The 142,032-nt window shown below is 47.0% G+C and overlaps 8 protein-coding genes and 2 pseudogenes across 14 annotated transcripts in view; 5 read left to right on the forward strand and 5 right to left on the reverse strand.

Annotated features, from left to right (window-relative positions):
* Window positions 1-19,140, reverse strand: part of LAMA2 (laminin subunit alpha 2) — a 3,027,572-nt gene extending 3,008,432 nt beyond the window's left edge. For 5 of the 7 annotated variants that reach the window (XM_069607476.1, XM_069607475.1, XM_069607471.1 and 2 more), the window contains exon 1: window positions 18,940-19,139. In XM_069607476.1, the coding sequence (XP_069463577.1) occupies window positions 18,940-19,018 (79 nt within the window). In that variant the 5' untranslated portion in view covers window positions 19,019-19,139. Of the gene's footprint in view, window positions 1-18,939 lie in introns of all 7 variants that reach the window. The other 2 variants (XM_069607473.1, XM_069607470.1) reach the window with 1 other exon arrangement.
* A 15,353-nt stretch (window positions 19,141-34,493) lies between these two features.
* LOC138467194 (serine/arginine repetitive matrix protein 5-like) lies at window positions 34,494-36,113 on the reverse strand (the record flags this gene model as incomplete). Its single annotated transcript, XM_069607249.1, is given in 3 exon segments — window positions 34,494-35,040; window positions 35,353-35,655; window positions 35,758-36,113. Coding segments are annotated over 3 exon segments (1,206 nt in total), but the record flags the coding sequence as incomplete, so codon positions are not given.
* Window positions 36,114-36,569: 456 nt separating this feature from the next.
* LOC138467195 (octapeptide-repeat protein T2-like) lies at window positions 36,570-37,450 on the forward strand. The gene is made up of 2 exons (XM_069607250.1): window positions 36,570-36,585; window positions 37,020-37,450. The coding sequence occupies exons 1-2, from the start codon at window positions 36,570-36,572 to the stop codon at window positions 37,448-37,450; spliced, it is 447 nt and encodes a 148-aa protein (XP_069463351.1).
* Window positions 37,451-41,599: 4,149 nt separating this feature from the next.
* On the reverse strand, window positions 41,600-42,184 carry LOC138467198 (serine/arginine-rich splicing factor 4-like; the record flags this gene model as incomplete). The annotated part of the gene is made up of 1 exon (XM_069607251.1): window positions 41,600-42,184. A coding segment is annotated over one exon (585 nt), but the record flags the coding sequence as incomplete, so codon positions are not given.
* A 5,709-nt stretch (window positions 42,185-47,893) lies between these two features.
* On the reverse strand, window positions 47,894-51,303 carry LOC138467199 (serine/arginine-rich splicing factor 4-like; annotated as a pseudogene).
* A 120-nt stretch (window positions 51,304-51,423) lies between these two features.
* Window positions 51,424-62,140, forward strand: LOC138467200 (trichohyalin-like; the record flags this gene model as incomplete). Its single annotated transcript, XM_069607252.1, has 8 exons — window positions 51,424-51,629; window positions 52,258-52,388; window positions 52,646-53,446; window positions 55,689-56,025; window positions 56,491-56,711; window positions 59,865-60,291; window positions 60,910-61,314; window positions 61,978-62,140. Coding segments are annotated over 8 exons (2,691 nt in total), but the record flags the coding sequence as incomplete, so codon positions are not given.
* Window positions 62,141-63,179: 1,039 nt separating this feature from the next.
* LOC138467201 (trichohyalin-like) lies at window positions 63,180-73,834 on the forward strand. The gene is made up of 8 exons (XM_069607253.1): window positions 63,180-63,198; window positions 64,396-65,521; window positions 66,940-67,006; window positions 67,154-67,434; window positions 67,482-67,554; window positions 68,643-69,271; window positions 70,230-70,832; window positions 73,714-73,834. The coding sequence occupies exons 1-8, from the start codon at window positions 63,180-63,182 to the stop codon at window positions 73,832-73,834; spliced, it is 2,919 nt and encodes a 972-aa protein (XP_069463354.1).
* Window positions 73,835-75,758: 1,924 nt separating this feature from the next.
* LOC138467202 (trichohyalin-like) lies at window positions 75,759-83,709 on the forward strand. Its single transcript, XM_069607254.1, has 9 exons — window positions 75,759-75,762; window positions 76,667-76,979; window positions 78,495-78,740; window positions 79,615-79,995; window positions 81,143-81,541; window positions 81,778-81,874; window positions 82,143-82,645; window positions 82,689-83,204; window positions 83,334-83,709. The coding sequence occupies exons 1-9, from the start codon at window positions 75,759-75,761 to the stop codon at window positions 83,707-83,709; spliced, it is 2,835 nt and encodes a 944-aa protein (XP_069463355.1).
* A 739-nt stretch (window positions 83,710-84,448) lies between these two features.
* Window positions 84,449-85,006, reverse strand: LOC138467203 (serine/arginine-rich splicing factor 4 pseudogene; annotated as a pseudogene).
* A 146-nt stretch (window positions 85,007-85,152) lies between these two features.
* LOC138467204 (trichohyalin-like) lies at window positions 85,153-87,532 on the forward strand. Its single transcript, XM_069607255.1, has 3 exons — window positions 85,153-85,165; window positions 85,279-86,215; window positions 87,094-87,532. The coding sequence occupies exons 1-3, from the start codon at window positions 85,153-85,155 to the stop codon at window positions 87,530-87,532; spliced, it is 1,389 nt and encodes a 462-aa protein (XP_069463356.1).
* The last annotated feature ends 54,500 nt before the right edge of the window (window positions 87,533-142,032 follow it).

The following is a 142,032-nucleotide window of genomic DNA, read 5'->3' on the forward strand; positions in this document are numbered from 1 at the left end:
AAGGGGTGGGATTATAATTGGATGTCTACTGTCAGGTGGACAATTTAGTCCCACCTCGAATGCAAGTCATCTCCAACACTATTAAGTACACGATATAACATTGGCTCTCAAACTATAAGGCCCTTCGTTATATGGCCCTTTACAATTGGTTGGCATGTTCTTAAATGAATAAAACAAACTTGGCACACATGCAATCTTCTTTTTCGTATATGAAAGTTTATTTGATTCTTTACTTCGTCGTCAGTTACTATACGGTCCATGCATTCTCTTCAGTTAATCTTCTCAGTGCGTCACGTTCATCTCTCATGATGTCACCAGCTCCTCTTTCTCTCATTTTCATATTTCTTCAGGGAGTTCCTCCCTCAGATTGTCATCTCTTCAGGAATACATTTGATAAGGTTTTCTTAGTGGGTACCTTGTTTCGAATATTCGCTGTGGTATGGTCACAACTGATGGTGTAAAGCATTGCACAATCTCAGGTTTCCAAGATACAGGCATTAGGGGGACTGGATTACCTGCAGAGGCATGCAGCAGCCCCTCTACAAAAACATATTTTGGTAAATGTATTTATCAAAATCACACATGGAAAAACAATGTTATCTTTTGGGCACATGGTCCAGGGGGTGTCTACCTGGCATGTGCCGCCATCCTTCTCCCACGATTTTGTGGGCCACGTTCGTGCCCATGTTTTCCCCTTTCTTCTCCCCTTCTTCTTCCTTCTTGGTGGGTAGGATTGGGAAAAGAAAAGTCTCCTGTGTTCACTGGATGACTAATGGTGCTTCGTTCAGAATACCAAAAGATAAAGGAGGAACCCCGGGGTGCACTCATGGAGCAAATAACTGAGTGCAGTCTATCTATTTCCGGGTATGTTCAATTGTTAACAATCATGAGATAGAGACTGATCTGACAGATCAGGAGACTGAAGAGATTATGCAAATAGATCTTTCAGTACTGTTAAAATCAATTTAGTTGCTAATTCAATAATTCATACAGTAATCAATGCATGATATTTTAAAACACAAACACAAGGAACTATTAACTAGTCCTCTCGATAACAATCTCCACGGGGTTGGCTTGGGTAACACAACATCATGAATGTACATCAGATTTTCAACATGGTTGTCTTCTGGTTCATTGAGTATAAGAACCGGAAGTCATATGTGAGCCTTTGCTTATCTTGATCTCTTGAAACTGTGTACTGAATCACAGATTGGGGTCTCAACATGTTTCAGTTCATATATACATTAATGTTGAACATTCATCAGGAGTTTTTCACCCAGAAATTTAAAAGAGCGTGGTTCGCAGTGGTGTTTGCAATCATTCACACGTTGTTTTTCTAGCAAATATTCTCGACCTGTCAGGTAAATAAACAAACATGAATAGTGTAAACTATTACTGCCATGATTCTGTTCTTGCTCCTCATGTGAGATAGAAACCTTTGTGGGTGATGAATTACCTGCATTGGTTTCATCAGGGCGATAACACTATGGTCAGTCGTAGGCGGGACTCTGGTGCGTCCTTTTCGGTGCCTTATCAGCGGAAAAGCATAAGAATATGCTTTTACTGTCGCTTAAGTGAGCCCCCTAGGGTTAAGAACCCAATACTATAACAGAAACCTATATTTAGAATTGATTTAGGTGCGGAGGTACCCACCTAGTGTGTTACTCATGGGTTTTCTTCCACGGGTATGTGGCACGGCGTTGGCGGCGACTGTTAGTGTAGTTTGAGGTGCTGGCTCCTCTATACTCATCTGGATCTCTTCTTTCAGACTGGGTTTTTTGTTAGGAAGTGCTTCTGAAAGTGAGGTACAGAGGACATGTTCACTTCTTATAATTATTAGTTGGGCATCCACAAGTATGGGATACGACCAGAGTGTTGGTTAAGGAGTTAAATCCTACCTTGGGGTTGTCCTGGTGCATGTGTAAGCGGTGCTTCGAAGCTCGGATCCTTCTTAGGTAATGGTTCAGAAGCACTTCCTAACCAAAAACCCGGTCTGAAGGAAGAGAGCCAGACAAGCTCCTAAATCAACTCTAAATATAGGTTTCTGTTATAGTATTACTCTCTGCCACCCAATGTTCCTCTCTGGTCCTATAATTGGACCAAAACACAAGCGGAATAGGATATTTACAACTTATTTTAACTAAATATTAATTCATTATAATTACTTGAAATGTAACCATTTCATCACCCCTGCACCTCCAAAACAGTAAAAGATTTTGCCTCAGTCTTATGTCCTTTTTAGTGCCATGATGCTCCACTTCATCCCTCGTGTGGAGACATGTAGTGTCATTAGGCTCCTCGTAAACACCTATCTTCGTGTAGTTCTACCATAAATCTGACTTTTGATCACCTATAACAGTAGAAACCTCTAATCAGCAACTTGTCTACATAGGACGGTGAACCCATCACTGCTCCCATCTATCTTAAATTGTCTACAGTGTTTGTGGTATCTCCTGCTGCCATAATATGTTTCTAGCTCCTTATCTGTGTACAGGGCTCACATTTCTCTGCCCAAGCGTACGTAATAGGTCCTTTAATTCAAACAGACCCTCATAGCCTGCTGGTTAAGTATACTACAATCCACTTGTTACCAGGGAACGCTGTCTGCGACAGGCCTTTAGCATCTGCCATCCTGTGGCTCTTCAATTTGCTAAAATACACCTCTAACCTAATACCACCTGCATGTGTTCCCATTCCCGATGTGCAGGCTTACCTTCACTGTTCCGCAGCAAACACCTGCTGTATTTTTACAGACTATTGATCAGTTTGGGGTACAGAATGTTTCTCCACAGCGTCTCGCTCAGTTTGGTGTATCAAGTCTCCATTAGTACGGCAGTAGAAACTGTTGCTCCATGAGAGTCAAACATTCGGCTTCGTACCTTCATCTGTTTCACTCGCCAGCAGATCCCCAACGCCATCTTGGCGTGTGTTATAACAGCCGAGTTCTCTTGTATGTTCAACTCGTAATTGCAAATATCCACTAATGTCTCCTTTTTGGCACACATAGCTCGTATGCACAACATACGCATTATGTTTGAATTAAACGAGAAGATTATCTGTGTCCACGACTGGCACTTTATGTCAAAGTTTGTTAACTGCAGCTGCACTCCTTACATTTAGAACACCTATTTGCGAGTGGTGAGTACTAGCCGGGTTCCTTTTGAATTTAACTCATAATTGCAAGTATCCACTATTTCCTACTACCTCATATGCACAACATGCCCTTTGTGTGTCAATTACAGGGGAAGATTATCTGTGTCCACCACAGACACTTGATGTCAAAGTGTGTTAATCACAGCTGCACTTTTTACATTTCGGGCACCTATATCTGAGTGGCACAGTGAATAGTGGTACATTACCCATCTAATACTCTATGTTACACATAAGGTAAAAGCGGCCTTAATGCGTGTTATGTGTCCCTCGTCTGGTATGGCCAACAATCTCTTCCTAAATTCCATCAGAAAGGCTGTCCTTCCAGAAATATTCGAATGCTGAATATTGACCCCATATGCCATCCCACTCTTCTATTGGCCCAGCATCTTAAAATCTGACCTGTATTGTCATTGCAACGTTGGTTCCTCTGTTACAACCGAGTGTTGCATATACTTTTCTTTGACTATTTGCTCAATTAGATATCCTCCTTACCGCCCAAGAGTGGCCCGATCATGCCATTGTATCTGTTTGTTAAGTCCCTGTTTATCAGTCTTCAGAGAAAAAAATCCAGCATTGGTCCAGCTTGAGTAGGATTGCTGCAAAATTCCCTCCTCTCATAGGAACGTGTGGTTTTTCCATAATGGTCCATTCTAATTCATCTGCTGTGTGGTTAGCCTCTAAGAAATGGTTCACCAGTGGTGCAACTATTTTCTTAGTCCTTATACAGAATTTGTGTTCTAGTTTCCCTTTCTTAATCGGCCTAATAGTCATACCTAAATACTGGCGACAGCAAGGACAGGGGATCATATAATTGACCCCATGTGTTGCAATTTGTAAAGGTCTTTTGAACCCATGGTTTCTGCCATCCAATGTCAATTGTTTTTGTGCACTTGGTTAGTGGACAAGCCGCACATGACCAACATGGGGCATGTCCAGTGAGACCTCATTCATACCAGAGTTCCCTCTTTGCTGTAGCCCGAGGGAGCTCCAAATCTGCTGTGTGTACCAAGCAAGCTCTGATATTACGTCTGCATTTGATTTCAAATCTATGTTTAGTTGGTTGAACTTTTCCTGTGTTGAAAATTGGCCATAGGTGAAGAATGCCCCTCTTCTGCCTGCCAAACACTGGAGAGAAACTTAAGACAGCTGTTATTCTGTCTTCACTTCGTTCTTTTACTCAAACACAGCGATGGGGGCGATATTTTCACAACGAATTTGAGGAGACGGTGATCTATACACCTATAAACCCGATTTTGGGCAAGATAATGATATGGCGTCGCTTTATCGACAACGTGTTCCTGATTTTTGAGGGAATAGGGGAGTCACTGCAGCAATTTTCTGTCTGGCAGAATGTCCAGAATCGCTTGTAGAAATTTACAAACCAAAACAGCACTACTGAGATTTAATTCTTGGATATCAAAATCAGAGTGGTAGACATGACACTCACTGCTGCCGTCTTCAGAAAACCTACAGATCGTAAATCGCTTCTTCATTACAGGAGTTACCATCCTCAAGTCCTGCCTGCCAATTTACTGTTCGGTCAATTTCTGCAGTATAGACGCACCAGCTCAGAAATAAATTAGTCTAGACTACAGGCAGAGGGATTAACAGATCGGCTTGTACAAAGAGGCTATCCCCGCAAACAGGTCAAGAGAGCAGCTAAGAGGGCACGTAATATACTGAGGGACATCACTTTAGAACAAAGAGTAAAAGAACAAAGTAAAAACATGATAACAGCTATTTTTAGTTACTCTCCAATGTTTGGCAAGCTGAAGAGGAAAATTATTCGCCTATGGCCAATTTTGAACACTGGAAAAGTTCAATTTACTAACCCTAGATTTTCAATCAAACACAGCCGTAACATCAGAGATCACTTGGTACACATGACAGATCTGGCGCTCCCTCAGGCTACAATGCAGAGGGAACTCTGGAGTGAACAAGGTCTGAATGGACATGCCCCAGGTGGGTCATGTGCGGCGTGTCCACAAACCAAGCGCACAAAAACAATTGACATTGGATTCAGGAACTATGGGTTCAAAAAACTGTACAAATTGCAACACAGCGGGCGTCATTTATATGATCACCTGTCCTTGCCATCTCCGGTATATAGGTATGACCATCAGGCCGATTAAGAAAAGGATACTAAGTCCTGTATAAGGACTAAGAAAATAGCTGCGCCATTGTGAATAATTGTTTAGAGGCTAACCACAGCAGCAGATGAATTAGAATGCACCATTTTGTAGAAACTGCATGTACCCAGAAGAGTAGCTAATTTTGCAGAAATCCTACTCAAGCGGCTGCAATGTTGGATTTTTCAGCTGAAGATAGATACACCGGGACTTAGCTAACAGATACAGTGGCATGATCGGGCCGCTCTTGGGAAGTACGGATACCTAACTGAGCAAATAGCAAAAGAGAACCATATCCAACAGTCAGTGGTAACCAGCAGGCTTTGCACCTCGAAACACTGTGTATAGGTGCATTATAAATACCCAATAAATAAAGAAATTATGGTCTGTTTGAATGAAAGGACCTATTCCACTTGGGCACAGAAATGTAAGTCTCGTACAAAAAACTATAAACATATTATGGCAGCATAAACTACCACCAACACTGTAGACAATTTAACATAGACGGGAGCAGTGATGGGCTCACTGACCTATCTAGACAAGTTGCTGATTAGATGTTTTACTGTTATAGGTGATCAAAAGTTAGATTAATCGTAGAACCACATGAAGATAGGCGTTTACGAGGAGCCTATGGACACATGTCCCCACATGAGGCATGAAGTGGAGCACCATGGCACTAAAAAGAACATAAGAAATACGATTCCTGAATAAGGTATGCATATCATGCTTCGTTAGTATGGTTTTATACTGCTGAGGCAAACTGTATTATACCGTTTTGGATGTGCATATGTGATGAAATAGTAGAATTTCAAGTAATGATAATGAATTAATATTGAGTGGAGTAACAGGTAAATACCCTATTCTGCTTGTGTTTTGATGAAATTATAGGTCGAGAGAGGAACATTGGGTGGCAGAGAGTAATATCCTTCGGCACTCTAAGAGGATTTGTAGACGACAGGGAGTCAATCTCCATTGCCAGGTCCTGAAGAAGGTGGCATAAAATAGTTGGCCCACAAAACTGGTCAACCGACCATGACAACCGATATCCTTTTTAATGTATAGGGATACATAGCTGAGAGCTGGCAGACAAACAGGGATGCTTGCACCTCGACACGCTTGCTCAGTGGTTTTATTCATTTAATTTGGGATACAAGTCAGTGAAAGAGGCAGAATAAAATAACAAGTAGTACCTTTCTCTTCTATCTTTTTAGGAGATACAAGTTCTCTGTGTTAGTGAAACGTAAGAGAACCAGCAAAACTCACAAATAAAGCAAAAACATGTTAACATATAATTTTGTTTAGTGCGCTTTAGGAACAGGGACATTGCTCTCCAAGCTATACCTATTAGATAGGTGGCACACCAGCGTAACCTAGAGGAAGCTGGTCCAGGCGATGGGAAATTTCGTCCTGAGCGTTATATATAGCTTAGTAATAGGGCATTTTGATGAAGTATTGGACAAACCTACATGACTACCACCACCAACAACAAGCTGCTGTCATTGTTATGGTGATGTGGCAACGGGAACAAGGCCCTGCTAGTTGATGGTGCCAGTAAAGCCGGGCGCAGGGGGCAAAGGTGCTTGAGAAGCCTGCAAGTCCCCAGAGTGGAGGCTGCTTGTGCCTTTGTGTCTCGGAGTAACAGTCTGGTGTGTCCTCCTGTGGGGACACTCCATCATTGCTATCCCCACTGTTTGAAGGTGTTGTGGAAGAGGGGTGACTGGAATCTGATACAGTTATGAGGACTAGTCAGAGCATGATTCCATTTCATGTGCTTGCATATTGTCATCCCAAGGAGAATCCCTAGGAAGTATTCGGCTTCAGACATGTCTTGCATATGTTGCATATTGTTGGGTGTTCTGACCCACGTTTGAGCTAGCATGCTGCAACATTTGGTGCTGTGGGCTTAGAAAATCCAAGATGGCTAAAAAGCCCACATGTGCGCTAGAATCCAGGAGAACCACGCAGTTTGTGCGCACACCAAAATGGTTACCTAACTTGCCAACCACCAGTGTAAAGAAAGATCTTTGTTAACAAAATCCACTGTTACTGATGTCAAAAAGTTGCTGAAATCGTGGCTCACCGGACCACTTTAAAGATTCAACCCTTTTGTGGGGTTCCACATAACCATTTTACTGTAAGGAGCCCCACCAAAACAATGTTAAGCAAGGATTATTTACTACCATGTAAGAACCATTCCTGTTTGGAATGCATTAATCCAAGAAAGATCCCAAAAATGGATGCAGTACCAACAAAATCCTCAAGGCGGCGCTAGCGGTCTAAACTCTGATAGGAGAACTGAGTGCAGTTGCTGACAAAGGGATTTGACTCTGCTGACTTCAAAGGCTGCATTTTCATTAAAAATTAGCCACCTGCTGTTCCCAGAGGCCAGAAGCCTGGGAAACCCTCTCACCTCAAGAGATTCACACCACAGCCCAGGATATCACATGGTCATAATAACCAAATGCAAAGTGACCCCCTGGTCTGCTGACCTCAACCTCCTGGAGACCACACAATAGGCTATGGCACTTGAATAGAATATGTTGATTTTGACTGTTTCCTGTCAACAAAGGCCTGCCTGCCAGCAGAGGCATGGTCACTGACCCACCCAAGTCTTGGAGGCGGACTCCAGCACTCTGAGAACTGAATTGAAAGCAAAATATATATTTTACAGAAACACTGATAACTCTTTGTAATCAAATGACAGAAATGTATAACTTTGAGAGCCTTAATTTAAAAAATGTACCTTCAATTCAAGCCCAAACTCCAATTTGTGTGATGTTCTGGGGCAAAACCCTGCTATTTACGTATACTACAGACTCTGTGTTTAAGCTAGAGACATGGGAATTTACTGGAGTATGTAGGGACAGGCCCTGTATATGTGTATAATTTTTAATGAAAAACCAATATTGCAAAACCACTAAAAAGCACAAATTTTGCCATTTCTGAATGCAAGCCCCCAGGAAGAGCAGAGTTTGAACAGGGTATACCTCATGTGATATGTGATGGGTGCATGTAATTTCAAACCACTGTGTATCTATGAAATATGTCTTTAGGTCAAATATATATTGTGTGTAATTTGACAGGGGAGTGTCCTTTCTGCAAGCCATTAAATGACATCATTCTGACACACAATCCTGCTCTCCAGTGAGAACGCAAAGAATTCTCCAACCTATCAGAACTCTGAAGGGGTTGGGCCTAGAAAGCTAGCCTCTCCACCCACTTTCAAAACACATAAAAAGAGACTGCTGGGACAGGTAGAGACATTCTATTCCATCTGCTGCGGGACGCTTTGCCGGGAAAATCCATACTTTACCTCCATCAACCTCCAGGGAGCCAACACAGAGACTTCAATCTATCCACCTTCAGAGACCTAGACTTTACTTCAGAATTTGTAGCAGAGAGGTCAACTACAAGCTAAATCCCTCTTTAGCAGGCCTCAAATCATTGCAACTATTCACAGCCAGGCGAGCTGTTTGAATTCTTTGCAAGAACTCTTGCCATTTGCCAGAAAGCAGTGTTGTATCCAGAGAGAGACCAGCTGAACCGGAGACCGCTGTATCCGGACCCACAGACCTGATCAGAACCAGAGACCCAGACCAGACCAGCAGAGTAGAGCTGGCCCAGACGCTGTGTGCAGAGACCGTCCGTGGCGAGTGAAGAAAACCCGCTGACCAGATCGTGGCGAGGCCCAGTCCTTCTAAAAATTAGGAGTGAGTATCCGCCAAAACTGTGCAGAACCCAATCTCTTAGTTAAAATAATCTAATGCAAGCTATTTTAACATGAGTAGAACTGTCTCCTAGAGATCCTGTCACCTGTCATTTGCAAAGCTGTCACCTGTCATTTTCTAGCTGCAAGCTGTAACCTGTCGCTTTGAACTTTTAAAAATTTCAAATCTGAAAAACTACCTTTATTTAATCGTCCGTATCTCTGGAACCGTGTGGGCTAGGAACTTGGTTTAACTTTCCTCTGAAAGCTTAGAATCTCAGCTTTTCAACAAGCCTAGAACCGACTTCCGACTCCTTATACTTTCTCCGTAATCACGATTCTTGCACTCGCGAATTTTACCGCGATTTGAGATTTGGTTAAAAATCCAGCCGCGTGTAACCATCAGCAGTCATCTCTTTCCTGACTAAATTTCGTTTGCCTCTTAAGAACCATCCCTGAATCATTGCTAGAGTGAGTCTGGACTAATATTAACTAGATACCACTCACCCTGAACCTCCTGAAGGGAATTAAAAGCATTTTCAGCATATTTCTCACTGCATTGTCACCATATTCAAAGCGCTTGGGTCTGTGTTTCAAAACTCCTATCTGTTGTATAAGCTGCTGGGGGGGAATTGAACTGAACTCTGTTTGATTGCATTCCTAAGAACTGAGTCCCATTCTATTCATCTCCTTACATTGCATTAAGGGGGGAGGGTGAATTGTCCAAGAAAGTGATTACATTGTCTTTTGCTGAAATCCTATCAAGTTTTTTTCTGTACTGCATTTTCATTCCACCTTGCATCCATTTGAAACCATAAAAGTATTGTTGCTATCTTATCCATCCTATACCCACTCATCATTGATTATAAAGAAGTGTGCTAGTGCCAGACTATCCATTATTGATTACTGCTCAGATTAAGTGTGAGATTCAATTATTAATTTATTATAAAGTGTGATATATATATATATTTTTTAAATTCTCAAATAAACCTTTTAAACTTGCAAAACAGAACTACTTCTTGGCTCAGTGGGGTCAGGGGGATTCCAAGAGAGGGGTGTTATATAGGGGTAGTCATCCAGAACTCATGAACTGGACATAAAGATATATCAATAAGGATTTCCATTCAGTATCCCAGACTAGGCATTGACTTAGCTGTAGTGTTGAATTGAATCCTCTTACAATATGACTGTGTTGTTGTTAGGCAAGCTAAAGGTTTCTCAGGCCCCGTAACTGGGCGGGTACTATCTGGCCATATGATGTCCCCTGTGCCACCTAAAACTTGACAAGGAATCCCTGTTCCAGCCTCACACCCAATTTGAGAGTATGGAGAAGTGCAGAGGCCTCTATCTCTTCCTCTACCTAACCCACATGCTCAGGGAACACAAGTGTCTCCTCTAATGGTTGCTCCCCTGCCTCCGTCAGCACCATTGCCTGCAACCTCTCCTGCTCGGTTTCCGTTTCCTCTTCCACTCCATAGTTGAGTAAGGCATTGTCTAGTGTATCTGAACCAACTTCAATGTCCTCCTCTGACTTTTATTAAAAAATGAGCACCAGTACCTCCCAAGACAAATCCAACTTTTCCAGTACAAGGACTCCTTGCAGTGGCTATGCCTACTCCACCTCGCCTTCTCCGTCTCCTCCAGTGGCAGTGGCAAATGCTCCATTGACAACCCTGCCTCCTCTTCCCTTCCCACGCCATCCCTCAAATGATTCTTCTAGCTACAGAAACATATGTTGTGACTGTTACAGACTGGCACCAATCCCCACAAGCACAACAGTCATACCGTTCGCCTCAAAGACCTAGCCTTGAGCATCCTCATAAGCTGAGAAGTGCACCTCTGCTTGCACCTCCACCTTTTCCTCGAAATATTTTACACCCTGCCCCACGTCATCACTTCAATATGTTTTTAAGAAAAAACGAACACGACAAAAACAAAGAGAAGTGAGTGTTCTGGCACACGCAGAGGAAGGCGATAAAAACACTGGAAAGAGTTTCTGTTTCACATACACATGGGTACATGTTTTACATTCCACAAACTAGTGGCAATACAAAAAGCCAGAGTTTTATTTCAGTTAAAGGCAAGGTAAGGCAACCATATAAAAAGCTACACAATACCTAATAGAATGAACAAAGTCAAATGGGAATACAAAAGGGAAAATGCTTATTTTCTTTTTGGTTTTTTGACTTCTTAAAAGAAGGGGAAACCGTTATTTGGCATTTTTTAAGGAGACATTGGTCCTATTAAAAACAGAAACAGGCAAAAGAGGACAAAAAGGATTCGCACAATGCAAGGCAAAAATAAAATCACAAAGCTCATCCAAAATGCTTCCAAACTCCTCCCATACAGAAGTTGTGACCTTGCCTTAAACACCCCTGCTCTTACCCCAGGTCCTAACTTCCGGAAAACACTGCATCTTGCAGGGACAGTTGGTGACTCAAATTTTTTGCTGAACAGTACCCCACCCACTGAAACCCACAAGATGGTCTTGGGCACCATTATCGGAGATCAGAGAGTCCCACTGAAATCCCTCCATTCGTGGCACGAGCAAGGCTGGGTGGAAGTTTGCCAGGATTACTTCTCGCCATAAAACAAACCAAACAATGCTCCATCAGCAAAAGAGAATAGAGTACACCTGATGACTTGTTTACAAACACATGTCTTCAGCCATCACCCCAGGCAAAGTAAAGGCCAGCACGGAAATCCTTGCAATAAACCGAACATATTCGATTGCAAGGCCAACCCAGAGCATAGCAATCTATTCCATCCAGTTTGGTTCCTCGAAATAACTCATTAACACAAATATAAAAAAAGGGGCGCTTCTTAATCAAATATGAGCAAGGGAGTTATGTTTAACATATGATCTAACAATATAATAAAAGGCCAGATATATGTTTGTTCCAGTATGTTTGTCCAATGCTGTAGCTTCGCCTGTTATCACCACTAGAGGGAGCTGTTACCTTAGGATACATAGAGATAATGCCAATTCGCATAGCTTCGTCTGTTGTCACCGCTAGAGGACGCTGTTGGCTTAGGATATGTAGTGGTCCTACTGTGTCAATGAAAACCTGCACTTTGCCCCGTGCACACAGGCCTGTACACTAGTTCTTTTATAATGAAGCAGGGCAACTTTCTGGAAACAATTAAAAACAGTGCCGAAAAAGAACACAGCGCCACTTTGAAGCTATTCCAGTTAGAACATCTGTGTTGATTCAAAGAAAATGGCATTGAACTTGAATAGCTTGGATTTAAAGATAAATTACCAATATAAATCATGAGTGGAATGCACATTGTAGAAGAGCAATACATCAAGCAGGCATGTGTTTTGAGACTTAAGATGAAGGCCAAAAAAAAGGTATTACAGCATGGTCCTTAAAAAATAATAACTATAAAAAGGAAGTATTAGGTGGAAAACGTTAAAGCTTTTTGGAGTGGGGAAGAACGCTTTCTGCCGATCGGGTTTAAGCCGAAATATGCAGCATATGTATGGCTGCGTGTCTGCTGCATTCGATGTAGTATCAATTTACAGGGCACGTCCCCAGTATTTACAATAGGCCATATCATGCCACGTTATGTCATGTCATCCTATACATAAACAGACCTTCTACCATTTCAAGGGCCTTTTGACCATTAGGAATGGCAAGAGATGCTGTGGACAGGAGATGGCTGTGGGGGAGAGAGAGAAAAGAGCAGGATAGGCGTTTCTGCAGTGTGGTTGCATGTGAGCAGAAGGATCTGGGATTCATGCGCGGGTAAGAGCATGTTTGGAGGCCTGGTGTCCGGTGGGACGCGGCCTAGGCACACGCAGGAAGGAGTGCACCAATTCAGTGCCAAGCGTGAGTTCCAAGACATCCTGTAAGTGGGATACCACATATCTTTGCAGGCTAGAAAGCAGCATGTTTCACCGTCAGTCTCCGAAGTGCTCAATGCCCGGGACCCCCTTGCTTTACATTGGTGTCGGAACGCATGTGTGGTCTGTACGGCTTACAAACTAAAGGGCACAGCATTGGCCTTGACTTAGCCCGTCCTGCGACAGCTCGGTTTTCCACATCTTACACAACCATAGAGCAAGAGGTCCCCTTACACATGGTGTCTAAAGTTCATTGTGTTAAAAAAGAAGAAACACATTTTAATTCATTTTAAAATTCGTTTTCAAACAATTCATTGGAAAGGTCTACTTCAAGGTGCGACGTGACACTGTAGACTGGTTTCTAGGGCACCCCATTGGTTAAATATTGTTCAATGTATTTTTTTTGTATTTTTTTAATCATTCCCAGATCCAGCACCAAAGGGCATCTCTTATCTTTACAGGAAATATGTATTGTAGTGGGAGCCGTTCTAGTAGAGGGAAAGGCGGGGCTACGTGACAGTGTGTAGGTTACGCTTGAGACTGGATTACACAAACCAAGAAGAGATGGAGCGGTGGAGTGGGAACATATAATTGGCAACACAACAGTTGGTTTGTACGTGTTTACAATACACAATGGCAACAACTGAGGGCCATATGCAACACCTCGGATCTTTGTTTCCAAGTGGTGCTTCTTAGGCCACGATGGCACAAGTAAATATTTAGTGACACTCTAGATCCCCTGAACTCCCCCCCACACACGTGTTCCATCCCACTTAAAAAGCACCCCAGACATCATGCCATCAGCACCTCTGCATCAGAGTCAGCCAAGAGACACCCAAGCCATTGATGCATCATTCCTGCAAGTCGCGCGGATCCCCTGTGAGTCTTCAGTGGCGCGAACTCGAATGGTTCGGTGTGGCTGAGGTGAGAACAAGTAGCCAGCACAGAACAAAATGCCAGCTGCAGAAACAGGGCCAACTGCCCAGCATGTGCCCAGCTCTAATTTTAGCCAGAAGGAGGCAGCTGTCGAAAGGGCTGTCTTGAAGAGGACCACATGAAACAAAACATAGATGCACATTCCCGCACCCTGAGACATGGCAGGACAAAGGGTTGCGTCCATGCTCCCAACTAAACCCAGTCTGCACGGCGAGGCCACGGTGGGAAGCAGCTTGCGCCCAATCTGGTTATTTTACTCGGGGGCGCCAGAGACCGGTGTGTCATTTTACTATATTTCACACAGACTTAAGGGGCGCCACTGCAGCCCCCTTGCTACAGGGAGTCATCCGTAGTATGGGCTGCCCTGATTGGCCTAAGGGCTGTGTGTGCCCTGGGGTGCTGAGAATCTCAGGGGGCCCCCTCGGGACATTTTACCTGGGGCCCTGTCATGTTACGTTTTGTCAGAGGGAAAGCAAGAAAAAGATGACTTTCCTAACATGGCAAAGAAAGTATTTAGTACTATTTATTTTATTTTATTGCTTATTTATAAAATGGTTTCCAAGCCGGGATCGGGATTCGAGCCTGTGTTGCGCTGCCTTGTCTTGCTTCCAAGACAAACATTGGCCCTGAGCTATCTCAATCGAGATATTGCAGGAAATGCAGGCATGGTGGTAGTTTGTTTCGATGCTGTTTTAGCCCGATCACAGTCAATGTCATTGAAGAAATTGGAGTTCAAAACTCGATATTGCATTTCAAATCACTGGGTGCTTACCGCCTTTTCACCATGGCACACAGTCAACACGATCGGCAAATGGCGGATTCTTTAAGGAGGTCCATTTGGCTAGCCAATGGTACTTCTGTATTCTAGGATTTGCCTTCCGGATTTCGAATCAGACAATGAAACGCCCTGAAGGAATCCATTTGCATTTACATCACATTCACGAACAGGGAATGATAGAAATACAGTATTGGCAAATAGATGACCAAAGTCTGGCAAATCACTCCAACATTCAACAACAGAGCTGGCCCGAGGCATGGGCACTCTGTGCTGATGTGCCAGGGCCCTGGTGTCAGAGCCCCCCCGCCCCCACAGGAACCAGTGACTGCCTTGACTATCCCAAGCTAATTGGCTGGCCTTATGGCAGGGCCGGTCGGTCAACTGCCCAAGGCACTATTAGCCCCCCCCCCGCTATGCCAGCTCGGGGCAGTATTTAAAGGCCTCGCCCGAGCTGGCGCAGTGGGAGACAGCGCGGCAGGCTACCTATTGAAATGAAATGTGCCCCGTTCTTGGCAGCGGGTTGCATTTAGGGCGCTGATGCTTATTGAAAAATGTGGCAGGGACGCCAAATTTTGATTTTGCTGAGCGGGGCACTGCCGTCACCAAGGCCGGCCCTGCCAAGCAATATTACTTTAAAATGGGGCAGTTCTGCTTCCATGTACGTGGTTCTAGTGAGGCTATGGTGTCACCGCCTATGGCTCTGTAGAGAAGAATAGCCCCTCCCGGCTGCCCACCAACCGCAGAAGGCCCCATAATTCACACTTATCACGTTCTTTCTTTCAGCAGAGCTTTTAAAGAAGTAATGTTACGAAATGCAAGGCAGCATTTTTATTCTAAGCACACCAAGCACCCGTTAGCTGCCTGAATCTATGCCCTCTTCCGTGCCAATTAAAATATCACACAAAACTGTTTTAAGCTACATGATTTCCAGATGTTCATGTTTAACAATCCAAAAAGTGTTCATTTTTGATAGAATGTAATATTTCCATCGCATCATATGAAACATCAATTGGGGTAGGATCAAGCCTGGTTTGCATATGGTCTTTCCCATTTTGTAATGGCTTGGGAGGCAAAGAACGATGGTCTGGAGGGTTGCCTAGATTAATTCTAAACCTTCCAGCCATCACCTCTTTTGTTTTGCCTCAATTTGTCAAACACTGAAACACAAACGGGTAACCTCTTCACACATTACTTTTTGCCATGAGTTTAAGTCTTGAAAGTACATTTTCAAAACCAAAAGGACATTTGCATTCTGGTATTTGTTGTCTGCCATTCAAGATGGGGGTAAGGGGGCCGTGTAATGCCACAATCGTACCGTTTTTGCCTAACATTTTTCTATATGGATTTATATATTTATGTGTGTACCTTAGTATGGTTTATGTACCTTTCAAACCATCTTAATAAAACAGTATTGTTGTTAGCCAAACATGACAGTGAGGAGGGGACATGATGAGAGCGCAAGTGAGTCATGAATAGTTGACCAGGATGTGGCAAGAGAGGTTCCAATCCTAGATGGGTTATTTTCCCCGCTTCTGGCCATGTGCTGCTTTTCAGGGCACAAGTAGAGGATACACGTTGGTGAACAGCATCCACCCACTGTTTTCATAGGGCGGATACAACACCTGTCCCACCCCCGTGGGTGTTTTTGAAGCCAGCAAGCTTGCTCAAGTGCTTGGCTACCAGGATTTCAACCAGGTTGTCTTTTTCGCAATGCAGACGCTTACCCACAAGGCCACATAAAAATGTCATCAAAGCACGTCTCGTATTGAGATTTTGTTTTCAAGGGAATATTTCAATATAGATTTCACTCGGCTCTGATGCGTATATCATTAAGCGCCCCACTTTTTTTAAAGACTTGATTAACTTGGTAAACATTCGAAAACCCACGAAATTGCCTACTCTCGCTGCCTCAAGACTTCCCAGGTAAATAGGCTATATCACACTGTATGCCAATCCTGCAGTATACACAAGGAGCCCTGTCTGCCCCAGGCCCAATCCCAGCCCTGCCCTATCCTGGCCAGAGTTTATTTCTTATGATAGTCAAAATAAGCCTTATCTGTAGCATCTGAAATAAAAGCATATTGCTTATTTTGTACAATATGACCAGATATATACACAATACAAATAAAAAATAATCTTGAAATTTCTACAAAAACAGCAGTTCACAAAACACAATTACCATATTTTTTCAATGCCTTTCTGCAGTCAGACGCAAAGTTTCAAAACGACCTTTTGCAAACAATTGTTCAACCAATTACATCTGGGAAGTGATTTTTTCAAGCGCCTGAAATACAGACTGGTCTCAAATCCCAACTACATCACTTAACTGAAGTGTGTAGTCCTGGGCAAATGCTTTTATCTCTCTATGCCTTATCTACAAACATTAAAAGTCTCTTCAAGATCTTTAGCTCACAGTCTGCTACTAAAAAAAAAAAAGCTTCACTCCTGATATTGCCACATAGGTAAATATTAACAGTGAGAAATCATATGCTGGACGTCACCATGCATTTGTCGCCTGCTTTATTCATGGCAACACGTTTTTAATCTAACTTTCCATGATACTTTTGTGTATTTTTTTAATTTTTGCTTTTTTAAAGTGCTCACACAGCCCGCGGGCATCGAGGCCCTGTTACAGGATTTGTTTATTTTTTAGTTGCGTAATTGTTTTTGTCTTAGTTAACGCACTTAAATACCCAGAGGATTCTAAGGGCAGACCCGGGAATCGAACCTGTGTTACTTTGTGTCGTCTTGCTTCCAAGGCGAGCACGTTGCCGCTGAGCTATCCTCCTGGGACAATCAAAAACTCATTCTGTGATGATATGTACTGTTATATCACTGATGTCACTTTTATGCATATACGGGGACCCACACATCGTGTGCTTCCCAGTCCCCCTGCTAATCCTAGTCACCCATGGCAGACATCTGGCCACTTATGTGTTTCATTCACTATTAGCTGCAGAGAACCTATTGCACCAAAACTCACTGTGTGCTTCCTGTCGGCTGAATAAAGCTCACCCAGCTTCACCTTTCACACCGGGTATCACAACCCAGACCCTCTACCCCAACCCAGTTGTACTCAACACCTGTTCCTCACAGACCTCGCTTTGAAATGAAGCCCACTCTGCCCTTAGCCTGCCTGCCAACAGGTGGCATCTGTCCTGCTGTGCTGCAGACAGGTGCAGCGCCTATTACAAAGGGAACGCTTTCTAGGCGCTGCAGCTGATGTCATAAGTGCACGAGAAGTGGCCTAGAGCACAAACGTATCATTGTAAGTAGCTCGCAGCGGCACATTGCAGGGAAAGTATTTTTTTTTCTATTTTTTCTACAGTTCTCTGCTAAACATTGCTGGATGTACTCGCCTAGCCTGTCTCAGAAAATATATGAACAAATTAAATGTATCCCAAATAATGAAACCAGACTGCCCCTTATGTACAAACAAGCGATGTTAAATTTGGCACATTGACCATTTTTCAATGATGTGAACTAGAAACAGAATCTAATATGAAAGGAAATGGTTCGGGTACCATTGTTCCGGTGAACCAACTATGGGCGTTTTAGTTGCCACAACCGTGAAAAATCTCTTCGAAGCTTGGCACTTCCAATCCCACATTCTTGAACGCCGGACAGCGATCCGGTCCCTGCAACGAGAACAGATGTGTGGATGGCGTTGTGGCCGTTCACATTTAGATTGTGAAGGCACGCAAGCGGAGTTCACATCTTCTCAGATACAGTGAAATGTTATTCTCCAGGGAAGGTTTTTTCCACACAATCTGCTGAATGAGAAATGGCGTAAGTATGGCATGAACCGGCCTGGCGTGCCAGCCAGCAGCTGTGCCAGCAGCTGTGCGTCCTTCCTTTCTAGCACTGGGTGTGTGTGTGCGTGTGTCTAGCTCTGCGCCTCTCGCTTGGAAGTTCCCTGTACCCGCTCCTAACTCCAGAACCGTGTCCCCGTCATCTGGTCCCTCAAACGAGAGACAGATTGGAGGTGCGATGACACGTGCAGACATCAATCCAAGCGCCCGCCTCTGTCGGCGCCCACGTGCGCCACAGGTGAAGGCGGGCATTATGTCGATTAAACCACTGCGCCACTTTTCAGAGCTGGGAGACTTGGACTAACGTGGAGCAACGCCCGGTGACAGAACTTCTTTGCAAACTGCTCGCTGCAAAACAATCACCGGATAGATAGAGACCCGTTCATTATCCCTACAAACTGTCACCGAGATCCAGAGGGAACAAAGTTATGCACAACTTGTCAAAAATCCGTCAAAGACGAGCTGGAGTTTGCCGCCAGTCGGCTGTGGCAAGCTTCCCTGTCACGCGCGCGCACACGCCAGAATAAATGACACCGAAGACAACAGACAGTGCGGTAAGAAGCGCAGTGCAGTACCTCGCTGTTGCTGCTGTTGGGCAAGGATGCCTCGGCTCGCCAGCACGAGGAGGAACACTTGAAAAGTTCCCCCTGCCATGGCGAGAGGTGAAGAGCTGAAACACTTCAGCAGCTAGTCCGACGCGGCGACTGCAGGTCAGACCGCCTTCTCCTCGCCCTCCCTCGAAGAATGCAGCCCTCTGTGAGCGGCCGCAGAGTGTCCCACACGAGCCCAGCCGCTGGAGCTAAACTTACAGCGCGCGCAAGACGCTCCTCCCCCTCCTGCACTCACCCACCCGTGGGGCAGCAGGGTGGGAGGTATGCGATTCATTAGAGGGAACATGCAAGGGGCTGTCTGGATTCCTTCCTTCTGGATGCAGTACAAGTTGCTCTTATTAGTAACTTTTTAAAATGAGATGTAGAACTAAAGGGTCTGATGTACATGGTTGAAACGCTATCCCTTGGCAGGGCAACCTTGTGCTCCCGAGGACAACAAGGGTTAGATGTAGGCTCAGACTGCCACTTTTTGGCAGGAGTAGGCCTTTTTTATTTATATAAGTTACAACACGAGTTTTAACTAATATTACTAAGCAAATAGGTTTTCAAATGGGTTATTTGCAACATTTTTTACCATAAACACCCCCTTGGATAGTACTCCAATAGTCTGTTCTGGATAGTAATGAATCATGATGTGGAATGGTGGGCCTCATTTTCTTTGGTGCCTGGGCGGATTTTATTCCCTAGCCAGATGACCCATACTCTGTGTGCATGGGTAGGGTGAGACGGTTCCCTGCAAAGGGCCTAAGCTCTGGAGTGCTCCCATCCACGAGACCTCATTCTTAATCGGATGACTTTCAAGAAAGCAGTCAAAACCTTATTATGTACCTAGTTTCTGTGGGGTAGAACATAGCCTCTGAATATCAGAAATAAAAAGACCAGACCAGTATTTAAGAGTGAAGCTGACTGGTGCTACCCATTGGAAAATGCTGGCCAGTCCCAAAATACTTCTGACTTAAGGCCTAGGACAGGAACAGAAATGGGCCTTTGTCAACTTTACAAAATGAACAGGCGCTCGAGTGAAGGAAAATGTGCCTGAAGACTTAAAATTGCTAGATGTGCCCAATGGATGGCAAAAGACATCTGTGGTTGAAAAGGCTGTTTTAATAAAATATGAAAAGCTACACTTTCTACTTAAAGAGGCAGATAGCAGCGTGTACAATATCTATATGCAACATGAGACTGTGATTCAGGAATCCAGATGAAACCGAGTCTATGACATTACACATGAGGGAAGAAAATAGCATTTATTTTCAACAGCCAAAATTAATGGAAAGGCTTATTTTATTTTTTATATTTGAACACTGGAGCAGCGTGTGTCTGATAGAGCCCACACTGGGTTCAAATTAAACAAGGAGGAAAAAGCCCATTGTGACCCTGTAAAAACGAAATTTGTGTGATGTACATAAATAAGTTATGTTGAAAAGTATGATTTTTGCCCTTTTCGTACACCTGAGCAATGGGAAAGTTGGCCCAGGGTAGATCATGAAAATAAGACCTAAAATGCTAACTGTCACGATTTTAGCTATTTCGGCACAGCAAAAAAACCATGAAAAATTGTAACTCTGCTCAGGAAGGGCGTGTCGAAGTAATATTAGTATGGCTGGATTCGCCGTAAAATATAGAACCCATATATCATCATGGGCTTATTTGAAAGACCAAGTGAGTTATTGCAGTATGAGATTTTTCATAACAAAAGAAGCACAAATCCTTGTCACTTTGAAATGATGTATCTTTTCCCCTCCCTCAGCCTACATCAAACATATCTCCCAACTTCTGGTCCTATCAGCAACCAGTGGGCATTTTAGTGGGAGGTGAAGGGAACATGCTAGCCATTCCTGACTACGGGAATCATGAAAAGGTTGCTGTTTCGTTAGCAATAGAAGAGGGCAGGTTTGCATCAGAACTGGGCTTTTGGTTCATTATTCCGGGAGAGAGCTGCTGCTGGACTCTTGCATGGAACAACTGGCAGAGAGGCCTCAATCCTTGCTTTGGAGACAATGGCTGGGACATAGAGAAGCTAGCTGGAACCCAAACCAGAGCAGCATGAGGAGTCAGGGTGCAGGAGAAAATCCCCGATTTAAAGCCCTTGACAAGACCTGTGTTGTCCTCAGAGGAACCTTGCTGTTTTCCCTGACCAAAGCCTCCCATGTAAGTAGATATCCCAAAGCCATCATTAGTGTGGCGAGCCACCTGCCTTTATCCATTTCTATTAGTGGGTAGAGGGGGTGAAACTGGATAGGCCCTTCACACAAATTATTAAATCTTACTCAAACTTATTTCCCCATAGAAAAAAACACCATCTCTGTTTAAATTGCATTGTGTTGGGAGTAGCCATCCTTAAACCTTTCCATTACAGTGTGGGGAGGGTGGAAACTGTGGAGCCCCTTAGCACATTTGATTAAAGTAAATCAATTAATTCCTATATAGAAATTCACGGGATGAGTTGTTAGAATTCGAAACTAACAAAGCTTGTGCTCTGTGTGTTATAGCTGGTATAGCCCATAAAGACTTGGTTGACTGTTTCTGAAATCCTTGACTTCCACATAGAAAAGGGAGAAGGGGGTCCATAATCCCAAAAGGAAGTAATCCACGAAACACCACCTTTCAAGCCAGGGTGGAGAGTGCAAAAAAAGTGAAATTCCCCATTTTGGGGTTGGGTGCATGACGGGTTGGAGGCCTCACCAAATTGAACCTAAAATGTAAGTGCTTTATTGTGCACCACCTTGCTTTTGGGAAAAGGAACTCCCTGAGGTGAGAGTGACTGCAGAATAAACCGCAACAAAACTGGGGGCTTGTGCAGAGATTGGTAGAGTCTTTACTTGGGACAGTGCCGTAGCAGCAGACTATTCATTTTGGTGCAATTGCAGTGCAGTGGATGGAAAGTTGTGTTGCACTGTGGAGGTGCCATTCAGACCTGTACCCTGGGTTCCAGGGTGGTGTATAGATAAAACAGTGTTGATTTTGAGTTGTCATTGTGAGTGGAAACTAAGCAGGAACAGGGTTGAGATTTTGCTCTTGCATAGAAAGCATATAAGGTGCAGAACACATTTCAGAATGAGCACCGTAGAAATCAATATGGGCAGGAAGCATCTCCTATCCAAATGGTTTATTAAAGGTGAATGGGTAGAACAGGAGCATGAAATGTGGCAAGCTAGAATGATGCAAGAGGTTACCTCTTCAAATGGTGATATGTGGCAGAACAATGGGCTGTTACATCAGGCCTTGACAAATTGTTATATGATGCAGACCAGCAGAGATGAGCACATTCAAATGGCTCAGCTCTCAGAATATATGTACTCTCATATGATAATCATGGAAGAAAGATACCAGGATAGTGTAGCCTCTGTGCAAAATCAGTGAATGAATTGGATTTGGGTGATTCACACTCTGTTTCCTTGAGTTAGATGAGCAGTGAAATGATATGAAAAAGAATCCAAAATTCTCCAAATAGGTCAACTAAAAGAAGGAATCAATCTCATTGGGGTCAGCCAACACATGTTTCAGCCTTGGTCAACCTCAAGGCTGACCGAAAGGTGAAAAAATGACAAACATACATTCAAATCATGGTATCATACAAATGTTTGTGTATAAAATAGTACATTAATGTTTCCCGTGAAAAATACAATGTTGTGATAAAATTAGATGGAACATGTGTAGACATATTTGTGACATAGCATATGTATATGTAAGAGCAATGTTTTGATAAATTGAGAATACCCTAAAATCATAGGTTACATACCCAGGGTCATTTCACTGATGGAGGGTGTAGAGAAAATGAGAAAACAGAATAAAGACACATATTCACCATCATAGATAGGTAAGTTGAATATCATGAGCATGTGATTGAATATCATGAGCATGTGATTGCTCAGTCCATGAGTAAGTCATGCACCTCGCCTGCACCCAGCCACAGTATTCCTATGTGATGTATGCAATGATTAAAGAATGGTTGGTCCCCAAGTTAACCAGATTATCCCCCAAAATTCAAAATGGTGAGTATTCAGAGGTTGAAATTATATTGTTACCAAGTGCAATGTGAAATAGCTCACACCCATGAATGGATAGTACAGAGTGATTTCAGTACGGTTATTACACTCACTGTGAATGCTCGTCCGGCATCATTCTAGATATAAATTGGGTGGCAACTCACACTTTTTGATCATACGTCTTTGAGCAATTCTGGTGGATTAAAATTATTCATACGTTGTATTAGGCTGACCTTATCAACTGTCAAAATAATAGTGAATTGATCACAATTACTTCTGCAAACAGATTTCCATATAGATACAATTAGTTATGAGTGCCCTACCGTGGATTGCACGAGGGCGCAGTATCTGCTTCTTGTACTTGTATGTTTTCAATATTTGAAATCAATATTTTGAGTATTCAAGTTGATAAGACTGTTAAAAAATAATGCGTGGAAAAGTTTGAAACAAGCACTTGCCACTGTTTGGATTGTGGAATAATATACAGGAAACTGGTACTCCTTACCTTTATGCATAGTCAGTCGCTGGTGCTGTTATATTCATGGGTACATTCCCAGAGATCAATTTTAAAGCGTCATACACTTCACCTGTATGTGAATAAATAAGACGCTTGTGTAGATATATGCTTTGTTGAAAAGCTCTGTGATATTAGCTGTAAGCTTTGACAGGATACAATGCCTTGTTCTCAAACTGTATGTAACAAAGGAATGTGTGCATTACATAAAAAGAAATATGGTCTGATAATGTTCTCGTGGCATAATTTCCAGGTCTTAATGTTAGGTGTGCTATAGTTATAATCGCGGGTGATGCCCCAATGAAGGTTAACAATAACATGATCTATGTCTACTTGGGGAAAAGAAATATTTGTGTTCCGAGTAAAACTACCTTTAGCCACACCCGTTGTACATATTTATAAATGATATTGAATTGGTCCCAGTTTGGCCCCAAAACAGGTTTAACGTTGCAGTGATCATTATGTATGTACCTGATAGAAAATGCAAAAAACATAGATTGTTAATGTCATTGTGGCTACTCTCCCTTACTGCCATTGAGTCTGTAAACGTGTTGGGGTTAGATCCCTGTGGCACCGTGCGTGTCCGCTTCCTGGAAGGCCATTCTTATAACGAAAGTGAAGTTGCTGTGCATGTGACATCATGCGCACAACTGTGTTGATGCAAGTGACGTCACACATTAGATGTGCATGACGTCAGATGTAAACAAATAACTGGGGATCTGTAGATCCATTCAATGATATGAAGAATCTCCATTTCAATGCAAGACCAGTGCATGAATGTTTACACGCACAGTTCTTTTGCTTTATATTTTGTGATAGAACATTTCTTAAATTCTGATAATATTATGGGTTGTTCCATTAGCTTGAATTAATTATTGTAGTAGGGAAACAAAAAAGGGTGGCAGCATGATAAAATTATTGTTGAACTAATTGTGAGAATGTGGCACTGCGTGCTATACAATGTGAATACCAGTGCTAAAGAGGAGTCCAGACTAGGACTCCAAACTGTAAATTGGTACAGGTAAGAACTGCTATACAATAGTTGGATGGCAAATGCTTATGGTAGTGGACAAGTAACCGTCTGAATATCACATTATTATTGTCTTTCATACATGTTTGAGAATATTGACCCCTGAATAAATATACCCATTTGCATACAAAATTGTAGTAAGTGTGAGGTCTCCAACATAAGAGAAATCTAATATCAGCATTTGAATTCAGCAATCAACCAACCCACTCGCTACCTTACAGAGTTGTGGTTACAAAAAGACGTTAATCTCTTGGTCTGAATTAAGACCGACTTGAGTGCTGCGTAGATAGCAAATGTGTTTGCATTCCATTTGCTTTAACTTCAGTTTGATGTCTCCTTTTTCCCTTCCTCGATCTCATTAGACCGATGAATTGAATGCCATACTTACCAGCAAAGTGATGTTCTTGCTGCCAGTGGACAGCTAGGGGTACTTTTGGGTCAGCACTATTCAGGCTGGCTAGATGTTCACTCACCCTAATGCACAGCTGCCTCATTGTGCCGCCCGCATGAAGTTTCCCACACACACACAAATGAGTGCATAGACAACACAATTAGTTTTGCAGTTTATGAAATCATTAATTTTGACTTTCATACTATTAAGATCAGTAAAGTCAATACAGTCCTTATGTGCATGCTTGCACATGCTACAGGTTCTGCACTTGTAAAAGCCTGGTGCAGGTTTCAGCCAATTACTCCCCTGTGTTTTATTTAATTTACATGTGTCTAGAAACAATGGACTCAGTTTATTCCTGGTAGTTTGAGCTTTGGTGTATATAAACTTGGGTTTACCTGACAGAAAAGAAAGCAAATTATTGTCTAAATTTAAAATATGCCAGTGTTTGGACACACGTTTATACAGGGCCAAGACACCCCCTGATAACTTGGTTATTATAGCCAAACTTCTTGCTGGTCTAGCCTTCTTAGCCACTGTATTAATCATGGTTATCTGATCTACATATGTGTATTTTAGTGAGGCTCTATTGATTCACCCCTGTGCTTACTGACCTATTCATCACAAGACACCTGAATGGACCACCGCCTGAATATACCTGGTCCCCCCCTCCTTTTGGACTCCTTCCTTTCCCTTCCTGTGTTGACCCTCTCAAAATGAACTATTTATCAACCACTTGGAGACAATTACTGTTGTTATTGTTAAATGCTTCATGTTGAAGTTGTTTATTGTTCATTAAATGACTGGCTTATATGGACACATGTATTCTATGCTGCAGTTGGCACTCACTGCCACATTGCTGTTGTGCCTATTATAAATGCCAATAAAGAAATTTAAAAATAAATTGGTGAGGCTCTATTGATAATATCTTGCTTGTTCCCCCTCTCGAGAAAACGCTGCGTTAGAAAATCACAATCTTATTCAAAATCCATGTTATTACTATAATTACATTTTGCCCTATAAAATTCACCACCCGGAATGTTGTTGATGGTAGACTGCTGGTAGTAGCTATGAGCATGAAGAGTAGAGTTCACCTCAGTGGGCTTAGGGTAAGTGCTAGTCTCTATTTTGCCATTTCTAATGGCAATGTGGAGATCAAGGAAATTGATGCTACTCACACTACAATGGCCTGTAAGTCGGATGCCAAAGTCATTGTCATTGGTATAGGTTACACACCTTCCAAGATTCTCCTCAGTACTGTGCCAAATGATCAAAACATCATTGATATAGTGTTTCAATGATATGTTGTTTTTGGAAAAATCACTGTTAAGTATGTGCATTTACTCATATTGTGCTACAAATAAGTTGGCCAAGAGTGGAGCGTATTTGGCTCCCATCACCACCCCTTTTGTTTCAACATAATATATATCTCATTGAACATGCAAGCTTTGTTAGTCAGTGTAAATCTCAGAAACATTTTAAGCATATCTATGTGCCTACGATAAGATGCAGAGGAGCTCCGATAAATTTAATCCACTGCTTTAATGCCTAATTCATGATCAGTGCGTGTATACAAAGCTGTTACATCAAGTGTCCATAAGGTAATCTTCCTGCTAGTGGATGTTTGATAGAAACTTCAGAACTTGTCTGCTATCTCTGATGCAGGATGGCATGTTAAGTACATGTTGTTTAAGTGCATTATCCAGATACTGGGAAATACCTTCTGTTGCCCAACCCACACCACTCATTATGGGTCTGACATCAGGAAGAATTTCAAAAGGTTTTTGTTTTTTTGGTAAAAAGTATAAGGTGGGCATGGTAGGTTCAGTGATATACAGAAACTTCTTCTCATCATCTGAGAGATACCCCAAAGTGTGCCATTCTTGGATCAGGGCCTGTAGGTCCTGAGTGACCCTTTTTGTTGGGTTAGAGATTAGTTGTTTATAACATCCTGGGGTGTAAAAGCAGATGTATTTTTGCATTATAATATTGGCCTAAGCACGTACACATTGAACCGCACCATTGTGCTTTCTGAAAACGCCATCTTGGCTGCTTTGCTCTCATTTCTGAGTTTTCATTCTGAACGCAGTGAGAACTCACAAAGTCACCGCTTCGGAAGCTTCCCTAAAACATGCCCCTACACGGGAATGTTGAAACCGCTGAGCATGCTGAACTCTGTAACAGAGAGCCTTGAAGCACTGTCACAAACGTAACTAATCTGTAAATTAGGTACCATCCGGTCTTCCTTGACTCGCTTGTTTTCTGCAGCTAATTGTGAATGTGCAATCCAGACCATTAAAGTGAAGCACAGTTTATAGCATATTCCGTTTCTGAATGATCAAGCTACTGAGTAGAAATACTGACTGACCTTTTAGTCTAGCAAATGTTGATGTGTGGCAGGATGATGGGCTGTTACATCAGGCCCTGACAAACTGTTATATGACACAGACCAGCAGAGATGAGCAAATTAAAAGGGATCATCTCACAGCATATATGCACTCTCGTATGATAATCATGAAAGAAAGATACCAGGATAGTGTAGCCTCTATGCAAAACCAGTCTGAGCTTTTGAATCAAGCCCAGAGAGAAATGGAACAATTAGAAAATAAAGTGCAACAGATCCAAAATTCAGTTAAAATTAGAAAATATTATTCAGCAGCTAAAAGGGGAGTTAGTAACACAACAGCAAGCAAATTCACAGCGAGAGGTTCCATTTTCTGCACTGCAAGAGTACCACCAATAATGTGTTGAAAACCTGAACACAAGTCAACACAAATTAAGTGAGCAGGTTTTTTACAATAGAGCCTGCCTAGAGGACATTTTCACATTTCAAACTCAGAGTAAACAAATGAAAGCTGAAAATAGCCAGTTAGACATTAGGGATGTTCATTCTCAGGGTGAATTCGATCAGATGCGCCAAGATCTGAACACTTTGAAACAATAGAGAAAGTAGTTGAGGGAAGAAAATAACAAATTGCATCAAGAGAAGAGTGCCCTCTTTTAGGAGGCGTGTCAGTTAAGGATGGACATGGAGAAAAGTTTCTGTTCTCAGGCACTGACTGACATGAGGCTAGAAAATGAAAAATTAAGGGAAGATGTGAGGAAAGTAGAGGTTGACAGAGCAGGCATCACAGGCCAAAATTGCACAAGGGGAGGAGATTAGTCTCCTGAAAAAGAAGTGGTATGAATATGCCTAGATAATACAAGCCTCACAGAAGGAAAATGAGTACCCTTGAGAGGAGAACAAGGGACTCAGAGACCGAGTATTGGCACAAAATAAAGTGCTAGAAGCTACTCAAGCACTGCTGTCAGAGTTGCAAACTCAGGACGTGATATATCACCAAGAGATAGGGGCTGAGAAAAGCAAAGGTGAGAGGTTGGAAAAGGAAATAGCTAAATACAAGCAGGCTTTGTGGCACCCCGACCAGTTAGAGTATAGAAAAACACCCTCCAATCATGGAGTAATGACCTCTTTACCAGGGACCTCAAGCCAACTAACCACCTCATATGTACAGGGTGCAGCTAACTTCATACCGGCCAGTTCTCAAGAAGAGGGAAACATGAGACAGTTGGACTCAACAAGGCCTAGTCCAACTGAGCCAGAAAGCCAGTCATGATCAGTTATTGATGAATATTCATCTCTACCCAGATTTAAAAATATCCTATCATGTACTTCTGACTAGGAGGGCTCATATGACTGGCAGAAACTGAAATTACAAAAGGGACAGCCAGGTCCGCTTTGCAGACAGAGAAGAACCAGAGTCCAGGCCACAAAAGAGTATTTTAAAAACCTTCACACATTCATAGAGGTAGGGAGCGCATAGAGAACAGGGAGTGGACCACCCATAGTAGCAGCTCTGAGTGAGAGGGTGAGTGGACTCAGGTACAGCAGAAAAGAAAGTCTGACAAATAGAAGAGAGGGCTTGTGAAAGACCCAATTTGGCAGATAAAGGCCATAAAGAACTTTATGACAACCTACCATAAGAATGCCAGTAAATATGGGAGCATCCAGAACTTGATACCAAATGAAGTCATCATTGGTCATAAAGAATGATCAAAATTCAATGGAGTTCATCAAATGGACATTTTCCTCGGAATACTCAAGCTTCTTTGCAGGGCTGGAGGACCAAGATTACCAACGATGGTCCACCTACAAGCCGGCCATCTTAAAGCATTTCTCCATTCACAGGAACCCTCAGGAGTCCCGCAAGGGGGCCTACAATCTGCAGTGTGGGGCAGACTAAGCATCTAGACAGTCAATGCAAGAGCTGAAGAGTGTATTTGCACAGACCTCTAGGTGGGTGAACACAAATAGTCGGGAGTTCATTAGCACTTACTTCCATGTGCTCCTGAAAAACATTGTGACCCAAATAGTAAGGGACTTCCATGAGCGTAGAACCCTGGATTGGGTGAAAGAACAGGCCACCCAGATTTATGTAGTACAAAAGACCTCTGAAAACAAAAACAACCCTAAAAAACCCAAACCGCCAAACACACCAGCTGCTGGCAAGGTGAAAAATACCCCAATATTTGACTTGGAAATGTGGGGCCTAAATATACACCTCCTGCTAACACTAACAAGCAGAATGAGAGGCAGAGAGAGACCCTCTGATCCAACCCAATCGGGTGGTAGCCAGGCAGGGTATCAGACCAACGCTCCATCTGACCCTGCCACCTATGTCAGCCCAAGATAGAGGGGTAACAGACCCATCTTGGGGTATGTATGGACTCCCACAGCACACGGGGGGCCCAATTAGGTAAGTACTGCCCCAGGAAACCTCCCTCAGAACTTCCCTAAGGAGGGAATAAATACTCCATCCCAAACCCTCATTTCCTTCCCAGAACAATCCTCCTCTCTCTCCCCGCTTTAAGGACAATAGATTGCCAAACCAGCGAGAAGGGAGACCTAGGATGGAAGGTTATCAGGGAAACTCCCAATACCCAAGCTACTCTGGGAGAAGGGACAGCTACCCTTTCCGGGAGCAGCAAAGGTATGAATCCAGAACTGCTACCAACCTGAAAGGATGTGTCAACTGGAGCGACAAGTCCAACACTTAACATAAGACTTGGGTCGCATGTTGAGAGCTCAGCAGAGCCCTCAACTGGAAATTGCTGCCCAGAACGACAACACCCAGGTCTGGTGCCCTGGAACAATAACTGGAAGAAACCTTCGACAACCAACAGGTTCCAGAGAAGGGGGACCGGGTGGAAGGGAGATGTGAAGCCCTAGAGGAAGCTTCCTTTTCCACCAGAACCAAACCCCTGGAAACCTCTGAACCTGAAGATAAATCTTCTACCCCCGAAAAGCTGGAACCTAGGGAACAGAGGGTAAGTAGGGGAAATTGAAAGCAAAATAGAAGCCACTTTGTGGAGGAAATCCGTATGATCCCGTTCAAAAGAGAAGAATCCCGAGGGGATTCAGGGAAGAAAATCTACTCATTCAGGGATGGAGTGATCCCAAAAGACCAGGATTTAGACTGGGTAAGTATGGAGACTGACCCAGAGCAACACATTTGTAAACCCCAACAATGTCACCCAGATGACCCTGAAAGCACTGAGGTATCCTCCGTCCAAACAGGTTCGGGTAACTGTCCAGGAAAAGGTGGACAGCAAAGAATCAGGGGACAAAGGGGACTTCCCAATCCCACAGATATTTGGGTGAAAAATCTTCTTTACAGATTCCCGGACTCCGACACAGAAAACTGTACAAGATCACGCAGTGTCGGAGTTAACTTTTTTATATTGAACTGCCAAGCTGGCATAGAATTAGGCGACATTGGAGTGACTTCTATCACTGGGTATTTCACCCTGAGGGCACACCTTGTCGACTGGGGAATGACCTCCTTCGGAGGTTATTACCACTGATTGACTGCGTGAACAAGGTACTCTGGACTCAGACTAACCGGCCAATCAAATTAAAGCAAAGTACAAATTATGTGAGTTTAAATGGCACATGCCACATAATTGAACAAGGGTACGATAAAATGATTGTTCCGAAAGTGGAATTCTAAGTCCCAGACATCACTGTTCTCTGTAGAAGAACAAACTGGTGATGGGAACCAGTCTCCATTTTTAAAATTAACCTCCCTCCCAGTTTTAAGTGGCATTCCACAATGCAAGGAAATACTCCGAAATGATCATACCAATCGACAATCAGAAGAAAGCCCAGATCCCATGATAAAAGATGATGAAAAACCAGTTCAAACTTTGACCGACTTCCAGAAAAAGGGTGAACAGCTGTTTTTCCCCATTCAGGTAAATGAGGGGGAGGAGCATGTTCTCACTCGAGTATGCTTGAATAACAGAAGAAGCATTATTCAGGAAACTCCCCAAAGAACTGAACATTCACATGTTTAAATTGATTGATAAGTGGGAAATGGGCCTAGGAACCCCAAAATCCAACATCTGCTGCCTAGCAGGTGTACGCTAAAAATCTCCATTGACAGCAAAAGTGTTGTGAAGTGCTTGTCCCTGTATGTAAGAGCTGGTGATGATATGTGGAATGTTTGGTGATGAATGGTGTGTGAAGGTTCTGGCTGTCAGTTAACCCTGGCTGATGGAACCCAGTGGTTCTGTTCTAGCTGTCTTGATGTAACCTGTAACAAAGATATGTTAAAGAAGACTGCAGAGTTCCTATTATTACAAAAAGCATAGAACATGTTAGGTTGTGAGAGATGTCCCCTCCGCCTTTTACTTAGGCGGTGACATCCTCAACCGCAGTTCATTTGGACCTAATTAATCACAAAACCTGGTACCTACTGGGGGCTAACACCATGGGCTTGGATAACACTGAGAAAGCATTTTGGTCTGCTCAATTGCTGTCATATGCAATTGAAGTTCAAGTGGAAGAAGAGGTTACCATCCCAGGACAGGTGAGACAATTTACAATTCCCCTAAAAATTAAGCGAGGATAGAACCTCACACACAAGGACGCTTATATAAATTTGAATTATCAACTCCAACAGCAAGGTTTGTATTTACATCCAACACCCCTAGTTGGCCTAGAACATACCACCATTCGAATATTGGTGGATATAGTGACCCTAAAAGTATCACTTTGCACGCAGATATCTTTATTGGAATGGTGGTTGATGGCAAACATTCTATTGATTTAGGTAATGAGATCATTGGACCAATTCCAAATGACCGTTACGCGAGACCTAGACTGAGAGCGAGAGAAACAGAGCGAGCGAGACCGAGAGCTAAATCAAGAACGAGAGCGAAATCAAGAACGAGAGCGAAATGAAGACCGAGAGCGAAATCAAGAACGAAAGCGAGAGCGAAATCAGGAGCGAGAGCGAAACCGAGAGCGAGACCAAGAGCGAGAGCGAGACCGAGCCCAAGAGCGAGACCGAGACCAAGACCGAGAGCGAGAGCTAAAATCAAGAGCGAGAGCTAAAATCAAGAGCGAGAGCTAAAATCAAGAGCGAGAGCGAGACCGAGCCCAAGAGCGAGAGCGAGAGCGAGAGCGAGACCGAGAGCGAGAGCGAGACCGAGAGCGAGAGCGAGACCGAGAGCGAGAGCGAGAGCGAGAGCGAAATCAAGAGCGAGACCAAAATCAAGAACAAGACCGAGACCGAGACCTAAAATCAAGAGCCAGAGCTAAAATCAAGAGCGAGAGCTAAAATCAAGAGCGAAAGCGAGAGCTAAATCAAGAGCGAGAGCGAAACCGAGACCAAGAGCGAGACCGAGAGCGAGACCGAGAGCTAAATCGAGACCGAGAGCGAAACCGAGACCAAGAGCGAGACCGAGACCGAGACTAAGAGTGAGAGCGAGAGCGAGAGCTAAATTGAGAGCGAGACCGAGAGCGAGAGCTAAGAGCGAGAGCTAAGAGCGAGAGCTAAAATCAAGAGCGAGAGCTAAAATCAAGAGCGAGAGCTAAAATCAAGAGCGAGAGCTAAAATCAAGAGCGAGAGCTAAAATCAAGAGCGAGAGCTAAATCAAGAGCGAGAGCTAAGAGCGAGAGCTAAATCAAGAGCTAAATCAAGAGCGAGAGCGCGACCGAGACCGAGAGCGCGACCGAGAGCGAGAGCTAAATCAAGAGCGAGAGCTAAAATCAAGAGCGAGAGCTAAAATCAAGAGCGAGAAACCGAGAGCGAGAAACCGAGAGCGAGAAACCGAGAGCGAGAGCCGGACCGAGAGCGAGAAACCGAGAGCGAAACCGAGAGCGAGAGCCGGACCGAGGGCGAGAGCGGGACCAAGGGCGAGAGCGGGACCAAGGGCGAGAGCGGGACCAAGGGCGAGAGCGGGACCAAGGGCGAGAGCGGGACCAAGGGCGAGAGCGGGACCAAGGGCGAGAGCGGGACCAAGGGCGAGAGCGGGACCAAGGGCGAGAGCGGGACCAAGGGCGAGAGCTAAAATCAAGGGCGAGAGCTAAAATCAAGAGCGAGAGCTAAAATCAAGAGCGAGAGCTAAAATCAAGAGCGAGAGCTAAAATCAAGAGCGAGAGCTAAAATCAAGAGCGAGAGCTAAAATCAAGAGCGAGTGCAAGACCGAGACCGAGAGCGAGACCGAGAGCGAGACCGAGAGCTAATTGAAGAACGAGAGCGAGACCGAGAGCTAAATGAAGAGCGAGAGCGAGAGCTAAATCAAGAGCGAGAGCTAAATCAAGAGCGAGAGCTAAATCAAGAGCGAGAGCGAGAGCAAGAGCGAGAGCGAGACCAAGAGCGAGAGCGAGACCGAGACCGAGTGCAAGAATGAGAGCGAGACCGAGACCTAATTGAAGAACGAGAGCGAGAGCGAGAGCTAAATCGAGAGCGAGAGCTAAATCGAGAGCGAGAGCTAAAATCAAGAGCGAGAGCTAAAATCAAGAGCGAGAGCTAAAATCAGGAGCGAGAGCTAAAAGCGAGAGCTAGAGCTAAGAGTGAGACCGAGAGCTAAATGAAGAAGGAGAGCGAGACCGAGAGCTAAATGAAGAAGGAGAGCGAGAGTTAAATCAAGAGCGAGAGCTAAAATCAAGAGCGAGAGCTAAAAGCGAGAGCTAAAATCGAGAGCGAGAGCTAAAATCGAGAGCGAGAGCTAAAATCGAGAGCGAGAGCTAAAATCGAGAGCGAGAGCTAAAATCAAGAGCGAGAGCGAAAGCGAGAGCGAACGAGAGCGAACGAGAGCGAGACCGAGACCGAGACCAAGAGCGAGACCAAGAGCGAGACGGAGAGCGAGACGGAGAGCGAGACGGAGAGCGAGAGCGAGAGCGAGAGCGAGAGCGGGACCGAGAGCGAGAGCGAAAGCCGGACCAAGACCGAAACCGAGAGCGAGAGCGAGAGCGAGAGCAAAATCAAGAGCGAGACCGAGAGCTAAATCAAGAGCGAGACCGAGACCAAGAGCGGGAGCGGGAGCAAGAGCGAGAGCAAGAGCGGGAGCAAGAGCGAGAGCGAGAGCGAGAGCGAGACCGAGAGCTAAATCAAGAGCGAGAGCGAGAGCTAAATCAAGAGCGAGAGCTAAATGAAGGAGAGCGAAAGTTAAATCAAGAGCGAGATCAAGAGCAAGAGCGAGAGCTAAAATCAAGAGCGAGAGCTAAAATCAAGAGCGAGAGCTAAAATCAAGAGCGAGAGCTAAAATCAAGAGCGAGAGCTAAAATCAAGAGCGAGAGCTAAATCAAGACCAAGAGCGAGACCAAGAGCAAGAGCGAGAGCGGGAGCGGGAGCGGGAGCGAGAGCGGGAGCGAGAGCGGGAGCGAGAGCGGGAGCGGGACCGAGAGCGGGACCGAGAGCGGGACCGAGAGCGAGAGCTAAATCAAGAGCGAGAGCGAGAGTTAAATCAAGAGCGAGAGTTAAATCAAGAGCGAGACCGAGAGCGGGACCAAGAGCGGGACCAAGAGCGGGACCAAGAGCGGGACCGAGAGCGAGAGCTAAATCAAGAGCGAGAGCGAGACCAAGAGTGAGACCAAGAGCGAGAGCGAGACCAAGAGCGAGACCGAGACCTAATTGAAGAACGAGAGCGAGAGCTAAATGAAGAACGAGAGCGAGAGCGAGACCAAGAGCAAGACCGAGTGCAAGAATGAGAGCGAGACAGAGACCAAGAGCGAGACCAAGAACGAGACCAAGAACGAGAGCGAGACCTAATTGAAGAACGAGAGCGAGAGCGAGAGCTAAATGAAGAACGAGAGCGAGAGCGAGAACTAAATGAAGAACGAGAGCGAGAGCTAAATGAAGAACGAGAGCGAGAGCTAAATGAAGAACGAGAGCGAGACCAAGACCGAGACCTAAAATCAAGAGCGAGAGCTAAAATCGAGAGCGAGAGCTAAATCAAGAGCGAGAGCGAAACCGAAAGCGAGACCGAGACCGAGACCGAGACCGAGAGCGAGACCAAGAGCGGGACCGAGAGCGAGAGCGGGAGCGAGAGCTAAATCAAGAGCGAGAGCTAAAATCGAGAGCGAGAGCTAAAATCAAGAGCGAGAGCTAAAATCAAGAGCGAGAGCTAAAATCAAGAGCGAGAGCTAAAATCAAGAGCGAGCGAGCGAGACCGAGAGCGAGACCGAGAGCGAGAGCGAGACCGAGAGCGGGACCGAGAGCGGGACCGAGAGCGGGACCGAGAGCGGGACCGAGACTGAGAGCGGGACCGAGAGCGGGAGCGAGACCGAGAGCGAGACCAAGAGCGAGAGCGAGACCAAGAGCGAGAGCGAGACCAAGAGCGAGAGCGAGACCAAGAGCGAGACCGAGAGCGAGACCGAGAGCGAGACCAAGAGCGAGACCGAGAGCGGGACCGAGAGCGAGACGGAGAGCGAGAGCGGGAGCGAGAGCGGGAGCGAGAGCGAGAGCTAAATCAAGAGCGAGAGCGAGAGCTAAATCAAGAGCGAGAGCGAGAGCTAAATCAAGAGCGAGAGCGAGAGCTAAATCAAGAGCGAGAGCGAGAGCGGGACCGAGAGCGAGAGCGGGAGCGAGAGCGAGAGCGAGAGCGAGAGCGAGAGCGAGTGCGAGTGCGAGTGCGAGACCAAGAGCGAGAGCGAGTGCGAGAGCGAGACCAAGAGCGAGAGCGAGACCAAGAGCGAGACCAAGAGCGAGAGCGAGACCAAGAGCGAGAGCGAGACCAAGAGCGAGAGCGAGACCAAGAGCGAGAGCGAGACCAAGAGCGAGAGCGAGACCGAGAGCGAGAGCGAGTGCGAGAGCGAGACCGAGAGCGAGACCGAGAGCGAGAGCGAGACCGAGAGCGAGACCAAGAGCGAGAGCGAGACCAAGAGCGAGAGCGAGACCAAGAGCGAGAGCGAGAGCGAGACCAAGAGCGAGAGCTAAAATCGAGAGCGAGAGCTAAAATCGAGAGCGAGAGCGAGAGCTAAATCAAGAGCGAGAGCGAGAGCTAAATCAAGAGCGAGAGCGAGAGCGAGACCAAGAGCGAGAGCGAGACCAAGAGCGAGAGCGAGACCAAGAGCGAGACCAAGAGCGAGAGCGAGACAGAGAGCGAGACAGAGAGCGAGAGCGAGACCAAGAACGAGAGCGAGACCAAGAACGAGAGCGAGACCAAGAACGAGAGCGAGACCAAGAACGAGAGCGAGACCAGGAACGAGAGCGAGACCAAGAGCTAAATCAAGAGCGAGAGCTAAATCAAGAGCGAGAGCGAGACCAAGAGCGAGAGCGAGACAGAGAGCGAGACAGAGAGCGAGAGCGAGACCGAGAGCGAGACCAAGAGAGCGAGAGCGAGAGCGAGACCAAGAACGAGAGCGAGACCGAGAGCTAAATGAAGGAGAGCGAGAGTTAAATCAAGATCAAGAGCAAGAGCGAGACCGAGAGCAAGAGCGAACGAGAGCGAGAGCGAGACCGAGTGCAAGAATGAGAGCGAGACAGAGACCAAGAGCGAGACCAAGAACGAGACCAAGAACGAGAGCGAGACCGAGAGCGAGACCGAGACCTAATTGAAGAACGAGAGCGAGAGCGATAGCTAAATGAAGAACGAGAGCGAGAGCTAAATGAAGAGCGAGAGCTAAATGAAGAACGAGAGCGAGAGCTAAATGAAGGGCGAGAGCGGGAACAAGAGCGAGAACAAGACCGAGACTTAAAATCAAGAGCGAGAGCTAAAATCGAGAGCGAGAGATAAATCAAGAGCGAGAGCTAAAATCAAGAGCGAGAGCGAGAGCTAAAATCAAGAGCGAGAGCGAGAGCTAAATCAAGAGCGAGAGCTAAAATCAAGAGCGAGAGCGAGAGCTAAATCAAGAGCGAGAGCGAAACCGAGAGCGAGACCGAAACCGAGAGCGAGACCGAAACCGAGAGCGAGAGCGAGAGCGAGACCAAGAGCGAGACCGAGAGCGAGAGCTAAATGAAGAACGAGAGCGAGAGCGAGAGCTAAATGAAGAACGAGAGCGAGAGCTCAATCAGGAGCGAGAGCGAGAGCTAAATCAGGAGCGAGACCGAGAGCTTAATCAAGAGCGAGAGCGAGACCGAAACCGAGAGCGAGACCGAAACCGAGAGCGGGACCAAGAGCGAGAGCGGGACCAAGGGCGAGAGCGAGACCAAGAGCGAGAGCGAGAGCAAGAGCGAGAGCGAGACCAAGAGCGAGAGCGAGAGCTAAAATCAGGAGAGACCAAAATCAAGAGCGAGACCAAGAGCGAGAGCGAGAGCTAGAGCTAAAATCAAGAGCGAGAGCTAAAATCAGGAGCGAGAGCTAAAAGCGAGAGCTAGAGCTAAGAGTGAGACCGAGAGCTAAATGAAGAATGAGAGCGAGAGCGGGACCAAGGGCGAGAGCGGGACCAAGGGCGAGAGCGGGACCAAGGGCGAGAGCGGGAGCGAGAGCGAGACCAAGAGCGAGAGCTAAAATCAAGAGCGAGAGCTAAAATCGAGAGCGAGAGCAAGAGCGAGAGCGGGACCAAGAGCGAGAGCGGGACCAAGAGCGGGAGCGGGACCAAGAGCGGGAGCGGGACCAAGAGCGAGAGCGGGACCGGGAGCGAGAGCGGGACCGGGAGCGAGAGCGGGACCGGGAGCGAGAGCGGGACCGGGAGCTAAATCAAGAGCGAGACCAAGAGCGAGACCAAGAGCGAGACCAAGAGCGAGACCAAGAGCGAGACCAAGAGCGAGACCAAGAGCGAGACCAAGAGCGAGAGCGGGACCGAGAGCGAGAGCGAAACCAAGAGCGAGAGCGAGAGCGAGAGCGGGACCGAGAGCGGGACCAAGAGCGGGACCAAGAGCGGGACCAAGAGCGGGACCAAGAGCGAGAGCGAGAGCGAGAGCTAAATGAAGAACGAGAGCGAGAGCTAAATGAAGAACGAGAGCGAGAGCTAAATGAAGAACGAGAGCTAAATGAAGAACGAGAGCTAAATGAAGAACGAGAGCTAAATGAAGGGCGAGAGCGGGACCAAGGGCGAGAGCGGGACCAAGGGCGAGAGCGGGACCAAGGGCGAGGGCGGGACCAAGGGCGAGGGCGAGAACGAGAGCGAGAGCTAAATGAGGAACGAGAGCGAGAGCGAGACCGAGAGCGAGAGCTAAAATCGAGAGCGAGAGCGAGACCAAGAGCGAGACCAAGAGCGAGACCAAGAGCGAGACCAAGAGCTAAATCAAGAGCGAGAGCGAAAGCGAGAGCGAACGAGAGCGAGCGAGAGCGAGACCGAGAGCGAGACCGAGAGCGAGACCGAGAGCGAGACCGAGAGCTAAATCAAGAGCGAGAGCGAGAGCTAAATCAAGATCGAGAGCGAGAGCTAAATCAAGAGCGAGACCAAGAGCGACAGCGAGACCGAGAGCTAAATCAAGAGCGAGACCGAGAGCGAGACCAAGAGCGAGAGCTAAAATCAAGAGCGAAAGCTAAAATCAACAGCGAGAGCTAACGAGACCGAGTGCAAGAACGAGAGCGAGAACGAGAGCAATACCGAGAGCTAAATGAAGAACGAGAGCGAGAGCTAAATGAAGAACGAGAGCGAGAGCTAAATGAAGAACGAGAGCGGGACCAAGGGCGAGAGCGGGACCAAGGGCGAGAGCGGGACCAAGAGCTAAAAGAAGGAGAGCGAGAGTTAAATCAAGAGCGAGAGTTAAATCAAGAGCGAGAGTTAAATCAAGAGCGAGAGTTAAATCAAGAGCGAGAGTTAAATCAAGAGCGAGAGTTAAATCAAGAGCGAGAGTTAAATCAAGAGCGAGACCAAGAGCGAGAGCGGGACCGAGAGCGAGAGCGAGAGCTAAATCGAGACCAAGAGCGAGAGCTAAATCAAGACCAAGAGCGAGAGCTAAATCAAGACCAAGAGCGAGAGCTAAATCAAGACCGAGACCAAGAGGGAGAGCGAGACCGAGAGCGAGACCAAGAGCTAAATCGAGACCAAGAGCGAGACCAAGAGCGAAACCAAGAGCGAGAGCAAGAGCGAGAGCGGGACCGAGAGCGAGACCAAGAGCTAAAAGAAGGAGAGCGAGAGTTAAATCAAGAGCGAGAGTTAAATCAAGAGCGAGAGTTAAATCAAGAGCGAGACCGAGAGCGAGAGCGAGAGCGAGAGCTAAAAGAAGGAGAGCGAGAGTTAAATCAAGAGCGAGAGTTAAATCAAGAGCGAGAGTTAAATCAAGAGCGAGAGTTAAATCAAGAGCGAGAGCGAGAGCGAAAGCCGGACCGAGAGCGAAAGCCGGACCGAGAGCGAGAGCTAAATCAAGAACAGCGAGACCGAGAGCTAAATCAAGAACAAGAGTGAGACCGAGACCGAGAGCGAGACCAAGAGCTAAATCAAGACCGAGACCTAAATCAAGAGCGAGAGCGAGACCAAGAGCAAGAGCGAGACCTAAATCAAGAGCGAAAGCGAGACCGAGACCTAAATCAAGAGCGAAAGCGAGACCGAGACCGAGAGCGAGACAAAGAGCAAGATCAAAATCAAGAGCGAGACCGAGAGCTAAATCAAGAGCGAGACCGAGACCAAGAGCGAGAGCTAAATCAAGAGCGAGAGCTAAAGCGAGAGCGAGACCAAGAGCGAGACAAAGAGCAAGATCAAAATCAAGAGCGAGACCGAGAGCTAAATCAAGAGCGAGACCGAGACCAAGAGCGAGAGCTAAATCAAGAGCGAGAGCTAAAGCGAGACCGAGACTGAGAGCTAAAGCAAGAGCGAGAGCGAGAGCTAAATCAAGAGCGAGAGCGAGAGCTAAATCAAGAGCGAGAGCGAGAGCTAAATCAAGAGCGAGAGCTAAATCAAGAGCGAAAGCGAGACCTAAATCAAGAGTGAAAGCGAGACCAAGAGCGAGACCGAGAGCTAAATCAAGAGCGAAAGCGAGACAGAGACCGAGAGCTAAATCAAGAGCTAAATCGAGAGCGAGAGCAAGAGCGAGAGCGGGACCAAGAGCAAGAGCGGGACCAAGAGCGAGAGCGAGAGCGGGACCAAGAGCGAGAGCGAGAGCTAAAATCAAGAGCGAGAGCTAAAATCAAGAGCGAGAGCTAAAATCGAGAGCGAGAGCTAAAATCGAGAGCTAAAATCGAGAGCTAAAATCAAGAGCGAGAGCTAAAATCGAGAGCTAAAATCAAGAGCGAGAGCTAAAATCAAGAGCGAGAGCGAAAGCGAGACCGAGACCGAGAGCTAAATGAAGAAGGAGAGCGAGAGCTAAAATCAAGAGCGAGACCGAGAGCGGGACCGAGAGCGAGAGCGGGACCGAGAGCGAGAGCGGGACCGAGAGCGAGAGCGGGACCGAGAGCGAGAGCGAGACCAAGAGCGAGAGCGAGACCAAGAGCGAGAGCGAGACCGAGAGCGAGAGCGAGACCAAGAGCGAGAGCGAGAGCGAGACCAAGAGCGAGAGCGAGAGCTAAATGAAGAATGAGAGCGGGACCAAGAGCGAGAGCGGGACCAAGAGCGAGAGCGGGACCTAAATGAAGGAGTACGAAAGTTAAATCAAGAGCGAGATCAAGAGCAAGAGCGAGACCAAGAGCGAGACCGAGTGTAAGACCAAGAGCGAGACCGAGAGCTAAATGAAGAACGAGAGCGAGAGCGAGAGCTAAATCAAGAGCGAGAGCTAAAATCAAGAGCGAGAGCTAAAATCAAGAGCGAGAGCTCAGAGCGAGAGCGAGAGCTAAAATCAAGAGCGAGAGCTAGAGCGAGAGCTAAATCAAGAGCGAGACCAAGAGCGAGACCAAGAGCAAGAGCGAGACCAAGAGCGAGAGCTAAAATCAAGAGCGAGAGCTAAATCAAGAGCGAGAGCTAAATCAAGAGCGAGACCCAGAGCTAAAATCAAGAGCGAGAGCTAAAATCAAGAGCGAGAGCTAAATCAAGACCAAGAGCTAAATCAAGACCAAGAGCGAGAGCTAAATCAAGACCGAGAGCTAAATCGAGACCGAGACCGAGACCGAGAGCGGGAGCGAGAGCGAGAGCAAGAGCGGGAGCGAGAGCGAGAGCGGGAGCGAGACCAAGAGCGGGAGCGAGAGCGAGAGCGAGAGCGGGAGCGAGAGCTAAATCAAGAGCGAGAGCGAGACCAAGAGAGCGAGAGCGAGACCAAGAGAGCGAGAGCGAGAGCGAGACCAAGAGAGCGAGAGCGAGACCAAGAGAGCGAGAGCGAGACCGAGAGCGAGACCAAGAGCGAGAGCGAGACCAAGAGCGAGACCAAGAGCGAGAGCGAGACCAAGAGCGAGACCGAGAGTGAGACCAAGAGCGAGAGCTAAAATCAAGAGCGAGAGCTAAAGCGAGAGCGAGATCGAGACCAAGAGCGAGATCGAGACCAAGAGCGAGAGCGGGAGCAAGAGCGAGAGCGGGAGCAAGAGCTAAAGCGAGAGCAAGAGCGAGACCGAGACCAAGAGCGAGAGCGAGAGCTAAATCAAGAGCGAGAGCTAAATCAAGAGCGAGAGCTAAATCGAGACCAAGAGCGAGAGCTAAATCGAGACCAAGAGGGAGAGCAAGAGCGAGAGCGAGAGCGAGACCAAGAGCAAGAGCGAGCCCGAGACCAAGAGCGAGAGCGGGACCAAGAGCGAGAGCGGGACCAAGAGCGAGAGCGGGACCAAGAGCGAGAGCGGGACCAAAAGCGAGAGCGGGACCAAAAGCGAGAGCGGGACCAAGAGCGAGAGCAAGAGCGAGAGCGAGAGCAAGAGCGAGAGCGGGACCAAGAGCGAGAGCGGGACCAAGAGCGAGAGCGGGACCAAGAGCGAGAGCGGGACCAAGAGCGAGAGCGGGACCAAGAGCGAGAGCGGGACCAAGAGCGAGAGCGGGACCAAGAGCGAGAGCGGGACCAAGAGCGAGAGCGAGACCAAGAGCGAGACCAAGAGCAAGAGCAAGAGCGAGAGCAAGAGCGAGACCAAGAGCGAGACCGAGTGTAAGACCAAGAGCGAGACCGAGAGCTAAATGAAGAATGAGAGCGAGAGCGGGACCAAGAGCGAGAGCGGGACCAAGAGCGAGAGCGGGACCAAGAGCGAGAGCGGGACCAAGAGCGAGAGCGGGACCTAAATGAAGAAGGAGTACGAAAGTTAAATCAAGAGCGAGATCAAGAGCGAGAGCGAGAGCTAAATCAAGAGCGAGAGCTAAAATCAAGAGCGAGAGCTAAAATCAAGAGCGAGAGCTAAAATCAAGAGCGAGAGCTAAAATCAAGAGCGAGACCAAGAGCGAGACCAAGACCAAGAGCGAGAGCGAGACCAAGAGCGAGAGCTAAAATCAAGAGCGAGAGCTAAAATCAAGAGCGAGAGCTAAATCAAGAGCGAGACCGAGAGCTAAAATCAAGAGCGAGAGCTAAATCAAGACCAAGAGCGAGAGCTAAATCAAGACCGAGACCAAGAGCGAGAGCGAGACCGAGAGCTAAATCAAGACCGAGAGCTAAATCGAGACCAAGAGCGGGAGCGGGAGCGAGAGCGAGAGCGGGAGCGAGAGCGGGACCGAGAGCGGGACCGAGAGCGGGACCGAGAGCGAGAGCGGGACCGAGAGCGAGAGCGGGACCGAGAGCGAGAGCGGGACCGAGAGCGGGACCGAGAGCGAGAGCTAAATCAAGAGCGAGAGCGAGACCAAGAGCGAGAGCGAGACCAAGAGCGAGAGCGAGACCAAGAGCGAGAGCGAGACCAAGAGCGAGAGCGAGACCAAGAGCGAGACCGAGAGTGAGACCAAGAGCGAGAGCGAGAGCGAGAGCTAAAATCAAGAGCGAGAGCTAAAGCGAGAGCGAGACCGAGACCGAGAGCGAGAGCTAAATGAAGAAGGAGCGAGAGCTAAAATCAATAGCGAGAGTTAAATCAAGAGCGAGAGCGAGACCGAGAGCTAGAGCGAGACCGAGAGCGAGAGCAAGAGCGAGAGCGAGAGCGAGACCAAGAGCGAGAGCGAGACCAAGAGAGAGCGAGACCAAGAGAGAGAGCGAGACCAAGAGAGAGAGTGAGACCAAGAGAGCTAAATCAAGAGCGAGAGCGAGACCAAGAGCGAGAGCGAGACCGAGAGCTAAATCAAGAGCGAGACCAAGAGCGAGACCAAGAGCTAAATCAAGAGCGAGACCAAGAGCGAGACCTAAAATCAAGAGCGAGAGCTAAAATCGAGAGCGAGAGCTAAAATCGAGAGCGAGAGCGAGAGCGAAACCGAGAGCGAGAGCGAGACCAAGAGTGAGACCGAAAGCGAGACCAAGAGCGAGACCAAGAGCGAGACCTAAAATCAAGAGCGAGAGCTAAAATCGAGAGGGAGAGCTAAAATCAAGAGCGAGAGCGAAACCGAGAGCGAAACCGAGAGCGAAACCGAGAGCGAGAGCTAAAATCAAGAGCGAGAGCTAAAATCAAGAGCGAGAGCTAAAATCAAGAGCGAGAGCTAAAATCAAGAGCGAGAGCGAAACCGAGCGAGAAACCGAGAGCGAAACGGAGAGCGAAACCGAGAGCGAGAGCGAAACCGAGACCGAGAGCGAGAGCTAAATCAAGAACAGCGAGACCGAGAGCTAAATCAAGAGCGAGAGCTAAAATCGAGAGCGAGAGCTAAAATCGAGAGCGAGAGCTAAAATCGAGAGCGAGAGCTAAAATCAAGAGCGAGAGCTAAAATCAAGAGCGAGAGCGAAACCGAGCGAGAAACCGAGAGCGAGAGCGAAACCGAGCGAGAAACCGAGAGCGAAACCGAGCGAGAAACCGAGAGCGAGAGCGAAACCGAGCGAGAAACCGAGAGCGAGAGCGAAACCGAGCGAGAAACCGAGAGCGAAACCGAGAGCGAAACCGAGACCGAGAGCAAGAGCTAAATCAAGAGCGAGACCAAGAGCGAGACCAAGAGCGAGACCGAGACCAAGAGCGAGACCGAGAGCGAGACCGAGAGCGAGACCGAGACCAAGAGCGAGACCGAGACCGAGAGCTAAATCAAGAGCGAGACCAAGAGCTAAATCAAGAGTGAGACCGAGAGCTAAATCAAGAGCAAGAGCGAGAGCAAGACCAAGAGCGAGACCGAGACCGAGACCGAGACCAAGACCGAGACCAAGAGCGAGACCAAGAGCGAGACCAAGAGCTAAATCAAGAGCGAAAGCGAGACCGAGACCAAGAGCGAGACAAAGAGCAAGATCAAGAGCGAGATCAAAATCGAGAGCTAAATCGAGAGCAAGAGCTAAAGCGAGACCAAGAGCGAGAGCGAGACCTAAAATCGGGAGCAAGAGCGGGAGCGGGAGCAAGAGCAAGAGCGAGAGCGAGAGCGAGACCAAGAGCGAGACCGAAAGCGAGAGCGAGACCGAAAGCGAGAGCGAGACCAAGAGCGAGAGCGAGACCAAGAGCGAGAGCTAAATCAAGAGCTAAAATCAAGAGCGAGAGCTAAAATCGAGAGCGAGAGCTAAAATCAAGAGCGAGAGTTAAAATCAAGAGCGAGAGCTAAAATCAAGAGCAAGAGCTAAATCGAGAGCGAGAGCTAAATCGAGAGCGAGAGCTAAATCAAGAGCGAGAGCTAAAATCAAGAGCGAGAGCTAAAATCAAGAGCGAGAGCTAAAATCAAGAGCGAGAGCGAAACCGAGCGAGAAACCGAGAGCGAGAGCGAAACCGAGCGAGAAACCGAGAGCGAAACCGAGCGAGAAACCGAGAGCGAAACCGAGACCGAGAGCAAGAGCTAAATCAAGAGCGAGACCAAGAGCGAGACCAAGAGCGAGACCGAGACCAAGAGCGAGACCAAGAGCGAGACCAAGAGCGAGACCAAGAGCGAGACCGAGACCAAGAGCTAAATCAAGAGCGAGACCGAGAGCTAAATCAAGAGCGAGAGCGAGAGCTAAATCAAGAGCGAGATCAAAATCAAGAGCGAGACCGAGATCAAAATCAAGAGCGAGACCGAGATCAAAATCAAGAGCGAGACCGAGATCAAAATCAAGAGCGAGACCGAGATCAAAATCAAGAGCGAGAGCTAAATCAGGAACATGAGCGAGAGCTAAATCAAGACCAAGACCGAGAGCGAGACCAAGAGCGAGACCAAGAGCGAGACCAAGAGCGAGACCAAGAGCGAGACCAAGAGCGAGAGCTAAATGAAGAAGGAGAGCGAGAGCTAAATGAAGAACGAGAGCTAAATGAAGAACGAGAGCGAGAGCTAAATGAAGAGCGAGAGCTAAATGAAGGGCGAGAGCGAGAGCTAAATGAAGGGCGAGAGCTAAATGAAGGGCGAGAGCGAGAGCTAAATGAAGGGCGAGAGCTAAATGAAGGGCGAGAGCGAGAGCTAAATGAAGGGCGAGAGCTAAATGAAGGGCGAGAGCTAAATGAAGGGCGAGAGCTAAATGAAGGGCGAGAGCGAGAGCTAAATGAAGGGCGAGAGCGAGAGCTAAATGAAGGGCGAGAGCTAAATGAAGGGCGAGAGCTAAATGAAGGGCGAGAGCGAGAGCTAAATGAAGGGCGAGAGCGAGAGCTAAATGAAGGGCGAGAGCGAGAGCTAAATGAAGGGCGAGAGCGGGACCGAGGGCGAGAACGAGGGCGAGAACGAGAGCGAGAGCTAAATGAAGAACGAGAGCGAGAGCTAAATGAAGGGCGAGAGCGAGAGCTAAATCAAGAGCGAGAGCGGGACCAAGAGCGAGAGCGGGACCAAGAGAGCTAAATCGAGAGCGGGAACAAGAGAGCTAAATCAAGAGCGAGAGCTAAATCGAGACCGAGAGCGAGACCGAGAGCTAAATCGAGACCGAGAGCTAAATCGAGACCGAGAGCTAAATCAAGAGCGAGAGCTAAATCGAGAGCGGGACCAAGAGCGAGAGCGAGAGCAAGAGCGAGAGCGGGACCAAGAGCGAGAGCGGGACCAAGAGCGAGAGCGGGACCAAGAGCGAGAGCGGGACCAAGAGCGAGAGCGGGACCAAGAGCGAGAGCGGGACCAAGAGCGAGAGCGGGACCAAGAGCGAGAGCGGGACCAAGAGCGAGAGCGGGACCAAGAGCGAGAGCGGGACCAAGAGCGAGAGCGGGAGAGCGAGAGCGGGACCGACAGCGAGAGCTAAAATCGACAGCGAGAGCTAAAATCGAGAGCGAGAGCAAGAGCGAGAGCGAAACCGAGAGCGAGAGCGAAACCGAGAGCAAGAGCGAAACCGAGAGCAAGAGCGAAACCGAGAGCAAGAGCGAAACCGAGAGCAAGAGCGAAACCGAGAGCAAGAGCGAAACCGAGAGCAAGAGCGAAAGCTAAATCAAGAACAAGAGCGAGAGCGAGACCGAAACCGAGAGCGAGAGCGAGAGCTAAATCAAGAGCGAGACCGAGAGCTAAATCGAGACCGAGAGCTGAATCAGGAACATGAGCGAGAGCTAAATCAAGAGCGAGACAGAGAGCTAAATGAGGAACAAGACCAAGAGCTAAATCAAGACCAAGAGCGAGAGCTAAATCAAGACCGAGAGCGAGAGCTAAATCAAGACCGAAAGCGAGACTGAGAGCTAAAATCAAGAGCGAAAGCTAAAATCAAGAGCGAAAGCTAAAATCAAGAGCGAAAGCTAAAATCAAGAGCGAGAGCTAAAATCAAGAGCGAGAGCTAAATCGAGAGCGAAACCGAGCGAGAAACCGAGCGAGAAATCGAGAGCGAAACCGAGCGAGAAACCGAGAGCGAAACCGAGAGCGAAACCGAAACCGAGAGCGAAACCGAGACCGAAAGCCGGACCGAGAGCGAAACCGAGAGCGAGAGCTAAATCAAGAACAGCGAGACCGAGAGCTAAATCAAGAACAAGAGTGAGACAGAGACCAAGAGCAAGAGCGAGAGCGAGAGCTAAATCAAGAACAAGAGCGAGACCAAGAGCGAGACCAAGAGCTAAATCAAGAGCGAGACCGAGAGCTAAATCAAGAGCGAAAGCGAGACCGAGACCGAGACCGAGAGCGAGACCAAGAGCGAGACCGAGACCGAGACCGAGAGCAAGACCGAGAGCGAGACCGAGAGCGAGACCAAGAGCTAAATCAAGAGCGAAAGCGAGACCGAGACCGAGAGCGAGACCAAGAGCTAAATCAAGAGCGAAAGCGAGACCGAGACCAAGAGCGAGACAAAGAGCAAGATCAAGAGCGAGATCAAAATCGAGAGCTAAATCGAGAGCAAGAGCTAAAGCGAGACCAAGAGCGAGAGCGAGACCTAAAATCGGGAGCAAGAGCGGGAGCGGGAGCGAGAGCAAGAGCGAGAGCAAGAGCCAGAGCTAAAGCGAGAGCCAGAGCTAAAGCGAGAGCCAGAGCTAAAGCGAGAGCCAGAGCTAAAGCGAGAGCCAGAGCTAAAGCGAGAGCCAGAGCGAGAGCCAGAGCCAGAGCGAGAGCCAGAGCGAGAGCCAGAGCTAAAGCGAGAGCCAGAGCGAGACCCAGAGCGAGACCCAGAGCGAGACCCAGAGCGAGACCCAGAGCGAGACCCAGAGCGAGACCCAGAGCGAGACCCAGAGCGAGACCCAGAGCGAGACCCAGAGCGAGACCCAGAGCGAGACCCAGAGCGAGACCCAGAGCGAGACCAAGAGCGAGACCTAAATCAAGAGCGAGAGCTAAATCAAGAGCGAGACCGAGAGCTAAATCAGGAACGGGAGCGGGAGCGAGAGCGGGAGCAAGAGCGGGAGCAAGAGCGGGAGCAAGAGCGGGAGCAAGAGCGAGAGCGGGAGCAAGAGCGAGAGCGGGAGCAAGAGCGAGAGCGGGAGCAAGAGCGAGAGCGGGAGCAAGAGCGAGAGCGAGAGCGGGAGCAAGAGAGCTAAATCAAGAGCGAGAGCTAAAGCGAGACCCAGAGCTAAAGCGAGACCCAGAGCTAAAGCGAGACCGAGAGCGAGACCGAGAGCGAGACCCAGAGCGAGACCCAGAGCGAGACCCAGAGCGAGACCCAGAGCGAGACCCAGAGCGAGACCCAGAGCGAGACCCAGAGCGAGACCAAGAGCGAGACCAAGAGCGAGACCTAAATCAAGAGCGAGAGCTAAATCAAGAGCGAGAGCTAAATCAGGAACATGAACGAGAGCTAAATCAAGAGCGAGACCGAGAGCTAAATCAAGACCAAGAGCGAGAGCTAAATCAAGACCGAGAGCGAGAGCTAAATCAAGACCAAGAGCGAGAGCTAAATCAAGACCAAGAGCGAGAGCTAAATCAAGAGCAAGAGCGAGAGCTAAATCAAGAGCAAGAGCGAGACTGAGAGCGAGAGCTAAATCAAGAGCAAGAGCGAGACTGAGAGCTAAATCAAGAGCGAGACCGAGAGCGAGAGCGGGACCAAGAGCGAGAGCGGGACCAAGAGCGAGAGCGAGAGCGAGAGCTAAATCAAGAGCGAGACCGAGACCAAGAGCGAGAGCGAGAGCTAAATCAAGAGCGAGACCAAGAGCGAGACAGAGCGAGAGCGAGAGCTAAATCAAGAGCGAGACCAAGAGCGAGACCAAGAGCGAGACCGAGAGCGAGACCGAGAGCGAGACCAAGAGCGAGACCGAGAGCTAAATCGAGAGCGAGACCAAGAGCGAGAGCGAGAGCAAGTGCGAGACCAAGAGCTAAAGAGCGAGACCGAGACCGAGAGCTAAAGAGCGAGACCGAGACCGAGAGCGAGAGCGAGACAGAGCGAGACCGAGAGCTAAATCAAGAGCGAGACCAAGAGCGAGACCAAGAGCTAAATCGAGAGCGAGACCAAGAGCGAGACAGAGCGAGACCGAGAGCTAAATCCAGAGCGAGACCAAGAGCGAGACCAAGAGCGAGACCGAGAGCTAAATCAAGAGCGAGACCGAGAGCGAGACCGAGAGCGAGACCGAGAGCGAGACCGAGAGCGAGACCGAGAGCGAGACCGAGAGCTAGACCAAGAGTGAGAGCGAGAGCGAGAGCGAGAGCAAGAGCAAGAGCGAGAGCAAGAGCAAGAGCAAGAGCAAGAGCAAGAGCAAGAGCAAGAGCAAGAGCAAGAGCAAGAGCAAGAGCAAGACCAAGAGCAAGAGCGAGACCAAGAGCAAGAGCGAGACCAAGAGCAAGAGCAAGAGCGAGAGCTAAAATCAAGAACAAGAGCGAGAGCTAAATCAAGCGCAAGAGCGAGAGCGGGACCAAGAGCGAGAGCGAGACCAAGAGCAAGAGCGAGACCAAGAGCAAGAGCGAGACCAAGAGCAAGAGCGAGACCAAGAGCAAGAGCGAGACCAAGACCGCGACCAAGAGCGAGACCAAGAGCGCGACCAAGAGCGAGACCAAGAGCGAGACCAAGAGCGAGACCAAGAGCGAGACCAAGAGCGAGACCAAGAGCGAGACCAAGAGCAAGACCAAGAGCGAGACCAAGAGCGAGAGCTAAAATCAAGAGCGAGACCAAGAGCGAGACCAAGAGCGAGAGCTAAAATCAAGACCAAGAGCGAGAGCTAAATCAAGACCAAGAGCGAGAGCTAAATCAAGAGCGAGACCGAGAGCGAGACCAAGAGCGAGACCAAGAGCGAGAGCTAAAATCAAGAGCGAGAGCTAAATCAAGACCAAGAGCGAGAGCTAAATCAAGACCAAGAGCGAGAGCGAGACCGAGAGCTAAATCAGGAACAAGAGCGAGAGCTAAATCAAGAGCGAGACCGAGAGCTAAATCGAGAGCGAGACCGAGAGCTAAATCGAGAGCGAGAGCTAAATCGAGACCAAGAGCGAGAGTTAAATCGAGAGCGAGACCAAGACCGAGACCAAGACCGAGACCGAGAGCTAGACCGAGACCGAGAGCGAGACCAAGAGCGAGACCGAGACCAAGAGCGAGACCGAGACCAGGAGCGAGACCAAGAGCGAGACCAAGAGCGAGACCAAGAGCGAGACCAAGAGCGAGACCGAGACCAAGAGCGAGACCAAGAGCGAGAGCTAAAATCAAGAGCGAGAGCTAAATCGAGACCAAGAGCGAGAGCTAAATCGAGACCGAGAGCGAGAGCTAAATCGAGACCGAGACCGAGAGCTAGACCGAGAGCGAGACCGAGAGCTAGACCGAGACCGAGAGCGAGACCGAGAGCGAGACCGAGAGCGAGACCAAGACCGAGACCGAGAGCGAGACCAAGACCGAGAGCGAGACCAAGACCAAGAGCGAGACCGAGATCAAGAGCGAGAGCGAGAGCTAAATCAGGAACATGACCGAGAGCTAAATCAAGAGCGAGAGCGGGACCAAGAGCCAGAGCTAAATCAAGAGCGAGAGCGGGACCAAGAGCGAGAGCTAAATCAAGAGCGAGAGCGAGAGCGGGACCAAGAGCGAGAGCTAAATCAAGAGCGAGAGCGAGAACGGGACCAAGAGCGAGAGCTAAATCAAGAGCGAGAGCGAGAGCGGGACCAAGAGCCAGAGCTAAATCAAGAGCGAGAGCGGGAGCTAAATCAAGAGCGAGAGCGGGACCAAGAGCGAGAGCTAAATCAAGAGCGAGACCGAGACCGGGACCGAGAGCGAGAGCGGGACCGAGAGCGAGAGCGGGACCGAGAGCGAGAGCGGGACCAGAGCGAGAGCCTAAATCAAGAGCGAGAGCTAAAATCAAGAGCGAGAGCTAAAATCAAGAGCGAGAGCTAAAATCAAGAGCGATTGCGAAAGCGAGAGCGAACGAGAGTGAGCGAGAGCGAGACCAAGAGCGAGACCAAGACCAAGAGCGAGAGCTAAATCAGGAACATGAGCGAGAGCTAAATCAAGAGCGAGAGCGGGACCGAGAGCGAGAGCGGGACCGAGAGCGGGACCGAGAGCGAGAGCGGGACCGAGAGCGAGAGCTAAATCAAGAGCGAGAGCTAAAATCAAGAGCGAGAGCTAAAATCGAGAGCGAGAGCTAAAATCGAGAGCGAGAGCTAAAATCGAGAGCGAGAGCTAAAATCGAGAGCGAGAGCTAAAATCGAGAGCGAGAGCTAAAATCGAGAGCGAGAGCTAAAATCGAGAGCGAAACCGAGAGCGAGAGCGAAACCGAGAGCAAGAGCGAAACCGAGAGCGAGAACAAGAGCGGGACCAAGAGCGAGACCGAGACCGAGAGCTAAAATCAAGAGCGAGAGCTAAATCAAGACCAAGAGCGAGAGCTAAATCGAGACCAAGAGCGAGAGCTAAATCGAGACCGAGAGCGAGAGCTAAATCGAGACCGAGACCGAGAGCAAGACCGAGACCGAGACCGAGACCGAGACCGAGAGCAAGACCGAGACCGAGACCGAGACCGAGACCGAGAGCGAGACCGAGACCAAGAGCGAGACCGAGACCGAGACCAAGAGCGAGAGCGAGAGCTAAATCAGGAACATGACCGAGAGCTAAATCAAGAGCGAGAGCTAAATCAAGAGCGAGAGCGAGAGCGGGACCAAGAGCCAGAGCTAAATCAAGAGCGAGAGCGGGACCAAGAGCGAGAGCTAAATCAAGAGCGAGAGCGAGAGCGGGACCAAGAGCGAGAGCTAAATCAAGAGCGAGAGCGGGACCAAGAGCGAGAGCTAAATCAGGAACGAGAGCGGGACCGAGAGCGAGAGCGGGACCGAGACCGAGAGCTAAATCGAGAGCGAGACCGAGAGCTAAATCAAGAGCGAGAGCTAAATCAAGAGCGAGAGCTAAATCAAGAGCGAGAGCTAAATCAAGAGCAAGAGCGAGAGCGGGACCAAGAGCGAGAGCGGGACCAAGAGCGAGAGCGGGACCAAGAGCGAGAGCGGGACCAAGAGCGAGAGCGGGACCAAGAGCGAGAGCGGGACCAAGAGCGAGAGCGGGACCAAGAGCGAGAGCTAAAATCGACAGCGAGAGCTAAAATCGAGAGCAAGAGCGAAACCGAGAGCAAGAGCGAAACCGAGAGCAAGAGCGAAACCGAGAGCAAGAGCGAAACCGAGAGCAAGAGCGAAAGCTAAATCAAGAACAAGAGCGAGAGCGAGACCGAAACCGAGAGCGAGAGCGAGAGCTAAATCAAGAGCGAGACCGAGAGCTAAATCAAGAGCGAGACCGAGAGCTAAATCAGGAACATGAGCGAGAGCTAAATCAAGAGCGAGACAGAGAGCTAAATGAGGAACAAGACCAAGAGCTAAATCAAGACCGAGAGCGAGAGCTAAATCAAGACCGAAAGCGAGACTGAGAGCTAAAATCAAGAGCGAAAGCTAAAATCAAGAGCGAAAGCTAAAATCAAGAGCGAAAGCTAAAATCAAGAGCGAAAGCTAAAATCAAGAGCGAAAGCTAAAATCAAGAGCGAAAGCTAAAATCAAGAGCGAGAGCTAAATCGAGAGCGAAACCGAGCGAGAAACCGAGCGAGAAATCGAGAGCGAAACCGAGCGAGAAACCGAGAGCGAAACCGAGAGCGAAACCGAAACCGAGAGCGAAACCGAGACCGAAAGCCGGACCGAGACCGAAACCGAGAGCGAGAGCTAAATCAAGAACAGCGAGACCGAGAGCTAAATCAAGAACAAGAGTGAGACAGAGACCAAGAGCAAGAGCGAGAGTGAGAGCTAAATCAAGAACAGCGAGACCGAGAGCTAAATCGAGACCAAGAGCGAGACCAAGAGCGAGACCAAGAGCTAAATCAAGAGCGAGACCGAGAGCTAAATCAAGAGCGAAAGCGAGACCGAGAGCGAGACCAAGAGCGAGACCGAGACCGAGAGCGAGACCGAGAGCAAGACCGAGAGCGAGACCAAGAGCGAGACCGAGAGCGAGACCAAGAGCTAAATCAAGAGCGAAAGCGAGACCGAGACCAAGAGCGAGACAAAGAGCAAGATCAAGAGCGAGATCAAAATCGAGAGCTAAAGCGAGAGCCAGAGCTAAAGCGAGAGCCAGAGCTAAAGCGAGAGCCAGAGCTAAAGCGAGAGCCAGAGCTAAAGCGAGAGCCAGAGCTAAAGCGAGAGCCAGAGCTAAAGCGAGAGCCAGAGCTAAAGCGAGAGCCAGAGCGAGAGCCAGAGCGAGAGCCAGAGCGAGACCCAGAGCGAGACCCAGAGCGAGACCCAGAGCGAGACCCAGAGCGAGACCCAGAGCGAGACCCAGAGCGAGACCCAGAGCGAGACCAAGAGCGAGACCAAGAGCGAGACCTAAATCAAGAGCGAGAGCTAAATCAAGAGCGAGAGCTAAATCAAGAGCGAGAGCTAAATCAGGAACATGAACGAGAGCTAAATCAAGAGCGAGACCGAGAGCTAAATCAAGACCAAGAGCGAGAGCTAAATCAAGACCAAGAGCGAGAGCTAAATCAAGAGCGGGAGCGGGAGCAAGAGCGAGAGCGGGAGCGGGAGCAAGAGCGAGAGCGAGAGCGGGAGCAAGAGCGAGAGCGAGAGCGGGAGCGGGAGCAAGAGCGGGAGCAAGAGCGGGAGCAAGAGCGGGAGCAAGAGCGAGAGCGGGAGCAAGAGCGAGAGCGGGAGCAAGAGCGAGAGCGAGAGCGGGAGCAAGAGCGAGAGCGGGAGCAAGAGCGAGAGCGAGAGCGGGAGCAAGAGAGCTAAATCGAGAGCAAGAGCTAAAGCGAGACCGAGACCAAGAGCGAGAGCGAGAGCTAAATCAAGAGCGAGAGCTAAATCAAGAGCGAGAGCTAAAGCGAGACCCAGAGCTAAAGCGAGACCGAGACCGAGAGCGAGACCCAGAGCGAGACCCAGAGCGAGACCAAGAGCGAGACCAAGAGCGAGACCAAGAGCGAGACCTAAATCAAGAGCGAGAGCTAAATCAAGAGCGAGAGCTAAATCAAGAGCGAGAGCTAAATCAGGAACATGAACGAGAGCTAAATCAAGAGCGAGACCGAGAGCTAAATCAAGACCAAGAGCGAGAGCTAAATCAAGACCAAGAGCGAGAGCTAAATCAAGACCAAGAGCGAGAGCTAAATCAAGACCAAGAGCGAGAGCTAAATCAAGACCAAGAGCGAGAGCTAAATCAAGACCAAGAGCGAGAGCTAAATCAAGACCAAGAGCGAGAGCTAAATCAAGAGCAAGAGCGAGACTGAGAGCGAGAGCTAAATCAAGAGCAAGAGCGAGACTGAGAGCGAGAGCTAAATCAAGAGCAAGAGCGAGACTGAGAGCTAAATCGAGAGCGAGACCGAGAGCGAGAGCGGGACCAAGAGCGAGAGCGAGACCAAGAGCGAGAGCGGGACCAAGAGCGAGAGCGAGAGCGAGAGCGAGACCAAGAGCGAGACCAAGAGCGAGAGCTAAATCAAGAGCGAGAGCGAGACCAAGAGCGAGAGCGAGAGCGAGAGCTAAATCAAGAGCGAGACCAAGAGCGAGACAGAGCGAGAGCGAGAGCTAAATCAAGAGCGAGACCAAGAGCGAGACCGAGAGCGAGAGCGAGAGCGAGACCAAGAGCGAGACCGAGAGCTAAATCGAGAGCGAGACCAAGAGCGAGAGCGAGAGCAAGTGCGAGACCAAGAGCTAAAGAGCGAGACCGAGACCAAGAGCTAAAGAGCGAGACCGAGACCAAGAGCTAAAGAGCGAGACCGAGACCGAGACCGAGAGCGAGACAGAGCGAGACCGAGAGCTAAATCAAGAGCGAGACCAAGAGCGAGACCAAGAGCTAAATCGAGAGCGAGACCAAGAGCGAGACAGAGCGAGACCGAGAGCTAAATCAAGAGCGAGACCAAGAGCGAGACCAAGAGCTAAATCAAGAGCGAGACCAAGAGCGAGACCAAGAGCTAAATCAAGAGCGAGACCAAGAGCGAGACCGAGAGCGAGACCGAGAGCGAGACCAAGAGCGAGAGCGAGAGCGAGAGCAAGAGCGAGAGCAAGAGCAAGAGCAAGAGCAAGAGCAAGAGCGAGACCAAGAGCAAGAGCGAGACCAAGAGCAAGAGTGAGACCAAGAGCAAGAGCGAGACCAAGAGCAAGAGCGAGACCAAGAGCAAGAGCGAGACCAAGAGCAAGAGCGAGACCAAGAGCAAGAGCGAGACCAAGAGCGAGACCAAGAGCGAGAGCTAAAATCAAGAGCAAGAGCTAAATCAAGAACAAGAGCGAGAGCTAAATCAAGCGCAAGAGCGAGAGCGGGACCAAGAGCGAGAGCGAGACCAAGAGCGAGAGCGAGACCAAGAGCGAGACCAAGAGCGAGACCAAGACCGCGACCAAGAGCGAGACCAAGAGCGAGAGCTAAAATCAAGAGCGAGACCAAGAGCGAGAGCTAAAATCAAGACCAAGAGCGAGAGCTAAATCAAGACCAAGAGCGAGAGCTAAATCAAGACCAAGAGCGAGAGCTAAATCAAGAGCGAGACCGAGAGCGAGACCAAGAGCGAGACCAAGAGCGAGAGCTAAAATCAAGAGCGAGAGCTAAATCAAGACCAAGAGCGAGAGTGAGACCGAGAGCGAGACCGAGAGCTAAATCAGGAACAAGAGCGAGAGCTAAATCAAGAGCGAGACCGAGAGCTAAATCGAGAGCGAGACCGAGACCGAGAGCTAAATCGAGAGCGAGAGCTAAATCGAGACCAAGAGCGAGAGCTAAATCAAGAGCGAGACCAAGAGCGAGACCAAGACCAAGAGCGAGAGCTAAATCGAGAGCGAGACCAAGAGCGAGACCAAGACCGAGACCGAGAGCTAGACCGAGACCGAGACCGAGACCAAGAGCGAGACCGAGACCAAGAGCGAGACCAAGAGCGAGACCAAGAGCGAGACCAAGAGCGAGACCAAGACCAAGAGCGAGACCGAGAGCGAGACCGAGAGCGAGAGCGAGACCAAGAGCGAGAGCTAAAATCAAGAGCGAGAGCTAAATCAAGAGCGAGAGCGAGAGCTAAATCGAGACCAAGAGCGAGAGCTAAATCGAGACCGAGAGCGAGAGCTAAATCGAGACCGAGACCGAGACCGAGAGCTAGACCGAGACCGAGAGCAAGACCAAGACCGAGAGCGAGACCGAGAGCAAGACCAAGAGCGAGAGCGAGACCAAGACCGAGAGCGAGACCAAGACCGAGACCGAGAGCGAGACCAAGACCAAGAGCGAGACCGAGACCAAGAGCGAGAGCGAGAGCTAAATCAGGAACATGACCGAGAGCTAAATCAAGAGCGAGAGTGGGACCAAGAGCGAGAGCTAAATCAAGAGCGAGAGCGGGACCAAGAGCGAGAGCTAAATCAAGAGCGAGAGCGGGACCAAGAGCCAGAGCTAAATCAAGAGCGAGAGCGGGACCAAGAGCGAGAGCTAAATCAAGAGCGAGAGCGAGAGCGGGACCAAGAGCGAGAGCTAAATCAAGAGCGAGAGCGAGAGCGGGACCAAGAGCGAGAGCTAAATCAAGAGCGAGAGCGAGAGCGGGACCAAGAGCCAGAGCTAAATCAAGAGCGAGAGCGGGACCAAGAGCGAGAGCTAAATCAAGAGCGAGAGCGAGAGCGGGACCAAGAGCGAGAGCTAAATCAAGAGCGAGACCGAGACCGGGACCGAGAGCGAGAGCGGGACCGAGAGCGAGAGCGGGACCGAGAGCGAGAGCGGGACCAGAGCGAGAGCCTAAATCAAGAGCGAGAGCTAAAATCAAGAGCGAGAGCTAAAATCAAGAGCGAGAGCTAAAATCAAGAGCGAGAGCTAAAATCAAGAGCGATTGCGAAAGCGAGAGCGAACGAGAGTGAGCGAGAGCGAGACCAAGAGCGAGACCAAGACCAAGAGCGAGAGCTAAATCAGGAACATGAGCGAGAGCTAAATCAAGAGCGAGAGCGGGACCGAGAGCGGGACCGAGAGCGAGACCGAGAGCGGGACCGAGAGCGAGAGCTAAATCAAGAGCGAGAGCTAAAATCGAGAGCGAGAGCTAAAATCGAGAGCGAGAGCTAAAATCGAGAGCGAGAGCTAAAATCGAGAGCGAAACCGAGAGCGAGAGCGAAACCGAGAGCAAGAGCGAAACCGAGAGCGAGAACAAGAGCGAAAGCTAAATCAAGAACAAGAGCGAGAGCGAGACCGAAACCGAGAGCGAGAGCGAAACCAAGAACGAGAGCTGAGACCGAGAGCTGAGACCGAGAGCTGAGACCGAGAGCTGAGACCGAGAGCTGAGACCGAGAGCTGAGACCGAGAGCTAAATCAAGAGCGAGACCGAGAGCTAAATCAAGAGCGAGACCGAGAGCTAAATCAAGAGCGAGACCGAGAGCTAAATCAAGAGCGAGACCGAGAGCTAAATCGAGAGCGAGACCAAGAGTGAGAGCGAGACCAAGAGTGAGAGCGAGACCAAGAGCGAGAGCGAGACCGAGAGCGAGACCAAGACCAAGAGCGAGACCAAGAGCGAGAGCGAGACCAAGAGCGAGAGCGAGACCAAGAGCGAGAGCGAGACCGAGACCGAGAGCGAGAGCGAGACCAAGAGCGAGACCTAAATCAAAAGCGAGAGCGAGAGCTAAATCAAGAGCGAGAGCTAAATCAAGAGCGAGAGCGAGAGCTAAATCAGGAACATGAGCGAGAGCTAAATCAAGAGCGAGACCGAGAGCGAGAGCTAAATCAAGAGCGAAAGCGAGACCGAGAGCTAAATCAAGCGCAAGAGCGAGAGCGGGACCAAGAGCGAGAGCGGGACCAAGAGCGGGACCAAGAGCGAGACCGAGAGCGAGACCGAGACCAAGAGCGAGAGCGAGACCGAGACCGAGACCGAGAGCTAAAATCAAGAGCGAGAGCTAAATCAAGACCAAGAGCGAGAGCTAAATCGAGACCAAGAGCGAGAGCTAAATCGAGACCAAGAGCGAGAGCTAAATCGAGACCGAGAGCGAGAGCTAAATCGAGACCGAGAGCGAGAGCTAAATCGAGACCGAGAGCGAGAGCAAGACCAAGACCGAGACCGAGACCGAGACCGAGACCAAGACCGAGAGCGAGACCAAGACCAAGAGCGAGAGCGAGAGCTAAATCAGGAACATGACCGAGAGCTAAATCAAGAGCGAGAGCGAGAGCGGGACCAAGAGCCAGAGCTAAATCAAGAGCGAGAGCGAGAGCGGGACCAAGAGCCAGAGCTAAATCAAGAGCGAGAGCGAGACCAAGAGCCAGAGCTAAATCAAGAGCGAGAGCGGGACCAAGAGCGAGAGCTAAATCAAGAGCGAGAGCGAGAGCTAAAATCAAGAGCGAGACCGAGACTGAGAGCTAAAGAGCGAGAGCGAGACCAAGAGCGAGACCAAGAGCGAGAGCTAAAAGAAGGAGAGCGAGAGTTAAATCAAGAGCGAGAGTTAAATCAAGAGCGGGACCGAGAGCGAGAGCGGGACCGGGACCGAGAGCGAGAGCGGGACCGGGACCGAGAGCGAGAGCGGGACCGAGAGCGAGAGCGGGACCGAGAGCGAGAGCTAAATCAAGAGCGAGAGCGAGAGCTAAATCAAGAGCGAGAGCGAGAGCTAAATCAAGAGCGAGAGCGAGAGCTAAATCAAGAGCGAGAGCTAAATCAAGAGCGAGAGCGAGAGCTAAATCAAGAGCGAGAGCGAGAGCTAAATCAAGACCGAGAGCTAAATCAAGACCGAGAGCTAAATCAAGACCAAGAGCGAGAGCTAAATCAAGACCAAGACCGAGAGCTAAATCAAGACCAAGACCGAGAGCTAAATCAAGACCGAGAGCGAGACCGAGAGCGAGACCAAGAGCGAGACCAAGAGCGAGACCAAGAGCGAGACCAAGAGCGAGAGCTAAATCAAGACCAAGAGCGAGAGCTAAATCAAGACCGAGAGGGAGACCGAGACCGAGAGCGAGACCGAAAATGAGAGCTAAATCAAGAGCGGGAGCGAGAGCGGGAGCGAGAGCGAGACCAAGAGCGAGACCAAGAGCGAGACCAAGAGCGAGACCAAGAGCGAGAGCGAGACCAAGAGCGAGAGCTAAAATCAAGAGCGAGACCAAGACCAAGAGCGAGAGCTAAATCAAGAGCGAGAGCTAAAATCAAGAGCGAAACCGAGAACAAGAGCGAAAGCTAAATCAAGACCAAGAGCGAGACCAAGAGCGAGACCAAGAGCGAGACCAAGAGCGAGACCAAGAGCGAGACCAAGACCGAGACCGAGAGCGAGACCGAGAGCTAAATCGAGACCAAGAGCTAAATCGAGAGCGAGAGCGAGACCAAGACCGAGAGCGAGACCAAGACCGAGAGCGAGACCAAGACCGAGAGCGAGACCAAGACCGAGAGCGAGACCAAGAGCGAGAGCGAGACCAAGAGCGAGACCAAGAGCGAGAGCGAGACCAAGAGCGAGAGCTAAAATCAAGAGCGAGAGCTAAAATCAAGAGCGAGAGCGAAACCGAGCGAGAAACCGAGAGCGAGACCGAAACCGAGAGCGAAACCGAGGGCGAAACCGAGAGCGAAACCGAGAGCGAAAGCCGGAGCAAGACCGAGAGCGAGACCGAGAGCTAAATCAAGAGCGAGAGCGGGACCAAGAGCGAGAGCGGGACCAAGAGCGAGAGCGGGACCAAGAGCGAGAGCGGGACCAAGAGCGAGAGCGGGACCAAGAGCGAGAGCGGGACCAAGAGAGCTAAATCAAGAGCGAGAGCGAGACCAAGAGAGCTAAATCAAGAGCGAGAGCTAAAGCGAGACCGAGACCGAGACCGAGACCGAGAGCGAGACCAAGAGCGAGAGCGAGACCGAGAGCGAGACCGAGAGCGAGACCAAGAGCGAGACCTAAATCAAGAGCGAGAGCTAAATCAAGAGCGAGAGCTAAATCAAGAGCGAGAGCTAAATCAAGAGCGAGAGCAAGAGCGAGAGCTAAAGCGAGACCAAGAGCGAGAGCGAGACCAAGAGCGAGACCAAGAGCGAGACCAAGAGCGAGACCTAAATCAAGAGCGAGAGCGAGAGCTAAATCAAGAGCGAGAGCTAAATCAAGACCGAGAGCGAGAGCCAAATCAAGCGAGACCGAGACCTAAAATTAAGAGCGAGAGCTAAATCGAGAGCGAGAGGTAAATCAAGACCGAGAGCGAGAGCCAAATCAAGCGAGACCGAGACCAAGAGCGAGAGCTAAAATCAAGAGCGAGAGCTAAAATCAAGAGCGAGAGCGAAATCGAGAGCGAGAGCTAAATCAAGAGCGAGAGCTAAATCAAGAGCGAGAGCTAAAGCGAGACCCAGAGCTAAAGCGAGACCCAGAGCTAAAGCGAGACCCAGAGCTAAAGCGAGACCCAGAGCTAAAGCGAGACCCAGAGCTAAAGCGAGACCCAGACCGAGAGCGAGACCAAGAGCGAGAGCGAGACCGAGACCGAGAGCGAGAGCTAAATCAAGAGCGAGAGCGAGAGCTAAATCAAGAGCGAGAGCTAAATCAAGAGAGAGAGCTAAATCAAGAGCGAGAGCTAAATCAAGACCAAGAGCTAGAGCTAAATCAAGACCAAGAGCGAGAGCGAGAGCTAAATCAAGAGCGAAAGCGAGACCAAGAGCGAGAGCGAGAGCTAAATCAAGAGCGAAAGCGAGACCTAAATCAAGAGTGAAAGCGAGACCAAGAGCGAGACCGAGAGCTAAATCAAGAGCGAAAGCGAGAGCGAGACCGAGAGCTAAATCAAGAGCAAGAGCGAGAGCAAGAGCGAGAGCGGGACCAAGAGCAAGAGCGGGACCAAGAGCAAGAGCGGGACCAAGAGCAAGAGCGGGACCAAGAGCAAGAGCGAGAGCGGGACCAAGAGCGAGAGCAAGACCGAGACCAAGAGCGGGACCAAGAGCGAGAGCGAGAGCTAAAATCGAGAGCGAGAGCTAAAATCGAGAGCGAGAGCTAAAATCGAGAGCGAGAGCTAAAATCGAGAGCGAGAGCTAAAATCGAGAGCGAGAGCTAAAATCGAGAGCGAGAGCTAAAATCGAGAGCGAGAGCTAAAATCAAAAGCGAGAGCTAAAATCAAGAGCGAGAGCTAAAATCAAGAACGAGAGCGAACGAGAGCGAACGAGAGCGAACGAGAGCGAACGAGAGCGAACGAGAGCGAACGAGAGCGAGACCGAGAGCTAAATGAAGGAGAGCGAGAGCTAAAATCAAGAGCGAGAGCGAAAGCGAGAGCGAACGAGAGCGAACGAGAGCGAGAGCGAAACCGAGACCGAGACCGAGAGCTAAATGAAGAAGGAGAGCGAGAGCTAAAATCGAGAGCGAAAGCGAGAGCGAAAGCGAGAGCGAACGAGACCAAGAGCGAGACCAAGAGCAAGAGCGAGAGAGAGAGCGAGAGTTAAATGAAGAAGGAGAGCGAGAGTTAAATGAAGAGCGAGAGTTAAATCAAGAGCGGGACCGAGAGCGGGACCGAGAGCTAAATCAAGAGCGAGAGCGGGACCGAGAGCGAGATCAAAATCAAGAGCGAAAGCGAGACCGAGAGCGAGATCAAAATCAAGAGCGAGACCGAGAGCTAAATCAAGAGCGAGACCGAGAGCTAAATCAAGAGCGAGACCGAGAGCTAAATCAAGAGCGAGACCGAGAGCTAAATCAAGAGAGAGACCGAGAGCTAAATCAAGAGCGAGACCGAGACCAAGAGCGAGAGTGAAAGCGAGAGCGAGAACTAAATCAAGAGCGAGAGCGAGAAGAGCGAGATCAAAATAAAGAGCGAGACCGAGAGCTAAATCAAGAGCGAGACCGAGAGCGGGAGCGAGAGCGAGAGCGGGAGCGAGAGCGGGAGCGAGAGCGGGAGCGAGAGCGGGAGCGAGAGCGGGAGCGAGAGCGAGAGCGAGAGCGAGAGCGAGACCAAGAGCGAGAGCTAAATCAAGAGCGAGAGCTAAATCAAGAGCGAGAGCTAAATCAAGAGCGAGAGCTAAATCAAGAGCGAGAGCTAAATCAAGAGCGAGAGCTAAATCAAGAGCGAGAGCTAAATCAAGAGCGAGAGCTAAATCAAGAGCGAGAGCTAAATCAAGAGCGAGAGCTAAATCAAGAGCGAGAGCGAGAGCTAAATCAAGAGCGAGAGCTAAATCAAGAGCGAGAGGTAAATCGAGACCCAGAGCTAAAGCGAGATCGAGAGCTAAAGCGAGAGCGAGAGCTAAAGCGAGAGCGAGAGCTAAATCAAGAGCGAGAGCTAAATCAAGAGCGAGGGCTAAATCAAGAGCGAGAGCTAAATCAAGAGCGAGGGCTAAATCAAGAGCGAGAGCTAAATCAAGAGCGAGAGCTAAATCAAGAGCGAGAGCGAGAGCTAAATCAAGAGCGAGAGCTAAATCAAGAGCGAGAGGTAAATCGAGACCCAGAGCTAAAGCGAGAGCGAGAGCTAAAGCGAGAGCGAGAGCTAAATCGAGACCCAGAGCTAAAGCGAGAGCGAGAGCTAAAATCAAGAGCGAGAGCGAAATCGAGAGCGAGAGCTAAAATCAAGAGCGAGAGCTAAAATCAAGAGCGAGAGCGAAATCGAGACCCAGAGCTAAAGCGAGACCCAGAGCTAAAGCGAGACCCAGACCGAGAGCGAGACCAAGAGCGAGACCGAGACCGAGAGCGAGAGCTAAATCAAGAGCGAGAGCGAGAGCTAAATCAAGAGCGAGAGCTAAATCAAGAGAGAGAGCTAAATCAAGAGCGAGAGCTAAATCAAGAGAGAGAGCTAAATCAAGAGCGAGAGCTAAATCAAGAGCGAGAGCTAGAGCTAAATCAAGACCAAGAGCGAGAGCGAGAGCTAAATCAAGAGCGAAAGCGAGACCAAGAGCGAGAGCGAGAGCTAAATCAAGAGCGAAAGCGAGACCTAAATCAAGAGTGAAAGCGAGACCAAGAGCGAGACCGAGAGCTAAATCAAGAGCGAAAGCGAGACCGAGACCGAGAGCTAAATCAAGAGCAAGAGCGAGACTGAGACCAAGAGCAAGAGCGGGACCAAGAGCAAGAGCGGGACCAAGAGCAAGAGCGAGAGCGGGACCAAGAGCGGGACCAAGAGCAAGAGCGAGAGCGGGACCAAGACCAAGAGCGGGACCAAGAGCGAGAGCGAGAGCTAAAATCGAGAGCGAGAGCTAAAATCGAGAGCGAGAGCTAAAATCGAGAGCGAGAGCTAAAATCGAGAGCGAGAGCTAAAATCGAGAGCGAGAGCTAAAATCGAGAGCGAGAGCTAAAATCAAGAACGAGAGCGAACGAGAGCGAACGAGAGCGAACGAGAGCGAACGAGAGCGAACGAGAGCGAACGAGAGCGAAACCGAGACCGAGACCGAGAGCTAAATGAAGGAGAGCGAGAGCTAAAATCAAGAGCGAGAGCGAAAGCGAGAGCGAACGAGAGCGAACGAGAGCGAGAGCGAAACCGAGACCGAGACCGAGACCGAGACCGAGAGCTAAATGAAGAAGGAGAGCGAGAGCTAAAATCAAGAGCGAGAGCGAAAGCGAGAGCGAACGAGACCAAGAGCGAGACCAAGAGCGAGACCAAGAGCAAGAGCGAGAGAGAGAGCGAGAGTTAAATGAAGAAGGAGAGCGAGAGTTAAATGAAGAGCGAGAGTTAAATCAAGAGCGAGAGCGAGAGCGGGACCGAGAGCGGGACCGAGAGCTAAATCAAGAACGAGAGCGAGACCGAGAGCGAAACCGAGACCGAAACCGAGAGCTAAATCAAGAGCGAGAGCTAAAATCGAGAGCGAGAGCGAGACCGAAAGCGAGAGCGAGACCGAAAGCGAGAGCGAGACCAAGAGCAAGAGCGAGAGCTAAAATCAAGAGCGAGCGCTAAAATCAAGAGCGAGCGCTAAAATCAAGAGCGAGAGCTAAAATCAAGAGCGAGAGCTAAAATCAAGAGCGAGAGCTAAAATCAAGAGCGAGAGCTAAAATCAAGAGCGAGAGCGAAACCGAGCGAGAAACCGAGAGCGAGAGCGAAACCGAGCGAGAAACCGAGAGCGAGAGCGAAAAACCGAGAGCGAGAGCGAGAGCGAAACCGAAACCGAGAGCGAGAGCGAAACCGAGACCGAGAGCGAGAGCTAAATCAAGAACAGCGAGACCGAGAGCTAAATCAAGAGCGAGAGCTAAAATCAAGAGCGAGAGCGAAACCGAGCGAGAAACCGAGAGCGAGAGCGAAACCGAGCGAGAAACCGAGAGCGAGAGCGAAACCGAGCGAGAAACCGAGAGCGAGAGCGAAACCGAGAGAGAAACCGAGAGCGAAACCGAAACCGAGACCGAGAGCAAGAGCTAAATCAAGAGCAAGACCAAGAGCGAGAGCGAGACCGAGACCGAGAGCGAGACCGAGAGCGAGAGCGAGAGCGAGACCGAGAGCGAGACCGAGAGCGAGACCGAGAGCGAGACCGAGAGCGAGACCGAGAGCTAAATCAAGAGCGAGACCGAGAGCTAAATCAAGAGCGAGAGCGAGAGCTAAATCAAGAGCGAGAGCGAGAGCTAAATCAAGAGCAAGAGCGAGACCAAGAGCGAGAGCAAGAGCTAAATCAAGAGCAAGAGCGAGACCAAGAGCGAGACCAAGAGCTAAATCAAGAGCGAGACCGAGAGCAAGACCAAGAGCGAGACCAAGAGCGAGACCGAGACCGAGAGCGAGACCGAGAGCGAGACCGAGAGCGAGAGCGAGATCAAGAGCGAGATCAAAATCGAGAGCTAAATCGAGAGCAAGAGCTAAAGCGAGACCAAGAGCGAGAGCGAGACCTAAGAGCGGGAGCGGGAGCAAGAGCGAGAGCGAGACCTAAGAGCGGGAGCGGGAGCAAGAGCGAGAGCGGGAGCAAGAGCGAGAGCGGGAGCAAGAGCGAGAGCTAAATCAAGAGCCAGAGCTAAATCGAGAGCCAGAGCTAAATCGAGAGCCAGAGCTAAATCGAGAGCCAGAGCTAAATCGAGAGCCAGAGCTAAATCGATACCCAGAGCTAAATCGATACCCAGAGCTAAAGCGAGACCCAGAGCTAAAGCGAGACCCAGAGCTAAAGCGAGACCCAGAGCTAAAGCGAGACCCAGAGCTAAAGCGAGACCCAGAGCTAAAGCGAGACCCAGAGCTAAAGCGAGACCCAGAGCTAAAGCGAGACCCAGAGCTAAAGCGAGACCCAGAGCTAAAGCGAGACCCAGAGCTAAAGCGAGACCCAGAGCTAAAGCGAGACCCAGAGCTAAAGCGAGACCCAGAGCTAAAGCGAGACCCAGAGCTAAAGCGAGACCAAGAGCGAGACCAAGAGCGAGACCAAGAGCGAGACCAAGAGCGAGACCAAGAGCGAGACCAAGAGCGAGACCAAGAGCGAGACCTAAATCAAGAGCGAGACCTAAATCAAGAGCGAGACCTAAATCAAGAGCGAGACCGAGAGCTAAATCAGGAACATGAGCGAGAGCTAAATCAGGAACATGAGCGAGAGCTAAATCAAGAGCGAGAGCGGGAGCAAGAGCGAGAGCGGGAGCAAGAGCGAGAGCGGGAGCAAGAGCGGGAGCAAGAGCGAGAGCAAGAGCGAGAGCAAGAGCGGGAGCAAGAGCGAGAGCAAGAGCGAGAGCGGGAGCAAGAGCGAGAGCGGGAGCAAGAGCGGGAGCGAGAGCAAGAGCGAGAGCGGGAGCAAGAGCGAGAGCGGGAGCAAGAGCGAGACCGAAAGCGAGAGCGAGACCAAGAGCGAGACCGAAAGCGAGAGCGAGACCAAGAGCGAGACCGAAAGCGAGAGCGAGACCAAGAGCGAGAGCTAAATCAAGAGCGAGAGCGAAACCGAGCGAGAAACCGAGAGCGAGAGCGAGAGCGAAACCGAGAGCGAGAGCGAAACCGAGAGCGAGAGCGAAACCGAGAGCGAGAGCGAAACCGAGAGCGAGAGCGAGAGCTAAATCAAGAACAGCGAGACCGAGAGCTAAATCAAGAGCGAGAGCTAAAATCGAGAGCGAGAGCTAAAATCAAGAGCGAGAGTTAAAATCAAGAGCGAGAGCTAAAATCAAGAGCGAGAGCTAAATCAAGAGCGAGAGCTAAATCAAGAGCGAGAGCTAAAATCAAGAGCGAGAGCTAAAATCAAGAGCGAGAGCTAAAATCAAGAGCGAGAGCTAAAATCAAGAGCGAGAGCGAAACCGAGCGAGAAACCGAGAGCGAGAGCGAAACCGAGCGAGAAACCGAGAGCGAGAGCGAGCGAGAAACCGAGAGCGAGAGCGAAACCGAGAGCGAAACCGAGAGCGAAACCGAGAGCTAAATCAAGAGCGAGACCAAGAGCGAGACCAAGAGCGAGACCGAGACCAAGAGCGAGACCAAGAGCGAGACCGAGAGCGAGACCAAGAGCGAGACCAAGAGCGAGAGCGAGAGCTAAATCAAGAGCCAGACCGAGAGCTAAATCAAGAGCGAGACCGAGATCAAAATCAAGAGCGAGACCGAGATCAAAATCAAGAGCGAGACCGAGATCAAAATCAAGAGCGAGAGCTAAATCAAAATCAAGAGCGAGAGCTAAATCAAAATCAAGAGCGAGAGCTAAATCAAGAGCGAGAGCTAAATCAGGAACATGAGCGAGAGCTAAATCGAGAGCGAGACCGAGAGCTAAATCGAGAGCGAGACCCAGAGCTAAATCGAGAGCGAGACCCAGAGCTAAATCGAGAGCGAGACCCAGAGCTAAATCGAGAGCGAGACCCAGAGCTAAATCGAGAGCGAGACCCAGAGCTAAATCAAGAGCGAGAGCTAAATCAGGAACATGAGCGAGAGCTAAATCAAGAGCGAGACCGAGAGCTAAATCAAGAGCGAGAGCGAGAGCTAAATCAGGAACATGAGCGAGAGCTAAATCAAGACCAAGACCAAGAGCGAGAGCTAAATCAAGACCGAGAGCGAGAGCTAAATCAAGACCGAGAGCGAGAGCTAAATCAAGACCGAAAGCGAGACTGAGAGCGAGAGCTAAATCAAGAGCAAGAGCGAGACTGAGAGCAAGAGCGAGAGCAAGAGCAAGAGCGAGAGCGGGAGCAAGAGCGAGAGCGGGAGCAAGAGCGAGAGCGGGAGCAAGAGCGAGAGCGGGACCAAGAGCGAGAGCGGGACCAAGAGCGAGAGCGGGACCAAGAGCGAGAGCGGGACCAAGAGCGAGAGCGGGACCAAGAGCGAGAGCGGGACCAAGAGCGAGAGCGGGACCAAGAGCGAGAGCGGGACCAAGAGCGAGAGCGGGACCTAAATCAAGAGCGAGACCAAGAGCGAGACCAAGAGCGAGACCAAGAGCGAGACCAAGAGCGAGACCAAGAGCGAGACCAAGAGCGAGAGCGAGAGCTAAATGAAGAAGGAGAGCGAGAGCTAAAATCAAGAGCGAGAGTTAAATCAAGAGCGGGACCGAGAGCGAGAGCTAAATCGAGAGCGAGAGCTAAATCAAGAGCGAGAGCTAAATCAAGAGCGAGAGCTAAAATCAAGAGCGAGAGCTAAAATCAAGAGCGAGAGCGAAACCGAGCGAGAAACCGAGAGCGAGAGCGAAACCGAGCGAGAAACCAAGAGCGAGAGCGAAACCGAGCGAGAAACCGAGAGTGAGAGCGAAACCGAGAGCGAGAGCGAAACCGAGAGCGAGAGCGAAACCGAGAGCGAGAGCGAAACCGAGAGCGAGAGCGAAACCGAGAGCGAGAGCGAAACCGAGAGCGAGAGCGAAACCGAGAGCGAAACCGAGACCGAGAGCAAGAGCTAAATCAAGAGCGAGACCAAGAGCGAGACCGAGACCAAGAGCGAGACCAAGAGCGAGACCGAGAGCGAGACCGAGAGCGAGACCGAGAGCGAGACCGAGAGCGAGACCGAGAGCTAAATCAAGAGCGAGACCGAGATCAAAATCAAGAGCGAGACCGAGATCAAAATCAAGAGCGAGACCGAGATCAAAATCAAGAGCGAGACCGAGATCAAAATCAAGAGCGAGACCGAGATCAAAATCAAGAGCGAGACCGAGATCAAAATCAAGAGCGAGAGCGAGATCAAAATCAAGAGCGAGACCAAGATCAAAATCAAGAGCGAGAGCGAGAGCTAAATCAAGAGCGAGAGCTAAATCAGGAACATGAGCGAGAGCTAAATCGAGAGCGAGACCCAGAGCTAAATCGAGAGCGAGACCCAGAGCTAAATCGAGAGCGAGACCCAGAGCTAAATCGAGACCCAGAGCTAAATCGAGAGCGAGACCCAGAGCTAAATCAAGAGCGAGAGCGAGAGCTAAATCAAGAGCGAGAGCGAGAGCTAAATCAAGAGCGAGACCGAGAGCTAAATCAAGAGCGAGAGCGAGAGCTAAATCAGGAACATGAGCGAGAGCTAAATCAAGACCAAGACCGAGAGCGAGAGCTAAATCAAGAGCAAGAGCGAGACTGAGAGCTAAATCAAGAGCAAGAGCGAGACTGAGAGCTAAATCAAGAGCAAGAGCGAGAGCGAGAGCGAGAGCAAGAGCGAGAGCGGGACCAAGAGCGAGAGCGGGACCAAGAGCGAGAGCGGGACCAAGAGCGAGAGCGGGACCAAGAGCGAGAGCGGGACCAAGAGCGAGAGCGGGACCAAGAGCGAGAGCGGGACCAAGAGCGAGAGCGGGACCAAGAGCGAGAGGGGGACCAAGAGCGAGAGGGGGACCAAGAGCGAGAGCGGGACCAAGAGCGAGAGCGGGACCTAAATCGAGAGCGGGACCAAGAGCGAGAGCGAGACCAAGAGCGAGACCAAGAGCGAGAGCGAGACCAAGAGCGAGAGCGAGACCAAGAGCGAGAGCTAAATGAAGAAGGAGAGCGAGAGCTAAAATCAAGAGCGAGAGTTAAATCAAGAGCGGGACCGAGAGCGGGACCGAGAGCGGGAGCGGGACCGAGAGCGGGACCTAAATCAAGAGCGAGAGCGAGAGCTAAATCAAGAGCGAGAGCGAGAGCCAAATCAAGAGCGAGAGCCAAATCAAGAGCGAGAGCTAAATCAAGAGCGAGAGCGAGAGCTAAATCAAGAGCGAGAGCGAGAGCTAAATCAAGAGCGAGAGTGGGAGCGAGAGCGAGAGCGGGAGCGAGAGCGAGAGCGAGAGCTAAATGAAGAACGAGAGCGAGAGCTAAATGAAGAACGAGAGCGAGAGCTAAATGAAGAACGAGAGCGAGAGCTAAATGAAGAACGAGAGCTAAATGAAGAACGAGAGCGAGAGCTAAATGAAGAGCGAGAGCTAAATGAAGGGCGAGGGCGAGAGCTAAATGAAGGGCGAGAGCTAAATGAAGGGCGAGAGCGAGAGCTAAATGAAGGGCGAGAGCGAGAGCTAAATAAAGGGCGAGAGCTAAATGAAGGGCGAGAGCGAGAGCTAAATGAAGGGCGAGAGCGAGAGCTAAATGAAGGGCGAGAGCTAAATGAAGGGCGAGAGCTAAATGAAGGGCGAGAGCTAAATGAAGGGCGAGAGCGAGAGCTAAATGAAGGGCGAGAGCGAGAGCTAAATGAAGGGCGAGAGCTAAATGAAGGGCGAGAGCGAGAGCTAAATGAAGGGCGAGAGCGAGAGCTAAATGAAGGGCGAGAGCGAGAGCTAAATGAAGGGCGAGAGCGAGAGCTAAATGAAGGGCGAGAGCGGGACCGAGGGCGAGAGCGGGACCGAGGGCGAGAACGAGAGCTAAATGAAGAACGAGAGCGAGAGCTAAATGAAGAACGAGAGCGAGAGCTAAATGAAGAGCGAGAGCGAGAGCTAAATCAAGAGCGAGAGCGAGAGCTAAATCAAGAGCGAGAGCAAGAGCGAGAGCGAGAGCGAGAGCGGGACCAAGAGCGAGAGCGAGAGCGGGACCAAGAGCGAGAGCGAGAGCGGGACCAAGAGCGAGAGCGGGACCAAGAGCGAGAGCGGGACCAAGAGCGAGAGCGGGACCAAGAGAGCTAAATCGAGAGCGGGACCAAGAGAGCTAAATCGAGACCGAGAGCTAAATCGAGAGCGAGACCGAGAGCTAAATCGAGACCGAGAGCTAAATCAAGAGCGAGAGCTAAATCAAGAGCGAGAGCTAAATCAAGAGCGAGAGCTAAATCAAGAGCGAGAGCTAAATCAAGAGCGAGAGCTAAATCAAGAGCGAGAGCTAAATCAAGAGCAAGAGCGAGAGCTAAATCAAGAGCGAGAGCTAAATCAAGAGCAAGAGCGAGAGCTAAATCAAGAGCGAGAGCTAAATCGAGAGCGAGAGCAAGAGCGAGAGCGGGACCAAGAGCGAGAGCGGGACCAAGAGCGAGAGCGGGACCAAGAGCGAGAGCGGGACCAAGAGCGAGAGCGGGACCAAGAGCGAGAGCGGGACCAAGAGCGAGAGCGGGACCAAGAGCGAGAGCGGGACCAAGAGGGGACCAAGAGCGAGAGCGGGACCAAGAGCGAGAGCTAAAATCGACAGCGAGAGCTAAAATCGAGAGCGAGAGCGAAACCGAGAGCAAGAGCGAAACCGAGAGCAAGAGCGAAACCGAGAACAAGAGCGAAACCGAGAACAAGAGCGAAAGCTAAATCAAGAACAAGAGCGAGAGCGAGACCGAAACCGAGAGCGAGAGCGAGAGCTAAATCAAGAGCGAGACCGAGAGCTAAATCAAGAGCGAGACCGAGAGCTAAATCAGGAACATGAGCGAGAGCTAAATCAAGAGCGAGACAGAGAGCTAAATGAGGAACAAGACCAAGAGCTAAATCAAGACCAAGACCAAGAGCTAAATCAAGACCGAGAGCGAGAGCTAAATCAAGACCGAAAGCGAGACTGAGAGCTAAATCAAGAGCGAGAGCGGGAGCAAGAGCGAGAGCAAGAGCGAGAGCGGGAGCAAGAGCGAGAGCGGGAGCAAGAGCGAGAGCGGGAGCAAGAGCGAGAGCGGGAGCAAGAGCGAGAGCGAGAGCGGGAGCAAGAGAGCTAAATCGAGAGCAAGAGCTAAAGCGAGACCAAGAGCGAGAGCGAGACCAAGAGCGAGAGCGAGAGCTAAATCAAGAGCGAGAGCTAAATCAAGAGCGAGAGCTAAATCAAGAGCGAGAGCTAAAGCGAGACCCAGAGCTAAAGCGAGACCCAGAGCTAAAGCGAGACCCAGAGCTAAAGCGAGACCCAGAGCGAGACCAAGAGCGAGACCAAGAGCGAGACCAAGAGCGAGACCAAGAGCGAGACCTAAATCAAGAGCGAGAGCTAAATCAGGAACATGAACGAGAGCTAAATCAAGAGCGAGACCGAGAGCTAAATCAGGAACATGAACGAGAGCTAAATCAAGAGCGAGACCGAGAGCTAAATCAAGACCAAGAGCGAGAGCTAAATCAAGACCAAGAGCGAGAGCTAAATCAAGAGCGAGAGCGAGAGCGAGAGCGAGAGCTAAATCAAGACCAAGAGCGAGAGCTAAATCAAGACCAAGAGCGAGAGCTAAATCAAGACCAAGAGCGAGAGCTAAATCAAGAGCAAGAGCGAGACTGAGAGCGAGAGCTAAATCAAGAGCAAGAGCGAGACTGAGAGCGAGAGCTAAATCAAGAGCAAGAGCGAGACTGAGAGCTAAATCGAGAGCGAGACCGAGAGCGAGAGCGGGACCAAGAGCGAGAGCGAGACCAAGAGCGAGAGCGGGACCAAGAGCGAGAGCGAGACCAAGAGCGAGAGCGGGACCAAGAGCGAGACCAAGAGCGAGAGCTAAATCAAGAGCGAGAGCGAGACCAAGAGCGAGAGCGAGAGCGAGAGCTAAATCAAGAGCGAGACCAAGAGCGAGAGCGAGAGCTAAATCAAGAGCGAGACCAAGAGCGAGACCAAGAGCGAGACAGAGCGAGACCGAGAGCGAGAGCGAGACCAAGAGCGAGAGCTAAATCAAGAGCGAGAGCGAGACCAAGAGCGAGACCAAGAGCTAAATCGAGAGCGAGACCAAGAGCGAGAGCAAGTGCGAGACCAAGAGCTAAAGAGCGAGACCGAGACCAAGAGCTAAAGAGCGAGAGCGAGACCAAGAGCTAAAGAGCGAGACCGAGACCGAGAGCGAGACCAAGAGCGAGACCGAGACCGAGAGCGAGACCAAGAGCGAGACCAAGAGCGAGACAGAGCGAGACCGAGAGCTAAATCAAGAGCGAGACCAAGAGCGAGACCAAGAGCTAAATCGAGAGCGAGACCAAGAGCGAGACAGAGCGAGACCGAGAGCTAAATCAAGAGCGAGACCAAGAGCGAGACCGAGAGCGAGACCGAGAGCTAAATCAAGAGCGAGACCGAGAGCGAGACCGAGAGCGAGAGCGAGAGCTAGACCGAGAGCGAGAGCAAGAGCAAGAGCAAGAGCAAGAGCGAGACCAAGAGCAAGAGCGAGACCAAGAGCAAGAGCGAGACCAAGAGCAAGAGCGAGACCAAGAGCAAGAGCGAGACCAAGAGCAAGAGCGAGACCAAGAGCAAGAGCGAGACCAAGACCGCGACCAAGAGCGAGACCAAGAGCGAGACCAAGAGCGAGAGCTAAAATCAAGACCAAGAGCGAGAGCTAAATCAAGACCAAGAGCGAGAGCTAAATCAAGACCAAGAGCGAGAGCTAAATCAAGAGCGAGACCGAGAGCGAGACCAAGAGCGAGAGCTAAAATCAAGAGCGAGAGCTAAATCAAGACCAAGAGCGAGAGCTAAATCAAGACCAAGAGCGAGAGCGAGACCGAGAGCTAAATCAGGAACAAGAGCGAGAGCTAAATCAAGAGCGAGACCGAGAGCTAAATCGAGAGCGAGACCGAGACCGAGAGCTAAATCGAGAGCGAGAGCTAAATCGAGACCAAGAGCGAGAGCTAAATCGAGAGCGAGACCAAGAGCGAGACCAAGACCAAGAGCGAGAGCTAAATCGAGACCGAGAGCGAGACCAAGACTGAGACAGAGAGCTAGACCGAGAGCGAGACCAAGAGCTAGACCGAGAGCGAGACCAAGAGCGAGACCAAGAGCGAGACCAAGAGCGAGACCAAGAGCGAGACCGAGACCGAGAGCGAGACCAAGAGCGAGACCAAGAGCGAGAGCTAAATCAAGAGCGAGAGCTAAATCGAGACCAAGAGCGAGAGCTAAATCGAGACCAAGAGCGAGAGCTAAATCGAGACCGAGAGCGAGAGCTAAATCGAGAGCGAGAGCTAAATCGAGACCGAGACCGAGAGCTAGACCGAGACCGAGAGCAAGACCGAGACCGAGAGCAAGACCGAGACCGAGACCGAGACCGAGAGCGAGAGCGAGACCAAGACCGAGACCGAGACCAAGACCAAGAGCGAGACCGAGACCAAGACCGAGAGCGAGAGCTAAATCAGGAACATGACCGAGAGCTAAATCAAGAGCGAGAGCGGGACCAAGAGCGAGAGCGGGACCAAGAGCGAGAGCTAAATCAAGAGCGAGAGCGGGACCAAGAGCGAGAGCTAAATCAAGAGCGAGAGCGGGACCAAGAGCCAGAGCTAAATCAAGAGCGGGACCAAGAGCGAGAGCTAAATCAAAAGCGAGAGCGAGAGCGGGACCAAGACCGAGAGCTAAATCAAGAGCGAGAGCGAGAGCGGGACCAAGAGCGAGAGCTAAATCGAGAGCGAGAGCGAGAGCGGGACCAAGAGCCAGAGCTAAATCAAGAGCGAGAGCGGGACCAAGAGCGAGAGCTAAATCAAGAGCGAGAGCGAGAGCGGGACCAAGAGCGAGAGCTAAATCAAGAGCGAGACCGAGAGCGGGACCGAGAGCGAGAGCGGGACCGAGAGCGAGAGCGGGACCGAGAGCGAGAGCGGGACCGAGAGCGAGAGCGGGACCGAGAGCGAGAGCGGGACCGAGAGCGGGACCGAGAGCGAGAGCGGGACCAGAGCGAGAGCCTAAATCAAGAGCGAGAGCTAAAATCAAAAGCGAGAGCTAAAATCAAGAGCGAGAGCTAAAATCAAGAGCGAGAGCTAAAATCAAGAGCGATTGCGAAAGCGAGAGCGAACGAGAGTGAGCGAGACCAAGACCAAGAGCGAGAGCTAAATAAGGAACATGAGCGAGAGCTAAATCAAGAGCGAGAGCGAGAGCGGGACCGAGAGTGAGAGCGGGACCGAGAGCGGGACCGAGAGCGGGACCGAGAGCGAGAGCGAGAGCTAAATCAAGAGCGAGAGCTAAAATCAAGAGCGAGAGCTAAAATCGAGAGCGAGAGCTAAAATCGAGAGCGAGAGCTAAAATCGAGAGCGAGAGCTAAAATCGAGAGCGAGAGCTAAAATCGAGAGCAAGAGCGAAACCGAGAGCGAGAACAAGAGCGAAAGCTAAATCAAGAACAAGAGCGAGAGCGAGACCGAGAGCGAGAGCGAAACCAAGAACAAGAGCGAGACCGAGAGCTGAGACCGAGAGCTGAGACCGAGCTAAATCAAGAGCGAGACCGAGACCGAGAGCGAGAGCGAGAGCGAGAGCGAGACCGAGAGCGAGAGCGAGACCGAAAGCGAGAGCGAGAGCGAGAGCGAGACCAAGAGCGAGAGCGAGAGCGAGACCAAGAGCGAGAGCGAGAGCGAGACCAAGAGCGAGAGCGAGACCAAGAGCGAGAGCGAGAGCGAGAGCGAGACCAAGAGCGAGACCGAGACCAAGAGCGAGACCTAAATCAAAAGCGAGAGCGAGAGCGAGAGCTAAATCAAGAGCGAGAGCTAAATCAAGAGCGAGAGCTAAAATCAAGAGCAAGAGCTAAATCAAGCGCAAGAGCGAGAGCGGGACCAAGAGCGAGAGCGAGACCAAGAGCGAGAACGAGACCAAGAGCAAGAGCGAGACCAAGAGCGAGACCAAGAGCGAGACCAAGAGCGAGAGCTAAAATCAAGACCAAGAGCGAGAGCTAAATCAAGACCAAGAGCGAGAGCTAAATCAAGACCAAGAGCGAGAGCTAAATCAAGACCAAGAGCGAGAGCTAAATCAAGAGCGAGACCGAGAGCGAGACCGAGAGCGAGACCAAGAGCGAGAGCTAAAATCAAGAGCGAGAGCTAAATCAAGACCAAGAGCGAGAGCTAAATCAAGACCAAGAGCGAGAGCTAAATCAAGACCAAGAGCGAGAGCGAGACCGAGAGCGAGACCGAGAGCTAAATCAGGAACAAGAGCGAGAGCTAAATCAAGAGCGAGACCGAGAGCTAAATCGAGAGCGAGAGCTAAATCGAGAGCGAGAGCTAAATCGAGACCAAGAGCGAGAGCTAAATCGAGAGCGAGACCAAGAGCGAGACCAAGACCAAGAGCGAGAGCTAAATCGAGACCGAGAGCGAGACCAAGACCGAGACCGAGAGCTAGACCGAGACCGAGAGCGAGACCAAGAGCGAGACCGAGACCAAGAGCGAGACCGAGACCAAGAGCGAGACCGAGAGCGAGACCAAGAGCGAGACCGAGACCAAGAGCGAGACCGAGAGCGAGACCGAGAGCGAGACCGAGACCGAGAGCGAGACCAAGAGCGAGAGCTAAAATCAAGAGCAAGAGCTAAATCAAGACCAAGAGCGAGAGCTAAATCGAGACCGAGAGCGAGAGCTAAATCGAGACCGAGACCGAGAGCTAGACCGAGACCGAGAGCTAGACCGAGACCGAGAGCAAGACCGAGACCGAGAGCGAGACCGAGAGCGAGACCAAGACCGAGAGCGAGACCAAGACCGAGAGCGAGACCAAGACCAAGAGCGAGAGCGAGAGCTAAATCAGGAACATGACCGAGAGCTAAATCAAGAGCGAGAGCTAAATCAAGAGCGAGAGCGGGACCAAGAGCGAGAGCTAAATCAAGAGCAAGAGCGGGACCAAGAGCGAGAGCTAAATCAAGAGCGAGAGCAGGACCAAGAGCGAGAGCTAAATCAAGAGCGAGAGCGGGACCAAGAGCGAGAGCTAAATCAAGAGCGAGAGCGAGAGCGGGACCAAGAGCGAGAGCTAAATCAAGAGCGAGAGCGGGACCAAGAGCCAGAGCTAAATCAAGAGCGAGAGCGGGACCAAGAGCCAGAGCTAAATCAAGAGCGAGAGCGGGACCAAGAGCGAGAGCTAAATCAAGAGCGAGAGCGAGAGCGGGACCAAGAGCGAGAGCTAAATCAAGAGCGAGACCGAGAGCGGGACCGAGAGCGAGAGCGGGACCGAGAGCGAGAGCGGGACCAGAGCGAGAGCGGGACCAGAGCGAGAGCTAAAATCAAGAGCGAGAGCTAAAATCAAGAGCGAGAGCTAAAATCAAGAGCGAGAGCTAAAATCAAGAGCGATTGCGAAAGCGAGAGCGAACGAGAGTGAGCGAGAGCGAGACCAAGAGCGAGACCAAGACCAAGAGCGAGAGCTAAATCAGGAACATGAGCGAGAGCTAAATCAAGAGCGAGAGCGAGAGCGGGACCGAGAGTGAGAGCGGGACCGAGAGCGAGAGCGGGACCGAGAGCGGGACCGAGAGCGAGAGCTAAAATCAAGAGCGAGAGCTAAAATCAAGAGCGAGAGCTAAAATCGAGAGCGAGAGCTAAAATCGAGAGCGAGAGCTAAAATCGAGAGCGAGAGCGAAACCGAGAGCAAGAGCGAAACCGAGAGCGAGAACAAGAGCGAGACCGAAACCGAGAGCGAGAGCGAAACCAAGAACAAGAGCGAGACCGAGAGCTGAGACCGAGAGCTGAGACCGAGAGCTGAGACCGAGAGCTGAGACCGAGAGCTAAATCAAGAGCGAGACCGAGAGCGAGAGCGAGACCAAGAGCGAGAGCAAGACCGAGAGCGAGACCAAGAGCGAGAGCAAGACCGAGAGCGAGACCAAGAGCGAGAGCGAGAGCGAGAGCGAGAGCGAGAGTGAGACCAAGAGCGAGAGCGAGAGTGAGACCAAGAGCGAGAGCGAGACCGAGACCAAGAGCGAGACCGAGACCAAGAGCGAGACCTAAATCAAAAGCGAGAGCGAGAGCGAGAGCTAAATCAAGAGCGAGAGCGAGAGCTAAATCAAGAGCGAGACCGAGAGCTAAATCAAGAGCGAGACCGAGAGCGAGAGCTAAATCAAGAGCGAAAGCGAGACCGAGAGCTAAATCAAGCGCAAGAGCGAGAGCGGGACCAAGAGCGAGAGCGGGACCAAGAGCGGGACCAAGAGCGAGACCGAGAGCGAGACCGAGACCAAGAGCGAGACCGAGACCAAGAGCGAGAGCTAAAATCGAGACCAAGAGCGAGAGCTAAAATCGAGACCAAGAGCGAGAGCTAAATCGAGACCAAGAGCGAGAGCTAAATCGAGACCGAGAGCGAGAGCTAAATCGAGACCGAGAGCGAGAGCTAAATCGAGACCGAGAGCGAGAGCTAAATCGAGACCGAGACCGAGAGCAAGACCAAGACCGAGACCGAGAGCGAGACCGAGAGCGAGACCGAGAGCGAGAGCAAGACCAAGACCAAGACCGAGACCGAGACCGAGACCGAGACCGAGACCGAGAGCGAGACCGAGAGCGAGACCGAGACCAAGAGCGAGAGCGAGAGCTAAATCAGGAACATGACCGAGAGCTAAATCAAGAGCGAGAGCGAGAGCGGGACCAAGAGCGAGAGCTAAATCAAGAGCGAGAGCGAGAGCGGGACCAAGAGCGAGAGCTAAATCAAGAGCGAGAGCGGGACCAAGAGCGAGAGCTAAATCAAGAGCGAGAGCTAAATCAAGAGCGAGAGCGGGACCAAGAGCGAGAGCTAAATCAGGAACGAGAGCGGGACCGAGAGCGAGAGCGGGACCGGGACCGAGAGCGAGAGCCTAAATCAAGAGCGAGAGCTAAAATCAAGAGCGAGAGCTAAAATCAAGAGCGATTGCGAAAGCGAGAGCGAACGAGAGTGAGCGAGAGCGAGACCAAGAGCGAGACCAAGACCAAGACCGAGAGCGAGAGCTAAAATCAAGAGCGAGAGCTAAAATCAAGAGCGAGAGCTAAATCAGGAACATGAGCGAGAGCTAAATCAAGAGCGAGAGCGGGACCGAGAGCGAGAGCTAAATCAGGAACGAGAGCGGGACCGAGAGCGAGAGCGGGACCGAGAGCGGGACCGGGACCGAGAGCGAGAGCCTAAATCAAGAGCGAGAGCTAAAATCAAGAGCGAGAGCTAAAATCAAGAGCGAGAGCTAAAATCGAGAGCGAGAGCTAAAATCGAGAGCGAAACCGAGAGCGAGAGCGAAACCGAGAGCGAGAACAAGAGCGAAAGCTAAATCAAGAACAAGAGCGAGAGCGAGACCGAAACCGAGAGCGAGAGCGAAACCAAGAACAAGAGCGAGACCGAGAGCTGAGACCGAGAGCTGAGACCGAGAGCTGAGACCGAGAGCGAGAGCTAAATCAAGAGCGAGACCGAGAGCTAAATCAAGAGCGAGACCGAGAGCGAGACCGAGACCGAGACCGAGAGCGAGACCGAGACCGAGAGCGAGACCAAGAGCGAGAGCGAGAGCGAGACCAAGACCGAGACCGAGACCGAGAGCGAGACCAAGAGCGAGAGCGAGACCAAGAGCGAGAGCGAGACCAAGAGCGAGAGCGAGAGCGAGACCAAGAGCGAGAGCGAGACCAAGAGCGAGAGCGAGACCAAGAGCGAGAGCGAGACCAAGAGCGAGAGCGAGACCAAGAGCGAGAGCGAGACCAAGAGCGAGAGCGAGACCTAAATCAAAAGCGAGAGCGAGAGCGAGAGCTAAATCAAGAGCGAGAGCTAAATCAAGAGCGAGAGCGAGAGCTAAATCAGGAACATGAGCGAGAGCGAGAGCTAAATCAAGAGCGAGACCGAGAGCTAAATCAAGAGCGAGACCGAGAGCGAGAGCTAAATCAAGAGCGAAAGCGAGACCGAGAGCTAAATCAAGCGCAAGAGCGAGAGTGGGACCAAGAGCGAGAGCGGGACCAAGAGCGAGAGCGGGACCAAGAGCGAGAGCGGGACCAAGAGCGAGAGCGGGACCAAGAGCGAGAGCGGGACCAAGAGCGAGAGCGGGACCAAGAGCGAGAGCGGGACCAAGAGCGGGACCAAGAGCGAGAGCGAGACCAAGAGCGAGACCAAGAGCGAGACCAAGAGCGAGACCAAGAGCGAGACCAAGAGCTAAATCAAGAGCGAGAGCGAGAGCTAAAATCAAGAGCGGGACCGAGACTGAGAGCTAAAGAGCGAGAGCGAGACCAAGAGCGAGACCAAGAGCGAGAGCTAAAAGAAGGAGAGCGAGAGTTAAATCAAGAGCGAGACCGAGAGCGAGAGCGGGACCGAGAGCGAGAGCGGGACCGAGAGCGAGAGCGGGACCGAGAGCGAGAGCGGGACCGAGAGCGAGAGCTAAATCAAGAGCGAGAGCGAGACCTAAATCAAGAGCGAGAGCGAGACCTAAATCAAGAGCGAGAGCTAAATCAAGAGCGAGAGCGAGAGCTAAATCAAGAGCGAGAGCGAGAGCTAAATCAAGAGCGAGAGCGAGAGCTAAATCAAGACCAAGAGCGAGAGCTAAATCAAGACCAAGAGCGAGAGCTAAATCAAGACCAAGACCGAGAGCTAAATCAAGACCAAGAGCGAGAGCTAAATCAAGACCAAGAGCGAGAGCTAAATCAAGACCGAGAGCGAGAGCTAAATCAAGACCGAGAGCGAGACCAAGAGCGAGACCAAGAGCGAGAGCTAAATCAAGACCAAGAGCGAGAGCTAAATCAAGACCGAGACCAAGAGGGAGACAGAGACCGAGAGCGAGACCGAAAATGAGAGCTAAATCAAGAGCGGGAGCGAGAGCGAGACCAAGAGCGAGAGCGAGACCAAGAGCGAGACCGAGAGCGAGAGCGAGACCAAGAGCGAGACCAAGAGCGAGAGCGAGACCAAGAGCGAGAGCTAAAATCAAGAGCGAGACCAAGACCAAGAGCGAGAGCTAAATCAAGAGCGAGAGCTAAAATCAAGAGCGAAACCGAGAACAAGAGCGAAAGCTAAATCAAGACCAAGAGCGAGACCAAGAGCGAGACCAAGAGTTAAATCGAGACCAAGAGCGAGACCGAGAGCTAAATCGAGACCAAGAGCTAAATCGAGACCAAGAGCGAGAGCGAGAGCGAGACCAAGACTGAGAGCGAGACCAAGACCAAGAGCGAGAGCGAGACCAAGAGCGAGAGCGAGACCAAGAGCGAGAGCTAAAATCGAGAGCGAGAGCTAAAATCAAGAGCGAGAGCTAAAATCAAGAGCGAGAGCTAAAATCAAGAGCGAGAGCTAAAATCAAGAGCGAGAGCGAAACCGAGCGAGAAACCGAGAGCGAGACCGAAACCGAGAGCGAAACCGAGAGCGAAACCGAGAGCGAAAGCCGGACCAAGACCGAGAGCGAGACCCAGAGCTAAAGCGAGACCCAGAGCTAAAGCGAGACCCAGAGCTAAAGCGAGACCCAGAGCGAGAGCGAGAGCGAGACCGAGACCGAGAGCTAAATCAAGAGCGAGAGCGAGAGCTAAATCAAGAGCGAGAGCTAAATCAAGAGAGAGAGCTAAATCAAGAGCGAGAGCTAAATCAAGACCAAGAGCTAGAGCTAAATCAAGACCAAGAGCGAGAGCGAGAGCTAAATCAAGAGCGAAAGCGAGACCAAGAGCGAGAGCGAGAGCTAAATCAAGAGCGAAAGCGAGACCTAAATCAAGAGTGAAAGCGAGACCAAGAGCGAGACCGAGAGCTAAATCAAGAGCGAAAGCGAGACCGAGAGCTAAATCAAGAGCAAGAGCGAGACTGAGAGCAAGAGCGAGACTGAGAGCGAGAGCGAGAGCGGGACCAAGAGCAAGAGCGGGACCAAGAGCAAGAGCGGGACCAAGAGCGAGAGCAAGACCGAGACCAAGAGCGAGAGCGGGACCAAGAGCGAGAGCGAGAGCTAAAATCGAGAGCGAGAGCTAAAATCGAGAGCGAGAGCTAAAATCGAGAGCGAGAGCTAAAATCGAGAGCGAGAGCTAAAATCGAGAGCGAGAGCTAAAATCGAGAGCGAGAGCTAAAATCGAGAGCGAGAGCTAAAATCGAGAGCGAGAGCTAAAATCAAGAGCGAGAGCTAAAATCAAAAGCGAGAGCTAAAATCAAGAGCGAGAGCGAAAGCGAGAGCGAACGAGAGCGAAAGCGAGAGCGAACGAGAGCGAACGAGAGCGAACGAGAGCGAACGAGAGCGAACGAGAGCGAACGAGAGCGAAACCGAGACCGAGACCGAGACCGAGACCGAGAGCTAAATGAAGAAGGAGAGCGAGAGCTAAAATCAAGAGCGAGAGCGAAAGCGAGAGCGAACGAGAGCGAACGAGAGCGAACGAGAGCGAGAGCGAAACCGAGACCGAGACCGAGACCGAGAGCTAAATGAAGAAGGAGAGCGAGAGCTAAAATCAAGAGCGAAAGCGAGAGCGAAAGCGAGAGCGAACGAGACCAAGAGCAAGAGCGAGAGAGAGAGCGAGAGCTAAATGAAGAAGGAGAGCGAGAGTTAAATGAAGAGCGAGAGTTAAATGAAGAGCGAGAGCGAGAGCGAGAGCGAGAGCGAGAGCGGGACCGAGAGCTAAATCAAGAGCGAGAGCGGGACCGAGAGCGAGAGCGAGAGCGAGACCAAGAGCGAGACCAAGAGCAAGAGCGAGAGCGAGACCAAGAGCGAGAGCGAGACCAAGAGCGAGAGCGAGAGCGAGAGCTAAATCAAGAGCGAGAGCTAAAATCAAGAGCGAGAGCTAAAATCAAGAGCGAGAGCTAAATCAAGAGCGAGAGCTAAATCAAGAGCGAGAGCTAAAATCAAGAGCGAGAGCTAAACCGAGCGAGAGCTAAACCGAGCGAGAAACCGAGAGCGAGAGCTAAACCGAGCGAGAAACCGAGAGCGAGAGCGAAACCGAGCGAGAAACCGAGAGCGAGAGCGAAACCGAGCGAGAAACCGAGACCGAGACCGAGACCGAGAGCGAGACCGAGAGCGAGACCGAGAGCGAGACCGAGAGCGAGACCGAGAGCGAGACCGAGAGCGAGACCGAGAGCGAAACCGAGAGCGAAACCGAGAGCGAAACCGAGAGCGAAACCGAGAGCGAAACCGAGAGATAAATCAAGACCGAGAGCTAAATCAAGAGCGAGAGCGAAAGCGAGAGCGAGAGCTAAATCAAGAGCGAAAGCGAGACCGAGAGCGAGATCAAAATCAAGAGCGAGACCGAGAGCTAAATCAAGAGCGAGACCGAGACCAAGAGCGAGAGTGAAAGCGAGAGCGAGAACTAAATCAAGAGCGAGACCGAGACAAGAGCGACATCAAAATCAAGAGCGAGACCGAGAGCTAAATCAAGAGCGAGACCGAGACCAAGAGCGAGAGCGGGAGCGGGAGCGGGAGCGGGAGCGAGAGCGAGACCAAGAGCGAGAGCGAGAGCTAAATCAAGAGCGAGGGCTAAATCAAGAGCGAGAGCTAAATCAAGAGCGAGAGCTAAATCAAGAGCGAGAGCTAAATCAAGAGCGAGAGCTAAATCAAGAGCGAGAGCGAGAGCTAAATCAAGAGCGAGAGCTAAATCGAGACCCAGAGCTAAATCGAGAGCGAGAGCTAAAGCGAGAGCGAGAGCTAAAGCGAGAGCGAGAGCTAAAGCGAGAGCGAGAGCTAAAGCGAGAGCGAGAGCTAAAGCGAGAGCGAGAGCTAAAGCGAGAGCGAGAGCTAAAGCGAGAGCGAGAGCTAAAGCGAGAGCGAGAGCTAAAGCGAGAGCGAGAGCTAAAGCGAGAGCGAGAGCTAAAGCGAGAGCGAGAGCTAAAGCGAGACCGAGAGCTAAATCAAGAGCGAGAGCTAAATCAAGAGCGAGAGCTAAAATCGAGAGCGGGAGCGAGAGCGAGAGCGGGAGCGAGAGCGGGAGCAAGAGCGAGAGCGGGAGCAAGAGCGAGAGCGGGAGCAAGAGCGAGAGCGGGAGCAAGAGCGAGAGCGAGAGCGGGAGCAAGAGCGGGAGCGAGAGCGGGAGCAAGAGCGGGAGCAAGAGCGGGAGCGGGAGCAAGAGCGAGAGCGGGAGCAAGAGCGAGAGCGGGAGCAAGAGCGAGAGCGGGAGCAAGAGCGAGAGCGAGAGCGGGAGCAAGAGCGAGAGCGGGAGCAAGAGCGAGAGCGGGAGCGGGAGCGGGAGCGGGAGCGGGAGCGGGAGCAGGAGCGGGAGCGGGAGCGGGAGCGGGAGCGAGAGCGGGAGCGAGAGCGGGAGCGGGAGCGGGAGCAAGAGCGAGAGCGGGAGCAAGAGCGAGAGCGGGAGCAAGAGCGAGAGCGAGAGCTAAATCAAGAGCGAGAGCTAAATCAAGAGCGAGAGCTAAATCAAGAGCGAGAGCGAGAGCTAAATCGAGAGCGAGAGCTAAATCAAGAGCGAGAGCTAAAATCGAGAGCGGGAGCAAGAGCGAGAGCGGGAGCAAGAGCAAGAGCGGGAGCAAGAGCAAGAGCGGGAGCAAGAGCAAGAGCGGGAGCAAGAGCAAGAGCGGGAGCAAGAGCAAGAGCGAGAGAGGGAGCAAGAGCGAGAGCGGGAGCAAGAGCGAGAGAGGGAGCAAGAGCGAGAGCGGGAGCGGGAGCAAGAGCGAGAGCAAGAGCGAGAGCGAGAGCGGGAGCAAGAGCGAGACCGAGACCAAGAGCGAGACCAAGAGCGAGAGCTAAATCGAGACCAAGAGCGAGAGCTAAATCAAGACCGAGACCAAGAGGGAGAGCAAGAGCGAGAGCTAAATCGAGAGCGAGACCAAGAGCGAGAGCTAAATCGAGAGCGAGACCACGAGCGAGAGCTAAATCGAGAGCGAGACCGAGACCGAGAGCGAGACCGAGACCAAGAGCGAGAGCTAAATCGAGACCAAGAGCGAGAGCTAAATCGAGACCAAGAGCGAGATCAAGAGCGAGAGCTAAATCGAGACCGAGACCAAGAGCGAGAGCTAAATTGAGACCAAGAGCGAGAGCGGGAGCGAGAGCGGGACCGAGAGCGAGAGCTAAATCAAGAGCGAGAGCTTAAATCAAGAGCGAGAGCTAAAATCAAAAGCGAGAGCTAAATCGAGAGCGAAACCGAGCGAGAGCTAAATCGAGAGCGAAACCGAGCGAGAAACCGAGAGCGAAACCGAGAGAGAAACCGAGCGAGAAACCGAGAGCGAAACCGAGAGCGAAACCGAGAGCGAAACCGAGAGCGAAACCGAGAGCGAAACCGAGAGCGAAACCGAGAGCGAAACCGAGAGCGAAACCGAGACCGAAACCGAGACCGAAACCGAGACCGAAACCGAGACCGAGAGGGAAACCGAGACCGAGAGGGAAACCGAGACCGAAAGCGAAACCGAGACCGAAAGCGAAACCGAGAGCCGGACCGAGACCGAAACCGAGACCGAGAGCGAGAGCTAAATCAAGAACAGCGAGACCGAGAGCTAAATCAAGAACAAGAGTGAGACAGAGACCGAGAGCGAGACCAAGAGCGAGAGCTAAATCAAGAGCGAGACCAAGAGCGAGAGCTAAAATCAAGAACAGCGAGACCGAGAGCTAAATCAAGAACAAGAGTGAGACAGAGACCGAGAGCGAGACCGAGACCGAGAGCGAGACCGAGAGCGAGACCGAGACCGAGAGCGAGACCGAGACCGAGACCGAGACCGAGAGCGAGAGCTAAATCAAGAGCGAGACCGAGAGCGAGAGCTAAAATCAAGAGCGAGAGTTAAATCAAGAGCGGGACCAAGAGCGAGAGCGGGACCAAGAGCGAGAGCGGGACCGAGAGCGAGAGCGGGACCGAGAGCGGGAGCTAAATCAAGAGCGAGAGCAAGAGCGAGAGCGAGAGCAAGAGCGAGAGCGAGAGCGAGAGCGAGAGCGAGAGCGAGAGCGAGAGCGAGAGCGAGAGCGAGAGCGAGACCAAGAGCGAGACCAAGAGCGAGACCAAGAGCGAGAGCTAAAATCGAGAGCGAGAGCTAAAATCGAGAGCGAGAGCTAAAATCGAGAGCGAGAGCTAAAATCGAGAGCGAGAGCTAAAAGCGAGAGCGAGACCAAGAGCGAGAGCGAGACCAAGAGCGAGACCAAGAGCGAGACCAAGAGCGAGAGCTAAAATCAAGAGCGAGAGCTAAGAGCGAGAGCTAAAATCAAGAGCGAGAGCTAAAATCAAGAGCGAGAGCGGGACCAAGAGCGAGAGCGGGAGCGAGAGCGGGACCAAGAGCGAGAGCGGGACCAAGAGCGAGAGCGGGACCAAGAGCGAGAGCGGGACCAAGAGCGAGAGCGGGACCGAGAGCGAGAGCGGGACCGAGAGCGAGAGCGGGACCGAGAGCGAGAGCGGGACCGAGAGCGGGAGCGGGACCGAGAGCGGGAGCGGGACCGAGAGCGGGACCGAGAGCGGGAGCGGGACCGAGAGCGGGAGCGGGACCGAGAGCGGGAGCGGGACCGAGAGCGGGAGCGGGACCGAGAGCGGGACCAAGAGCGAGAGCGAGAGCGGGAGCGAGAGCGGGACCAAGAGCGAGAGCTAAATCGAGAGCTAAATCAAGAGCGAGAGCTAAATCGAGAGCGAGAGCTAAATCGAGAGCGAGAGCTAAATCAAGAGCGAGAGCTAAATCAAGAGCGAGAGCTAAATCAAGAGCGAGAGCTAAATCAAGAGCGAGAGCTAAATCGAGAGCGAGAGCTAAATCGAGAGCGAGACCGAGAGCGAGACCGAGAGCGAGAGCGAGACCGAGAGCGAGACCAAGAGCGAGACCGAGAGCGAGAGCAGAAGCGAGAGCAAGAGCGAGAGCGAGACCAAGAGCTAAATCAAGAGCGAGAGCGAGAGTTAAATCAAGAGCGAGAGCGAGAGCTAAATGAAGAGCGAGAGCTAAATGAAGAACGAGAGCGAGAGCTAAATGAAGGGCGAGGGCGAGAGCTAAATGAAGGGCGAGGGCGAGAGCTAAATGAAGGGCGAGAGCGAGAGCTAAATGAAGGGCGAGAGCGAGAGCTAAATGAAGGGCGAGAGCGAGAGCTAAATGAAGGGCGAGAGCGAGAGCTAAATGAAGGGCGAGAGCGAGAGCTAAATGAAGGGCGAGAGCGAGAGCTAAATGAAGGGCGAGAGCGAGAGCTAAATGAAGGGCGAGAGCGGGACCAAGGGCGAGAGCGGGACCAAGGGCGAGAGCGGGACCAAGGGCGAGAGCGGGACCAAGGGCGAGAGCGGGACCAAGGGCGAGAGCGGGACCAAGGGCGAGAGCGGGACCAAGGGCGAGAGCGGGACCAAGGGCGAGAGCGGGACCAAGGGCGAGAGCGGGACCAAGGGCGAGGGCGAGAGCTAAATGAAGAGCGAGAGCGAGAGCTAAATGAAGAGCGAGAGCTAAATGAAGAACGAGAGCGAGAGCTAAATGAAGGGCGAGAGCGAGAGCTAAATGAAGGGCGAGAGCTAAATGAAGGGCGAGAGCTAAATGAAGGGCGAGAGCTAAATGAAGGGCGAGAGCTAAATGAAGGGCGAGAGCGAGAGCTAAATGAAGGGCGAGAGCGAGAGCTAAATGAAGGGCGAGAGCGAGAGCTAAATGAAGGGCGAGAGCGGGACCAAGGGCGAGAGCGGGACCAAGGGCGAGAACGAGAGCGAGAGCTAAATGAAGAACGAGAGCGAGAGCTAAATGAAGGGCGAGAGCGAGAGCTAAATGAAGGGCGAGGGCGAGAGCTAAATGAAGGGCGAGAGCGAGAGCTAAATGAAGGGCGAGAGCGAGAGCTAAATGAAGGGCGAGAGCGAGAGCTAAATGAAGGGCGAGAGCGAGAGCTAAATGAAGAGCGAGAGCGAGAGCTAAATGAAGGGCGAGAGCGAGAGCTAAATGAAGGGCGAGGGCGAGAGCTAAATGAAGGGCGAGGGCGAGAGCTAAATGAAGGGCGAGGGCGAGAGCTAAATGAAGGGCGAGAGCGAGAGCTAAATGAAGGGCGAGAGCGAGAGCTAAATGAAGAGCGAGAGCGAGAGCTAAATCAAGAGCGAGAGCTAAATCAAGAGCGAGAGCGAGAGCGAGAGCGGGACCAAGAGCGAGAGCGGGACCAAGAGCGAGAGCGGGACCAAGAGCGAGAGCGGGACCAAGAGCGAGAGCGGGACCAAGAGCGAGAGCGGGACCAAGAGCGAGAGCGGGACCAAGAGCGAGAGCGGGACCAAGAGCGAGAGCGGGACCAAGAGCGAGAGCGGGACCAAGAGCGAGAGCGGGACCAAGAGCGAGAGCGGGACCAAGAGCGAGAGCGGGACCAAGAGCGAGAGCGGGACCAAGAGCGAGAGCGAGAGCGGGACCAAGAGCGAGAGCGGGACCAAGAGAGCTAAAAGCGAGAGCGAGAGCTAAAATCGAGAGCGAGAGCGAAACCGAGAGCTAGAGCGAAAGCTAAATCAAGAACGAGAGCGAAACCGAGAGCGAGAGCGAGACCAAGAGCGAGAGCGAGAGCTAAATCAAGAGCGAGAGCGAGACCAAGAGCGAGAGCGAGAGCTAAATCAAGAGCGAGAGCTAAATCAAGAGCGAGAGCTAAATCAAGAGCGAGACCTAAAATCAAGAGCGAGACCTAAAATCAAGAGCGAGAGCTAAATCAAGAGCGAGACCTAAAATCAAGAGCGAGACCTAAAATCAAGAGCGAGAGCTAAAATCAAGAGCGAGAGCTAAAATCAAGAGCGAGAGCTAAAATCAAGAGCGAGAGCTAAAATCAAGAGCGAGAGCTAAAATCAAGAGCGAGAGCTAAAATCAAGAGCGAGAGCTAAAATCAAGAGCGAGAGCTAAAATCAAGAGCGAGAGCTAAAATCAAGAGCGAGAGCTAAAATCAAGAGCGAGAGCTAAAATCAAGAGCGAGAGCTAAAATCAAGAGCGAGAGCTAAAATCAAGAGCGAGAGCTAAAATCGAGAGCGAAACCGAGAGCGAAACCGAGAGCGAAACCGAGACCGAGAGCGAGACCGAGAGCGAGACCGAGAGCGAGACCGAGACCGAGAGCGAGACCGAGACCGAGAGCGAGACCGAGAGCGAGACCGAGCGCGAGACCGAGCGCGAGACCGAGCGCGAGACCGAGCGAGAGACCGAGCGAGAGACCGAGCGAGAGACCGAGCGAGAGACCGAGCGAGAGACCGAGCGAGAGACCGAGCGAGAGACCGAGCGAGAGACCGAGCGAGAGACCGAGAGCGAAACCGAGCGAGAGACCGAGAGCGAAACCGAGACTGAGAGCGAAACCGAGACTGAAACCGAGAGCGAAACCGAGACTGAGAGCGAAACCGAGAGCGAAACCGAGAGCGAAAGCCGGACCGAGACCGAAACCGAGACCGAGAGCTAAATCAAGAACAGCGAGACCGAGAGCTAAATCAAGAACAGCGAGACCGAGAGCTAGAACAAGAGTGAGACAGAGACCGAGAGCGAGACCGAGAGCGAGACCAAGAGCGAGACCAAGAGCGAGACCAAGAGCGAGACCGAGAGCTAAATCAAGAGCGAGACCGAGAGCGAGAGCGAGACCGAGACCGAGAGCGAGAGCGAGAGCGAGACCAAGAGCGAGACCGAGAGCTAAATCAAGAACAGCGAGACCGAGAGCTAAATCAAGACCAAGACCAAGACCGAGAGCTAAATCAAGACCAAGACCAAGACCGAGAGCTAAATCAAGACCAAGACCAAGACCGAGAGCTAAATCAAGACCAAGACCGAGAGCTAAATCAAGACCAAGACCAAGACCGAGAGCTAAATCAAGACCAAGACCAAGACCGAGAGCTAAATCAAGACCAAGACCAAGACCGAGAGCTAAATCAAGACCAAGACCAAGACCGAGAGCTAAATCAAGACCAAGACCAAGACCGAGAGCTAAATCAAGACCAAGACCAAGACCGAGAGCTAAATCAAGACCAAGACCAAGACCGAGAGCTAAATCAAGACCAAGACCAAGACCGAGAGCTAAATCAAGACCAAGAGCGAGAGCTAAATCAAGACCAAGAGCGAGAGCTAAATCAAGACCAAGAGCGAGAGCTAAATCAAGACCAAGAGCGAGAGCTAAATCAAGACCAAGAGCGAGAGCTAAATCAAGACCAAGAGCGAGAGCTAAATCAAGACCAAGAGCGAGAGCTAAATCAAGACCAAGAGCGAGAGCTAAATCAAGACCAAGAGCGAGAGCTAAATCAAGACCAAGAGCGAGAGCTAAATCAAGACCAAGAGTGAGAGCTAAATCAAGACGAAGAGCGAGAGCTAGAGCGAGAGCTAAATCAAGACCAAGAGCGAGAGCTAAATCAAGACCAAGAGCGAGAGCTAGAGCGAGAGCTAAATCAAGACCAAGAGCGAGAGCTAAATCAAGTCCAAGAGCGAGAGCTAAATCAAGACCAAGAGCGAGAGCTAAATCAAGACCAAGAGCGAGAGCTAGAGCTAGAGCGAGAGCTAAATCAAGACCAAGAGCGAGAGCTAAATCAAGTCCAAGAGCGAGAGCTAAATCAAGACCAAGAGCGAGAGCTAAATCAAGACCAAGAGCGAGAGCTAAATCAAGACCAAGAGCGAGAGCTAAATCAAGACCAAGAGCGAGACCAAGAGCGAGAGCGAAGAAGCGAAGAAGAAGCAACTGAGTAATAAACACCACTTACTCTCACCACTTTCGTACTGGGGCGAAGACGATGAATGAAGGTCAGGAAACCTTAATTAATAGAGTACACATGCTGCCCATTGAAGGAGCACAGGTGTATAAAAGATGGCCTGCAGGCAATGCCACCAAGCACAGCCAGAGTTCCGCATGAGAGCCGGTGAGTGTTGAATGAAGCACCCAGCAAAAGTATTTCCCGCTCGGTGAGAAGCCGGCAAAAGCAGCTGCTGGTCGTGGACACTGGAGTTACCCGGGTGCTCCAAGAGACAGTCAATGGAGTAGCAGTCCATGGAAATAAGCAAAGTTACACGTTTCATTCAATTTGGTATTTAATAAGTAAAACCTGCCTATGTTATATACTGACGAGAGAAAAAGGCAAAGACTATTCATTTTGAATAGGGAGTTACGTGGAACAGCACAACTGCTAACATTGAACCTTAAAGTAAATGCAAATAACCAACTTGCTAAGACAGAATTTTGAATTGAACGATAATTGAAAACAAAGCTAAATGAAGACCCTTATTTCAGAATTGAAGTAAAGGCTGAATAAGTGCTTTTTGTGGAGCTGCATTTAAGAAACCACTGGCTTGCTAAAGTGGAATGGCATTTAAGACACCATTGGGTCAGCTGCAATATTAAACTACTCAAAGAGAGCTTGAAGTTCCTGGTTGCGTGACCTGTAATGGGTGAACCCTTTTTTGTCTAACAGCGCCAAGAACAGACAAACCCTATATGCTAACACGGAAAGTTGCTGTTGCATAAAGCTGAAAACTACCATTGGTGCATATAAGAATTGGGTAAGGGAACCCTGAGCTGTAAAGAACTATGGAAACAAAGTTTAAAGAGAACGCTTCAATATACTACTTTTTGTGACTTCTTTTTGACATTGATTTTGGGGAAGGGAACCCTGAGACTTGCTGCCCTGGAACTATATTGAACTTGGGGAAGGGCACCCCAACATTTACCAAGGTGTGTGGAACTTTGTTAAATCAAGTGCAGAAGAAGGTAAATGGAACATTGTGATAAACCGGGCGGCATTTGGGGAAAAGAGGCTGAAAAATAAGCCTGAGCTGCAAATAGCTCTGAACTATACTTTTCAAACACTGTTTAGTGTGTGGTTGATATCCCTACACATTATTTTGTCTTGGATGTGAGGTGTGACAGGCCTGGTATCAAGAGAAAGACAGACGCAAAGATCTTAGCTTCAAAACCTGTATGTACTAAGGTTCCTTGGTTGGTGTAATACCTAACTGGCCCTAACTCTAAAGGGGTGTCCCCTTAACTGATGTTTCCAAAGGCCATCAATGTCTGATAGTCCAAACTAAAAGTCTGGCTGCGTCTAAACCTATGCTTGCCCTCACTTTCTACAAAATGTGATAGTAAGTCTTTATTTGCAGTGTGTGTTTAGCAGCGACAATTGCCACCACTGCTAACAACACTACAATTAATCAGAGTAAGCATATAAATATGATATTCATGTGAAAATTTGGTGTGCAAATAATTAGTGAAATTAACATGGATCGCGTTTTACCTTTGTGGCAAACAATAATATTTGTTCATCTTTTTCAGTGGAGCATGAAATAAAATCTGAGAATGGACATCCCCTTATGCTAGTAAAAATATAATTGACAAGGCTCGAGATAAATATTTCCAAGTACTAGAAAGTATCCTGCAACTTGTATTAAAATTTAATCTTACTTTGAGAAATGTTCAAAGAACAGTATTAAACATAGGTCTTGGCCAGAACTTTGATCAGCAAAGGTAATGCTACAGTGTTGTACTGTTTTCAAGTGACTTTTTTCACCAAAATGCTACATTGCTGTATTAAGCATTAGCTATAGGTTTGATCTGACGTACGGTATTCTTCCTTCGCATAACCCCTGCAACAAGATGGGAGGGACGATCCTTACTTTCACAAGAAAATGAAACTCTTTTGAAGTGGAGAAATGAAAACTGTCAGAAAGCCAGGCCTGGCAATGAAGTCACATTTTGACATTTACGGCATCTATAGGTCTATGTGCTTGGGCTTAAAATCTTAAATTAATGATTTCAGCTTGGCCAGTGGTTCCCTCAGCTAATATGTGATTGCAATCAGCCAGGCCTTTCATGAATGAAGGAATAAACACGGTTCCGGACTCTAGGTCTGCTTCAAAGGGTCAGCCAGACCCTGCGACTCCTCTAAGAGGGCAGGGCTAAAGTCATCTATGGCCCAGCAGCTTAAAATACAAAAGGACTTTGCCATGGCGGAAAGGCTCTGGAACATAAATACTCCAGCTCTGAACTAACACAGACAACAGATGTTTTTGTGACCAGGCAGAAAAAGCAAAGACGTCCCTGTAATAGTTTACAAAGTGGAAGAGAAAAAAATGCATCATTGAAATTACATTGGATTTGTATGTCTAGTGGTAACTTTTAAGCAAAATCTCGTAGAGAGGTAATTGTTTCAAAATATTCAGCTTGAAAGTCCCTATTAGATAGACCAAAAACGAAATTATATTTTTATTATGTAAATTAGACATGTGTATTTTGTTGCAAAGAAACAGCACACACCAGCGATTCATATATCTTAGCATCCTTATTTGTGAGCCTGTTACTTTGGGATGGAAAAATAATTTGTGCATGAATGTATAAGTGAGTTAAAAGCCAAAAAGGGTAAGTCAGCCACCATAAGAGGTGGAGATGAAAATTGCATTATTTAATTCACGACAGAGAGAAATCTGTGGACCCAATTGGTAACATGATTACATGTGTGGAATACACTGTTTCAGAAAGTTACTAATTGAGAAATCTCCAAGATTACATATCAAATGGGACGGAAACATGCTTTAGAAGTTACTCCCATCAAACTGCCCCCTTCATTCATATGCCCAGTGACCACAGAGGGGGAGGTCACTTTTGGAACTCTGTCCAATCACATACATTGACCAATTACGATATAGATGTTTTACACACCACAAAAGGGAATGGTTTCGGTTCTATAAAAGATCAACCCCTTAGATTCTGGGGAGAGACTCACTTGCTCACTCACTGACTAATTGGGTAGAAGGATAGAAAGCAGAATTGATAACAGTAAGGAGAAGGAATAGATTACTTTGCTTTTGAAGCCACTGATAGATTGTCAGTAGAACACTTGCGAGGCCTACCAGATGTTTGGTCCCAGGCCTTCAATTGAAGAGACAGCAGACAGGCTGTAAATGGATGCTGACCCCATCTTGCTGACTGATGTCCACCAGTTCCGAGCAGGGGGCGGGGGGTGGAACCAGTCCTTAACAGGGTGCCTACCCGTCTGAAAGACAGCCAAAAGAATATCATATACAAATATGATATAATGCAGACATAGTCCTGAGGGGACTGATACTATCGAGAGAAATATATATATATAAACCTCCTGTTATTTGTATGTACTGAGGGGCAGGAATATACACATTGATGGTACATCCTGATAAATTAAGGAACATTTCAGTTGTGTATGTGCTTCTGGAATTATACATTTTATAGACTAGGTCTAATGGTGTGTATACAGCAAGACCCCCTCACTCCTTCATTAGGCAAAGACATCTAGCACAGAAGAAGTATTTTGGGAGTCAAATATTATAATTTAAGTAATTCCTGGTGGACTCATCAATCAGAATATAATTAATGCTGAGTTGCTCAAGATAAAAAGGGAAAAGGTGGTTATTTGCTACCCATTTCCCCACTTTTAATTGTCTAATTAAAAGTGAGAAATGTATGTTTCTTCACATTAATAAACTAGAAGCACCACTGAAAGGAATTTAGCCAATGCACACGTTGAACATATATTTTCCTTTGTACAAGCAATTTATAGGCAGGAAGGTCAAGTAGCTTGTGGCAACAGTTTTCTAGAATGCTTCTGAAAACCTTACAGGTCTATTGAGTAAGTGGGGCCTATCGTTTTTCAATAATGGTTAAGTATTGAGAATTAGGTAGACAGGGATGATTTAAACTTATTTGCTTTTAAACAAATGAAAATCTTACTCTGGCCCCTCATGCATTTCTCAATCAATGATGCATTTGTGCCCAGCGTAAACAAAATATACATAAGGTGATGTGTGTTTTACAAAAGTCTCTATTTCTATAATTGTAGCATTGAAAACTGAGGGAACTAGTATATTGAACATTTTTCATCATTGACATTTCATTGATGCATAACTCAGTTGATATTTAAATTGATTCAAGTATTTCTATTTTATTAATACAAAGACCTGTCCAATCCTGTGTTTTTCTTGAACAGAACGGAGAGGTTGGCTGTTAATTTAGGGGTCCCTGGTTAAAAGTATAAAAACTATTAAATAAAGGAAAATTGTGCACTCCTGGTTTGGGGTCGGTGGAAAATTCTGCTTAATTTGATGTCACCCGATGAAAACCTTCCTTCCTTTCCATAGTCCTAAACAGTGGGGCCACAAACCATAGAATATGCAAAATTTAACCTCAATCTAAAGTTGCTTATTTTTCGGTTATTCTCTGCTCCTCCTCCCCTGCTCTGTCTAAAATGAGCAGAGCAGGCTCTCTCTTCTGCAGGAAGGCATTTACTGATCAATGTCTCTTAAGTGGAGGATTAGTGTGGGTGTCTCTGGTTCCTTGGAATTACATGCATACTCTACAGACTCCTCGATATGCCCCAGATTGTCACAGTGTAGAGCTATGCTGTCCTTTTGGTTAACGTTGAGGAAATCAGAAAAACCATGGCCAGCTGCCTGCTGTAAAAAGGACACTAGAAGGGTAGTGATTTTAAATCTCTCCTCAAAGATGTTCAGTGGAGGTGAAAAGCGAATCACATGACATTCCAGGGGCATTGTTACTTATAATCGGTCTCCATATAAGAACTAAAGTGGTCAACGCTCCGAGCCAGAGGATGCTGCCACAGATCCTTGCATCTGAAATTGAAGTGAGGTACTACTCCACTACATTTGAAAGTCAGCTTTGGTTTCTCTGTGAAAATGTGCCCATTGAAGTTGTGTGAAGTCATGGAGAAATATTTTCACTATGATCAATAATGTTTCCCAGGTTATAGTAATTCTGTCCCCGTGTGGGATATTCTAAACAAGGATGGCAGGGCCAGATAATTCAAAATGCTGATGTAGACTTTTTAAGGGATTGGAGGCATTTCCCTAGTGCCCCCAACCTCTTCCATACTCTTCCACACAGTCCTTGGTTTCACAGTTCATTTGCTGGGCCCCCTGTCACTTATTTGGCTATGCTGATGGTAATAGACCCCAGCTCACTTCTTGGCATCAGTGTCTCTGTAAAAAAACAAAATTCAGCTGCATTGTGCTTGGATGTTTCAAGACTATAGACCAATCTTGCTTCTTATCTTCACATACTAGCAGGTACTTCTCTATTGCTTTAGTGTAGGTGTCTGCTGCCAAAATGGGCTGGACTAAATTTCCCCTGATGCCTTGACACCGACTGATGGCTAGGGATGATGGGAGTTGTTTTTCAGAATATCTGTAGAGCCAAAGATTGCATACCCCTGCAAGGTATGGGTTTGGCATTAATGTTCTCAGTTTATAATTACGGATTGTCGTCCTGGGCCGACGCCACCTTTTATACTCTCCTACCAGCAAATACGTCTTCCCCCCCATTTAGGGATTTTGTCAGGCTGTGTTTTTATAACTCAACAGACAATGGTCAGCGTCTTGGGCACAGGTCTGTTTCCATTCCTTCTTGAAGTTGGGGAGACTTTTTTCACAGTATCAAAGAATCACATGTGAAGAATAGCTAAAACAATCTGATGATTGGGTTGCAATTACAAGCAATTGTAACGTTCATTGCATGTTGCATTTTCCCAATACAGATAACATGGTCTATTGCCTTTGCAAGCAGCAAAGGGATGTGCATTCAGCCCACTGCAGTGCAGAATGCTGTGGCTGCACCCTGCAATGGTACATAGAAGATAGCCTTCATTATGCAAATGCTTTGCTGGTCTGTGGGGAAGTAATAGGTTTCAGGATGCTGCATCATGAAATACAAGCTATGGTTTGTTCTCGGAGGTAAACAAAAGAGTACAATTGGTCAAGACAAAAGCATGGTATCCAATGCTAATAAAACCAAAGGGAGATGTTGGGTAACACATTATGGAAAGCATGATCTGGAACTCTATGTAAGCATACCATTGGGTATAGATCATTCCAAGTGAAATGCACCCTCACACTGCAACACTACTATGCATTCTCAAATGGTAGTCCTCTGGCAAATTCTTTAGACATTTAATGTGTTTAGTGCCGTCCCTATAGACAAAGGAAATGTACCTTTCCAGGCAAAGGATCAAAGAATTTAGATTAGGGAAACACTAACCCAACTCACAATTATTAAGAACCACATCAATTGGTCACTTGTGTTTCCCCCCCAACCTATTCTTGACAACCAAATGAGCCACCCCAGATCCATAGCCTGAGCCCTTTTCCAGGAGGTCCTGAAGGCCCCTCTGCAGCCAACGCTGAACTGTGTTGAGAAGTGGTGCCATAATTAAGCATCCAGCCTGGCTTGAAGAACTTGGGGGGGGGGATCTTGCAGTGACCCCAACAAAGAGCTTAGAAAGAGGATTTAAACCTAGAGTGCACAACATACATTCATATGTGTATCAGTTGTTTAGGTTTCCTATTGGAGCTTTGTGATTTAGACACGCCGATTACCTTTGACCTTTAGAGGCATTCATTATTTTTTAAATTGTACATTCATTAATTTTGGCAAGGGTTTAAAGGCAGTAAATGTTACTATGGACAGTTTTAAGTACATTTGTGATGTACCATGGCTTCAGATAATTATGATTTTGTTCCAGACATTAGTGGGGAGAGTTGAACATAGACCAATGGAGATCACTGTTACGAGGGAAAGGGGTGGGGAAGCTTGGGCAACAGTATTGTCATGTCTTGCTGACCTGAATTGATGGTGTGGAGTTCTAATGGAAGCATTGCAATGATGGAAAAGATATATGGAAAAAAAAGATGGGGAAGGAGTAGGAGAATGATATTCCATATGACACAGACATGCTAAAATTGATGAGATTACAAATATTTTTGACCATTTTCACATCGGGATGCAGCTAATATAAAGCACAATCTGATGTTTGGTTGAATCTTAATTTGCCTGGTTCACTTTAAAATTCCAAATTTGTTTTGACTTTTTTTTGACAATACGATAGGATCCAGACTGTTTGTGGAAAGGTGAAATTGAAACGGACATCTGTTTGTGAGCTACCACACAGATTCTCCAACTCAATGCTGGCATCTTGCTGCAAGCCACCTCTGCATTTTTTGCACCATTCTATCTGTCACACTATGCTGGCTATTTAACAGTGGGTAGCTGCACATTTGCCTTTCTGATATAACAATGTTAATGCAATAATGACTCTTCAGTTTTTCTCATTCTGTTTCCTCTCTCATCTCCTCAGCCTGACTTTCTATGGAGGGCCTAGTGGAGACGAGACACCTTGGTGCATTAGCAGTTTTGCTTAATTATTGGTTGCATTTTTTTACGCCTTTCCCACGTCTCCCCGCTTCTCCCCCCACTGCCCTAAAAATCCCCAAAAATGTTTTCCATACCCACCCGCATCAAAAATTGCATCAAAATGGCAGCTTCACCAAGTGTGATGCAATGGGCACAACGAAATGAGTGGGTTGAAAGCCAGGAACCCTGCAAACTTCTCCCTCGACAGCTCCACTCACACAGCATCATGCTTATCTCAGTCCTTGCTGGCTCCATTGCTCCCCTCCAATGCATACATAGATCTGCCAAACCCCTTCTCACTACCCCTCGCCCCCTTTCCGTGGACCCCACTCAGTGCTCTATCTTTCTACTTGTCCTGTAATCCACGTGGAAAGAAAGGACGTTGTCCTGCTGAGATGTACCCTTTTCTTTCTGGAGTAAGAGTGAGAAATTACCTGGACCTTCATTCACAACTGTTTTAACAGTCTGTCCAACCTCCCTAAGCAATATACTCATCAGGAATTGGATAGACATAACCAGTATCTTGATGACATGCAACTGGCACAGCAAATGGATAGCATATCAGCTTTTGGACTTTTCTGACTTGTGGATGACCAAGGGTCAGACCTACAATGGAAAATGTCTATCTATAACAATCCATCTCTTTCACTTGCTTGCTCTCTTTGTGTTAAAGTCTGGGAAAATAATTGTGGCCTTCCTCAGTATCACCCGACTTTTCAATGTATTGAGGATTGGCCTTGGAGGTGGAACGTTTGCAAGATTTGGAAAATCAGGTTTAGGCAGCCAGATTAACCTGTCTATGCCAGAACCTTGCTTCTGAAGCATTTGAACATTCACTAGGTATCTTTCAGAGAGGTAGAAGGATGAGGTTTTTTGCTACATGGAACATTTTACTCTAAGCAAGGATTGTAGGGATTGGTGTTTGGCATTGCTCAATAGAATATTTTATTTTCATTTTTGCAAAAATCTTGAAACAGCGTTTTCCATATTTCACAGAAAAACAGGCTAGGCTTAGGTCTTTGACATATGCAACAAAGCAGACATGGACCAATCAAAGGCCAGACAACCAGATCTATTTAAAAAAGCATTTATTTGGTGAGTTTTCTGTATTTCACAGAAAGACAGGCTACACTTAGCCTTGGTAAGCCATTTAGATTATCAGACACATTTCACTTCGTTTGCGAGGCCCATGACCTACTTGGTTGAACATTGTGTGCTTTGATGGCTTGATTGAATCTGTGCTCATCAGACCTTAACACAGCACACTAGCCACAGACACTTGAATTCGGTGTAAGTGATCAGGCCATGGCATAAGTGGTAGGCTGAATCAATGTGCGATGTACTCAACAAACGGCCATCCTGCCTGGATGGAAGATGAATTTACTCTGGTGTGATCTTATTGAGGCACTGCAGATTGCTCCAGACATTGAGGCAAGATGTACAGTCCCACAGCACAGCACAATCTTTAACAGGGCAACCAGCATAGGAAGTATATGAGGTAATAAGGAGCACCAAACAAAGTCCTCAAGCACAGGGTTGAAACATAGGCAAGGGAGAGGAAGGCATGAGGACGTTACCTGGTTCATGGTAGGAACAGTTGCAATTTTTGGGGATGCAAGAATCCGAGGTGGCAGCCTGCACTGCTCTTGGCAGAAACTACAATTAGCACACCAATCCTGTCTACAAGTACTCCAAGCATGGTCACACTGGCTGAGGTGGCTACGAGTACTCCAACTGTTATCTTTAGTTTGGCTGTGGGTGACATGCCACTGCTGTCAGCCCATAACGCATCTTCCCTAACAACTGAGTGTAGCAATTAAGCACAACCTCCCATGTTGCCAAAGACTCAGGATCCCTCCTCTGTCTTATGCTTGCCATGGAACACAAGATCTGCTCTATTTTAAGCTGGTTATACACTACCATAATTGATTTTCAAGCATTGGAGGCACAACCCACACTCTCACCCCACAAGGTGGAAAGACCTATGCTATTACGCTGGACTTCATCTTCAACACTGCTTCTCCTTGACTGGAGGTGTGAGCAAAGCACTGATATGACTAGAGTTGCAGTCACAGCTGGAAATTGGACAAACCTTCTTCAAATGACTCAGTGGCAGATCATGAACAATGTGTGCTTTGCGCTTGGACCCTTTGAGGGGAGCACAGTGTATAAGACATACTTCTGTGTCACATAGTGAGATACCACCATTGATTGTCTATTTTGGTATTTGCAACATGAATACACAAGTGACAGGCATTGTGCAACTGGTAAGACAAGTGATGACAATTGTATTATGATTTAAGCATAAATAAAGCATGAAAGAAAACCCATTATCCTTTGACATCAGTCACAAACTAGACATGGATCAATCATAGGCCTGACAGCTAGATATTTCAAACATGCATTTATTTGGGAATAAATGCATAGAGGGAAAAACGAATGAATGAGATGCAAAATGAAAGTAAATGGTAGGTTGGTCAGGATATCTCCACAATATGATCAGCTCCAACCACAGGTCCCCCACCCAGGTGCCTTATCATTTCAAAGGAAATAACAAAAAGTTGTCCAACACCAAGCAAGTCCAGGCCGCAGTCTTCCCCGCTGTTATGAATTGCCATCTGGCAAGGGTGTGAAAGCCCTGGCCTTTTTGATTCTTATTAAATAATACAATTATGCAGGTAATTTTATCTATGAAAGGGAAATCTGCTCATCATCTTCCCTTTTAATATGCTCCATGCTAAAAGCATACTGTGTACTTGTGACTTGCTGCATCAGTACCTTGATTCACAGCACCTGCTGTACCAGTGGCACAGAGCAGGTTCAGAAGTTACAGATTCCATCTTTACAGCTTCAGTGACAGCCAAGCAACACAGGGGCTGCATTTAAAATATACACCCCTGTTCCAAAAACGACAACTCTGAAGACGTTTTTGTCCTGGTGGCACAAACATCCGTAAATATAGGACATAAACGAGTTAGCATCTTAGAGTTATTCCAGCCACATTAATTTGATAATCGCACGTTTATCAGCCCTGTCGGCCCAGTTTAGCTTTGGAAGCGTTATGAGTATTCCCCCTGACAAGCTGGACTCTTCTCAACTTGCAGGAAGGTAGCCTGGTGGGATGACTCTTTGATCCTTTGTAAGGGCAGGTAACAACCTTCTCCCTGGGATAGCAACTCCACAAAATGCTGGCCTGGGAGCAGAAACCAAAAGGCACACCCATTGACAGAAAGTCAGGCCTCACACCAGAGTCCTGTCTTTTTAAAGGACGTTGATCCTATTGAGAAGGAGAGAGGCAGAGTTAGGACATCCAGAGGCATCTGTACCGTTTGGGAGGGTTTTGCTATCTTGATTCTCTTTGCCTCTCCACTTCCTCTAGAGAATAGCACTTTGGATGAGACATCATAAGAGCAAAGTCCACACATTTCAAGAGCAGGGATTATACTCTTAAAGCAGGCTACCTTTAGTCAATCATTGGGGACTTTTTACTACTATATTTGAATCAACTGTACTCCGATTGAACCATCCTGAAGATTTGGTTGGACCCTGCTGAGGATTCAGTCCTTTCTAAAGTCCTCCAGTTGTGGGGTGAAGGCAGAGGTTTCAAAGGCAGAAGCAAGATCTGTCTCCTAACCATCCCCAGGGACCATTGGAGGTGAACACTGCTGCTGGACATTAAGCCTGCCTCTCTGCCAGCTGTGACGATCCTACAGATGATGTCACTTCCCTCCAGGTGAAAAGCCCTCTCCAAGAGGCTAGGAAGGCGAGGCGGTTAACCAATAGCATCTCCCCCACCCCCCGGGATTGGTAACATGCAGGAGGATCTCATTGAGAGATACTCCTCTGCTGGGGATAAGGACATGATTGGGAGACACAACCCCCTTAAATCCCGACCTGGCAGGCTGACGATAGATCCTAAACCTTGTGGGTCTAAGCTCCTAAGTTCATGACTAAAACCATGCGTTACTGTAAAACATTGAACCACATGACGGTTTGGGTACTCTGATGAATAAGCTTCCTAGAGCGCTATAAGTGACTGGGGAAAATAAAATAACAGCCCAGCTATAGTTAATGAAATGGACGGTACCTCAGGGTGGGCTCTACTATATCAGGGCATCAGAAACAAACAAAGGTGGAGAGTACCTAGAAGGGAACAGAGGAAAGTACTAGAGAGAGTGAGAACAAATGAAGAGGACGAAGAGTGAGAGCGAGTTAAGACTGCAGTGACTGCCAAACCATTCTTGTCCTTTTTCAGTCTCTCAACCCTGCCTTCTCGAGCTTCGCCCTCATCCACGAGTCAATCAAGGGCGAGCATATTGCAGACGGTAAAACAGGACAGTCCGCGAGAGGAGGATGAGGGTGTGGTTCAGGATATCGCACAAGGATGCTAAGCAGGCTGCACTTGTATTGGGGGGGAGGAGTAGAAGCAGAGACTGGAGCACGTGTTCTGTACGAAGACTGAATGCCAAACCTTTTCATAATTATACTTAGTGGCTGCCAGGTAAAAATAAGACCACAACCAAGAACGATTGGCCTTTCGCCACAGTGAGACTAATTCCCCTAATGAGTGGAAAGCATCTCAGAGGGCCGGCAGAGTGCCTAACAGAAAGACAGTGTACACAGCAGTGGCGTGACCTGTAATGGATGAACTGTCGTGTCCAACAAATATGCCGAGACCGCTATCCTAGGCTTGCTACAGAGAAGAGAGAATGAGCCGGGGACAACTGCAGAGTGCCGGTGGCACCCAGACCGGCACCCAGACCTATGAGAAGGACAGTCAAAGCCACTTTCGACAGAGGAATAGGCAGGGTGAGGCTGCAAGAATTGGCACCCCCCCAACAGAGAAGGCTGATGACATCATCCGAAATCCTACCAACCCAGTGAAGTATCCTGGCCCAAATAGAGGTAACAGGAGTTAACAAAAGTCTGGGAGAGAGTGCACAAGCTATTTAAGAAACTCCTTCAACATTACATGAAACTTAAAGCAACAAGGGAGAACAGTGAATATAATGAACTGAGAGCACCCTCCTCAGTAATTGAGAAGACACGTTATCTGTGAACCCGAGACCCCAACTCACTGAAATGCTACAAAAGGGGGTTATCCATCAACCCTGGAAAGTAAAAAGGGGCTTGAAAGGGTTGGACATCAGGGATAGTGTCTGCTCTCCTTCTCTATCTAAACTTTAAATAGCTGGGGTTACCCCTGTCAAAGGAGAGAAGGGCCTGTTTTACCTTCATCATTGTGTTGGCTCTTGGTTTCTACACCTTTGAGAGATGAGTGGGAATTGTATAATCTACTCATCCTTGCATTCCTGCAGGACAAAAAGTCAATTTGTCACACTCGCACATCTTGTTATTCTAGCTTTCTCATGAGCATCTTGTCATCCTTGGGTTTATATCATTGTAGAGGAGCAGGTGGATGCATTCTCCTTAGTCACCACCCCTCACCCCTGTCCTATTGGAATGGCAGCCGAGGAGTTCAAATTGGGAACCCATACACAGGTTTATGCAATATGTCCATACCCAGTCGACAATATGAAAGACGATATGCACTCAGGCAGCCATTCAGAAGATACCCTCACATTGACACTGTGGAAGAAAACTACCAAAAAGCATGTCCCTTGCCAAGCTGTCGAAATGCAGTCATGGATAAAATGATGCTAAACATGGATGTACGTTAAACACAGTCTAATGCCAGCAAAAGAGTGTCCTAAAGAAGATATGAACCTATGTTGAAACAATATGAAATAATATATAAGAATGACGATGTAATTGGCGAACTAAGAAATATCTACTCCATGATGCAGTGTTTATGAATATAAAGAAGAATTAAGTGACTCACTGGTCAATAACTGTAAATACGCTAAAATGCAAGGTAGAAAGAATACATAGAAGCTTGCTTATAAGAGGTAATATTCAACGTTTAGGACTACCATCAGAACAATATGGACGACAGCGCATGTCAATCAACCCAACTACCTCAAAATACGAGCCCAGAGTCCTAACATTGAAAGATGATGAAAACCCTGTTTTCCTTGCGAGATAGAGGACGACATTGGCTTTGAACCAAGGATGCTATTTCGAGAGATGAAGGGAAAAGCACAAAGGGAGTCCAACGAGCAGACCATGTAAAAGGACATATTTTACAAAAATTAAAAGGAACAACAACATTTACTGATGCCAAGTATTAGATAATTAAAAGAGCATGATGTCAATATGGGATAGAGTGAGCAAGTCTCTAAAGGCTAAAAGGAGAACTGCACTCAGCATAATTGAATCAATGCTGTTAAATGCACTGTTGAAATGAACACATTGATGATCTTGCAACAAGTGATGAGGAGCTAACAGATAAGGGCTATTGATTAGGTCTGGAGGTAAGATAGCTGTGTACTTACACTCACTGGAATGTCCCGAGACAGTGCAACCTGCAAGGTCAGTCTTCAAACAGAAGACACTTGCATGAGGCCTACCGATGAGAGAGGGTGGCCTAATTGGGAAACAAGGGGAGAGCCGACGCATCGCCAACCACCTGGGTTTCGTTTCTATGTGCGTGCTGCTAACAAGCAGAATGTCCAAGGTTGAATTTGGGTTACCAACTAATTAGAATAGCCTGCTATGCAATGTTACATACATTGTTGCAAAATATTATTCCGTTGCCAGATTTTCTGCTATGACGAGTACCCTACACCACGTGTTTAGAAGTAGCTCAGGGTGTGTCTCACAGATAAGACCACCAATGAGAGACTAACATGCACATTTTCTATAAGTAGATATGATCCGCTAATCCAATCCCACCCCTCGATAGGTTTCTGTTTGCCAAGTAGGATGACATCATAGATGGCACATCTAGCATTATATAAGCTCAAAACGAATGATAAGACAGTGTGATCTTGCATGAGTTAATTTGATGAGTGTTTATTCACCCTGATTTACTTCTTTAGATGAATGCAGTATTTTACCATCTCCTTTGAATCTGTCCGGTTAGTTGGTCTGGAATATTTCACTGGTAATTCCATCCAGCACAACCGATACTTCAAGGTCCTAGAGCACAGCCTTGAGTCTACCTCCTTGGTACTTTGGTTGGGTTTAGCCTCAAATTGGGATGCACTACAGAGGAGGTGGACAAGCAGGCAATACCATGCTCATTTCTCTGGGGTTATCTTTTGAGTTTCGTCATCTCGTTTACTTGCATTTACCATATCCATCGTTCTACATCACCCAAGTACTATGTTCAAATATACAAAAAAACAAGCTTCTGGAATTAAATAATGGACTCAGTCCCTTTTACTAGCATGCCCTTTACAAACCTAAATATCATGGCATCTATAAAATCAAGGAAACTGCAATCCACGAACACCAAGATAGTTATCAATCAAAGCCTACTTTGTGTGCTGGCCTAATTAATGCAAGATAGATTGTTAAGAATGCAGCCGCACGTAATGACATTATTGAGTCAAAAAAATTAGATGTGCTTTTCCTAATCTGGTGCACTACAAGTGCTGTTACTCATTTTCATCTTTGGTACCCGTTAACTTCCAAATCAAATGGCTCAACCGTGAAACCCATAAGGGGTAGAGTGAGGGGACTGCCATTATCGCCAGGCCTTCTTTGGTACCGTCCAATTTGCATTCTTTGGACTGGGATGAGACTTCCCAATGTATGCTTGCAATCTGTCTCTATCACCTACCCGCTCCTATCAGTTAGTTCTTTGCTAACAGCATCCCGACCCTACCAGTGCTTTTTTAGAAAATTAAGACCTTTTCCTTGACACAGAAGTCCTTCATTACTCTAACTTGATTATTCTTAGAAGTTTAAATATCTAGTGTGTCATCCTTGATGACCCAGACTGCGTCAAGCTTAATGATTTAAATTCTCCAGTCCCACAATCTTTCACTGCTCATGACCTCTGCCTCTGATAAATGTGGTCACTGTTTAGATTTAGTATTGTTTAAAGGTCAAACTAGTCGTGTGGTCTGATAAACACGTCATACCTTTCTGTATTCAGACAGATCACGCAAGACAACACAAAGCTTTCCTATCTACTGTTATTATTTGCATAGCATAAAAGACCTTAACATGATACCAGGCATACAAATATCATACAGACTGAAGTCTTTTAACCTTGATTTTAATTGTGAAGACTTTTTCACTCCAACATGTCTATTTTACATCAAGTCTGTGACTTGAATGCACTTCTTAAATCCAGGAGTGAGTTAAAAATAAAAAGTTGTAATACGTGGTACACTGAATCACTAAGGGCCCTAAAGAAAGTATCGAAAGAAGGAAAAAACCTGCCTTGAATCTAGAGATCTACTTGACCACCAGGCTACCGAAAGAAGCATTGAACCTACATAAAAAGGGCAATCTATCAGCTAAGTCATTTTCCCTTCAGAACCAGATAGATCTTGTCGATAATAGACTGAAATAACTTTTTGAAGTAATAAATAACTTAGTTAACCCAGCATGCATTTCAGCCAGCCTATCCCCCTCTCTTAAATTGGCCAATGATTTTAATGAGTTCTTCATGAAGAAAGTTAACTCTTCAATTGAATATGGACTCGACTCCCCAACATTCAATCCTATTTACCAGATTCCAACTTCATCACACCCACCGTACTGACATCACCAGAATTACTCTTTACCTCAGTTACCCCTGAGGAAATAAGCATTCTAATTTTTAAACTAAAACCCACAATCAATCATTATTAAACTACATCCTGTCTTTCCAAACAGCAGGTCCACTTCCTGTGTGATTTTATCACTTTCAACATCTTCTTGACGCAAGGCATTGTGCCAAAGTATCTCAAAAGATCCCAACTCCTTTGCTCAAAGAAAACCCTCATTGGACCTTAACTTGCGCTCTAATTTCTGCCCTATTCCAGGCCTGTTATGATACTCCAAAACCTTTTGGAAGAACATGGTATTCTTGACACATTCCAGTCTGGCTTCAAGCACTGCCATGACACTGAAACAGCTCTTGGGGCTCTGTGGTATTTCATTTTGAGATCTGCCAATTAAGGTGATCTTAGCATGCTCTTAATGCTTGACCTATCGGCAGCGTTCAATAGTTGATTTTGATGTTCTTATTTCCTGATTAGCCAAAGATTCTTTGATGTATGAAGATTTGCTGAAGTTGTTTGTTTATTTTCTTTTGAATCAAACCAAAAAAGTAAAAATGAGAATATATTATTCTGATTCCAGACGGAGTGCACGACGAGTGCTGTTTCCAAAGCTTAGAATTTTGCTACTTTGTTTTTGTGTCTTTCTGAGCAGACCGCCTCGAGTGTCTGTTTGGTCATTTTCTGAATTTTAATAATTCATAATGCCACCAAAAAAAAAATCTTACATATTACCACATGTGTTCATTTGAATTACCACCTGCAGTAAAATAGGCTCACCACTTGTTGGACCTCAGTCTATGAGCTAACAATAACTAAGACACTTAAGAATGCTAATTTAATTTGTTGCATTATACTATACTCTTTTACAGTGGCTTACACTTGAACATGGATTAAATGAATTTCATTAGAGAGCTCACACACATTAGTTTTTTTTAGTTACACATTTGTTGAAGGTGGCCAGCACACAGTCCGATGAGGGAACCATGAATGTTTCTCACAATCCTTGGCAGTTAGGAGACCGTCATCTTAACAAAAGTTCACTTCATAAATGGGAGTCCATGTAAAATATAGATCATGAAATACTAAAAAAAAAACATTTATATCACACAACCTGTAAGCAGTTCGCACGTATATTACACGCTCCTCAATTACTGTATAATTAATACATCTGTTGGCGATATTCCCTAACTCAGCTCGGACACGATGGGACAGGAGAATTCTTATCGCGTCTGCTCCATTTCTGCCTGTGACAAATAAGTCAGCCTTTCAACTCCCCAAAATCAGCCAGAGATAAGGGCCCTGTAGTCAGCTCTCTCTGGCAGTCCTTCTGCTACCTTCGCCAGTGAGTTGAGTGTGTGAGTGAGTGTGTGAATGACCCAGCTCATTGTGTCTCGAGACTTTTTCTCAAAATCATGCATCATTAAAATGAACCTCCCCTTGACAAAACAGTGCATTTAATAGCACGCGATTTCCTTTGTGCCTTTGATGGAGATTCAAACTGCAGCGCTGAAGAGAAAATGTTTACATTCATCCGGCGCTGTTTCCTCCTTTTTCATAAATGAGCAATGGAGGCAGTTTGAATAAATCAAATTGCATCTCAACCTTGTCATGTATTCACTGCAGAATAAATCTAATCCTAATTTTCCAATTGGCTTTGCGCAGTTAAAATATCCATACCTTTTATGAAATGGGCCACTTTGCCCCTATGTACCAACTTTTTGCACTCATAAGCAATGGCCTAAATTGCATTAAATATTAGTAGGGGAGTATGTTAATGGGACCAGGAATGTTAGTAGAATTAGTATGTTATTTTACTTTCATTGCATTTAGTCCATTGCTGTGGTGTAGTGCAAATGATAAAACTTTTTGTGCAGAGTCAAATTCAAATTGGCTGGCATGTGCGTTTTGCTTAATACTGACATCTATTAGACACAGCCTGAGGCTCAAACATGAGTCTCACACCCTTGGCCCTAGTTAAAATGAAGACCTTTTCTAAACTGTGGATGATGAAATGCAGAGATACCTTGTTGAAATTCAGAATAGGGAAAAGTATTTCCCTATACTTATCTCCACTCCATTGTTCATTTATGGAAAAAAAGGAAACAGCACCGGATGAATGTAAAATCTTTCTCTTCAACCTCAGTCAAAGGCACAAAGGAAATCACGTGCTATTGAATGGGCTGTTTTGACAAGAGGATGTTCTCTTTGAATGACAGGATTTTGAGAAAAAGACTTGAGGCAGAGTGTGCTGGGTCATTCACTCACTCACTCACTGGCAAAGGTAGCAGAAGGAATGGCAGAGAGAGAGAGAGAGCGGACTACAGGGCCCTCATCTCTGGCTGACTTTGGAGAGTTTAAAGGCTTACTTATTTGTTCCAGGCAGAAAGGGAGTTGATGCGATAAGAATTCTCCTGTCCTATCTGAGTCAGGGAATATCACCAACAGATTTAGTAATTATAGAGTAGGAGTAATATACATGTGAAATGCTTACAGGTTGATTGATAGAAATATATATGTTTGTTGTTTTGAAGTAATTCACAATCTATATTTTACATGGACTCCCATTTAAGAAGTGAGCTTTTGTTAAGATAACAGTCTCCTAACTGCAGAGGATTGTGAGAGAAACATTCAAGGTTCCCTCATCAGACCGTGCGCTGGCCAGCCAGCAACAAATGTGTAACTGAATCCTATTAGAAAAGCTATTTAATGTGTGCGAGCTCTCTAATGAAATGCATTTTATCCATGTTCAAGTATAAGCCACTGTAAAGGAGTACAGTATAATGCAACTGTTTGGTCATTTTCTGAATGTTCACATTTTATCAAGCCACAAGAGAGAAAAACGAATTGGATCAGCATTCTTATGTGTCTAAGTTATTAATAGCTCATAGACTGAGGTCCAAGCTTATTTTACTTCAGGTGGTAATTCACATTACCACAATCTCGTGAGTGAGTACAACTATTTGGTTGCAAAATGATCAACGTATTTTGAAACATAGCCAAAAATGCATAATGTGGTATCATACTTAACATACCAAATGAGGGAATGAGCCGATTATTCAGAGTGTTTCAAAGTCCAGTACTTGTTCACCGTTAGCGACCTTGATAAAATAATTATTAGGCAGCATTTTGAAGTTAGGGTCACCATTAAAAATGTACCACAATATATTACCAGGAGCTGCCAAAAATACCACTTTACCAAAATACCACAAGATACCAGGAGATACAAAAAAATATAGCCAAAAAAAAAATCTCTAACAAGGGCCCACGGAGTGCACAATGAGTGCCGATTGCACTGTATGGAAAGTTGCTACTTTGTTTTTGTGTATTTCTGTGCAGACTACTTCTAGTCTGCCACCTATTTTCTACAAAACACCCTGGTTGGAGTGGAGTGCATTCGGAGTGCATGACTAGTGTTGTTTGCAGTGCGGGAGAAGAGCACGGACTGACGGTGACTCAGACTGTATAATGACAGCAGAGCTTCAGTGAGTTTCGCACCAGGTGTGTTTTATCATGTTTGCATTAAGAAGCCTTTCACGGTCGAGTAATATACTGCTAAATGAACCGATGTTTGAGATGGCTTGTGCCCCTTCTGTCCCGATGTTTCTGGGGAAGGGCGGAAGTGAACTAGGTATCGACATCCTGCCAGTGGGGATTTCTAAGCTGGGTAGGTATCTGCAAACAAAAAGATGGAAAAAGGAGTCACATATTTCTGTTTAATACTGTGGGAAAGGATAGGTCCATCGACTCCAACCCATGTGATGATGTACAGGTTGCGGAGGGCTTGAAGGGCAAGGAGGTTTTTCCAAATAAGACCTGCGACAACACTCCTCCAATTCCTTGAAAACATGAGTGACAACAATGATACCTCTCTGTCTCGTTACAGATCTGCTCCTCGTCCTGATCAATTTAGGAGGCATTCTACTCCACTTAGGCAAACAGATATGGAAATGGATGGCAGTGCTCAAAAAGCTCTGGTGGTGCTGAACCATGTGCTTTTGATGTGAGTTCCTTTATATGAGAATAGAAATCGGAGCTAGAGGTGTATATTAATTATTCTGCTCAATTCGATCCTAAAATAATTGTATGACGCAGCAAATCAGTTGGATTTGAAAACTCTAATACACCTGTACCCAATCTCTGTGACTTGCTTCAAGCCATTTCTTTACTGCAGATCTTGTCAAGTTTGTCTCAACTCATACAATCTGAGCAACCAGGTTGTCCAAGTAATTCCTGTAATTCACTTGACAGAATAAATGTGCCTGAATCCCTGCAGGTGTTGGCTCTGGTGGAGGATGCTGGGAATCATCCTATAGCCTATAAAGCAGTTAAAATTGTTGAGCCTCTGGGAAAGAAGTTTCTCCAGAAGATTAAGAATGGAAGATTGTGTCAAGGGAAAAAGTCTAAAAATAAAGAAACAAAAAATGCAACTAGAAAATCCTTCAGGAAATGTTTCAGATACCTCTTACAATTGTTTTACTTTTATGGTTTGCCTGATAATGTTCAACCTTTCAATGTTCTATACTACATACAATGACACAAATGTATAAACAATTAGATCTAATACACAAAGAATTTCATAAATCTTTCACCATTTTCTAAAAACAAAGCCATTGATGTTCACAATTTCCCAGCATCAAATAGAAAACCCTTCTTCACTTTTACCCAGTAAGATCTTCAAAAACAGCAAATAATCCACTGCAGCTAAAATAATTGACACAAATTGCCCATTCAAAATGAAGTCCAACATTGTATCCCTTATCAGTAACTAATAATCTAAGAAGTGTCTGTAGAAAAAATGCCTCCTTTGCATCAGTAGATTTGGACAACGGACAATAATGTGTCTTAATATTTCATGCTTGTCCTTGTCTTGGCAGAATCTACATGATTTCTGGTCATTTGACCATTTTGAATGGTTTCCTAAAACCACTCTGGTTAGCCATAAGTAAAAAAGTTGCCTTAAAAAATAATTGGAATATGTAGGGCTCAGACATTTCTGCATGTATTTAGGAATTTGATGGAACACTTTAATAGCAAACATATCAGTGTTAAACAAGGTATATGTATTACAGTCCTCCTAGGACTTCCTCCAATCATAATTTTAAAAAAATGTTTTCGCTCGTACCAGAATATTTAATAGTAATGTGGGTCAAAATCTGCTCTTAGAATTTTGGGTAAAGGAATGTTTGGAAATGATGCAAAGGATTTGTCTGTCTGTCTGTCTGTCTGTATAGGTAATATCTGAACTAAAACCGGTAGCAAGCAGGTAGTAGTATAGTGATTCTTTCATGAAACATTTCCTATAGAGTACCAGAATACGTAAAGTTACCATGCCTCTCAAAGATGAAAGACCAAACCTGAAGCGGATTATCTGTATAGGAAAACTTTTAGAAAGTGTAAAACTCTTTTCCAATACAGTCCCTCTAATTCCTCCCAATTGGGTCTATGCTCCTCTCATTTTATCTATACCCCATAGATTACTGTAGGGACTGTTTTTTGATCATAAAAAGGTCATCACTGGAATAGCTGCGAATTTCCCATATTTTCTATTAGCAATGGTGCTTGAGCCACCATTGTTTCCATCTTACATCTCACCACCAGTTTAAGGACTTTTGTGGATATTAGTATTTATATTCAATCCAAATAATATTTTGCCACAATCTGGAGAGGCTGATTACATATTTGCCATTGGAATGAAGGCTTCCTATGCATTTTCTTTGTTGCAAACATTAATATTTTGGATTTTCATCCAGTAGTAGTTAACAGGTTTTCCACAGCATATTGTTCTAAAGCCTGAAGCTTTCTTTGAAGTCCTATCAGCGTTTTATTTAACAGGACTTAATCGTCTGCGTATAGTAACCATGACATTAATATGAACCCTACTTTTGGTGGGAATTAATTTACTTTGCACAGATGCATCCCTAAGTCTTTAATAAAGAAGTTAAAGAGCTGGGGCTAAAATACAGCCGTGTTTTAGACCTCGATGGGTTGGAATCAGCCCCGATAATAGTGCTTGCCTGTTTAACTTGCGTTGTATAAAGGTCTTCGAATACATTTAAATAATCAAATTAAAAATATAGTTCAGGCAACCTGCCTCTTTCATCTTAGTCCACAATAATTCCCTATGCACTTAGTCGAACACCATTTTAAAGTCTATAAATGCTATATATAGACAGGTTGGCCAGATTGAACTACTATTTTTTATTGATGTCAATATTAGTAGAGTTAGCATTGTCCCAATTCCTGACACAAAACCAGATTGACAAGCATCAAATTGAAGATTTCCAATTACCCATTTCTTTAGGACTTTCAATATCAGCCGCGTCAATAGCTTGCCTGGGGAGTCCAGAAGGGCTATTGGGCAATAATTTACCAGATTATTTCTCTCTCCCTTTTTAGAAATCAGAATTATCACTGAATATTTCCATGACAAAGGAATCTTTTTATTCTGCAATACTTGCATAAAAATGAGATATAGTATTTTGGCTCATTGCTCTGGGTCGGTTTTCAGCATTAAGTTTAAGCCATTTGGCTCGCAAAGTACTTAATCTCTTAATTTAAACAGGATATCGTCCTCATCAAATACTAACTCCCCTAGACCATCAGAGGGAGTATGTATTATCAGGACTTGATCATCTATTTTGTATATTGTTTGCCAAAATAAACTCCATTTTTTCATCCTAAATTGAGTTCATCATTAGTGACAAGGGCAGATCATTGGAGACTAATTTAAAACAATACCAGATATGGGCCCTTGATTTGGTGTTTACAGCATGCAGCATAGCTTCGCCATCTTGTTGGAGCATTTTGGCCTTGTGCATTCTTGTCCAATTTCTGTATTTCTGTTTTACATTTTTTAATCAAGGGTGATTTAAATTCAGAGTCGTCCTTGAGCAGAATTCTTAGCGCATTCCTGCATTTCGTTTTTCTTTGTTTTAGCTCCCCATTTTAAACGTGTCTGTTTAAAGATGCTCCGCTTCCCGCACTGCTTGTTTAGGAACTACACATAACTACAATTACATCACCACTTCTTTGATCATTTGTTTTAAGACATCCCTTCAGTCTTTCTAGCCTAGGTTCCATCCATTTGAATCTATTTCTCCCACTTTCAATCTCTATATTGTGCTTACAGATATTTCTCAAGGGGGTGGGAGGAGGGGGAGTAACTGGTAGTTCCCAGGATACTGTGAGGATGTCATGGTCACTTAGATGTTGAGTGGAAATGCAAAGTTCAACCATTTCATTAAAGGATTGTCTGGAAACAAATATGTAGTCAATTGCTGCTATCTGAGAGAGGTGCCTCCAGGTTGGATGCGGGGGGATATCTACTTTAAGGGCCCCATTCAACATCACAAAACCTCTGTTTTTCATTAGGTGTAGCCATCATCATGCTCTGGGGGATACTAAGGTATCTCCAGTCTGAAAACACTGGATGTTCAGGTCACCCGCTATTAAGACAGTGCCAGTGTTATCAGCCTGTAAGAGATCCAACATTGATTCCACTGCCCTTATAAACTCGTCATCCACAAACGCTTGCAGATTCCAATATAAATTCAGCACAGCATGCTGCTTCAAGGAGGAGACCTTTGTCTTAGGGCCATACAGTCTTGTCATTTGGATAAATGGATTAGAAGCTACCCAAGGTTCCAGAGTTAATCCACTATCTAATTTACATGCTGTCAAACCGGGTGAAGGCCTCCCTTTTTTACCTTTAATTGCTGAAATTGCATGATTTGCCATACTGGCGGATCAAGAAGCCAAGTTTCCTGAAACAAGATAATAGTGTGGTGTTTATATGCAATAGTAAATGAGAAAAGCCTCTAGTGTTCCATGAGACAAGTCATGTATTGTGTTTTGTAGTAGTTGTTAGACATTACTTTCGTGAGGTATTTCTGCCCTTCCCTAAGGCACCTTATAATCATGACCAATCAGTTTGATCCCTGATGTTTGGGGTATGTGCAATAACAACTTATCTCACTAACTTTCCCTGATCTCCTTGGCAAGAAATGTGCAAGGGTAAATACCCCAAATGACGTTGCCTAGTTTGGGATATTAACCTCTGCAAATATGAATGTTTGCGGTTAGGATCACACTTATCCTTCTCTAATCTAAATCCTCTCTGCTATAAATAATTTTTCATCTCCCATAAGGCTTCCCTGAAAAGTGTTGATTTAACTACCAGCTCTATTTTGTCTGGGACATTTTGATCAACAAAATGTATCTGGGTTATATCCATAGACTGAATTGCTTCTAGGCCCGGGAGTGCTTCCATAAGTGCTAGAACATATGTTCTGTTAGGCTAGGAGTCCTCACCTTTGCCTATCATTCATATGTAGGTATAGGCAATGTTGCTCATCATTTTGCTGTCCCCTACCCTGAATCAAGCCTTTCCTATTTTTGCCATAGGGGAGGAGCTTAGTCTACTATTTTCTTCACAGGATTTATGCCCTTCTCTCATGGCGCTAAATCTCCCACTCCTTGACCTATTTACATTCCTATGGCTCCCCCTGGCCTTATGTGGGGTATATTCAGGATATTGAGTGGACCTCTCCTGGTGTTGTAATGAGCAGAATCTTCACTCTTTGAGTCTGGTGAATTTTTCCAAATTAAATTTTTTCTAAATACATCGCCATATATGGCATATGGCGAGTAATCATAATTGGATCATGGCCACTAGGCGTAGTGGGATTAGGAGTTGATCATTCACTTGGTATTGAATAAGTAGAGAGATTTTGCATGTTCTCGTCCCCTGGAGAGTTGTGCTCCCTTGCTTACAACTAAAGCCTGCTCCTGAATATTGGTCTGCCCTCACATCTATTGAGTCGGCATTGTGGTGGTTTCTGTTTGTTTACGTTTACTATCCTGATTTTTTTTTTTTTTTTTTTTTTTTTAATCAAAGTTTTGCGATTTTTTTGGTTACAACATCTTTCAATATTCAACATAACATTTCTCCAAATCAGAATCATAAAATCCCCCACTTCCCCGTGGTCTTGGAGCAAGTCGTTACTTCTGCAGTCTGAATGAGGCTCGTGATTAGTACTGCACAATATAATAAGGATTCACAGCAATAGTTGCACACTCTAGCTTTGGGCCCAAAACTACCCATCAATCAGTACCCAATGTACGTCGATTCCTTCCTGGACAGGGTGGGATACCTAGGGTCCCATAACGGTCGGGTCCCCAACCCTATAGGGATACATCTGTTCAAGTCAAGCGCCCACATTTCTCAAAAAAGGGAAGCCACAGACCTTCTATATCCGTTTTCTATTCATCAACAACGTGGGTTACAAATTCCATATCATAGATGGCGTGGACTTTGAGAACCCAATCCTTCTCCCCAGGCATGTTAGGGCTTTTCCATTTCTGGGCCAAGCAACACATAGCTCCAACCAGCATGACCTGCAACATGTGTCCCTGTGTCTCCTTCCTGGTCTCCCCTCCTTCCGATCCCAAAGAGGAAGAGCCATGGCGATAACGTTCTACCCACCCCGTCCACCCCCCTAATCCAGGACAGAACCTCTTCCCAGTACATCCGTACCACTGGGCAAGACCACCACATATGTATGTAATCCCCTTTCTCTGTCTTACATTTCCACCAGTGAGGGTCATCCTGTTTATCCTCTGCGGCGGGTAATGCCACCTGTGAAGTACCTTTAAAGCCTGGTGTCGGAAGTGGAGCGAGGCCGTGGAGTGATGTGCTCGTGGGCACATCTTAGACCATCGCTTATGTATTTCCTCACGCAGATCTTTCCCCCATTGTGTCCGCACAGGCGGTGGAACTCCTGGAGTTGCGAACATGAGAAGTTTGTAGAGGCTGGATATGACACCCCTGGATCCCCGTTTTGAGATTAGGAGTTTCTTGAAATCCAGGTGCACCCTTCAATTGGAGGTAGCGGAACAGGGAGAGATTTCTAAGCAGTAGGGCATCCTCCAAATCCTTCAGGGGCATAAAAGAAACCCACCCACAACTGACCAGCCCTACTGAGACCCGCCTCAGACCATGATTGAAACGCCTCAGGAGCATCAATCTTGTCTCTGATTGGGGGGGCCAGATACAACTCAGCAGGGAGGGCCACATCGTGAGCCACCTATAGTATCCCCCTTCCTTCCACACCGACCACAAAACCCCCTGGACCGGATGTTGCAGGACACTTCTGGGAATGCACACCCTGGGGACCCAGAGCCACTCATTTAACGTGACCGGAGCCAAGACCGTGTTGTCCATAGCCACCCATTGTTTCTCCGTTCCTGGGGTGAAATAATCCACCAGTATCCTTAACTGGGAAGCCTTATAGTAGGATTCCAAGACCGGGAGTCCCACTCCTCAGTCTTCCTTGGGTCTGGTTAACACCTCATGAGATTCTGTGTTTCTTGCCCGCCAGAGAAATCGTACAATGGCCTGCTTTATCTCTATTAAAAATGCCCTAGGCATCAGTATCGGGAGCATTTGGAACAAAAATAGAAACTTAGGGAGAGTCACCATTTTCACCATTTTAAGGCGCGCCATCCAGGAGAGCCCCAACCACGCCCACCTGTCAATATCCCTCTTGATTACGGTCCAAAGGGGGAGGAAGTTATTAGAAAAGAGGCCCTCGAGGCTATGCGTCACCTGAATACCCAGATAGCGAAATCCTTCCCTCCGAGTAAGAAAGGGGAGCCCCTCCAGATAATCCACCTCTTGGACTGACACACTACCTGCTATAAATGCCACCGATTTCTCAAGGTTAACCTTGAACCCAGAGGAGACTCCATATCGCATCAGACTTTTCAATACCCGATGTACCGTTTGGGATGGTTTGGTAATATAAAGATGTGAGTCATCGGCAAACATTGCGACCTTACAGTGAGTCTCCCCGACATGCACCCCCAGTGATCGCTGCATCATTACGAACGGAGATCGCCCAGGGCTCCATGACCAATGCGTATATGAGAGGGGACAGAGGGCACCCCTGTCTCGTACCCCTACCAAGGGGGAACAAGCCTGATTCAACCCCATTTACCACTACCCTGGCTGACGGCGTGGAGTACAGGGCTGACATCCAGCCCAACCATCTCGATATTTTTTTTTAATTACTTTTGTGTTTCTCTCGTCCTGAGAGAGTATGGTCAATGCTCCTAGGAATTTCCTGGAGCCTACGTTTGTTGCTTTTATTAGAAAAGGTTGGTTTTTTGATTTTTTTTTTTATGTTGACCTGACTTTGGTTTTTTCCTCTTTTTATTTGTAAATATATCAAAAAATGTCTCTGGACTTTTTCTACTTTCTAAATCAGGAGATTTTAACATGTTTTGATATAATGGACTTTGGAGTGTTACAACTTTGGAACTGTACCATGGAATTAGTGTAATGTGCTCTTCCAAGACTCCATTGTCAACGATACATGCGGTCTGAATGACCTCTGGTATAATATTGTTTACTGTAAGTATAGAAAGGTTTTATTGGTGGTATTTCCTCCTTGATACTCATTCTGTTGTAACATTGAAGATGAAATTGTAGTTACATTATTTTTTCATCATTGTCACTATATCTAAAAGTGAGTTGAATGGATTTGAATGAGTATCTGTTTTTTTCTCCATTATTTCAAATATTGTTGTTAAAGCCATGATTCCATTATTCATAGCAGTTAGTGTAATTTCTAACAATGGAGTCCCCTGGAGATTCAGACCAAAAGATTGTCTTGGGGTCGGATTGACAAAAGAAAATGCAGGGGATCAGGAGGATTTCAGTGTGGAATTTAGTGATTCAGGATATAAAATGGGGAGCGTATAGATTTAAGGGGATAGCCAGCAAGGGGGCTCGCCATTGAGGTTTTCCTGTACTAAAATGATCTCATCTTGGGGTGCTACCTCCAAACAGGTTTCCCTAGTCAGTAGAACCAGGGCCTGGTTCAGGGCAATTGATAGCTGTTGGTTTCCATGCTCCTTTCTTGATGAGCTAGCCAAAATCTGAGAAGGTTGGGTATGAAGTGTCATTCTTACTGAGGACTGATCAAAATGAACCTGTACCTCAGACGTAGGAAAAAATTAAAGTTGAAGTTGTTGCTCCCTTGTTGCCCCTATGGTTTGGCCAGAGATTCCGTCCAATTGAGAATTTATAATGACGTCCCCATTTTGTTCCATTTGTCTGACTTCCTCCGCCAGGGCAGAGTCTGGAATTTCTTCAATGTTTATTGAAAGGATCTCCCGGTTCTCCCCCTTTTTCTGAAGTGGGGTTTTGAGGCTGACAGGGAAGCAATTCACTTGGAGTTTGGTTATGAACTAGTTTTTCCGTTTCTACTGTATTTGTCCAATAAGATCTAATGTCGGACGAAGTAATTTTAGGACAGAGTTCAAGGGGCTTTCTACTTTAACGAGAGGGTCATTTCTTTCTTTGCCCCATCGGACCTTGTGCTGCTCCTTGGGATTTCTTCTGTGGCATTGATGAGTTTAACATTTATGTCTTATGCATATGACTGATTACAATGTAGTCTACTGTAGGCACAAATCTGATTCTAGAATTCAGACCACAGAACCAAACGTAAAACAAAGATTAAAACAATTAATAAAACCTTGGTACAAAAGCACCCATGTATAACAACAATATGATCCGCTGAAAGGCTCACTGGCCCCCAGACACCCACCAAAGACTGGTTTTATCATTGAACGTGTATTTGATTTTATCAGAGTATAACAGTACCACCAGCTCAAAGCCTCTAACAATCAACAGTTTCCTAATAAATGTATTACTGGGTCGGCTCAAAGGCTTTAAGGCCCGCAGTCACAGCCGGAAATTAAAAGTAAGGACGTTTTAGAACAGAGGCCACAGTGCGTAATTCCAAAATCAGATCCAAGGCTCCAAAGGCCCATAGCTACTGATTAGAAAATAGCACTGGGCAAGTTATTTCCAGTTCTCGATATTCAAAGCAAACACGGGTATCAGTTCAATGTGTAACTGGATCGGCTGAAGCCATAGTGTATAAAACCAAAATAAGCTCCAAGGCTCCAGTTTCCCCACAGTTACTGATTTAAGAGCGACACTAGGTCAGTTATTTCCAATTATCAATAACTGTATAAGTTAATTCAAGGAAAATGCCTGATAAACACTGAGGAAAGGTAAAGCACACCAGGGGCAGACACAAGGCTCAATCAATTCCCACTGGTGAACCAAACCATTTCCTCAGAAGCCGAGACCTGCATTTCCAAAGGCAGGCGGTCGCGGACAAAAGAAAACCGTCAAGGGGAAGGAGGGCTTTGTATCCTTAAATCTACCACACTGAGCAAGGGATATGGTAAAATACGTTCTCAGCTTTAGTTTCTAAAAGGAGAAACCCATGCTATGGAGACAGTCTGGCCACACAGTCCACACGGATGATTCAGACTTCTATGACTGCTTCTTTTCGCCTCTCCACTCCCACAATTCAAGAATCTTTTTTACATGTTAAAAGTCATGCTAATCAGATAGGAATCACAACAGCGAATCCTCAACAGGTGGAATAAAAATCTCCTCTGAGGATGAGCAATGTCCGGTTAGTGACTCGACTTTGTGCAACCCTGTTGCTGTGACTAGCTACGACCATTCTGAGCTTGAGATTAAAAATACGTCCCTGGTCAGGGCTTCTCTTTCGATCGCGGTACATGCAGGTCATGTATGAATGAGCTTGTCATCAGGGAGCAACATTACACCAATAACCAATTTGACCAATGGGGCCCTTTCTACTGCTGTACAAATAGAGTGTATTCTGTCCTGTAAGAGCTCTTGATGCCAGGGATGTGGGGTCAAAAAGTAGCCCTCTTGCTTGTGGTATGGATAAGAAGCCTATATAGCAGTCTTGACAGCAAATCAATCTGTTATGTTACTTGAAGGAAGGACTAAGACTTCCTGTATGGGAGAATCGCCTGGGCTTGGAAAGCAGCAAGTGCTGGTGAACAACTCTGTTTTTAGTATTTTGAGGGGTATGGGTGGTCCGGATAAGTCTACATGTGCAAGGGACGACAATCTTCTGGGCTCTAAAACCAGCAAAGGCAGGAATCCCAGTCAGCAAATGATAATAAACCTCAGTCGAATGGGTTTTTGGTAGAGAGTTTATGTAGAGAAGATAAGCAATTGATCCTGTATAGGTTTAATATTTTGGCCCTGTTTGCGAAGTGCTGAATCTTTGTGCTATCTCTACTAGGACATCGACAGAGTGGAGTTTATTGACTCGATTAGAACCAAATAGAACCAATTTGATTACTCTGGACATTGGTTCTAAGATTGTTTTAGATACTCTCTTATACTGGTTTGCTCCTCTTAGGGAAGTTGGCTTTCATATCACTGAATATGAGCATAGGAATTTTCACAATGATGTTATCAATAACCTACAAGGATCAAACTTGTAGAAGGATATTGTGATCTGTGTCTGAGGGGGTTAAGGAGCCTAGATAAGTTCAAATTGTGCACGTTTCAGTTCTAAAGTCGAATGAAAAGCCTGATTGGTTCAAGTTAGCAGGTGCATTGTATAACGGTTCCAGGGGGTACCAAGGGTATTATAGCCTTTAGTGAAAGTGTTCATCCTGGAACTCTCGAGGACATGCAGATCTCTTTACAAATCCTGACCCAGGATTAATATTAAAAAGGCACAAGATCATCCTGATACAAGACAACATTTTGGTTGAGTGCCCTGTTTTTGATGGATATATCATCTGTTTCTAGCCAGCTCATAAAGGTTCTGGTGGATGTCTGGCAGGTGGTTTAATACTTATCAAATCCTGTCCAGATTGTACTAGTATTAAGGAATATAACATTCAGCAGGGGGGTGGGGTGGCTTTAGCTGTGGAAGTGAGTATTTGCATGCAAACAAGGATGATACACGTTTTGTTTGTGAATATTTTTTGGCACACAGGGATGTTTCTACTAAACAAGTTTTTAGACACTCAAATTTTATTCTGAATTAGCATGGCTCAACTGACAATGGATTAGTGCTATTAGCACAGGATTTGAATTCCAGCAGTCTTAATGAGGATGATATTATTAAAACATGGTCTGTGTGCCTCCTGTGGTTTCTAAATATAAAAAATAATGTACATGGTTTAAAATGGACTTCGTGGCAAGGATATTGCCGTTATGACGACCTGCATGGAGTTAACCGTTTTTCGGATTTGGATTACATTTTTGTTAATCATTTTTTATTCAATTGCTGTAGTCTCATGAATGTTGAACAAAGTGTGTGGAGTGTCCACAATATTTTGATGGCTGCTTTCGATCTGCAACTGTCTAGGTGCAATATGGGTGGTATGGTTCATCGAGAGCTTAATCCAGGTAATAAAAGCTATCTGGAATGTTGGGACAGTAGGCGAATAGCATCTGTTCTAAATGATATTACTCACAATTCACATATTTTTTTATTTGACCAATCATGAATGTTTTGTAGATAGAAATTTAAAGGACATAATATTGAAAAACAAGATGAAATTGGGGAAGCCCTGTACAAATACCCATGTTTTTGATTCTATTGTGGCGCAGAAGCAACGAGTGGTGAGGTACTTAATGGTAGTGAAGAAAAATGAATTGATGCTTGATGAAGAAGTAAAAGAAATAAAACTATTTAGGCAAAGATTTAAAAATTGGCACAAGCAACAGCGTGCAAATCTTCACAAAGATGCTGAAACAATGTTTGGCATCTTAAAAAAGAGTGATGTGGGAAACTTCTGGTGAGTAGTTAACTCTTTAGGCTGTGTGCAGTAAGAGAAACAAATTGATGCAGTAGTTGTGGCTTATTGGATCTGTCATTTTGAAACCCTTTATTCAATTGATTAAGTGTTTTGTCCTCCAATTAATCCTGTATTGGACCAATGTGTCGATTACGGGACAATTGTTTTTGATTAAGATATGGTGCAGGATGTTATTGGGAAAATAAGTAATTCAATGGGCCCCAGGACGTAATGATCTTGGTTATTCAAGGGTGATCCATTGGTATGGACAATCATTTTGATCACACTGTTTGCTTAGATGTGGTTGACAAGAGGTGCTTTTCTACTTTCTGGCACAGCTCAAATTGTCCCAGTGTATAAAAAAAAAGGGTCTGAAAATTGATTTTAGAATCTATAACCCAATTATTATCCTTATATGCGGATAGTAAGGTTTTTGCCACTATCTTGCTACACCATCTTGAAGAATGGGTGGTAGGCATGGACAAGTATAGGAAACCTCAAACAGGCTCTAGGAAGCTACATAGTACCAACTTGAATGGCAACGTTCTGAGATGTCTGCAGGAATTGACCTGGTCTGGAAGGTATGAGTGTATATATGTGGCCTCAACTGATTTAAAATCAGCCTTCGATCTGATGAAACACAACCTTCTCGGGACAAAGTCTTTTAATTGGGGAATACTTGTGTGACTTAGACTGATTATTGGGTTGCAAGAGCACTCAAACATACAGGTGCATCTAGATCAATCAGGATCTCTCGCAAGGAAATTCGTAACTAGGACAGGCTTGAGGTAGGGGTGCATCTTGGCCCCCTGACTCTTTAAAATATAGGTTGGATGTGCACAATTGTTTAGAATTGTGCTGGTTAGTCCCTCTAAAATTAGGGTTGCGTAAATAGTCGGGCTTTCTTATGCTAATGATTTTCTGTTGTATGAGCACACCCCTACGGGTTTACAGCAGTTGCTTATAGCTTTCTCGGAATGTGCTGAAGAGAATACTTTGAAAATGAATACAATGAATACCAAGGTTTTGAAGTTTTCTAAGTATAGGAAAATGTATATTTTTAATTGGAAGATTAACTAGGATTGTATCAAGGTGGTTGACAATTTAATGTATCTTGGTTTCCCCATAATTGGTAAGACTAGCAAGCAATACATACTTGAATATAGGATGCATAACGCTGCTGCTTTTGCATCTCAGATGTTATGGATCAATTCTAAGTATTGCAAATTCTCATGGGTAGTACTACAGGGGTAGTGAAATACTATGCAGGTAAGGTTATTCCGAAACTTATGGAACCAAAACTTTGCAGTTCTGGGTGCTTAACATGCTGAATAATTTAGAAAGTTGTAATGGCGCAAAGCACTGCATATCTCAAATGCAGTCCCCAGTGTCACAATTTGATTGGAGTTTGAGTTGAATTCCATAACATCTAGAACCCAGTGGAAGTACTTGCAACTTTATTCTAGAATGCTCAATCCACCTAGGGACCTGTATGGCGATCTGGCAGTGGTCATGACTTCTGTAGAGGAAACCGTGTTGAATTTGCTTGGTGCATATCGTGAAAAGGTGTTGTCCGATTTGGAGTCATCTTCAGCCGATTTAAAGGCTAATCCAGGAAAAGTAAAAATAAGATTGTAGCAACACGATTGGATATGCACTCCGGAATTACATCATGGTTTTAAGTCACTGTCACATCAAACACGAACAGAAGCGACTTGGTGTACTTGCACCTTATATAAAAATCTTTCCTAACCCACAAGAACGACTGGAATTTTTCCGATTTCAATGGAACCTGCATCCGACTAGAGAGATTTTGAAAAGATGTAATATAACTGATCACCGGGTATGTTATTGTTGATTTTGTGAATATCAAAATTAAATTGAAACTTTAAAAGCACCCAAAATTGTTTTTAACTCGTACCATGTATTTCAAAGATTTCATGTACAGCCTGAGTTTTTTAGAGAATGAAAAGCTATGTTTAGATGCCTTGCTGGTTTATCCTACTTCGGTGGAACTTGTAGTCATTGGGTTTATCAAGAGTTTGAATTTAGGATATATGAACCTGTTAGCACTAGTTTATTTGTGAAAATTTAGCAATACTGACTTAAGGGAGTGAAAAAGTGTTGAATTTTATTTTGCATGATTATGTTTGATAAAGTCACATTAAGATGTCTAAAATGGGAACTATTTTTTTCCCCAAAGTTGGTATTCTATTTTGTATAGTGATTTTTTACCTATGGTATACTTTATAACCGATGATTGTGCAATTGATTTTTTTTCGGATGGGAAAATACAACATTGATTAGGTTGAAACATGTATTTTAAACTATATAAAATTTAAAAAAAAATTTAAAAAACATTCTCATTCATTGCTTGTCCTCTGTGTAGTTCGACAAGGGTCCTCAATGTCCCTGTTATTATTCAATATTTACATTCGGCCACTATTAGGATTAGACATCTTTTCACAATTTAATCTAAGATACCACTCCTATGCCGTTGTAACCCAAATCTACATTGTGCTAAAAAGATCCCCTAGATGCAGTTAATTGAATATTTGTATGTGCCCAACACATAAAAAGTTGAATTAAATCCCACGAAGAGCAAGATTATTCCGTTTGGCCCAGGAAACCGGTTTGGCAGACTCGCATTCCTGTATGCCCTGCCCTGCTCTATTCGAAGTACCTACTGTTTTTTCTTATGAACTGGTTGGTTCCATCTGACAGTCAAACTAATTTACATGTCAGTGAAATTGGGAAATCAATTTATTTTCAACTTAAACTGCTGCAACCTATCGCAGAAAAAGATCAAGTTGTTGGGACACTGGTGAATTCAAACTGGACTTCTGCAATGCTCTTCTCATGGACATTCTGGCTGGCCAAATGCATCATCTTCAAGTCCCACAAAATGCGGCCCTCAGCCTCCTTTACAATCTCCCAAGAACCATATCACTATCCCCTTGTCTTAGAAGTCTTTGTTGGCTCCCAGTACAACAGAAGATCCTTTTCAAGATCCTCTGTCTTGTTTTCAAGTGCCTCCATGGCCTAGCTCCCAGCTATCTTGTTTTTAAGATGTCTTCACATTGTCCAACTCGTATAGTAAGATCTGCGAGTCAGAATTTCTGAAGATCCTCTTCTCACGTCACACATCGTGGAGACAGACATTTTTCTGTATGTGGTCCACGAGCCTGGAACTCGTTGCCTCCTGATCTTCCAAAACACAATTCCCTATCATTATTTAGGACGAAGTTAAAACATTTCTCTTCCAATAACTCACTCACTTTATGATCATAACTTTGTTTTCCATTGTTTACCATATTGTTAACATCTGAGCCTAGTTGGAGTTTCTGCTTAGTTCCCATGAGGATCTGCACATTTTAAATAAACAAATCTTTTTGTAAGGAGGTCCTGGAACTACTGCTCACCACACCAAACACTTACCTGCTAGATGCCTTACCAAGTGCTCATACATAATGGAAGCTAGTTTTTCTCCTTTATTACACCTTGTGTTTTGCCTGCAACTCCTCGACATTACAACAAATGCTCACTTCTCCAGCTGTTCCAGGCTCAAACTTCGCAAGCTCCAGGTTGGCCCCATGCCTTTGTCAACTTGGTTCCCCTATGGGCCAGACATGACCTGTACTCCAATCTCACTTTCCCTTACAGCACCCCCTCTCTTTTATAGTGTTCCTTTCACATTCCCTCTTTTCAGTGGTATTCGTACTCTCCTTCTCTTACACTCTCCTTTCTCCATCTGCACTCCTCCAGATTGTTCTGAATGCAATCTTTCTCAAAACAACCACACTGTCTGGTAAAAACCTGCCCCTTAAATATGGGCCTCATTTGACTCACACAGGAGTCAGGTGTTTCTCTGTGTAACTTGCATCAGGACTGATTTTCTTGATAACCTCTCAATGACTGCCTTAGCCCTGGCTCCACTTTTTATGGATATGCAGTGTGAGCCGATAAAGGACAGCACAACCTTCTTGCTTTTGATTTGCATGCTTTTGCTATGAGTGTTGTGCGGTCAGAAGAATAATCCATGGACCAGCTTGGTCTTCTCTAGGTGAGGTTGACAGACAGGGATTCTCCAAGTGCACATGTCCTGCTCTGGTGTGCGTTTCCTGCACAATGTCTATTGCATATTTCTAGTTTCCGCAATGATTGTGTCTGTGTGGACTGCGTCCTGTGATGTATGAAAGTCTATGTACTGATTCTCTGTGGCAGGAATCACCAAGTGGTTTAACGTGTGCGTGTGGAACTGCCCTAAATACCTTAAAGTAATATGACCATTTTGAAATATTCCGTGGTGCACCCCTGCCTTCAGTACTCGGTTTGAAGGAGTGGGCCATGGGATCCTCCCTGTTCCACCACCTGGTGGTCAGCATCATGGTGTGAGTGGTGTCACCAGACACCCTGTGGCAACCCTTTCATCGCACCAATGGGCAGGCAGGGGACTTTGTCATACCTCACCCATTGACCCCACCAGCTCTACCTCCACCACTTGCTTTAAGGGGAAAGTGGCTGCATTTCAGAGAGGAGAACAACATATCAAGATGTCGCTGATAAACTGTTAAAATGTGTATAACTACACAATATGTTTTTGTAAGAATACTTGTTTACAGAGTAGGAGTGAATGACAGACAACTGAGAATCCCCACCAGCAAGTAGGAATCTCATATATCAGTCTCCTCTTAAAAACTGAATCTGTGTCAGGCACAGGTGAACCTCATGTGGCACGTGCAATTCTCAAACATTCATGTTCTTCTTCCTGATTCTTCAATGTGCCTGTACCAGAGCGTAGAATAGCTAGTGGAAGCAAGCCCAATGCCACATAAATCATTAATGTGCATTTGAGTGACATTTTAGCACTGAGAAGATAATCCAGCCATAATTGGTTATCCAAGCTGTCTGTGTGGTCAGCCGTGCTTGTCTGTGAAGCCATCAACATCCTAAGCTGCCCCCATCCACAATGAAATCAGAATATATTTTCAGTGCTGTTGGTGCAATTTTCTCTGACAAAAGAAGCCTCCCTGGAGCTTGTGACATTTAGCAGCTATTCATCAAAATGAATCAACATCAGCAGACTATGGCAAGACACTGCTTCTCCTACAAGAACTGCAACAGTATGCCGAGAGCAGGCAAGCGATCATAGTGGAGTCAGATAATGACCTTTGTCCCGGTGAAAAACAGGTTGGCAGAACAGTCGACTGTAGGAGTTGGTTATTCTTGTTTTTATGGTTACCACGAGCCCAAATTCTGAAGATAAAATTATACTGTGAAGATGTTGAAGGTGATGATTACTAACAATGCTGATGCCCTAAAATGTCAAATATGAAGCCTGATACCTTTGTAAGTATACGATCAAAACATAGTTAGAGGAACATAAGACATTTTGTTGCTTGCACACACCACCAGGTCAATGGAGTATCCTTCACACAATGTTTGCAATACTCCATCAAGGAAGGGGATGCAAGCATACATATTTTATTTACACAGCATTGGCAGCACACACATTTTGTATATCTCTCTCAGGAGACCCAAGGCTGAATGGAGATGCTTGATGAACATACTCTCAAGACTGGGATGAATTCACCCGTCACATGAACCTAGGTAATGAAGTTGGAGGTACACTGCAGCCATGAGTGTAAGCACCGCTTTTGTGAAGTGTACCCTGGAGGTGGTACAAGGAGGATTTCCTAGAACTCTTTTCAATTCCCTGCAGGTCCTAAGTAATTGGCCTACACATTTACCCCAGAGTATAGCCTCATCAACACAGGGAAGAATTTGCAAACCACATCTTGTATAATGCCTTACAATATCAGCAACAAAAACTGTAGAAAATATTAAAAACTTATGGAGAAGATTCAAATGGGGAACACTTGCCAAAAATCCCTAGGGGCCAGTGGAGTACCCTCTCGCCACTTCGAGCCATAGGAGTCTAAAACACTTGGCTTAATTTAACAAAAAACACATCAGATCGCAAAACATCTCCCAGCATGCAACATTCACAATCACAAAACCTGGGCCAGAATTCACAAAAATTGATATGCATGCCCCAGCCCATAGGTACATATTTCTTTGAGAAACCAAACCCAGACCTGATTTTCAAAATGAGTATTGGGATTTATGCGCAGGTGGGGAAAATCAACAGGGCCATGAAGAGCAGATAAGAACCGTAATAAACACTTTCATAGTGCTCTCTTACAAACTTTACAAAACCCCAAGTCAGACCCCAACATAGGAGAGGGCAGCCTGCTGGCATCAGGCACAGGGCCATTTACACTGCATGAGCAGCATATCACACAACTAACAGACAACACACAAAGGAACTCTCCAACCAATTTTATACTCAGCCACAGCAAAAACAGTTTTCAGTAGACAACGATTTTCAGACAAGTAGGATCTCAAAAATTAAAAACTCCCCTAAAGCTGGCCTGGAACCCCAGCAAACATGGTCAGGTGACAGGCCACGAACAACAGGAAGTACAAGGGACAGCACCATGATACATCCACCGGCCCCGCAAGTTGTGGGCTTGGCGGGAGTCAAAGCAGGAGGAGAGGAGAATGAAAAAGGACCAGCAGCTTTCAGGTGGTTGTGGGGAGGAGGAGTGACTTACACAGCATCTCATTATCTTACAGCTACACCTCAAAATGGAATACATAGGGTGCAGGGGCTGTGAAGACAGTTTGGGGTTTTCTCACCAAGGAGCTGGGAGGAAACTATTCTGTCAATGCGCCAGGCCCTATATCTTCAGCCCAGCACCACCTTACAGTAAATTGACCAGATCTTCCACAAAAATATTGATCAGAGAGCGAAGTACCACATCACCAGGAAGTAGAAAGGAGGAACCTCTACAAATGTTCCTACATGAAGCACGGGTAGGCTGATTAGAATATGGGTACACACACACACACACACACACACTTAGGAGAACCAATCCCATGAGGCAGAGCAGCCTTAGAGCTCCAGGGGTGAGGAGGAGGGGCATCCAATCAAAAGACAAGGAAAGGAAGAAAACAGGCTATAATAGAACAGACCACAGGAATCAATTTGTCTTTATCTCCTTGCGCCTGCAGGAGGACCTAGAGGAGGATGAAGATTACACCTGGGCTTACTAAGCCCAATTCTGTTGTAACACCACCACACCAAGTGCTATTCTTACCAGAGGACCAATGTACCAACTATACACTTAGCAGAATTATTAATACAAAAATTAAAGAAAAAGCAAAAAGGCATTTTCCTTTCCCGTTTTCATACAGAAACCTGTGGAAGAATCGTTCAAAATGTAGGAATTTCAAAACAAAGTGACAATCTTGAAGAGTGCAAGAGGATGCGGGAAGACAAGATACCTATTGGAAAGCATCTATTCAAAGCACTAATTGAGAATCCAAGACGGCTATCCCATGTCTTCAGAACTTTACTTCTCTTATGGCCATGTCTCCTCTCATTGATTGACGGATAGCCTCAACCCCTCCCATAAAAAGTGCATAGGCTTCCATTGTTTGTCACAGACACGGGGGAAGCAGACATGCCTTTCACCACTCTTGACATAAGGGGAAGATGCTAACTGGTGCAAGTTAGTGTTGTTGCTTTCAATTATATAGCAGACCCTATGGCTGATACAAGCTTGAGAAGATGACGCCAAGAAGAAACCTTTGAGAATCTTAAGCAGTAACATGGGCTGGGGAACATGCCTCAATATTGTGGGAACAGCGGCCACATCTCTGGCTGCAGCTATGTCTCTGGTTTGTTTTGAAATAAACCTGTTATGGACTTAAATTGTCAGTGTTAAGAAACGTGTGGTATCAAGCGTTCTGCTCACAAGGCTTTAATTAGCATGCACAATTATTTAACTGTTTATGACTGTTTATTCCAAGTAAAATAGGGAAAATATAAATTCTCTTCAATGTAATATACCAACGGGAAAGGCTTTACAGTAAATGTAGGACGAACAAGGCTCAGACTGGACTACTGCGAGGGAGAAGCTTATCATCTACATCAACTTATCTACAGTGAGGGTCAAGCTTGTGCAACCCTCCAAATTCACTTTTAGATCCAGACATTTAAAAACTCTTTTCAAAGCAATTGTAAAACCAGTAATCCTAGCTGCAGCAACAAGACTGAATTCACGCTACCAAACAAACATTTAAAGGGCATGTAAGTTGGGAGTTGTTTGGCACCATGATTTAAAAAATGGTCAAATGCATCATAAGGGTGGAGGCTTTAAAGTGTGGGGATTTTGTCAAAGAACGTCCATCATCAAGTATGAAACTCAGTTCCAACGTTAAAAAACACCCTATAAATACATTTTAAATCTGCATTAAATGTGAAGACAATTTAAACAGCACTGCCACAACATACTTCCGCAGGAGTCTGTCCGGATACATTCTGGTTTCACCATCACCGTCTTGTGGCCAATGCTGGTTTTGACTTTTATGGACTTCATTGATTCACGGTGCGTCACCCTTTTTCAACTCTCATGCTGGACTTCCTTTGCATCCTGTACTCATGGTGGCCCTGAATCATGGTGCTCCCATCTTTATCTTGTATCCTGTCTTGTAACATTGTGTGTTACTACTGACTTCTGCAATTGTATTCACTCTACCCTCTTGCTTCTCTACTGTTTACTCTCCGTTCTCTGCTCCTCTCCGTTTACCTATCTCCTCCCCATCTCCTCTTACTTTCTTCTATGCACTTACTCTATTAGAATTGTCCCAGGACCTATTATGATAGCAACCCCGTCAGTCTCCTCCCTCCTCCCCTTACTTGTCCCCTCCTACCCCCCTCCAGCACTATCTGAAATGTCATCAGGCCTAGTACAATAGTCGCTTGTTTTGTTCCTCCCCCATTTCTGCATCCTCTCCCTCACCTTTTGTTTATCTACAGCTCTACCAGAAATGCCGCCAGACCTAGTACGGTAGTCGCCTGTCTGTTTCCATTTCCTTCCCACTCTCCCCCTCCCTTCCTGATCTAGGTCTTAGCTCTTGCACTATCTGAAATGTCCTCAGGCGGAGTACGATAGTTAATTTCACATCCTTACTGTTCATGGCCTGTAAGAATGTCATTGTATTTTACCTTGTTCCCTCCCTTGCTTTGAAGCGCTATGAAACATTGTGCATAGGCGCTATATAAATAAACTATCATATCATATATATTATGTGTACACAGGTGGATACATGCAGACTACAGATTAGACCCTACACTACCTGTTTATAACAAGCACAACCAAGATTATGTTACCTTTTCTTCTTAGAGCAAGGTCCCATGGATCCAGAAAATTGACAGAGGGTTTTGTTCAAATGAGCCGGTCGTGAGGCAGATAAATACGTCATTCATCATATCTGCCCCGCCCCCACCACCATATCCTAGAAACGAGAGGGCTACTACCCGCTATACCGCAAATAAGAGAACCGATATTCACTAAGACAACCATACCGACCATATCCTGGAAAAATAAAAGCAATGAATCTGCAAAATCTAGAAAAAATGAACATGCTGTAAATGAAGACGACAAGAGCAAGTGACATCACTGCCAAACTGACATTCATAGATATATTGAATATGAAGCATGTAATGTATGCACTCACCATGAAGAAACAGACATTTTTAGACAAAGAATATTACCAGCACCAACAGACAAGTGTAACATACCATAATTCATGTATATGCTGAAACACAAGACAAACAATGATACTCCATTAGGCTTGCTAAATGGAGAAACGCAACAGTAATGAGTGGTCATTCTGAATAAAATGGAGAGCGAAGCCATGTTAGAGTAAATGGGAAGCCTCGAAGCTGCAAGGAGATTCAACATGCTGAAATTAGGTACAATACAGACGCAGGCCAGGCCCTGGCTGCACATCCCCCTCCAAGGTTACTGCAAAAATGGAGGATTGGATGGCTCCGAGACGAACAGAAAACAATTGACACGCGTTAGGCATTCTTCTCTTAGATTAGGTAAAAGAATTAACAGACTTTCAATGCCAGGTGTCCATTAATTAGAAGCTCAATACTGCATACGCTGTAGCTCGACCAAGTCTCCAGTGGCCAGCCAAAGTAATAGCACTAGTATTAATTTGAGTTTATGGACCTGCCAAATATCCAAGGTTGGTAAAACCAATGCCAAACCAATATCAGCTCTCAAAACGAGGCCGCCGTATAATTGTTGCATTAGCCAATTATCTGTTGCTAAATTGATAACTTTCTTACTTACTCAATTTAGGGGTGGGACCATCAGATAGTTAAATCCAATGAAAACACTAACCCATATGTAATATATGTAGACAATTCCCCCAACCAATCCCTTCAACTCATAGGTTTTTGTAATCAAGAATGCAGTGTGACGTGTGAAGAACCCGAGAGTATTCTCACTCCTACTCCCCTTGGATCCTCTACGCCGGTGGCCAGGGAAAGGCTATCACTATTGGATCCACATACTGGTGGTGGACAAACGATGGAGGGTCCTTTGGTATTGGTAGTAAGGTACCTCTAGTCGAGACATGGTATCCCCTTATCCTCATGACAACCAGCCTAACCCTCCACTGACCTTTATGGGTCATTATATAGCAGTTCCCCTTCATTCCCTTCTTGGGGTACATATCAGTACTGAGATGAAGAAGAGACAACAGAGTTATGAACATTGCACAATTTCCCCACTCTAGTACTGAAGCGAGGAAGAAGCAACAGAGTAAAAGACACGACTTACTCTCAACACTTTCGTACTGGGACAAAGATGATGCATGAAGGACAGGCAACCTTAATTAATAGAGTACACATGCAGCCCATTGAAGGAGCACAGGTGTATAAAAGATGGCCTGAAGGCACTGCCAGCAAGCAGAGCCAGAGCTGTGCATGAGAGCCGGTGAGTGCTGAATGAAGCCCCCAACGAAATTATTTCCAGCTCAGTGAGAAGCCGCCAAAAGGAGCTGCTTGGTACGGAAGAGTGCCGTCGACACTGGAGTTACCCGGTGCTCCGAGAGGTGTAGCAGTCCATGGAAGTAAGCAAAGTTACACATATTAAATACCAAATTGAATGAAACAAGCAAAGTTACATTTATTAAAATACCAAATTGTAGGAAACAAGTCAAACCTGTCTATGTTAAATACTGATCAGAGAAGAAGGTAAAGACTATTCATTTTGAATAGGGAGTTAAGTGGAACGGCACAACTGCTAACATTGAACCTTAAAGTAAATGCAAATAACCAACTTGCTAAAACAGAACTTTGAATTGAAAGATAATTGATAACCAAGCTAAACGAAAGATCCTAATTGCAGAGTTAAGTAAAGGCTGAATAAGTGCTGGTTGTGGAGCTGCATTTAAGAAACCACTGGCTTGGTAAAGTTGTGGAATTGCATTTAAGACACCATTGGTTCAGCTGCAATATTAAACTACTCAGAGAGCTTGAAGTTCCTTGTTGCGTGACCTGTAATGGGTGGATCGTGTGACCCAACAACTGCACCTAGACCAGAGAACTACTACTTGATGAATAAAGAAATGTTGAAAGCAAATGCAAGGTTCCTGGTTGCCTGACCTGTAATGGCTGGAACGCTTTGGTCTAACGGCGCCAAGAACAGACAAACCCTATATGCTAACACTGAAGATTACTATTTCATAAAGAGGAAAACTACCATTGACGCATATAAGACTTGGGGAAGGGAACCCCAACATTTACAAAGGTGTGTGGAACTTTGTTAATTTAAGTGCAGAAGAAAGTAATTTGAACATTGTGATCAACTGGGCGACATTTGGAGAAAAGAGGCTGAAGAAAAAGCCTGAGCTGGAAATAGCTCTGAACTGTACTTTTGGAACACTGTTTAGTTTATGGTTGATATCCCTACATATTGTTTTGTCTTGGATGCGAGGTGTGACAGGCCTGGTATCAAGAGTGACACAGACTCAAACATCTTAGTTTCAAAACCTGTATGTACTAAGGTTCATGGGTTGGTCTAATGCCTAACTGGCCCCAACTCTAAAGGGGGGGTCCCCTTAAATGATGTTTCTAAAGGCAGTCAATGTCTGATAGTCCAAACTAAAAGTCTGGCTGCGTCTAAACCCATGCTTGCCCTCACCCTCTAAAAAATGTGATAGGAAGTCTTTATTTGCAGTGTGTGTTTAGCACTGACAATTGCCACCACTACTAACATCACTGCAAATAATCAGAGTAAGCATATAAACATGATATTCATGTTAAAATTTGGTGTTCAATTAATTAGTGAAATTAACATGGCTCGTGTTTTACCTTTGTGGCAAACAACAATATTTGTTCAACTTTTTCGGTGGAATATGAAATAAAATCTGAGAATGGACATCCCCTTAGGCTAGTAAAAATATATTTCCAAGTACTAGAAAGTACCTTGTAACTTGTATTAAAATTGAACATTTCTCAAAGTAAGATTAAAAGAACAGTATTAAAGATATGTCTTGGACAGAACTTTGATCAGCAAAGGCAATGCCATAGTGTTGTTCTGTTTTAAAGTGACTTAACACGTGGAGAAAAAAAAACACTTAAATGCTACATTGCTGAATGAAGCACTAGCTATAGGTTTTATCTGACGTACGGTATTCTTCCTTCCCCACAACCCCTGCAACAAGACGGGATGAATGATCCTTACTTTCTCAAGGAAATGAAAACTGTCAGAAAGCCGGGCCTGGCAATAAAGTCCAATTTTGACATTTACGGCGTCTATGTGCTTGGGCTTAAAATCTTACATTAACAATGATTTCAGCTTGGCCAGTGGTTCCCTTAGCTAATGTGTGATCGCAATCAGCCAGGCTTTTCATGAATGAAGGAATAAACATGTTTCCGGACTGGAACTGTAGGTCTGCTTCAAAAGGCCAGCCAGGCCCTGCGACTCATCTAAGAGGGCAGGGCTAAAGTCATATGGCCCAGCAGCTTAAAATACAAAGGACTTTGCCATGGCAGAAGACTCTGGGTCATAAATACTCCAGCCCTGAACTAACAGCATAGCTAAGTTACCAGACAGAAAAAACAAAGACTTCCATGAAATAGTTTACAAAGTGGTAGAGAAAAAAAGACATAATTGAATTTACATTGGATTTGTATGTCTAATGATCTTAAGCAAAATCTCGTAGAGGGCTAATTGTTTTTTTAAATGTTCAGCTTGAAAGTCTTTATTAGCTAGACCCAAAACGAAAATATGATATTTTCATTATGTAAATTAGGCACATGTGTATTTCGTTGCAAAGAAACAGCACACACCAGCGATACATATATCTTAACATCCGTATTTGTGAGCCTCTTACTTTGGGATGGAAAAATGATATGTGCATACATTTGTGCGACCCAATTGCTCACTCACTGAATAATTGGGTAGATGGATATAAAGAATTGAAAACAGTAAGGAGATGGAATAGATTGCTTTACTTTTGAAGGCATTGATGGATTTTCAGTAGAACACGGTAGCAAGTCCCACCAGGAGTTGGGTCCCAGGCCTTCTTCAATTTAAGAGACAGCAGACAGGCTGTAAACGGAAGCTGACCCCATCTTGCTGACTGATGTCCACCAGTTCCTTGGGCGGGGGGGTGGAACCAGTCCTTGATGGGGTCAAGCTCAAAAGAAATACAAATATGATATAATTGGGAAATAGTCCTGAGGGGACTGATACTATCGCGAGAAATAGATATAAACATCCTGTTATTTGTAAGTACTGAGGGGCAGGAATATATACATTGATTGTACATCCTGATAAGTTAGGGAACATTTCAGAAGTGTATGTGCTTCTGGAATTATACATTTGATAGACTAGGTCTAATGGTGTGTATACAGCAAGATCCCCTCACTCCTTCATTAGGCAAAGACATCTAGCACAGAAGAAGTATTTTGTGAATCAAATATTATAAATTAAGTCATTCATGGTAAAATCATCAATCAGAATATTACCAATGCTGAGTTGCTCAAGATAAAAAAGGGAAAAGGGAAAAGGTGGTTATTTGCTACCCATTTCCCCCACTTTTAAGTGGCCAATTAAAAGTGAGAAATGTATGTTTCTTCACGTGAATTAACTCGAAGCACCACTGAAAGTAATTTAGCCTATGCACATGATGAACATAAATTTTCCTTTGTACAAGCAATTTATAGGCAGGAAGGTCCAAAAGCTTGTTGCAACTGAGTTTTCTAGAATGCTGCTGAAATCCTTACAGGTCTATTGAGTAAGTGGGGGGGTATCGTTTTTCAATAAAGGTTAAGTAGAGAGAATTAGGTAAGCAGGGATGATTTAAACTTATTTGCTTTTAACAAATGAAAATCTTACTCTGGCCCCCATGCATTTTTCAATCAATGATGCATTTGTGCCCAGCGTAAACAAAATATACATAAGATGATGTTTGTTTTACAAAAGTCTCTATTTCTATAATGGTAGCATTGAAAACTGAGGGAACTAGTATATTGATAATTTTTCATCATTACCATTTCATTGATGCATAACTCGGTTGATATTGAAATTGATTCAAGTATTTCTATTTTATTAATACAAAGACCTTCTGTGTAATCCTGTGTTTTTCTTGAACGCAACAGAGAGGTTGGCTGTTAAAAGTCCTGGTTTGCGGTGGGTGGAAAATTCTGCCGAATTTGATGTCACCCGATGAAAACATCCTACCCTTCCATAGTCATAACCAACAGTGTGGCCACAGACCACAGAATATGCAAAACTTATCCTCAATACCTAGTTGCTTATTTTTCTGTTATTCTCTGCTCCTCCTCCCCAGCTCCATGTTTGTGTTATTCTCTGCTCCTCCTCCTTTACTCTATTTTTCTGTAATTTTCTGCTCCTCCTCCCCTGCTCTCTTACTAAATTGAGCAGAGCAGATTTTATCTTCTGCAGGAAGGAATTTACTGATCAATGCCTCTTAGAGGATTAGTGTGGGCGTCTCTGGTTCCTTGGAATTACATGCATATTCTACAGACTCCTCCCTATGCCCCAGATTGTCGCAGTGTAGAGCTATTCTGTCCTTTTGGTTAACGTTGAGGAAATCAGAAAAACCATGGCCAGCTGCCTGCTGTAAAAAGGACACTAGAAGGGTAGTGATTTTAAATCTCTCCTCAAAGATGTTCAGTGGAGGTAAAAAGCGAATCACATGACATTCCAGGGGCATTGTTACTTATAATCGGTCTCCATATAAGAACTAAAGTGGTCAACGCTCCGAGCCAGAGGATGCTGCCACAGATCCTTGCATCTGAAATTGAAGTGAGGTACTACTCCACTACATTTGAAAGTCAGCTTTGGTTTCTCTGTGAAAATGTGCCCATGGAAGTTGTGTGAAGTCATGTAGAAGTATTTTCACTATGGTCAATAATGTTTCCCAGGTTATAGTAATTCTGTCCCCATGTAGGATGTTCTAAAGAAGGATGGCAGGGCCAGGTAATACAAAATGCTGATGAAGTCTTAAGGGATTGGGGACATTTCCCTAGTGCCTACAACCTCTTCCCCACAGCCCTTGGTTTCACAGTTCAGTAGCTGATCACCCTGTCACTTCTTTTGCTATACTGATGGTCACAGACCCCAGCTCACTTCTTGACATCACAGTCTCCGTAAAACAACATTCAGATTGCATTGTGCTTGGCATTTCAAGAATATAGGCCATTCTTGCTTCTTATCTTCGCATACTAGCAGGTTCTTCTCTATTGCTTTAGTGTAGGTGTCTGCTGCCAAAATGGGCTCTACTAAATTTCCCCTGATGCCTTGACACCGACTGATGGCTAGGGATGATGGGAGTTGTTTTTCAGAATATCTGGAGAGCCAAAGGTTGCATACCCCTGCTAGGTATGGGTTTGGCATTAAATGATCTCAGCTTATAGTTATGGGTTGTCGTCCTGGGCAGACACCACCTTTTATATTCTCCTACCAGCAAATAAGTCTTCCCCCCCATTATTTAGGGATTTTGTCAGGCTGTGTTTTTATAACTCAACAGACATAGGTCACCATCTTGGGCACAAGTCTGTTCCCATTCTTTTTAAGCCTATTCTCCATTAGAGACTCTTGTGGGTTCATGGTGTCCCTCCATGAAGTTGGGAAGACATTTTTCACAGTATCAAAGAATCACATATGAAGAATAGCTAAAACAATTTCTGATGATTGGGTTGCAATTACAAGCAAGTGTGACGTTAATTGTATGTTGTATTTTCCAAATACAGATAACATGTTCTATTGTCATTGCAAGCAGCAAAGGGATGTGTTTCAGCCCACTGCAGTGCAGAATGGTGCGGCTGCACTCTGCAATGGCACATAGAAGATAGCCTTCATTATGCAAATGCTTTGCTTGTCTGTGGGAAAGTAATGTATTTCATGATGTAGCATCCTGAAACCGGAGATATGGTTTGTTCTCAAAAGCAGTAAATAAAAGAGTACACTTAGTCAAGACAAAAGCATGGTATCCAATGGTAATGAAACCAAAGGGTGGTGATGGGTGACATATTATGGAAATCAGGATCTGAAACTCTGTAAGCTTACCATTGGGTATAGATCATTCCAAGTGAAGTGTACTCTCACACTACAACACTACCATGCCTTCTCAAATGTCAGTCCTTTGGCAAATTCATTACACATTGAATATGTTTAGTGCCATCCCTATTGACAAAGGAAATGCCATGTACTTTTCCAAGCCAAGGATCAAAGAATTTAGAATAGGGAAACACTAACCCACCTCACAATTATGAGCCACATCAGGTAGTCACTTGTGTTTCCCCCACCTATTCTTGACAACCAAATGAGCCACCCTAGATCCACAGCCTGCACCCTTTTCCATGAGGTCCTAAGGCCCTTCTGCAGCCAACGCTGAACTGTGTTGAGAAGTGGTGCCCATCATTAAGTGTCTGGCCCGGCTTGAAGAACCTGGGAGGATCTTGCAGTCACCCCAACAAAAAGCTTAGAAAGAGGATTGAAACCTAGAGTGCACAACAGACATGTGTAAACGTTGGTTAAGTTTCCTTTTGGAGCTTTGTGATTTTGACACACTGATTACCTTAATTGACCTCCAGAGGCAATTTATTCTTTTAAATTATACCTTCATTAATGTTGGCCAGGGTTTAGAGCCTGGACATATTACTAGGGACAGTTTTAAGTTAATTTGTGATGTACCATGGCTTCAGATAATTATGATTATGATTTTGTTCCAGACATTAGTGGGGAGAGTTGAACATAGACCAATGGAGATCACTGCTACAAGGGTAAGGGGTGGGGAAGCTTGGCCAACAGTATTGTCATGTCTTGCTGACCTGAATTGATGGTGTGGAGTTCTAATGGAAGCATTGCAATGATGGAAAAGATATATGGAAAAAAAGATGGGAAGGAGTAGGAGAAAGATATAGCATATGACACAGACTGGCTAAAATTGATGAGAACAAATAGTTTGGACCATTTTCACATTGGGATGTGGCTAATATGCAGCACAATCTGATGCTTGGTTGAATCTTAATTTGGCTGGTTCACTTTAAAATTCCAAATGTGTTTTGACTTCGTTTGACAACACGATAGGATCCCGACTACTGTCTGCGGAAAGGTGGAATTGGACCTTTGACAACTGTTTATGAGTTAACGCACAGATAGTCCAACTCAAAGCTGGCATCTTGCTGCAAGCCACCTCTGCATTTTCGCACCATTCTATCTGTCACTCTATGCTGGCTATTTAACAGTGGCCAGCTGCACATTTGCCTTTCTCACATAACAGGGTTAATGCAATAATCCCCCTTCATTTTTTCTCATTCTGTTTCCTCTCTTATCTCCTCAGCCTGACTTTGTATGGAGGGCCTTGCGGAGACGAGACACCTTGGTGCATTAGCAGTTTTGCTTATTTATTGGTTGCATTTTCTGTTATGGGGGCAAGCCCCATAACCCCCGCCTCCTCGCTTCTCCCCCACTGCCCTAAAAATCCATAACATTTTTTTCCATACCCACCCACATCAGAAATTGCATCAAAATGGCAGCCTCACCAAGTGTAATGCAATGTGCATGAAAAAATGAGCGGGTTCAAAACCAGGAACCCTGCAAACCCCTTCCTCGGCTGCTCCCCTCATACTCCTCCCACTTATCTTTCAAAGTCGTTCCTTGCTGGCTCCATTGCTATTCTCCAATGCATACATACATTGATCTGCCAAACCCCTTCTCACAACCCTTCCCCCTTTTCTGAGGACCAGACTCAGTGCTCCATCTTTCTACTTGTCCTCTAATCCACATGGAAAGAAATCCTAATGAATGCTAGTTTCTATGTATAATATTCTGTTTAAGAGCAAGTAGTACATTTGCATGGTCCCTCTGAGATGTACCCTTTTCTTTCTGGAGTCAGAGTGAGAAATTACCTGGACCTTTGTTCACAACTGTTTTAACAGTCTGTCCAACCTCCCTAAGCAATATACTCCTTATCAGGAATTGGATAGACATAACCAGTATCTTGATGACATGCAACTGGCACAGCAAATGGATAGCATACCAGCTTTTGGACTTTTCTGACTTGTGGATGACCAAGGGTCAGACCTACAATGGAAAATGTCTATCTATAACAATCCATCTCTATCACTTGCTCACTCTCTGTCTATGTCTAGGAAAATAACTGCGGGCTCCCTCAGTATCACCCGTTTTTCAATGTATTCAGGATCGGACCAGGAGGTGGAACGCTTACAAGATTTGGGTAATCGGGTGCAGGCAGCCAGATTAACCTGTCCATGCCAAAACCTTGCTTCTGGAGCATTTGAGGATTCATTAGAATCTTTCAGAGAGGTAGCAGGATGAGGTGTGTTTGCTACCTGGAACATTTTACTCTAAGCAAGGATTTTAGGGATTGGTTTTTGGTATTGCTCAATAGAATATTTTGCAAAAATCTTGAAAAGGAGTTTTGCATATTTCACAGAAAGACAGGCTAGGCTTAGATATTGGGTCCATGTCTGCTTTGTGACAGATGTCAATCACTTGGCAAACAGCCAGATGTATTTAAACAGGCAGTTATTTTGGGATATTTCCATATTTCACAGAACTTAGCCTTGGTAGGCCTTTTGGATTTTCAGACACATTTCACTTTGTTTGCGAGGCCCATGACCTACTTGGTTAACATTGTGTGCTTTGATGGCTTGATTGAGTCTGTGCTCATCAGAATTGAAAATAGCACACTAGCCACAGCCACTTGAATTCGGTGTTGGTGATCAGGCCATGGCATTAGTGGGAGGCTGAATCGATGCGTGATTTACTCAATAAACGGCCCGCCTGCCTGTATGGAGGATGAATCTGCTCTGGTGTGACCTTATTGAGGGACTGCAGATTGCCCCAGAAGATGAGGGGAGGTGCACAATCCCACAACACTATCTTTAACAGGGCTACCAGCATAGGAGGTATATGAGGTAATAAGCAGCAGCAAACAAAGTCCTCAAGAACAGGTGTCAAACATAGGTGTGGTAGAGGAAGGCATGGACATTACTTGGTTCATGGTAGGAACAGTTGCAATTTTGGGGGTTCATGAATCTGAGCTGGCAGCCCTGCACTGCTCTTGGCAGCAACTACAATTAACAGACCAACCCTGTCTGCAAGTACTCCAAGCATAGTAACACTGTTTGAGGTGGCCACTAGTACTCCGTTATCTTTAGTATGCCTGTGGCTGACATGCCACTGCGTCCAGTCCATAACCCATCTTCCCTAACAACTGAGTGTAGCAATTCAGCACATCTTCCAATGTTGCCACAGACCCAGGATCCCTCCTCTGTCATATGCTTGCATGGAACACAAGATCTGCTCTAATTTAGGCTCATTATACACTTCCGTAAATGCTTTGCAAGCATTGCAGGCGCAACACAAACTAAAATCTATGCTATTACACTGGACTTCATCTTCAACATTGCATATCCTTGACTAGCGGTGTGAGCAAAGCACTGATATGACTAGAGATCTAATCACAGCTGGATTTTGGACAAACATTCAAATGACTCGGTGGCAGATCATGAACATTGTTTGCTTTGCGCTTGGACCCTTTGAGGAGAGCACAATGTATAAGAAAGTAAAATACCAAAAAAGACAATGGAACATGAATACACAAGTGACAGGCATTATGAAACTGGTGAGACAAGTGATGATAATCTTATGATGATTAAAGCATTAAAAAAAAAAAGCATGAAAGAAAACCTATTATCCATTGCGATTGGTCACAAACCAGACATCGATCAATCAGAGGGCATTCAGAAAATGATAGGATATGTTCCTCTTTTTTGTTATAGGGGGGGGGGGCCTCGCACGTGAGGAACCAATAAACTATTAGAAAAGTAACAATTGAGCACAGGCTACCAGGGCCGGTCTTACACCAGATTGCACCCCAGGCGGAAAGCATTGTTGTTGGCGCCCCTCCCCCCCCACCCCTAAAAATGACAACCAAAAAATGTCCCAGAATGTTTGATCTAAGGTACCCTATGAATGGGGCCCCAGTTTCCCAAAGACACAAAGGGTCTGCCCACTACTTGTATCTCTTGCTGCCGCCATGCAATATGTGGCCAGCACCTTGTACTTATTTAATGTCGTAACTGTAAGCACTGTTCTTTTCTATCAATGTAACCTTTCTAGTTAAAGCACCTTGGCACCTCAGGGTTTGGGCGCTATATAAGAACAATAAATAAATAAATAAAATCTGCTTCAATGACGTTTAAGAAATTTTCAAGAAAAACAAAGCAATGTAGCAGGAAGACAAAATGAACTGGTGACTAGACATGGCAAGAATCACTCTTGATGACCTTTGAGGGAACCACAAACTTTTCTGGACAACCCTCCTTAAAAGTTTGAAAGCCAACACCCGAAATGCCACTGGTTTAAGTTCTGCTCGAGCTGGTTCATGTCACTCTTTTTGACACCTTAAATGCACTGAACCCCAACGATGACAGGTTGGGGGGGGGGGTCACATGCACAGAGAACATGTAATTGACTAAGTCTGGGGGCTGTAGTTGCAAACGTGGATCCATCACCTGCCCTTACACAGAAACATGTGCCACACATTCTGCAGTCGCTGTCATGTTTCAACATGTAACCTGTAACAGCCAGTGTCACATGTAACGACCTAAACTCGTGGTTAGTGTGTAAAAACCCACTAAACTTCAGGAGCTTCTGTGCACAGACACTGCCTTGCTACGTAAACGTTTTCTGTGCCACAAAGTATTTAAACAGTACCTCTTTGTGGCAAACTATGTTATTCAAAGTGATAAGCCTATACCCTAGTGTCTGTGTATGAAGGTTTCGTTGAAACTTGAAAGTGGTAAATTTGGTCAACGTATACACTACATATAATACTAACGGAGGGGGGAGGCTGGGGTTATGCGGGAAAGGACAGGAAGGAAGTGGACAGGGTGGAGGGGGTGCATGGGAACCCCCATTACAAGTAAATAAAAACAAGAATAAAATGCAACCAAATTAAGGTCGACCAAATTCACCACTTTTGAATTTGTGCTGATGAGGCAAGGCAGAACCCCACTCCGCTCGCTCCGTACTCCAAACG

Source organism: Ambystoma mexicanum, chromosome 4q (assembly GCF_040938575.1).
Source record: "Ambystoma mexicanum isolate Mex_15411 chromosome 4q, UKY_AmexF1_1, whole genome shotgun sequence".
Taxonomy (NCBI): Eukaryota; Metazoa; Chordata; class Amphibia; order Caudata; family Ambystomatidae; genus Ambystoma; species Ambystoma mexicanum.

Bases quoted from the DNA above. Each gene is read 5' to 3' on its own strand.
- LOC138467204 (XM_069607255.1), top strand. The intron at 86,216-87,093 runs GCGAGAGCTAAA...GCTAAAATCAAG, and splicing joins GAGCGAGAGCTAAATCAAGA to AGCGAGAGCTAAAATCGAGA.
- LOC138467202 (XM_069607254.1), top strand. The intron at 78,741-79,614 runs GCGAGAGCTAAA...AAACCGAGCGAG, and splicing joins GAGCGAGACCTAAATCAAGA to AAACCGAGAGCGAGACCGAA. The intron at 83,205-83,333 runs GCGAGAGCTAAA...CTAAATCGAGAG, and splicing joins AATCGAGACCGAGACCAAGA to CGAAACCGAGCGAGAGCTAA.
- LOC138467201 (XM_069607253.1), top strand. The intron at 65,522-66,939 runs GCGAGAGCTAAA...AGTTAAATCAAG, and splicing joins GACCGAGAGCTAAATCAAGA to AGCGGGACCGAGAGCGAGAG. The intron at 69,272-70,229 runs GCGAGAGCGAGA...ATCAAGACCAAG, and splicing joins GAGCGAGAGCTAAATCAAGA to ACCAAGAGCTAAATCAAGAC.